The following is a 138,872-nucleotide window of genomic DNA, read 5'->3' on the forward strand; positions in this document are numbered from 1 at the left end:
GTACATGCCAGGCATATGTTTCTTTTGAATTGCGGCCACAATTATAGATAAGAGAATCGAAGAATCTTGCTTTAAGTTGATTTAGTGTGGATTGAAGAGCATTATTGAGGCTCTTTTCTATGTAACCTTTTGCTATCCCTCAACTTTGATCTGGAATCTATCTTTGCGCAATGGTGGTATGATGCGTGATTATTAGTCTAATGAACTGGGGATTAGAGGCCCTTTCTTTTTTTTAAATGTGCTGCTGCTTCCATTCCCACCAGTATGATGCTGTTACATATTCTAATCCGATTGGGTATCGGAAAAACAAGTGGGATTCGGGATTTAATCCGCTCGATGATGTAAAGGCAGTATAATCATCTAAAGATGCCTCACTTTTGACCGAATAACCCACTCACCTACCTCTGTTTTGGCAAATACCATTCGCATACCTGTACGGAAAACCTCACAGGGAAAAGATCAAGATGCCCTGCTCGCGGACTCAATTTGGTATCTTGCTCAGGGTTTGGGTGGTCTGGTTTTGCGGCTTGTTTTGAGTGTTTTTCGTGGGTTTGAGAATTTAGGATGTGGAGATGAGCATTTTTGAAAGAAAAAAAAAAGTGCCCCTTTTTGTAAATATGGACAGTAAAATAATTGATTCGAAGGTATACAAGTGATATTGGGTGAAATGTGAGGTGGGTGTTAAAAAAAAGTATCGAAAAGATAGATTTGTAAAGGGATAATGACGCAAACAGTCCATGAACTTTAGCTCAATATGCAATGTGATCCCTGAACTTTTAATTTGTTCATTGTAGTCCCTGAACTTTAACCCAATGTGTAATGTGGTCCTTGAACTTATAATTTGTTCAATGTCATCTCTGAACTTTTGGTACATGTTCAATATAGTCCTTGGACTATATAAAAATATTCAATGTAGTCCCTGAACTTGATTCAATGGAAGGACTACATTGAACATTTTTATATAGTCTAGGGACTATATTGAACATGTACTAAAAGTTCAGGGATGACATTGAACAAATTATAAGTTCGGGGACCACATTACACATTGGGTTAAAGTTCAGGGACTACAATGAACAAATTAAAAGTTCAGGGACCACATTACATATTGAGCTAAAGTTCATGAACTGTTTGTGTCATTTTTACTTTTTTTGCTTAATTATCACTTCATAAGCTCTCTTGCGCTCATGATTTGAGTGGCTACATGTAATTTCTCATATCATAGGTGGAGCATGTAGAAACCTTGTCTGAGTAGGAAGACAAAGAAAATTTGTACTAAGATGCCCAGCTTGGGAGGGGTGGGATGGGATATAGGAACTTCATTTGAAATTTTGATAGATTATAGTGTAGATTTCATAAAAATTTGCACCGATCACCAAAGACCGGCAGGGACAACTAAGATTTGATACTGATGGAGAAATTGTCCAATCGGTCTTAATTTTTATTTATGAATGTCAATTCAGTCCTAAACTTTCCAATTTTACCAATTTAATCCTAAACCTTTGTACAAGATCTTGTGTTTTGTCATTAACTATTTGCAAGACCTCATCTCCCGGATGGAAAATGGCATGCGAATTCGGTTGTTCGATGGCCTATGAGGGCAATTAAACTCGGGGGGCTCGTTTGATAGAATTGAAAAAATAAGCGATGAAAATTAAAATACGGAATATCAAGTGCTGCAGTATTGAATCCGAAAATGAACATGTATGAATTTTTTAGATCTTCCGGTTTATGCTTAGTCTTAACATCGATTTTCTTATAATAACAAAGATTAAGTGTATTTTAAGCTTTCCATTGGCGAATAAATATGGTAGTGTAAGTATCGAGGACAATGTAGTTGACCAGCTAACGATAGGGACATCGTCCGTTTATAAATCTCAATCGATCGATGTGTAATTGGACGTTCATTTCAAGTTGCTGCCATCAATTTCTTCTGTCCCCATATACATTACGAGAGCCAAGAGTTTCAATTTAATTATTCTTTATTAGATGAAACGAGCACGTCTGTGATTAGAAATTGTCTAACATAGGTCATGCTCGTGCTTTATTAGATGAAACGAGCACATCCGTAATTAGACTAATTCAACCTGGATTATGTACACGTGTGACGATTGTAAATTAGGAAGGATCATCCTTAAATGAAGAAGACATACAAAATAATAATTAGACAAAAATTGATTTCAAGAAATAAAGAGGGCGCTTGACAATATTATTTAAGCGAAGGTTAGGATAATTTCTCGGAAATTACATCCGATTTGTGAATAAATTACCCATGAGACTAATACATATATAGTAAATCCAGATTATTTGCGAGGAAATGGAATAATTCATTCTTTCTATTTTGGTAAATTTTTTCACCTGATGACGTTATAAATATATAAAGGATTAATTTCGAGGATATCCCAATGGGCTTCGTGAAGTATCTCGCCAAAAGCTAAGATGAATTTTAAAAGGGGAAGGGAAAAACCGATTAAATTAGGGTTTTATAGGGATTGGATTGTTCTTATTATAGTTCATGTTAGCATACCTCATTTAGGTTTCGCAAGGCCTTCGAGTGATCAAAAGTTGTCTCCCCTTTCAAAACAATTCCATGGAAAAAAATCCCCAAATTCTAGGGATAAAGTTTTAAAGCTAAGTAGGCCCTGAGGCTCTGAATAGCCGTCGCGTTTTCGAGATGTATGTCCACTTTTACCGATAGAAATCCCGTTCAAAACGCGCGCTCCCCGAGTAGGGGGGAAAATAAAAGTTCCGAGATATGCCCCCCGGCCTGCTCGGATCCCCCCCCTTCCCTCACGTCTCGTTGTCTTTCATGTTTCTGGCTGTATATTTAGGTTCGGGAGAATGGTCCCCCGTCGAGCCGCATAGGGCAAAGATTGTAACGAGGTCCCTTTCTAGTACCATTACAAAAGATTAAAGTGGCAATGTTTGTGGCCAGGTGAGTACCATGGTCCCCCGAATTTTTATATTTTTGGGACTAAAGAATGGGAAAATATCCGCATAAACTAGAGGAAAAAAATCGCAAGTACGTACTAGAGGGACCACTATATCATCTCTTGAGAGATTTTAATATAGCAATACAGCAAAAATCCATACTCCAACGACAATTATATTAATAAACAATCGACATTCTCATTCTTCTAAGAATTTGGACCACAAGAACGTCATGTGCAGTGCATCATAGTCCTCAATCTCTATAAGTTCGTATCATATGTATTTAATTGGAAAATTGGTCCTAATCTTTTTTTTAACCTTTAGCGGCATTTTGGACATCCTAGTAAAACGACAGCTTTTCCTTCGAATCAATCAAAAATTATGTCACTAAATTCAAGCCTAAACGGTTTATTTATTTGTTTATTTTTGTTTTTCCAGTCATAGCCATTTGGCACCGGAATAACCTTTACGGTACAAGTTAGAGATAGAGTAGCCTTGTAGCGTGCCTTTCTTGGAGTAATATTTTCACTTTTTAAAATTTATTTTACCCATAAAAATATATATTCTTGTGGTGAATTATATTTTAAAAATCTATTTTTTTTATTCATGGATTGAGAAATTAGTTAGTTTCAGTAGTAAATTACACACCAATGAGGCGTTAAACTTTCAATTTGCTGAAGTTACAGATTTTGCTAGCTCATGTATCACAAAGGACTTCGATTACAAAGAAAATTACGCCAGGAATTCATCTAAGTGAGAAGTATCGTGTAATCTTGACAATAATATCGGGGTGAGCCAACATCAAATTATGAAAATAATTGGGACCTATGCTATTACTGAAAAACAAAGATAGTTTTCGAGGAAGTCTTTGTTAGGTTTTAAAAAGAAGAAAATCTTATTAATATGTTGAATACTCGCGCCGTGTTGTTTTTCTTTTCCTAACAATATATTTGCCATGTTAATCATAGAATTTGTCTGAAACGTCCCAGGACACATCTCTCGAGTGATCAAGATGTTTAAAACGTGGTAATCACGTCTTTTGTATTGGTAAATCGATGCGAAACGTGATAATCTTTTTATCGAATCAATTTGTCGATAAACGGAAAGAAGTTGGTCACTACATTTCAAGTGAATGTACATACAATCATCGATGTGATAGAAAACCGGCTCAATCCTACAATGAGCATATTTCCCGAATTCGTGTAGGACCAACGATATATTTTACAATGTCGAATATATGCAATCCTCACTTTGTTTCCCCTTTTTTCCGCCTGTGGAGGAGGGGCTTGTTTGCATGGGTTTGCGCACTTTGCAAATGAAAACATTTTTACGAATTAAAAAAAAAACAACCCGAACTTGCCATCGTGACACATTTACCCGAACTTTTTTTGTGACACCAAAAACCCCGAACTTTGCTTTTGTGACACATTTACCCCAATGTATTTACTTCATGGGCATTTTCGTCTTTTTGCTTTTTCTTTTTTTTTTCTTTTTTTTTCCTTTCCGGCGAGGGGGGCCCTCGCCGGCGTCGAGCGAGGGCGGCCCTCGCCGGCGTCGGGCGAGGTTCGCCCTCGCCCAGGCGAGCGAGGCGCCCTCGCCCGGACTCATGCGAGGTCGACCCTCGCCGGCGTCGGGCGAGGGTCGACTCGCTGAGCCGGGCGAGGGCCGCCTCGCTCGCCCGCGAGGCGACCCTCGCCGGCGTCAGCGAGTCCGCCCTCGCTGGGCGAGCGAGGCGGCCTCGCCGATCTGGCGAGGTCGACCCTCGCCGGCGTCGGGCGAGGGTCGCTCGCCCGGGCGAGCGAGGGCCGCCCTTTGCTCGCCCGGGCGGGCGACCCTCGCCGACGCGGCGAGGGCCGCCCTCGCCGGATCCGGCGAGGGCCGCCTCGCTCGGACGCCGGCGAGGTCGACCTCGCCGAGATCGGCGAGGGCCGCCCTCGCTCGCCGGCGAGGGCGGACCTCGCGCCGGCGGCCAGCGGCGACCTCGCCGACGCGCGGCGAGGGCCGCCCTCGCTCGACGCCGCGGCGAGGCCCCCTCGCCGGATCGGCGAGGCCCCCTCGCGGAAAGGAAAAAAAAAGAAAATAAAAAAGAAAAAGCAAAAAAGACGAAAATGCCCATGGAGTAAATACATTGGGGTAAATGTGTCACAAAAAGCAAAGTTCGGGGTTTTTGGTGTCACAAAAAAAAGTTCGGGGTAAATGTGTCACAGATGGCAAAGTTTAGGGTTTTTGGTGGTTTTTTCCCTTAAAAAAACCCTAGTTGCCGCAATTAAATAACTTCATTTAGCAATTCAACTCAATCCCGTTTGTCACTTCGAAACGCAGGAGAGGCAGAATTAGTAGTTTACCTGTCGCTTTCGAGTTCCAATTTCTAATTAGAGTAAGAAAGGACGATTAGGGTTTGCTTCAAGGGCTATTTACACTAACAATCTCAGGGATTGCTGTTCTTGATACGAGAGCATAAACACGATTTGAACATAATACGAATTTACCGAGAGAGAGTTGAACTCAACACTGCGCGAGCTAAATACCCTTCGGTACATTTTTACCCGGTTTTTAATGAGAAAACTAATCGGGCTGGAATAATTTCGTGACAGCGCGAGATAACAACAATATGCCGACGTGCTACGAATTGCAAGCCTGAAACAAGGCAATTCTTTTTCTTTTCCCCTTCCCCCTAATCAAATTATCCATTGATCTGGTTCTAGTGAAGAATGCCTTTTGTAACTAGTTATTGGTCATTTGGGTTTCAATTAGACCTCAAGGTACTTCTCAACCTCAATCAAAATTATCGATTTGAGAAAAACTCCAGCCTAAATCGATGAAATCGCAACCCAAGCCAAACTAATGTATAACTCTAGTTTGCTTTTATTAGTTGTTTAGGTTATGGGCTATTAGGTTAGGCCGATACATAGATGAGAAACTCAGCAATTGCGCCATGTGCTTCTACTATAAACGAGAAGCGGTATCATAAACTGATGTACTAGATCGCGTCAATCACACATCAAGAACTAACAAACGAAAATCATCTATACACTAAAATACAGCGAGACCCGCGTCATTTGCAAATCAACAACACGTTATTTTTTGAACATATGTACGTGCACATCCCCTTATGGAGATATGCCAGAAGCGAAATGGCCACTGAGCTTCAAATCGATGCAAGGCTATGCAAAAGGCCAACGGAATTTTATCTAGATAATGGGATATGGGAAGGAAGCAGGAGGACTGAGGTTAAAGGTAGAAAGCCCGTGAAATATGAGAATTTGAGTGCTCTCGAAGCATCACATTCACATTCGTCCAAATCAATCGCTTCTCAAGGGTTGACAAGGGAAAACCACGAAATTTGACGTGCGCGATTGACCTGGGCAGAGGCTCTGGAAGTCACCCGAAAACTTCTCAACACTCGAAATAGGAATAGATCGATATCCAAGTCGTGAAAGTAATTGAACGAGCACAACAACAACTGACAAGCGGTTAACTTCCAGGGTTGGTAAGATTGGCCGGAGCATCGGAAGATATCCAATATAGAAACTGGAGTCACCCGTTCGAATCCCGCCAACTGTGTGCAAACTACTGTCGGTTAGTGCCATCTGCATAGACGAACGGCCCGAGTTTGACATGTTCTTGGAGTCTCGTGGACCTCCAGGCACCGAGTCTCCACACTCGAACCCCCTATATTATTAAAAAAAAAAAAACCGAAGAAGGACGAACAGTTTTATTTCACTAAATTGACCAAGTGCGAACAGCGGCCGCTAATTGGCGCCGCATCTTAGTACTATCAAAAGAGTCGCTCAATCCTAAGGTAGCCGCTGGCATTTATTGATGTTATAAATGTACAGACGAAACCAGAATTGCACGACACCTCAATTATGGCAAACGTAGGAAAACATAGAGAGAATACGCTACTTACCAACTAGCAGCACTTATTAAGAAGAATTCTTTTTAAACCCAACATTCTCCTACACCCAAATGTATTTTTCTAAACTTGCATTTTTTTTTAAAAAGAAGAAGATTTAAACTTGTTTTTTTGGTGGAATTATTTTTTCTAGGATAATTCATTCATTAACTCGGTATATCATATGAGATATTAAAAGTGTTTCTAAAAGTTAAATAAGCTTTGAAGTTTTGCTCCTAACTTGGAGATATATATATAAGGTTTGGAAAAATATCCATCTGGTCGAGCTCGATATATTCAAGTGAACCTTAATACTTCGAGCACAAGATTAGTGCATTATAGAATTATTAGGAATCTATTACATATTAATGTATTATAATGATCAGTACAAGCACAAAATCCGATTTTGGGACCTAAAAGAGTGGACGTTGGGATCGTAAAAAGCTTAACACCTCCAAGAATTTTTAGGTTTTCATGGCATTGGATTCTCACAAATGTTTAAGATAGAAATTATCATTTAATTCAGTGCTTGTTAGAGTTTGTTATAGTCTGTAACTTGTAATAAAGATAAGAGTAAGTGTATGAGAAGTCCAAAAATTTATCGTGAAATGAGAAGTCCTAAAATTTATCGTGAAACTGCAATTCAATCGGACTTTTATAAAATCCAATCAAGTCCTAAAACTTATCCAATCAGTACAATCGATGACGAAGTGACATTTTCTTCATATATTTCAAGCACATATGGCGCTAATGTGTCGCCAAGTGGATGCCATATTAGAGGATAAGAAAGAGAGAGAGGCTTGTCTCGAATTGGGTTGCGTCGTTGCCCCACCTTCGTCAACGACTGGCAGTTGTTTTTTCTCTATTTATTTTTTGCCTTTTCGTGATGAGGCACCTACTTATGCTATTTCAGCATCGTATGCTCTAAAAAATTATTAAAAAATTATCACACTTTAAGGTGGTGCATACTTGGTGCCACATTAGTATCGCGTGCTCCTCTAAAAATATCACAAAATCTGACATTAGTATCCCCGTAGTGTAAATTACTTGTACTAATTTAACATTTTATGGGTTAACAGAGTTTTGAGATGCGCATGTGAGGATTTTAGGTGAAAGAAGTTCAACATCGAAGATGTGAATTAAGTGGAGTAGTTAAATATATCATAGTTGATTCATAATTCATTATCTTAAACGTTTGAGTGAATATGCATTCGATTTAGATACGTTGACAGGCTCAAGCTTAAGCACCCTCTTGGCAATCTTCTCCAGTGAGTTCGGACTCTTCCTATCAAATTTTATTGCAATTCCCATATAAAGAACGCAGCATCACATAAAACTCTCATCACCGTAGGAGTCGAAGGTCACGTATTCGTGACAAGAAGGCCATCACTTTTACCATAGAAACGATCTTAATCACCGGAGAAATCACCCCTAACACCTTTGCCGATCTTCCTAAATTGCTCAAAAAGGCGACGAATCGAAGAGTTCCATCAAGGACGAGCCTTTGTCGCCGAAAACAGGGGCGACGACATATGTTGGGGAACAATTTGGCAAAGAGAAGGGAAGGGAAGGAAGGAAGCCCCCCGACCCCCCGACCCCACACACAAGGGTTTTTTCGAAAACCCTTTCTTTCCCTTTCCACTGCAACATTAACAAAACGCATCTCCGCCCTGTACGGACGGGTCGATCTCTCACTTCACCAAGAACCTGTGGCCCAGAATGAGACAGAAGGACTGCTCAGTCCCTCCCCCCGCCAATCGCAACTCGACAAAGCGCCCCTCAGGGCCGTGCCCCTGTGTCAGCCCTACAAATCCCTAATCGCTATTTCTTCCCTGTTATTCCTCTCTCCCTCCCCCGCGAAGCCTCGCCGATTTTCTTTCTGCAAACTGACGTGAACTGCGCGCACAAGTGAAGCGGGGGGGAAAAAGAAAGGGGAAAGAAGAGAAGAGGGTCTCCTTCGTTGTTATTATAACTCCACTTGCGACATAAATAGAAAGATACCAATTAAAGAGCCTATCGATATCAGTACATCTCCTCCTCTCTCGCTCATGAGCTTCCACTCTCTCTCCCTCTTTCTCGCTCTCACTCACTCTCTTCAATGACATGGGGATAAAAGAATTTAGGGTTTCTTGAGTTCTTGCTCTCTCTCACTGTCCCTCTGGTGATTTTTTATTGCAGCTTTCTTTCTTTCTTTTTCTTCCCCCGTCGTTCTTGTTGTTGGGCATAGCAAGAAAGGAGAGAGATGGGAAGAGGGAGGGTTCAGCTGAAGAGGATCGAGAACAAGATCAGTAGGCAAGTGACTTTCTCGAAGCGACGGACTGGGTTGCTCAAGAAAGCCCACGAGATCTCCGTTCTGTGTGACGCCGATGTCGCTCTCATCGTCTTCTCCACCAAAGGGAAGCTCTTCGAGTTTTCCACTGACTCTTGGTTTGTTCTTGATCCGTTCTTTTGTTTTTGTGGGATTTTTCTGCACTTTTCCTTTGAAGTAGTGTCGCACCAATGCTTAATATCAGAACGTTTGCTTTGCCCCTCTTCATTGTAATTTGATTTGTCTTAAGAATTTGTAGTTTGTTTCCGTGAAGCCATCATCACTCGCAAAGGGGCAACAAAATGAGAAAGAAAAACAGCACTTGATTGGGCTCGTTGCATTCTGCTAAACATAGTCTGCCAAAACACCATCATACACATAGTGACGGAATTTAATACAGTCGTTCATAGTTTTCATGGATTCCAAAATTTTGAAGAATATTGCTGTTCATCTTTTGTTTCTTTTCTTTAGGTTTCCTTCACAAGCTTTGATCAAGCTGCTTTTTCTTTGATCCCCTCCTTCGAAGTGCAGTTTCCTATGAAGAGCGGTTTTTTCTTGTCCCTGCAAAACAATCTTAAGTGGATAATTGCAGCCTTAATCAATTTATTTGGCTGACAAATCGTCCGTTTGTCAGCTATTTTCATGGCCCTTTGTTTATATGACGTCAGTATTATTTGTTTTGACTACACATTTCAAATTATTTAATCGGCTTTTAACCGCATACATCCGGCTTGAAAATGATTATGATATTATTATGCTAATGAAACTGTCGGAGTAAAATTAACTTTGCCAGCAAAATCTCTTCTTTATTTCCCTAGAAAAAGAAATTCATGGATTTGCAAAATGGATTTCTCGAAATAATTGCATGTTATGAATGTGTCCGTATGCTGCTCTGAGTTTATTTCAAGGTTTCCAGAAAAGCTTTTCTCTATCTATACACATATATACGCATGTACTTTTTGTATGTATTCCTTCATGAGATTCAATTAATACTGTACTTCATTTTTCAAAGAAACTTCATCGACGATTTTTCTTTTATGGGTTGAAGCTCATTTTTTGTTTTTTAGAGTAATGACACCTAGTACTATTTTTAGCAAGACCTATGCCTCATTCGTTTGGCGAGTTCAGTTCCCTAGGCATTTAAGATCCAAAAACCATTAAGATTGCATGGTTTCTGTATGTATTGAGAATCTTCTTCTAGATCTATGATCCTATGACTGATCGAAATGCCTCAAAAGATGGACGCACTGTTCTTGCTATTTTCTGGGGGCAATAAAGATAATCTCCATATTTTTCTTCCTTTTCTTTTTTCCATATCTATGCACTTGCTTGAGATTGAACATTAACAGGGATTAAAAATATGGAGATTACTTGAAAAAAGAAAAAAACAGAAATAAGTGTATTTCTGAATAGTTTTTTCAAAAAAAAATTTAGCAGGTCCTCTTTTTGGAAAATTGAATAATCATTTGACAAAGACTACACATTCAATGGCAATGTGTTAACTCCAGGATAATTCTTTTTTATACTTGGCATATGACGATGCTCTTATTAGGCATGCATGCGCAGCCTAGATTCTAATCACTCCCCCAGGCTCACCTGATCTAGCTGCACCATGGAGAAAAGATTAGTTTAATAAATTGACCTAAAAGTTCTTTTTTTTTCATAATAAAGTAGCTTAAAGCAGTAACTGCACTTCTCTTTCTTCCAACTGATGTAAGATTGATATCCTTCGTTAACATGTATACATGATACTTGATAAGGAAAACTGTGCTCTCAAATATTCAGCAGATATGGAAATCTATACAGGTGCTAATTTTCAAAACTTATATATCACTTGCGTGAAGACATGCGATCATTGCCAACTAGCAGCCTGTTTTGCCCTACATTACCTGTGATACGTAAACTTATTGGGCCTCTGTTAAGACCTACAATATGATTGGCATCATTTAAGCTCATGCATAATCATCAGTGCTTCTCAATTTGCAAAATACCATTGACGGATCTTGCAGCATGGAAAGCATCTTGGAGAGGTATGACAGATACACATATGCGGAGCGACAGCTAGTGGCCACTGATTCCCATCAAGTGCAGGTAACTTTCATGCAAAAGAATTGGCCAGAGAGTTTCAGATTTATATTTTCCAAAACTTTTACATTAGGAATTTAATTTATCCTTACTGAATTCTTTTCGTTTGGCATGTTGTCATTGTATATTGGGTTAGCATTAATAGTCTTCTCGCGATGAGGGGTAGGAAGATTTGAAATATATTTTCCCGATGTTCTCTCTCTGAATTAAGCTTTTGAAACAGAGCCAAGAAAATCATCCTGAGATGATTAATTATATAAAATTCACATTTTGATCAACTTTAAATTCTGATATTAAGAATATACAGCCGTCCGACTTACTCTATGTGCGCATGCGTGCACGCGATTTTACTTTTGGAGAGGGAGAGGCTTTTTCCTGAAGTTTTAAAAAAATTATATGTTCAATTGTTTAAAATTGCCTTTGTGTAAAGTTAATAAAATCAATTGTTTAAATTTGTTTAAGAAAAATTCTATGGCTATGATGGTTTTAGAAAGATTGAAGTGTTCACTCTCAAACTTATTCTTAATTAAATAAAACTGAAAATTAAAGCTAAAACCACATTTAATGTCTCTTATGTAAATCTTTGTTGGTTGACCACAATAATCATTGTATGTTGTCAGTCCAAATTTGGAAAAAACAAAAGGAAAAGTGAAGGGGGCCGTCGGTTTGCACTTATTTTCAAGGAAAGTTGTCTATTCAGAGTGACTTCTATTCTTTAACTTTTGATTTTTTTTCTTGCCCGTACCTCTGAAACGTCAAAAATAATTAGTCTACTTTCCCATCAAAATTCAAAATATTTTCTAAAATTCCAAAAAGATTATGAAAAATATTATGTAAATCTACATCTTAATATAAAATCATTTGTAAAGTTTCAAGCAAGCATTTTACATTAACAAATGGTCAATGCATACGTCAAAATATCATAGAAAATGTTATAAACAGTCAATTACATCTTAGCCAATATTTTTTATACAAAAATATTGGAGAGAATGTTATAAGTAAATGTCAAAACTAACTGATAAGTGCAGGCATGCAAGCCCTAATCAGTTGGAACTTGCCATGTTCCCTCGGTTTCCATTTTTCTAAACACAAATTCAAACAAGAAAATTAGAAACTTGAGAGAACCATACGTGGCTACTTACGTACTCTCGAATTGAAATGAGAAGAAAGGTGAAATTCGATGAATAATGATGACGCCCTCATCGACTTTAACCAAAATGTATAGAAAGAGGGAAAATTAAGAAACGCGAAACATACACAAATTGATAAAGGAAACCAAACACTTATCTAGAAATATTTCAATGAAAATGAAAGCCAAACACTTTGTGAGAAGAGCCAAATGGACCAAACATTGTATAAATAGGTAATGCTAGGGTTATTGCGACAACCTTATTTACAGACAAATGTGGTAAAGCATGGTGATTATGCGATCTTGCTGCATCTCTTTCCAAACAAGGTTTACTAGAGACTCTTGATTTGTACCCCTAACTAGATCAGTAAAATCTATAAAAACAGTGTATAAATTAACTTGAACTATATGGATAGTGGATGACCATTAGAACTATATATGGCAGATATGTTGATGTGGCATCCATGTAAAGGATATAAATTGAGGACCTCATTATATGATCAATAGTCAATTAACCGAGAGAACCTCAATTTTTTTCCTAACTATAATGGCACTTCTCCTTCTGCACATGTGTTAGTTGATGCAGAGCCAGCCATTTAAAAAAGATATAGAGTTCTCATTTGAGGTTTGTGATATCTTTTCGTATTTATACGTTTGTGATAATCTTATAATACCCTTTTTCCCCCTCGCGTGCAAGCGACAAATACTGTTGCTACGAGTGAAAACCTCGAAAAAGAATTTTTTGGCATGTTGGTGTTCGTTAGGGGTGCACAACTTTAGTAAATTCAATTTCACAGAGAACTACGAACGATTCATGCGTGTCTGGTCGTAGGTGGGGATGTTAGGGAAGACAGATTGGTCTCCCACTACAAAGTTTAACAATGTTTGGCTCGGCGCCGTTTATATCTCGGTTTGTGTACAAGTGGTGCACGGCTTTTATTACCAATTTATATATATGGAAAGATTTTTGTCTTTGTTACTTTTCTTGGAGATCCCAATGTTGGATCGATTCATTGATCTGTACATGGTTTATAAGTGGTACGAAGAATACTAGGTCCGGTTTACAGAACATAATAGCAAGATGCCGGGTCTAAGGCTATAATTGTTATATCATTCTAAATGTTGGTGTCGACATGAATTGTGCAAGAATAATACACAAGAGGTTATGACATAATAGATCTTCACGTCGATCAAATTTCGAGTTAGAGATTACACGGAGTATTATTTAAAATGGATCTAAACCCCATCACGTAATTAGTACATCCTCCGGTTAAAGTAAAACATGAAAGATAAAATTGCAATATTTATTGGATTTCAATATAATTATATTACTAGCATGGAAAGTAATATGAATCAATAAGAACATGAAAGTATAATACAAGAATGTAAATCCCCCCTTAATAGCTTTCATCTATTTTTGTAAAGATATTTCTAAATAGAATGAATATATAGATATATATTATATATCAAAATAGAATCTATATATACGCAAATAATATATGAAAAAGAATTAGAGATGCAGAATTAGAGACTCACTTACATTTGTGCAGTAATCTATGTATTAAATATTCGCTAAAATATACCCATTATAACATGCTTATCATTTAATGTTTCTTGTTCATTTATTAAAATAGGAAAGCCTTATATTTTGAAAAATTCAGCCTTACTTTTGCATAAGTATTAATTTTTCATCTAATCACATTTAAATTTTACAAAAGAAAACCCATTATTCATAAACAATATCTGCATAAGAATTATAATAGATTCTAAATACACATAAAGAATATATGGAAAAGAATTAGAGATTTACTAAAATGACCATCAAAACCAAATTGCTCAATAATGTGCACGCGTGAGTGCGCTACATACCTCAACCTCACGCGCGTGAACTGATATGATAAATTGTAATGAATACTAAAAATTAGTAATTATATTCCTATACTCAGAAAAAGTCCGTCATGCCACTTTGTATAATAATTTTGTAAATCAGATCATGTCCTGGCGTTATTCTTCATATTCATTTCATTACTTTTGGGTTCCATATCTTCATTATTTGTCTGGAGTCAGGACCACCCTAAGGGGGATTCATTCATTTTGGTTTTCTTTTGTTGCTCATCAATCTTTAGTACCCCACCAACATGAGAAAGCTTGTCTCAATTCATTGCATTAAATTGACATATAAAAGATTAGGTGAACATTTAAGTCATATCATTTTGCAAGTGGAGACAATAATAAATGGTATGATGACATAGATTTTTATATATCGGTCTTTTGTGATTAAAGAACGTGCTAGTGTGTAATGGATTAAGGACACAATATGAGTTCAATTTCCTCCTACATGTAGCCGAATCAAACAGTTTCATGTTTGGTTGGATAATCCATTGCAGCCCGTTTCTTAACTGATCTATGAGTTTGTGGAGCATTTGATGAACTCGAGATTTATCTACTTAATGTGGGGTTTCTTGTCATAAAACAAAGTATTTGCATTCCTAGCATTACTCTGATTGCACTGTCCTCAAATAATTTTTTCTTTTCTGTTTAGGGAAGTTGGTCGCTTGAATATCCCAAGCTCGTGGCTAGGATTGAAGTCTTGCAGAGGAATATAAGGTAACGCCTTCTGCAGCCACGTAAATACAAGTGTTATTGCTTCATGCAAGTCATACAATATGCTACGCAAGTTATATATGTGTCGCTAGCAAACTTGCATGTCCCAAATAATAATTTTAGTATCATGAGGAATACTAGGTTTGCATCCGGTTTATGAATAGCATTGAGCATTTGAGTTGGTTGAGAAAATGATGCAACAATTTAGAAATTCAGCTTTCGAGAAAGAGAGGTGCCACTAGAAGGGTCAGGACCGGTCGAAAAGAATATCGAATAAACTAGGTTTATTCATGATGTCTATCATACATGAAAAAATCACATAGAATTTATTTCTGAACGAAATCTCATGTGTATCGCATTATTTCTTGATATGTGATTGATGTAATATTTTAGACTAAACCTACATAGTAACTCTTTGACTAGTTGGGCTAGGCACTTGATTGCCATTAGATTTGTGAGTCCTGTACGAGTCTCGTGCCATCAAGCACCCGGTGCAGTCTTTATCTTTATGTGAAATCAAAATGCTTTATACCCATCAGTGAAGTTGCTTGTTGTAACAAAGATCGAGATCATCTCAACTTTGGAGCGCATTGATAGTGACTCCGCGGCACTATCTTTTGAAGATCCGATGGAGACGACAATTCTACATCGCTAAGATAACACCTCCATGGACCATCTCTCGAGTTCGAATTCGAAGTTTGTGATGACCATGTAATCATTTCTATGGAGAGATTGACTATGCATGATGCCTCTTAAGGATATTGATTGACATAACTGGTCAATGGCAATATAGCCTCTGCACATAGTGATGACGTTGAAACATATACATGAACATGGTTTTGATCAGTGCAGAAACTTGTCTGGAGAAGAGCTTGATCCCTTGAGTCTGAGAGAGCTGCAGTATTTGGAGCAGCAGCTTGATACAGCTCTGAAGCGCATCAGGACCAAAAAGGCTAGGCCTTTATAAGTTTGCGTCTTTCTTTTTTGTTGAAGTTCTTTATGCCAATGAGAAATACCTTTCTTTTTTGACTCTTTTTCTTTCTTTTATCTTGTGCAGAACCAGCTCATGCACGAGTCGATCTCTCAGCTGCAAAAGAAGGTAAGAACTTGGGCTTCATGAGCGTCCGAATGCAATTTCATATTGTCGTCGTTGGTTCCATTTTGGATTGCATGCTGATCAATGATTTTGCTGGACTGCGGGAGGTTATTATACCTTTTACTATCCCAGCTTACTTCAAATGGTGAAATTTGTAACTTCATTGAACTGAAAAGAACATCTCAACATAACAACGTAGTAACCGAAGACTGAACATCGGATATCTCGTGTAATTAACATGCATTTGACGATTATCATGTTACTGATCAGCCTCAAGCCTAGAACGGTAGAACTCCATTGTACGTACATACTAATGCTTGTCGTGGACCTTTCTAATTTAGAAAATGGAGAATGCAAGAGACGTAAAAGCTGATATACAAAATTGATTTACAAAGTGGCGTAACAGTTTCTTCTTCACTTTTGACTAAGATTTACTTATAAACTGTCATATTATTCTTATAAGTCAATTTTCAGATAGGGTTTTTTCAACCCCAAGGCGTGATCATTTTTATGGGTAACGCATAAAGTTTGAATTGTGTGGGGCATATATATTTTGAGCACAACAAAGTCAATACATAGGTTTGTCGGTCCTAGTTATCATTTCAACAATAATATATAGTAGGAGCTGACAAATTGAGGAATTGGGTTCAATTTGTAGTCGATATAAACTGTCTACCTTGTTGTATTTATGATGTAACAGGAGAAAGCCCTACAGGAGCAGAACAACATGCTCTCAAAAAAGGTAATTATGCACACAAATTTCCATTGAATTGGCCTCATAATTTTCTAATACTTCCAATAAGAAATTGTTAGATGGTGACATTCTTTTTTTTTGTTGGTTTTTTCTTTTGGGATACTGGGGAGAAAAGCAGATCAAAGAAAATGAGAAGGTAACGAGAGAGAGTGGGCAATGGGAGGAGCAAACCCTAGCACCGACCACATCCTCCTTCATGCTACAACCCACTTTGCCTCTTCCTTCCCTCACCATTGGGTAGACTCTCGCTCTCTCTCTCTCTCTCTCTCTCTCTCTCCACACACATTGTTTGTGCATAGGTACAGTTATAACATCTGATAAAAGTAAAAATCAATTTGTCATGTCTCAAAATTTTATAAGGCAAAATGTTTATCTTGATGTGCTTGGTTTACTATGTGTTAGTGATACACGAATAAAGAAAAGACCATGAGATGGTAGGTGGAAATCTATAATGGCTTTCTAACTAGTAATCTGAATTCGGGCAAACGGTTAGATTATCTGCACTTTAATAATCTAAAAATTAAGATGATCCTGTAGTTTTGAGGAAAGTTATATTTGCACGAACTCAATCGATAGACAATTCTAAAATTTCGATAGTCCATGCCTTTTGTGGAGATTAGTTTTTACCTTACATTTTATTTGGTTAGTCTAATTTAGTAAGAGTTATTCACATTCCATCCAAGATAGCTGATGATTGTCTCCACTCTAAGAACCCTAGGACCAGCCCTTGTCCCCCATACATTTCTAGATTACAGGAAGCCGAATTAGCAGTTACTTGATGAGTACAAGGTTACGTAGTTTCTCCACTCTTAGTGCATAACTGCTCCTTAATCAGTTCTAATACATGCCAGATGTGCGAAATCAAGGGATAATTGTGTGGAGTCTGGACATGAGTGTTAGACTGGCCAGAACGGCATGGCTATGGTAGTGAATAGGCAAAAACAAATGTACTTTACAACTTAACATCATCATCCCATATGAAAATGAATACCTGAACTGATGATGATAAACCTTGAATTTAGTATTGACAAGAAAATTGACCATATTGACGCAGCAACACGTTCCAGACGAGGCAGGTACTTGGAGGAGCAGAACAAGAGGAGAGATCTCAAGCCCGGCTAGCCAACACGCTCATGCCGCCTTGGATGATACGCCGTTCGAACGAATAGAGATTCTCCTGGACATCAGCTTTTGCAGCCAAAAGCCTTTTTCACTTCACTACAAGGTTATGTTACAGCTCGAGTTTTAACTCGCTGCTTCCTATATATGACCCTCTATAATCGGTGTAAAGTTCTTGATGTCGGAACCACTCCTTCATTATAAGAAAGTAATTGGGTATCCAAATCCTCTTGATGTTTCCCATATCGCAAGACGTATACTACATTATGATAGTTCTCTTCACGCGAAGATCAGTAGTTTCACATAAGCCGAAGATGAACTTGGACACAGGTGAGATTAGTAAGTATGGTTTATATGCATCCTGCAATATGTAGAAAGAAATGAGGGTCGAAATTTAGATCACTCACAGTAATTTTACCTATAGAAAAGATCATGAAAGAGGCGATCAGAATGGTACTCCAATCCATTTACGATCCCGTGTCTCCAGACACATTGCTCTTCTGCTCAGGTCGAGGCTGCCACTTGGCCTTAAGCCGGATCAAAGAAGAGTGGGGAACCTCTCGTTGGCTTTTTGAATTCGACATCAGAAAGTGTTTTCACACCATCAACCAACATCGACTCATACCAATCTTTATGAAGAGATCAACGACCCCATGTGTTCTTTTACTCCATTCAGAAAGTCTTCTCCGCCGGAAGGTATAAAAGAGAGTGACTGTAGAAACTTAAAATATACAGTGTTTCACGTCTGAGTCATCTTCGATTAAGTGCAGAGTCGATCGCGACAACAGTAAGAGTCATGCTTTGCCTGTTCCATACCTTACTAATACTAGCACGGCTTGTTTTTCGATCCCGATGTTGACAAAATAGAGAAATTCATTAAAATGCAACATGCGAAATCACTTTCACGTTTCTCTACTAAACCTGTACTTTTTTCCCAGAAATACTAAAACCCTACTCAAATCGTCTCCGATATTCCTTCTCAAAGACTGTTTATAGCCAAGCATTGTTAACCATTTCCAGAGAAAGCCATAAGTTCACGCAGAATGAAAAAAACAGGCGGGGTATCTAATGAGGCTGAACGAAATTCTCCCCGCATTTTCATGATAATCCTTCCCAACCACTGCCATAAGTAATCAAAAGTAACAAAGCAGCATAGACATGAAAGCCCGAGTTGAGTTAGCGCACACAGTCGAGAGTTGAAGCTTTATCGAATACCGTCAGCAATCACATATACGCTTTGGCTGATCTATGTTTATCTGCTGGTTGACAGCTTTTATCAGACTCGGTAAAAGCTGAAAGTGAATTAACTAGTACTGACATTATAACAGTTACCAATGATAAATCACCTAAATACGCTAATTGGACTTCATGGTTTCTTTTTTATTACAAGCAATAACCCTGCCTAGTTGACCAGCAGCGATAATAATTGGCAAACATGTTATGAATGGTGAAGTGAACAGAGTCAGAGTTATCAATAATTTCAGTTCTTCCCAGCAGCGAGCTCTTCATCTTCAATCCCGTGATTCCAACTATCAAGTAAATCCTCCCTGTATAAACAAAGAGTGACATGGATTGTTACTCCGGAAAAGGGGAGAGGGAGAGGGAGAGAGACAGAGAGGCTCCAAAGTCCAGGCTCATGTCGGAATAAACTATTACTGAGCACCAGTTCTATAAACCAGATGACAGGTGCTCAGGTCAAAACGGAGTAGAACTTTTTCTCTCTTACAATTTACTGAAACTGAGCTAATTCCAACAAAACTACTACTCTCCCAGACTAACAAGGAATTAACCCCAATGTGTAGGATATAGTCCTTAGAAACATTGATAACACAATAAACTACAATTTTCAGGCTAACAATATCAAGTTTTCATTTAGTACATTTTAACTGGTAGAACATCAAAGAGCTAATAATGTAACTTTGAGGAACTGAAAAGGATGGGATGATAAACAAGAACACAAACAGTAAATACCTCAGTCTCTCACATAGGTGTGCTAAAGCATCTGATCCAGTTCTCGATGCAACATCCTCGATTTGAGAAGCATTTAATAATGTAACAGTGTCTGCAAGCCTAAACTCACAGAGTTCCTTCAGGGAACATGCATCGGTCAAGACAGCTGAATGACCACCACCAGCTGCTAGTTTACGCACTTCCCCCACACACCTGTATTAGACAAATCTCATTAGGAGAGAAGAATGCATGATCTGGCATTTAATACTTAACAATTAACTAAACTGTTTCATACCAATCAACTGGAGATGGATACCAAGAATAGGTAGATTTCTCATTAGCAGCTTGACCATAATTGTTATAACCCCAACCATGTATCCTTCCATCTCTAGTCGATATGAGCGTGTGGGAATGTCCACATGCAACAAGTCGAACACCATTTGGAACAACTACAATAGGGATATTTCGAAAAAATGTTTCAGAATCATTAGGAATACACGAGAAGAAACCAGTCTGGGGACCAAGGCCCAGTTGCCCCGCTTGACCACCTCCCCAAGCATAAAGGGCTCCCTGAAGAGTCAACGCACATGTATGTACACCACCACATGCAACATCCTTTATGTGTATCCCATCAAGGGCAACAACTCTCCTTGGCAACAACTCCTTATCCCCAAACTGAAGGGAGCAATGCCCCAGTTGACCCATGCTTCCCAGGCCCCAAGTGTAGCTGCAAAGTCCCAAAAGTTATCAGCATAGGTCTAATGACCAGTAAAAGTAAGACAAAAGGCAAGTGGATAAGAGCAGACACAAGATTCCCAAAGATTAGATGTGAAAAAGGACAAAGTTCTTTCACTCGCAGCACATAACCAGTTTTAGAGCAAAAACTGGAGTGCTTTCTAGTTATTCCAATAGCTCATCCGAAATCGTGTTAATCCTCGAAACGGGATATGTCTGTTAAATTAACAGATGCAATCTATCGTCAAAACAAATAGGGAGTTTCTTTTAGTAGCGGCTGAAATCAAACTTATAACTTGCCATAGATCGACCGAGTATTATACTCAGCAGAGATAATATCAAACAACAGATCTTTCGTGTCATTTGCTGTTTTCAGTTCTATATGACTCTTAGCAGGAATCTTCTACCAAAACAAACTACTGAAGGAACATATATCAACAGCAGTAATGAAGTTCTCTTTGGAATCCATGGCCAATTTACAGTGTATCCACTGAGAAATGGAATCCAATATTATTAGTTCTTATATGACTTTAGAAGAATGCAGCCTTAACAAGAAACTGATCAGCACTTACTATTAGGATAAGGAAAAACGGAACAACAAATTCAAAAAAAAATACTAAAATCAAATCATTCTCATTTTGGAATAATGAAGCTAGTGTAAGAAACTTGCACATAAGTCGCATCTGCCCTCTGGGATCCTGTCTCCCTCAGATGTGAGATTCCCATGAGAAGATTTTTCTCCAACTTTCAGAAAAGTTGTGCCATGCGAATAACCACAATCTCAAGCTTAAAAGAAGAGCCTATCTCCATCTAAGAACACTTACACCTCGCCTTTATCTGATATAGCTGCCGTGTGGTACTCTCCACATGACACATGGGTAATCGTCACAAGCTCAGGGGCTTCATCAAGGAACTTGGCATAAGCATTTATTACACGAGCCCCCTGAAGTCCCTCAGAAGTAATACCTCTGCCAAGCTGACCATACTCATTGTAGCCTGATTTTACAAGAACATTGATTAATTCTAATTACCATAGGCAGGAAAAGCGGAGTAAGCTCACATGTTCTCCACCTCGCTCAGCTAGTCGTTGGAAATGTAAATGAAGAACCATTCGCACTAACACTTGTATCAGGATATTGACTTGAAAGTTACAAGTCAATAATTTCTGAAGGAAGAAAAGACTTAAAAGGATAATTACCCCAAGCTTGCAGAAGACCTTCTTCTGATAAAGCCACCACATGAACAGCCCCACAGCTTACTTGACGAATTATCTGTGTGAAATGGAGCTCACCATTAAGATAGAATCTAATGCTTGTAAAATAAGCAGTAAAACCTGAATCGATAACCGTAAAGGTAAACAAGTACAGGAACAATCACTCAGAAGTGTCAACACACCAAGGCTCCTTTTATCACCCTTAAGGCCTCCAATGGAGCGCCTTATACAGTCTAAAATTGTCTAACAGCAGAGAATCAGACAGGGCAACGCATTACGTCAAGCCTGATATCTCCAACTCCAGAATCCACCGACAATTCGAGAATATTCGCGGATGTTACAATAAACCCCATGTAATGATTTAGCCTCAAAATACAAAATTATATACCAATTCAGGCAAGTACCAATTACGAAGGCACGAGACAAGCAAAAACTTAGCAAGCAGAAAAAATCTTCTGCCATCTTCTAATTTCTGACAAAAATCAACCTCCCAGAGCACTTTAAAGAAGGATAAAGGACATTCACATCCATTAATCAAGAAAAGGGAATAACAGAAAAACACTTTCTTGGCAAGTATTTTTTACTTCAATAGCTGCTAGAAACAGCAAGAATAAACGGTCCAAGAGAAGTTCCAAGGTATTCCTATCAAACCTCATTAAAATGATCTGTGTCCAGAAAAGCCCAACTGCCAAGCAAATTGGTCTCACAGAATAACAATCGACGTGGCTAAGCAGAGTAAAAAACATCATGAAACTTAAGGAAGTAAGATCTCTTACATACCTAACATCATGAAATTTTACATTTCAGTCAAACTCTTGGAGCAAAAACTATCACTTCATCACTCACTAGAACCATCACACAGTAACTTGCTCCTGAAAGAAGTCAAGACCGATTCTCGTGCAAAAGCTATAAATTTTCTTGCCCTACCGACAACCACATTTAACGATGATATGTGAATCAATTTCCAAGTAAAAATCACAGAGTTTCCCTGTTTGCTCAAATACAACAGGCAACAGAAACTTGATTAATCTGGGGAACATAGTTGCTGAATATGGAAAGACATCAATGGGGAGATTCTCGAGAAAGCAAACTTTACCAACATCGCTGCATAACGTAGTTCTATGAAGCAGACATAACTACTACTTAAGCACGATTCTATCCTCTCATCAACGTACCCAAAGAAGACATTATGGTGTAACATATAAACTTCATCCACCGCTATGACCAAAAGAAACAACTTTCATTCAACAGCTTCTCCACCTCTTAGTCTTGAGGAGAGCTTGTGACATTTTCAAGCTATAAAGCACACATAAGATGCAATAAGGAGTGAATTTTTGTGCTATGTCATCAAGTTAAAGTCCTTCCTGCTTAGAGAAATGCAGTATAGTTCATCATACAAGAGTCGACAAATCTAACTTGAAGTAAAGACTAAGCCATAACAAGATATTGGCAACCACAGCGAGGTCTTGAGTCCCACCATGTAATCTGAACTTGGGATGAATGTCAAGTACATACCGTGTTTGGAGTAAAAGCTCCCCAAAATAGACGCGGAAAATCTGATCCCTGGCATGAACAAAAAAGAGATTACTTACTAAAGCCATTGAATGTCCTAAAGTTAGATCCTAAATTTCTCATAAGGACCGAAAGAAAGACCTGATTCTGGCCCCAAATCCAAAGTCTGCTTGTCGATACACTCCCATCATTATCACGAGGCTCTGCAATAGCAACAGTACAATGTGCTCCACATGACACAGACTTCACAAATTCCGTCTCTAATTGCTTGACCTTCTTGGGGAATTTTGTCCCTTCCTCTGTTCCATCTCCCAGCTGACCAAAGTCATTAGCCCCTGACAGCATATTCACATGGAAGGCTGTATTGTTAACACTGTAGGCACTTGGTTGGCAGATGTATAGATACAATAATTAGCGAATACTACACTGGCATACGATCATGATCTACCGATACAAAAATCACGCTTCAGAATTTAAAAGAGAGAGTACCCGGTTACATTCCAGAAAAAAACATAATATAATTATTAGCTTTACCCACTGCCAAACATGAACTTATGATAAGGAGATTGTGAAATCACGTGAGGACGGACACACAATTCTTAAAAAAAAATACAAGATTCAAGCCTTTTTTACTTGCTTATGTCTCCCCGAAATGAGAGACAGAGATATTGCAAAATTATGTACGTAAATGGGCTCCATCAATGTGGGTTACTTCGACCGTTTTATAATTCAGTTATATACCACGATCTAAGTAGGTAAACCAATTATCTACGGCTATACATCGTAATTAAGATGAAATCATGTTTTCTTATGAGTCAATCCTTCAAACTCAATAGGTAAATCTATCGTCAAACTATAGCCAACTCCAGGGCGAGGATTAGTTAGTTGCTGTCCTGCTGTTGCCCGGTTCCTTTCGAATTTTAGTCGCCGCCCATCAAACTAATACGCAGATTCGACAGTACACAAGAGGGGATGCATCAAATGAAGGGAGAGAGTAACCCCAAGTAAAAAGAGACCCGTCCGAGGCGACGGCGGCGGTGTGCTCGCGGCCGCACGCGATGTCCAGCCACCGCGAGTTGCCCCCCGCCGGGCACCCGAAAAGCTCGGGCGGGAGCTGCTTCGGGATCCTCAGCTGACGCTCCCTGCCCTTCCTGCCCGTCTGCCCGCACTGGTTGTACCCCCACACGTAGATCGCGCTCTTCGTGGAGAAGCTGACGGCCCGAGTATCCCCAAGCACGCCGTCGACGTCCATGGATTCCTCGACCCAGGACCCTAACACCGCACGATCGCAGAGACCCACAAAAAAAAACAAAAAAAAATCAGCAGCGCAATCGACGCGTACAGGCGCCGCGGCTCCGGAGGAACACACCGACGACACCCCAATTCGTCCTTCCGGCGGAAAACCGCAAACAAACGAACCGGATCGACGAACGACGAAGCTGCTTCTTCGAAGCCCAAAAACGCGGGCGGCTAATGTCCACCGAAATCGCGGGAAACGAAGGAGATGGAATTGGCGAGAGCCGCGTACCTGGATCAGGAGGCAGAATCGGAAGAAGAAGAAGAAGAAGAAGAAACGATGGAGGAAATGCGGAGGAGATCGAACAACGTTGACGTGTCCCACGTTCGAGGAAGTTGGAAGTTTGGGCGGAAATCGAGTGTTTCGCGGCCCACGGAATCGTCCGTAAGCTCGGCCCAAAGCTGAACGGGGGAGACGGGTTTTGACCGTCGAGGACCGGGCCGGTTCGATCCGGGAACCGGTCCCGAACCCGCCTTACCCGGGGCGGCCGGTTCAAGGGAGGTTCGTGAGGAAATCGGTCGGGCTTTTCGGTTCCAAGAAAGAGAGCCGGTCGTAGTTGATTCGGTTTCCGGTTCGATACCGAATGGCCGTTCTCTTCGAAATCTTGGATCGGGAACGGAACCGATTTCAAACCGATATACATTTTTATCCTAAATACATTATTTTACTCTCGTTTTTTTTAAAAAACAAAAAAATATTCATTGAAATTGAATATGTGTGTGACATATTATTATTCAAGTAGTAAAAGTTGTATGCGTGTATGGTATATATTGAAGCGAAATAAAAAGAAACGCCAAAAAAAATGCCTCGACTTGTTCTCAGGTCGAGGATCCGTTCCTTATTTCAAATCCGTATAGAGAGGCTAGAAACGCATATGCGAAAAAAAAAAAATACAAAAACTTGAAAATCCAATCCGGATCGATCGGACCCAACCCGAAGTTCAGCTCGAATTATTTGAAATTCGGATAGAGTTTGGAAAAAGGTAAAAAAAAAATATTACGCGCTCCTGAAAATCTTATTTTAATGAAATAATAAATCTGATAAAATCCTTTTTTTGAACAATTTTCTAATATAATTTCCCTCTTTCTTTTTTTCTTTTCTCTTTTTGGGCCTCGGAAATTTCGGGGCGGTAGGTAAGGCGACGACCCACGAGGACGTCAAACCGTCGAAGTCCACCATCGCGTTGGTTCGTCTACCTCCCCTCCTCGGAGCAGCAGCTCCAAGATCGTTCTCGCCATTTTCAGGTCGACCCTCTTCTTCATCTCCTTCTCTTTTGCTCGCGCCGCTTCGTTTTGTTGCAAATTCATTGGTTGGATCGACCTTTTCTGCGGTCGCCTGCCCTGCTAAAGGTTCGATCTTTTTCCTGCTGTTGATCGGGTTGGCACGGGCTGTCGTGTCAAGTTTTTTTGCGGGTCTTCGTTTTTTTGGCGGTCGAACGTGAAATTTGCCCTCCGAGGACTCTGTGAGCTCCGGTTGTTGAACATGGGTGTCGGTCTGGATTGCGGATATAAGAGGGGAAGGAGAAATTTTGGGTCGGTTGTGTTGAGGAGGAGTTGCAAAGGTTCCTTCATTTCCTTTGGACTCGTGGGTCTGGTATGAGTAGAGTTAGTCAGGCAGCTTGACTTTTATCATGTTTCACCTGCGGGTCTCGAGAAACATTCGCGCCGCCGCCGTATCTTCGGGGAAGGCGACTGTTGGGTGGTCACATCTTTGATTTCTGCTGGAAAAAAAGGGAGTCCACCTCTGAAATGCGGATTCTCCTTTGCCCAATTCCCTTTTTTCTCCCCCATTTCGAGTCTACGATCATCGGGGTAGATAATGAGTACCAAAGTCGTTTTTCCAGGTTAGATATAATCGTTGTTCATTTTTCGCAGTCAGGTAATTGATTTCTTGGATAGACGTAGCCTATGCATAGGGAAAACAGTGATGCCAGGGATGCTAAGATGGTTTGTGAAATTAGTTAGCCGAGTGATGTGGAAAACTGTGACCGACCTGATATTCAAACTGGCGAGTCATATTCGAATGCCTAAAGGAGTCTGCCGCATTTCTTATAGTAAATCAATTTTGTAGACAGTATAATTAGTTAATTAATTAAGGAACTCACTACTTTTGCTCTGTCCTTCAAATGCTTGCTTGCGATGGCTAGAATATTTATCAGGAACGATTGCCAATATTTGAGCAGGAGTAGAAACAACTTCTTCGTGATTGCAGTGAAATTGAGTGGTACCCTGATCACAGATTAGATGTAATCTCCTTGCCTAGGAATTATTTGTGTTTTCCTCTGCTTGATAATTTTGAAGCGGTTGTCTCACAATAAAGAGTCTAGTACTGATGCTATCCAGGACAAATAGGAATCTGACTCATCTATGTTATCCAGAATACCTGCTGATCAGTGAAGATTATGGCTGAGTCAGCTGATAACGGTGCTGGGAAGAAGCTTATTCGAATTGATATTAGTTCAGATACTGTTTGCCCGTGGTGCTGCGTAGGCAAAAAGAATTTGGACAAGGCTATAGCCATTGCAAAGAATCAGTTTGATTTTGAGGTTCTCTCTCTCTCTCTCTCTCTCTCTCTCTCTCTCTCTCTCTCATTTGCACATGTGCATGTGCACGTGTGCCTTTTCACCACGGTGCATTTCCATTCTCACTTAGGTCTCATTGGGCCTGCAGATCAAATGGCATCCATTTTTTCTGAATCCATCTGCCCCAAAAGAAGGTGTCAACAAAAAAGAGTATTACCTGAAAAAGTTTGGATCTGAATCGGAAAGCATGGAAGCTCGTATGCGCGAGGTTTTCCCTGTCTTTTTTTGAACATCGTAAATTTGTTACTTATGCAACTATTGATTTTATATCTTGCACATTGTGCAGGTTTTTAGAGGTATTGGATTGGAATACAACATGTCTGGTCTCACGTAAGACGCTTGTGATATTATGCATACATTGGATATTTAAATTCCCGAAGCAAGAGGTTGTGCTGGGAATATTGGTAACATATATAATATATGAACAGGGGAAATACTGTGGATAGCCACAGGCTTATATACTATGCTGGGACAGAGGGGCTCGAGAAGCAACATAAACTTGTGGACGAGCTATTCATTGGCTACTTCACCCAGGGAAGATATATTGGTGACAGGTAAGTTCACTTCCTGTACTAGCATTGAGCTACGTGTGGTTGTATGTGTCCATGCACACATTGAAGTGGATTCCTGAGCTTTGGAAAATCCCTTACCACTGCATCACCTCTTAAGATGCATCCTCTTTTCCCCTGTATTTTATATATTTGAATCCAAAGTCCTCTACAGCCATAGTGTCAAACATGCGTCATGACATTTGCCTTCACCTTTGTCTGAATAGTTTAAGCCTCTTCCCAAGAAAAAAAAGAGTTCGGGTAAGCTGATACTACTGCCCAATTTGTCTGGAAGATATACATAAGATCTGCCCGAAGCATTACTTTGTTCTTGATAGTGTTTGAATGTGAGAGTTAGACACAAGGAAATCATTGCTGGGTGTGCTGGTTATCCTGAATAATAATTGCTAAGCTGGGAGAGAGGGACCATTCTTCGCTAATCTTTAGCAGAACACCCTCATAATCTGAGAAAATGTCAAATAAAAGAAAAAAAGAGGCTGACCAATTCATCGTATGTTCTTGATTTTTCATTTGAACCATAAAGAGACCTTTTTCCTGACTTTACTCTATCCTCAGGGAAATTTGGTTAAGCGATACTTAACATGAAGCTAGAAATGAAGCTTTTTTCAACATTCTTTTGATGCTACTTGCTCGTCTTCATTTTAAATTTTAGTGCAAACTCGAACTCAACACTTTGTATAACCTGGATTCAGAGAATTCCTTGTGGAAGCTGCTGCCAAGGCTGGAGTAGACGGGGCAGCCGAGTTTCTAGATAATCCAAACAGTGGACTGCAAGAGGTTCTCTCTCTCTCTCTCTCTCTCTCTCTCTCTCTCTCTCTCTCATTGTTGCTTCACATTCGAACATAGAGATCAGGAGAGAATGCGTGTCTAATTGTGTAGAATATCTTGAAGGAGCTTTTCAGAATTAAAGATTCATTTCTCTAAGCTGATTTGGGAAATTATTATCTCCATTTTCTATGAATTTTTCAATGATCCTTTACTAATGTTGAAGTTTGCTGCAGTTAAACTCTTTAGTTTTGGCAGCTGCCAGATATTTGCCACTGAATGTAAGAATCTCACGAACCTTTTAATAATTTTCTTTTGCTCCATCAAGGTAAATGAGGAGCTCGAACAGTACTCGTCAAACATTTCAGGGGTTCCGCACTTCGTGGTAAATTGATGCTCTCTCTCTCTCTCTCTCTCTCTCTCTCATATTTTGCCATAATTTTTGGATGACATAGAGATGACTTTTCTGAGATCACTATTTTCAACAGATAAATGGGAAGCACAGATTGAGCGGCGGCCAGCCCCCCGAGGTGTTCCTGCGAGCCTTTGAGGTTATCGCTAGCGGAAACTAAACGAAATGAAAATGTCATGCTTGTGTTTACTCAATAAATAAAAAACAGGTTGTGTTATCTGTTTTACTATAAATACTATATAGGAACAATGAGTGAATAAATTCTTCCGGTTCATGGAAATCTTGCTGGCCCTGGTTTTGCCCTGTTTTTGAGCATGCCTACCAAACACCTTGTTTCAACGGATAAACGTCCGCTTGTGATGTGCTTTATGGATATGCAAAACCGCTTGTCTCACATATGTGACGATTGATTTGCTCACATTTCAATTACCCAAAGCCTGGGACAAAAATAAACATCCGATCTTTTGCTCTCTTGCTCTCTTTTGAGTGAACAGAAAGTGTCGCTGGCTTTACTTGGCCGCGAAAAACTACGGCACTTCGCCTGAGAATCCACAGATATTCAAGCTGCTGTTCGCTATACTTTGACTTTACTACAGAAGCAAAGTCATGCGCTGGGACCGACGTTAAGCATTTCATTTCAAATCTCACTCGAGAAGCGACCTAGCAAACACCGAAAAAACAAGATGCACAGTCTTGCACGTTGCTCTACCAAACGCAGAGTTCCAGCATCAGCAAATTCAGAGAAGAGAACCCGCAGCGCGTCGGCGCCATTAAGTGAAAGCCAGACGTGGTTGGCCAGTACGCGCTTTCTTCTATACGTAGTATCTATCACTAAACAAAACCCAAAAATTGAAAGGCAATGACCTCACAAATCCATTTATCAATATGCACTTGAGCTTTCGCTCATATTTACAATTGCAGTTCCGAGCAGCATAACCAAGTCTAAACAAAGTATGAAGATAATTTAGAAGGAATATATAATGGGACTTTGAAAAGAATGTTTGAGAAATGGGAATATGCACAGAGACTTCTTTACGGTCAATCATGTATATTAACAGGTTCTTTTCTCTTCCCAGTGCTGACAGTATCCTCAACATGAGCATTCGCGGAAGATCAGGTCTCATCGAACACCAACACCTGTCAAACAAAAAAAGGTCCAATTGAGCACACGATTAGGCGAAGAAAACAGTTGAAATACCAGAAGAACATCTTCATTTTTCTCAACTGCCACACAAAATGGCACTGCCTCTTAATAAATATAGAAGACATATAGTGATCCCATAACTCGTGAACCGACAAAATCATAACAAACCACAGATATCAGTTGGTGAGAGACTACCGAAATGTTTGCAGCATGCTCAACCATAGAAGCTCATGAGGCTAGAAATGTACTAAAGTTTTCTGCGATTTGTTTTGGTAATTGTTCGATGATCTTTCTTTTTTATGACGACTACCCAGTATGGCAAAATCCCCATAAAAAGGAAAGCCTCCAATTATAAAGCAATAAGCTGCAAGCATACCAGCATATCCTGTGTATTGGTAGGACTTGTCCAGGAATTACTAAGGAGGGTATAAACCATTCAGAAGTTATCAATCCCAGCAATTAACTACTGGTACATGAACCAACAGGTGTATTTTAAAACCGAATAGAATATTTTCTTTTGTAAAAGGCTCTTAACCTGTCCTTAAAATGATTACAGCCCAATGTGCATAAAGCAGAGGGAGGAACAATCCCAATTCCTACCCCAAAAAAGAGATTCCCCAAGAAAGGTCCCAGTCTATAAGCTCAGAAAACAACAACATACCATTCTCGAAGTTCGTCGAAATGATTTTTATTCGGGACGATTCGAGCATTTGAGGCGTTTGGTAATGGCCCAAAATTTCTATTCCTGAAATAGTAAAAGAATAGAAATGCGTTTGGTAACGGCATAAAATTTCTTTTTATTAATAATATTTTAATAACATTTTAAATATTTTAATATTTCTTTCTTTTCTTTTTCTTCTCCTCCTTCTTGGCCATGGCCGTAAAATATTTTTAATTAATAATATTTTTATTAAAAATAATTTTTTTTTTTGGGCCATGGCCGGTAAAAAGTTTTCTTATAAATAATTTTTTATTAATAATTTTTTTAAAATATTTTACTATGGCACGTCTGGCCATAAGGTAAAATATTTTTTTTATAAATATTTTTTTATTAATAATATTTTAATAAAAAAATTTTATTGAAATTATTTTTTTATTTTTTTTCCATGGCCGGTAAAATATTTTTTAAAAATAATTTTTTTATTAATAATATTTTAATAAAAATATTTTTATTGAAAATATTTTTTTTTATTTTTTTCGCCATAGCCTGTCGTGGCCATGGCCAGAAATTTCTTTTATTAATAATATTTTTTTATTTTTTCGCCATGGCTTGGTCGCGATAATGGCCGGTAAAATTTTTTATTAATAATATTTTTTATTAAAATATTTTAATCTCGCGAGATACGGCGAGGGTGGCCTTCATGGACATTAGAAGCTATATTAAAAACCAAGAAAAAGAAGAAAAAAAAAAATTGATTCTCATTTTTGTTCCAATCAAGAAGCTACTTTTTTTTATTCTTAATTCGCTCCAAAGCGATTGGGCACAAATTTGCAAGAATTTGTGCCTAATCAAAAAATTAAACAAGCGGATTTTATTCTCAAGCGATTCGGAAACAAAATAACAGAATCAAACACTATTGGCAAGTTGCCATGCGCAGCCTAAGAATTCCGGTCGTGCCACGGTGAAGCAATCATCGGGGCACAAAAGTCACAACACGCGCGCGCATGCATGCATGTATGGATGCATGTATGTAAGTTTGCTGTCAGATCCACTAAAAGAATTACCTTGCCACACACAGGGCAGCTGTCACTTCTCTCCTTCCACTCATATATGCAACCAAGATGGAAATGGTGAAAGCATTTTGTCATTATTCTTGGATTCTCAGGCGTATATTCTGCATGTAGTAAGCAGCAAAAATTGATAGAATTCATCAAGAACATCGACAATTTAAATAATCACAACATTGCAGTGACATGTTTCAAAACTATAAACCGAATACAGATACTGAAGAAGCCAACTTGCACGCAATATCTCTGCTGCCACTGTCTGAGGTAATCATCAGACCCAAATTCCAAGTTCGTGAAAGTACTTATCTAGTTCCCACAAAAGCTTGTCATCATTCTCCTTTTCAAAATTTTCTCTAAAGAATTTGTGCCTTTGCCAGCACATTCCCAGGAAAAAAGGAAAGCACAAAAGCATACAGTGGTAAGGTAATTTCTTTCAGAAAAAATATCAAGTTCACCAGTAGATTGGATCTCTAAATAGTTAACAAGCTGCAAGAAACTCAACCACATCGAGGCATGAAAGTGAGCAAGTTGAACTCGCCTAAGATTATGTCTCATCCCTTTTCTCAAACTAACTCAGCAGTTCACGTTATTCAGTATTAGCTTAGCCCGCTAATAATTGTTGGCTCAATAAGCAAGCAACAAGCAACCAATCTTCTGATGCAAAAAGTTTTACCTTCAAGACATGTCGGACAAACATCTTCCTCCTCTGATGTCGTATAAATATGCCCAATATCAGCATTTGCTTTTGCTGAGGAAGGTCTAAGTGAGGTCTTATAAGATTGTTCTTTAAAACCTTTTTCATGTGCATAGTTAGTCCATTTGCCTTCTGAGCAATTATTATCCGATTCCCCATCCGTATCACTTCTAAGAGGTTCTGATTCCTCATTGGCATGACTTGAACCCTTCTCGTGCATTGGAACCAATCCCTCCCTCTGCATGCATAAACGTCTTGGCTCTGTATCATAGGGCAAAGGCCTTGGAGGAGAGTGGTACATGTCAGAAAAATAATTGTCAGGTGACGCTGTAGAAGTCATTGTGGATGCTTCCTGAATGGAAGAAGGGATGGCATGAATCTCCCTTCGAAATAGCATTGTGTACTGCACATCAGGACAACAGAGTGTCAAAATACATGACCAAAATGCGGAATGCAGTTAAAATATCCTCTTCAAGGTAATTATTTTTATTATTGATTGACGTTCTCATCAAGGCTCAGCATAAGATGTGGGTTTGAAGCTCAAGTATGCACAACTCTATCAGACAAGTAGACCTAGCTGAACATAAATCTCAATAACACCGTCTACCAAAAGGAGGGAACCTGGTATTGACCATAGAGCAATATTTCTCTGCAGTAACTAAATAACTGTTGTCAGCGTTACATTGTCCTCTGACCGGTCCTATGCACGCTCTCTCTCTCTCTCTCTCGCTCGCCATGTGTCTGGTAACAGGCAGCAAGAAAGCGCTCTTAACCATATACCATGAGAGTTTCGAGTATCTCGTTACTACATGCTTATTCCCAGTACAGTTAATGATGAATATTAGACTAAGTAGACATTAGAAAGCCACATAATGCCAATGGGCAATAAGAGAGAATCCAAGTTCTTTATCACTATCACTTTTCCTCCCCTTGTTGTCATTTGGACCATGCTTTCCAATCTGACTAATGCCACAGAACATAATGAACTGCCAAATCCACTGGAACAAAAAACTTGACCCCTGGTCAATCTACAATTGTAGAGGGGCACTTCGATAAGGCAACATAAGAGCAAGGGCATGAATGCAGGCAGATTTTAACTGAACATGTATATTTTCAGTTCTCAATAACAGGCTTGTTCTTGGCAATTAATCAGCAACAATTGAAAACCAGTTCTATCACTGACTTTTGTGGAGCTCATCATCCAAAGAAAATATACTCACTGTTAAGGCATTATAAGAGTAAGTGTGAACTGCAACATACCACGTACAAAAAATTATCGACCACGCAATTAAAGCAAATGCAGTTCCTATATGTAGAACTGCTCCGGAGAACATCTTCAAAATCTCGAGCTTGCAAGCAGCAACAGACGGATCCCATCGTGTCAGTTTCAATCCAAAACTGATTTTCTGTAGAAAGTCTTGATCCTTTTGATGAGATTCAAATATGACGAGTGCTTTCTGGATAACAGAAGCCTTGGAAGGAGAACAAACGAGCTGACAGAAGGCGAATGAGAGAGGACACTGAGCTCACAGAAGTCGAGCCACCTCTGAGAAGCAGTACCCTCCCTCGACCAATCAAAGGCTCTTATATGCTTTAGCTAAATGAATGAAGAACAGATCCACCATATGCTTGAACCTGCATAAAATAAGTCATAGCGAATCAGATGATCAAGTTCGTGACAAAAAGGCTCCTGATTTCCAGAAAAGGCAGATGAGCTCGAGCAGAAACAAAACACATTTGACATACCCATGAAATAAAATATAAAGAAAGACATCAATCCTCGCACCCTTATTCAAACAAGTCAATAATCAGACACAGACCCAACAGAACAAGAGCAGTTTCTCTGGCAATATAGGTGCAAATTTCCACACTTTGCCGAAAACAAACAGGATTCTCGAGATCGACCACCACAACAATTCGTGGGCAACGATGTTTCACAAAAACCCGCGAGCTTGTCACGAAACGGACAATCTTTTTTGGCGTGCTTTCGTGGACATTAAGCAAGCTCGCCCTCCTCGCCTCAACAAATGCCATCGGAAAAGAGATTCATCAGCAAGAACGCCTTAAACCCATTAAAAAAAGAAAAGCGGCATATCCCCACCAAAACAAACATAAAGGCAAGCGTGACGCGCGACCAACGCTCGTCGGACCAAGAAACAATCCCAGCCGATGATCCAGAAAACAAGAAAAGAAAAGAAAAGAAAAGCAGAAGACGACACATTGACCTAAAAAGCACGCGACCCAGAAGAGCCGGCGAACTTCCGGGCACGTTTCGATCGTTTCGGCAACTCCATGCCCATCAAAAGACGGACGAGCAAGAAAAGGGAAACAAGGCAAAGGCGAATTGGAAGAGGCAAGCGACGGGAAGAACCAAGAGAGAAAGAAAGTTTACCTCCTGGGGGGACAGAGACAGACAAGGGAACGATCGAAGCTCCGAAATTCGAGGCCGATATCGGAATTCGGATTCGAGGTTTCGGACGGCACTTCGGAAATCGGGATGAGCCCCCCCTTCCTCCTCGGAGATTGTCTGCGTTTCCTTGCGTTTTGCTCTGTTCTTGTTTTTGGTGCGTTCTTCCCTTTATCGTTTTTATTTCCCCGGCGACAAAAGCCACGAAACGCTTCTTGATTACTTCGTTGATTAATTTCAGGGATAAGCGCACCGGACCGGAAGTACCGAAACTTGTCGCGAAAATGTAATTTGAGTCGTGAAGTTCTCAGAAAAGTGCAATCGAATCTTGAAAAATTTCATAAAGCGCAATCGACAGAAGGACTTGATTGGATCAATTTGATCAGTTTTAGGACTCGATTATATTTTCTTGATGAGTTTCGGGACTCGATTATGCTCTCGTGACCGGATTTAGGAATTTCGACGTGCTTATCCTTAACGTAAGTAAATGATGATGGCAAAGGATTAAAGTGATAATGTACGACAGGGAAATTTTTTTTATTGGGGAATATAATTGCAGGATATTGTATTTGCGTTGGTTGGGATTGTGGTGGGGGCACTGCATCTGCCATCATCCCGTGTCTGGCACGAGATTGATAGTAACATATAAATTAAATAATGAATAAGATAATGATTTTAAAAGAATCTACGTAATTCTCGTAACATCTCCCGCTTGAATCTCTTAGATACTGTATTAGTTCGAAATTAGCATTTGCAATGTTACGATGATTTGAATTTCTTTCGCAAGATAACCCCCGTCGTGCGAAAATTTCTTTCTTTACGATGATTTAAAATTACTCGTGCTAGGTAAAAGATAAGGGGAAAATGGCACGGATGGTCGCTGAATTTTGGCTCGATGTGCAGTGTGGTCCGTAAACTTTTAATCCGTGCAATGTAGTCATCGAACTTTATCTCATTGTGCAATGCCGTTCCTAAACTTTCGATTTGTTCAATATGATCTATAAACTTTTGATACATGTTCAATCCGGTTCCTGTTGAATATGAAAATGTTCGATATTGTCCCTAAACTTGAATTAATGTAATGATAACATTAAACGGTTTTATATAATTCAGGGACTAACTTGAACATGTACCAAAAAATCTAGAAACCACATTGAACAGATTAAAAGTTTAGGGATTACATTGCACGTTAAGTTGAAGTTCAAGGATCATATTGAATAAATTAAAAGTTTAGGGATTGCACTGCACATTACGTTGAAATTTATGAATATTTTTGTCATTATCCCAAACGGACGAATGCGAACGAGATTATCACGTTATCCTATAAATATATGTGGATTCTAAATTTAGATGACCTTCCTTATCGGGCAATGATTCGAGTCTATCTTTTGAAATAATCCAAATCACATTTTTTTTCGCTACTTCGTGCCAATCATCTCGCTTGCGCACACATAGCTTGGTAAATGGTACATTGGTACGTTTTGTTAGTATAAAAGAATTTATCACAAATATATCAGTTTGGGATTTTGGTTAAAAAATTAGTCTAAGGTATGGGTGATCGGTTCCCGGTCCAGTTCCCATCCGGTCCAATGGAACTGATTAATGTAAAAATTCCTCAACCAAACATGGTGAGATTCCCCAACCATACATAATATCAACATGCTCAAAAGGGATGAAGATGTATACTGACATCATTTTAATGTCTAAATAGCAAAAGTCAAAACATCTAAAATAAGAATGTAGCTCACGCCTGCACACACACACACATATATATATATATTGATCGGTTCGGTCTGATTGGTCCAGTTCTCACATTGGAACCTGACCGCCTGGACACCGATTCCATTTTTTGGAACCGGGAACCAAACTGATACTCCCGGGAACTAGACCAAACCGGCCGATCCGATCTGGTCCGAGCGGTTCCCAATTCGAGCGGTCTCGTTTGCACACCCTTAGTTTAGGGCAAATTTATCACAGATGTACCAGTTTGAGATTTTAATGGTCAAAAAATTAATTTTAAGTAAATTTATTACATGCGTACTAATTTTTGATTTTTCGTGGTATTAACCCTTATAAAAAAGAGTTATTTTGTTTGGGTCACTAGATTAGCTTTCGGCAACCATTTGGGCTTGTTGCTATTCACTTATTTATCAAGCTTATTGAGGTAGAGATCCAGGGAGAAAATTGTCAAAAAAGTTATAAATATGTTGTGTTTTTATCAATTTAGTCATAAATCTGTTAATTGTGCAAATGAAGTCCTAAATTTTTTCTTTTACATTTTGCAAATTGAGTTTATCCAGCCAATTTTGGCCGAAAATCGCTGACGTGGATGCCGGCCGACATTGACGTAGACACTTCTTTAACAATATTTTAATAATTTTTTCAAATATTTTATTATTTTATTTTGTTTTTCCTTTTTTTCTTTTCTCCTCTTTACTTTTTACTCTTTTTTTTTTTCTTCTTTTCCCCTTTTCCCCTCGGCCATTGTTGGGCTTCGTCTTGCCGACCTCAAGCGAAACCTCATCGACCATGGTGATGGAGGCGGAAGTGCCGGAGCCGGCTCTAGTGATGACGAGGTTGATGTTCTAAAGCAAGGAGAAGAAGCAAAAAACGCTGAGGTTGCGAGACTTGCCGGCGATGGTGATGACATAGGCAAAGCGGAGAATGATGAGAACGACGCCGAAGAGGAGGATGTTCTCGAGGAAGATCAATTTGGTCGGAGATGGCTTCATCATCGGAGAGATTGCGATCTAGAATCAAATTAGAGAGAGAGAGAGAGAATCAAGAGCAGAAGCAAGAAGCAAGCATAGGTGTGATTCAAACGAACAAATCCTTAGTTTTACAAATTTTTCTTTGGCCCTCAATCAACGAGACCAATGTAAGTTTTGCACCGATTCTCTCTACATATGCAATGAATATGCTTGCTTTTTCTTACTCGAAAACTGGGTTCAAATCAATTATGCCGCATTCTTTTGTACGTATTCAACAAGCGTCGAGCTGGGATGGTGCCACAATTAGTAAAACCGAGCCGTGAATACTAACAAAATCCTAAGTAAATTCCAACACGGTCCTTTAACCTGAGTAACTCTCGCGTACCTCACTGCTCGTTCCTAATCACATCATCCCATACGTCCAACTTTTCGCCCATTCGCGGCATATACACCTCGATAGGTCCGAGCAGAATGTCGATGCGACGGGCACCGCAGTCGATCTTCCGGACGCCGCCACGTCACCGCCCCGTGCCGTCGGAAAAAAAAAAAATTGGGATTCTCAATTATGGCGGGAGGATTTCCGGTTTGAAAAGAACTCTCTACGCTCCCTCTCGCTGCACAAACCGCACCCCGCGTTTCATCAAAACTTCTCGCGTCTCTCTCTTCTTTTTCTTTCCTTTGGTTCATTTTTCTGATGGTTGGGGCGTCGTATTCGTACGTGCCTTCTACTTCAAAAAAAAAAAAAAAAACACAGTGGGTGACGAGACACCGTCGTCTTCTTCCTCTCGCCGGCCGTTCCCCAAAGCACCTCCCAGTTCCCACCGCATTCCCTTTCAGATCTGAACCGCGTCGCTCCTCCTGCGTTTCCCTTCTCGATCGCCCCCCTGCATTCCTCTCGCTCAGTGTTTCGGCGTCGAGCTCAGGGCTTCCCCGGGGTACGTCGAGAAGAGCAAAGCTTCTTCCTTTCCGAAGAAGGGCCTCGCAAGCCCAGGTCTGCGCTACCTGGGCGCTTTTTGCTGAACTGGGTCGGGTCGATAGTTGAAGGGGCGTTGCGGGTATGCGGGATTAGGGTTCTGGGTGCTGCTCCATTGTCGGTTTTGTTGCGTCTAGAGCCTTTAGATTCGTGAATTGTTTGGTTTCTGCCGGGGGTGGGAAGAAGAGGGGGTATAGATTTGAGGGTGGGGCTCGCCGGGGTCGATGGCGCAGCCGGAGGCCATACTGGAGTGGCTGCAGAAGGAAATGGGGTACCGGCCGTTGGGCCCGTACTCCGCTTCGGGCAAGTCGCAGGCGCCGTCGGCCGACTCGCTCCGCAAGATCTGCCGGGGGAACATGATCCCGGTGTGGAGCTTTCTGATCAAGCGGGTGAAATCCGAGAAGACGGTGGAGAATATAAGGAGGAACATCACGGTTCACGGCGGGGGAGATGGGGGCGGCGGCGGCGGCTCGGCGAGTTTGGGGAAGGAGGAGGGTAGAGGCAAAGGCAGGAGGAAGGAGAAAGTGGGCGGAGATGGTTCCGGCGGCCTTGCGGACAGCAGAGAGGCTGCACTGCAGGAGAGGGAATCGGCTGCGAAGGAGGTGGACAGGTTGAGGAACATTTTGAGGAGGCAGAGGAAGGATTTGAAGGCGAGGATGCTGGAGGTTTCGAGGGAGGAGGCTGAGAGAAAGAGGATGCTTGACGAGCGAGTAAATTACAGGTTTGAGTTCACTCGATTTTGTTGGTTTGATTTTGTTAAATCTGGTAGCTGCTGCTACTTATGATGGGTTAGATACTGATAACCAAGTAAGTGTGGGAAATTGAACATGGCATGGCGCGTAGTGTAATCATATCATGATAGAAGTGTCTTTGTCTATCTGGATCACTAGGATTCCAATCATGCAAATCCAAGAACATTACCTTTCTCTTAGGTTTTATCTTCGGAGTTCAAGAAGCACCTATCCTTCTTTCTGTTATGTTTTATCCCCGGCTTTTTATTTTAACAAACTCCTGCATCCCAATGGTTTTGCTTTAAGAAGTTTGTACATTCATTGAAGATTAGAATCCCTAGCAAAACATGAGAAAGCCCCTGAATGCGATAGTTTCCTTTGATTAAAAGTTAAAAATGCACCAATTTTGTAAGAGTTTTAGCTTTTGAATTGTTAATTGCATGGTCACATTGTTTCTCCTGTAGGCACAAGCAGGTGATGTTAGAATCTTATGACCAACAGTGTGATGAAGCAGCTAGAATATTTGGAGAATATCACAGACGACTTCATTATTATGTCATTCAGGCAAGGGATGCTCAGAGTTCCATTCTTCACCCTTCCTCTGAGCTGGCCAATAGTTATAGCGGAGGCGGTGATAAAGAAGCTGTTTATTCAACTGTCAAGGGTACAAAATCTGCTGAAGATGTTATCCTTATCGAAACCACTCGAGAAAAAAATGTACGGAAGGCATGTGAGTCTCTTGCTGCACACATGATCGAGAAAGTGCGCAACTGTTTTCCAGCTTATGAAGGAGGCGGTATACATATAAATCCTCAACTAGAAGCAGCTAAACTTGGATTTGATTTTGATGGAGAAATACCGGATGAGGTCGCAACTGTAATTTTGTATTGCCTCAAGAGTCCACCTTTACTGCTTCAGGCGATTACTGCATACACATCGCGGTTGAAAACATTGATTTCCAGAGAGATAGAGAAAATTGATGTCAGAGCTGATGCAGAAATACTTAGGTACGATATTTCCTTTCCAACATTTTCCGCTGGCTTCTTTCTGCCTCTGCTTGTTAGTTTACGTTTTAATCTTCTTACTTGAATTGTGGCTGGATTAATTAGGCACATGTTGCTATCCTATTTTCTCCACTTAGTTACCCGACTGGCATATGCCTCACTGTGCTCATGATCTCCTTAGTTTCTGAGCAGTTGCTTTTTTAATTATATAGAACATTCAATAGTATCGAGGAGGAGCTCAAAATGTAGTGTTTGTTTTGGCGTAGGCTTTTCTTGAATAGTGGTGTTATAGCCATGGAGCATCTCAGGTTTAAGATTTCAATGCAGTGTAATTTCATGATCTTGTTTAAAAGCTGCATCCTCTCAGGACCTTGAAATGGGTGGCAATTACTCATTGATGTGTTTTCTATTGTTCATTAAACGAGCTAATCCTTCAATCAATTTCACCTGTATCAAATGGCACACAGATGCATCCCATGACGCTAGTTCTTTAAAATGCAAGCAAAATATTAGTGATTGGTTTCTGCTGTTTCATCATTAAGCTCCATTTACTTCTTTCGTGCAGTTTTTGTCAGTTGAGCTTCTATTCGCAGAATTTTCAGATATTAACGCTTCTTATTTTTCATAATCAGATACAAGTACGAGAACAACAGAGTAATGGACGTTTCTTCTCCCGATGCTAATTCACCGTTAAATTATCAATTCTATGGTAATGGAAAGATAGGAGTTGATGTATCTTCTAGAGGAACCCAAAATCAGCTTCTTGAAAGACAGGTTATTTTCTCTTCCTGACATTAACTTCATTTATAATCTTGTAGACTTCTGGTTTAAATTTATCTTTATGCGACCAGTTTTTTCTTACTAAAATAGGACACTTATAATGCCAGTCATTTGTTCTTGTGCTGAACCTTCAACATATAATACTCAAAGTGATAAAAAGCAGATGAATGACTCCTGTCTCCTGTCCTTTTCATCCTCTATATTGTGAGCGATGCATGGCCGGCTAACTGGTTAGACTGCTTGATTTAGACAGATATCTTCAGCATTAGATTTGAAATGTAAATTTTCTTCGACAATTGTCCAATGTGAAAGTACATCTATACATGGAATAAAGATTGCACTTCTTTCTGTGAGATTATGGAGAAGAAAAACATTGCTTAGTCCATCAAATCAGTATCACATTGTATCTATCCACCCAAGTTAAAAAGATGGTGCTTTTGCTGCAGGTTTTGTGGTAGCCGATGTCTCACTTGCAGTTATTTATGTGCAGTTCAGGATTTCTGTTTTAGTTGCATCTATTTGTACTTTGACTTGTAAAAGAGCGCATCTTAACTAATATTTTCCTTTGTATATATCTCATCTGAGTTGGCACGTTCTTTTAACAACTCCATTCTTAGTGCTAAATCTCTTGAAGCCTAAAATCTTCTGCAACTATTATATTGTTGTGTCGTCAGCAACATTTTCTTCTGGACTTGTGGGGAAAAAATCAATATTTCCATTTTGCATCTTTGCAAAGTCATGCTTTCTTTTAATGTGATTCTTGTGGTTTGCGACTTCAGGTACATAAAGAGTAAGGAATTACATGCCTACGTGAAATCCATTTCCAATTAACTGTAGTTCTCACAAGTTTTTGTGTGATTATGACATGATGCCTGTTATTGTCTGCAGAAAGCACATGTTCAGCAGTTTTTGGCTACTGAAGATGCACTTAACAAAGCTGCGGAGGCCAGAGATTCCTGTCTAAGGCTTATACAAGTTCTGCAAGGAAGTAGGGATGTGGCTTCTGCAAAAACAGTTGGTACTGGGGTAAAATCGCAGAATGTTGGCAGCCTTCGGCAGTTGGAGGTGAACTCTTTTTTATGATAGCTTTTCTGTTCTTTGTTTTTTTTTTTGTTTGGGGGGGGGGGGGGGGGGGTCGGGTTTGGACTAAGGAAAGAGAGATGATGGGACAAATGAATGTAGCGTAGAGAATATGATATATTTTCCGAACATAGAGTCATATTAGCTCATGCTCCTGGTTATCACTCCTCTCACGTCTTTTGTCTATGAATCATTTCCATATGATTCATGAACTACCTTCACCTTCACAGTTCCTTACGCACTTGTCTATAAAAATATCAAAGTTTATTATGTGCGTTTGGTTTTCAGGTTTGTATATTGCTGCACTAGTTAAATTGCATTTTTTTTTTCCATTCATGTAGTTGGAAGTTTGGGCCAAGGAAAGGGAAGCTGCTGGGTTGAGGGCAAGCTTGAACACTTTGATGTCTGAAATCCAACGACTAAACAAATTATGTGCTGAGCGAAAAGAAGCTGAAGATTCACTGAAGAAAAAATGGAAAAAGATCGAAGAGTTTGATGCCCGCAGATCGGAACTTGAAACCATATATACAGCTCTACTCAAGGCTAATATGGTAAATTCTCAGTGCCATTTTTTCTTTTTGTCATTTGAGAACATGTTCAATTTCGGAAGGAATGATTGTCGAGCGGATTTAGCTAAAAGCCGGTGACTTGTTAAGATGCTTAGAGGAAAGCCAATTAATCTATATATTGGTTCCTATTTGCTTATTCTTAACTTTATTTATTCAGTTATTAATTTTTTTGTGGGGGGGGAAGGGTGTCGGCAAGCTAGGTTATTTATCTGAGTATCTTTGTCTTTGCATGAAATGCCTTGCCAGGGTAACTACATTCTGACCTCTGGAATGTTCCCCTACTTTTGACAACAAGAATGACTTTTGAATAGTATTGAGGACTATAAGTAGTGTGGATCTATTTTTTCATCACTCGGTTCTGAACTGGTTTAGTTACTTTGGTGGAGTTTGATTCTCTGGTTGAATTTAATTCATTCTGGGCTGCATAAGTGCAATGCTATTGCTTCTTTAGGGGACCATAAAGTTCTTGTTCATTTGGAAAATATTGTAGGATGCTGCAGCCTGTTGGAATCAGCAGCCATTAGTCGCCAGGGAATATGCAGCAAGCACTATAATCCCGGTATGCACAATTGTGATAGACATCTCAAACAGTGCAAAAGATCTACTCGATAAAGAAGTTTCTGCCTTCTGCAGAAGTCCGGATAACAGCCTCTACATGCTCCCATCAACCCCCCAGGTATTTATGAAGGAAATTTATATCATTGAACCTATAGCTAGATGCTAATTTTTCTTGTCAGTAATGTTGGCGACTTGGCGTTTAAGTTTCTGGCTACCATTTTTAAAGAGCTATTATTCTGATTGGTGGGTTACAACCATGGCATCACTCACATCCCAGTTAGTTAATTTTGCATGTGGGGGATGTTCATAATTTGTAACCCACCAATCATAAGGGTGGTTGGAGGATGTTTCCTCTAATCAGAGTTTGAGGAAAATATAGCTGTTTACAAAATCCAACTGGTTTGTTGTGGCAATTAGTTGTTTTTCTCTTGGTCTAAATATTTTTATCCTATTTCATAATCAGATTGGATATAGTCTAGAGAACTTGAAACAAATGATAATTTCGGATATGCTGTGTCAGAAGTGCAATACCTAAAATTTGTTGGTCTGGTAGTTTTGGTGATATATAGAGAGTACTTGCTCTTTTGGTCCGCCGCTTCAAAGAATATCTATTGTGAATTAAAAAGCTGCACGTCTGTTCAAATTTAGGTGTAGAGATTGATAATACTCTCATATTGCAAGTGCTTCATGAATTGTTATGGTTGTGTGATAGTGACTTTGGTCCTTTCCTTTCAAAATATAATGGCGCATGCCTTTCGCTCTGTTTTCATAAGAAATGGTTTGGTAGCATGTTCCTCCATGATTTTATTGTTGGCATTGTTTGTAAAGAACTTGTTCTCCCTTTCCATGAGCTATTCTGTGACAAAGCTTTATTTCTGTGTCATCTTTTGTGATGTGTGATTTGAAGGAAACATGTTTTTGAAATGATTCACAAGACAATGGGGAAGAGTCCATGAGAAAATTAGAAGACAGAAAGTTTGAGTGAGATTTCCTCCATGAGGCTTCTTAGTTCTTAGGACTTTTGTTCTTGAACTTGTCTTGGTATTACCTTATTGACTTAATCTGCAAAATCTTTCTCACTGGTTTTGTATTTTATGTATGATGAGGGGCCCTCTTATTTATTTTTCTCTTTGATAAATATTTATACAAAAAGGCTAGTTGGCATTGCATAAATTAACTACATATTCAACGCTTCACTATTTTATCATTTATAAACGGGCACTTTTGATGCTTTAACTCCCAAGTGGGGTAGCATCAAATTACAATCTCCATTATGATTGTATTGTGACACTTGATCAAGAGATAGAGATTTAGAGTCCTTGTGATGTAATTGTAATAACTCAACACGCGCCTCTCTCTTTCCATTGTAGTTCATATTTGAATATTACCTTCATGATTTATGTTAGGCACTCCTGGAGTCTATGGGTTCTAGTGGATCCACAGGACCTGAAGCTGTTGCTGCTGCTGAAAAAAATGCTGCTTTATTGACTGCAAGAGCTGGAGCCAGGGATCCGTCAGCTGTGCCATCGATATGCCGTGTTTCTGCTGCTCTCCAGTATCCGGCTGGTGAGTTAAATGGATCTTTATGGAGAAAGTTTCTGGAAGAGAGTGGGCATGCATTTTCTTGTCAGTCAAAGCACTATAAATGACATCTTAGCCATGATACTGGGCCAGAGACTAGTTGAAATTGAATTTCTTTTGATGGTTGTGCTTTTATGTGTCAGGATGTCTGTGCCATTGCACTGTTTTAAATTAGATTCTTCTCTGGCTTGGATTTAAGAGCTTTTGGTGACTTGTAATTGTAGGACGTGGTGTATTTGAATTTTATGGTGATAGGGATAGATCAACTACATGAAGAGATCCAGTTGTCCTCTACTCCAATGTCTAATCAACTGCTCAGATTAGAGCTGCGCTTTTAATATACAACAGAGTCAGTCTCTGTTCTATGTCCTCCTGGAGTTTTCATGAGGGCTTAATAATTGCAGCAGTGCTAGCCTTTGTGGATAATTCATTTATGTTAATTATTTGTTCATCAATGTAGGTATGGAGGGGTCAGATGCTGCTTTAGCGTCAGTACTAGAGTCCTTGGACTTCTGTTTAAAACTACGTGGTTCTGAGGCTAGTGTGTTGGAGGACTTGGCAAAAGCCATCAATTTGGTGCATGTCCGGCAGGACCTTGTGGAAAGCAGTCATACATTGCTAAACCACGCATACCGTGCTCTGCAAGAATATGAAAGGTGTACTTATCTTCTTATGTTTGAGGCTACTTTTAGGCTATTTGCTTCTTCTTTTACTTCTCATCCAATGTTGCTGGAAGCCTGTCCATGCATACTTGTTTCAGCATTCTAGTCAATTAGTTGAATCCATTTTGAGGCCAGGAAGAGGTGACAAGGACCATATATATGGATGGGCTATTAGATTTCACTTACTTTTCAGGAAGAGAAAATATTCATCAGTTATGATATATCTGGACCGGTGGACTGTAAACTTGAAAATGTACTTTGTGCATTTCTTTTTCAATTTAACCTCCATCCCGTTGAGCAGCAAGTAAGAAAAAATGCATCCTTCATTGTCGTGGAGTATTTTTAGGCCACCGAGTCAAATTTCAACCTTTTCAAGTCCTTGCATGTTTTTCATCCTTTTTACCTTGAGATTTGCACAATTTAGCCTTTCATACTGTACTTGTTCTCATAAAATTTTTATGTTTCAGAATATCTGGTTTTGAGTATAACAGCTAAGATTGCACGTTTCAGGGCTACTAGCTACTGTTTGAATTTGGCTGCCGAACAAGAGAAAATTGTCACAGATAAGTGGTTGCCTGAGCTTAAGGCTGCAGTGTCAAATGCTCATAATTGCTTTGAAGATTGCAGATATGTTGCGGGTTTGGTGAGTACCACGAATGACCAACAAATTGTCGGAATCACCCATTTTTTCCCATCAAATATCACATGACGTTTGAGTACAGGGTGTAGGCCTTAGCTTATATCAGAATGTACGAGGCATTTGGTTCACTTTTTAAGAAATGCCTACATGATGTCAACTGTCAGCTGGAGATTGTATCTTCATAGTTGCTGACTAGTACATATGTGCTTATACTTTTCTTTTTTTCACTGAGCGAGATATTTGCTTGTATCTTAGATTTGGTAGAAGTGGCATTGACTTCTGCGTTCCTGTTGCGGTAAAGTAACTTGTAGAATTTATGGCTAGAGTGAATGAAATGAACTGATTCACATGTCTTCTATTTCTGCTACAGACTTATTTTGGTCATGCCTGACTCTTGGTTTTGACATTGGCAGCTTGATGAATGGTGGGAGCAGCCTGCAGCAACTGTTGTTGACTGGGTTACAGTTGATGGTCAAAATGTCGCCACTTGGCATAACCATGTCAAACAGCTTCTTGCGTTTTACGATAAGGAACTCTTGTGAGCCCAGCTCAAGGAACCTCTGAGGACAATCTTCAATTGCCTGGTTCTGGAACAAGTTCCTAAATTTAACTTGCTAATGGTTCTTATGACATTGAAGTTCCAGGATAATTACATTGGACCAGAAGCAGTTGGCATTATTGTGGTATTTACTGCTTACTCCTCCCAGATACTTTTGACAACTTGAGAGGGAAAATTTCACAATCTCTGTGATAAAGGTTGAGATTCATCAGCACTGATCGTCCGCCTACGTTGTTGGATTCTGTATAGTGTGATTGTGTTGCTTCTTTAGAAGCATTTTCTGTATAAAATGTTTATTATAGCTTTGACTCTGGTGGTTCACTTTGCCACTGTTCTTTGGCTGAGAATGAAGACTGATGCCACTTGAGTCGTCTCGAGTTGCCTGCAGCAACTTGTGATTGTAATTTTGTATTGTTTGAGAAGGGTGTCACATGAGGAATACATGACGTGTTGATAGTTACCAAACGAGATTTGCATTATTATTATGGTTGAATTTCATTTTTTAAGAGTGGATAGAAGGTCGATTTGTTCAGCTGTCCTTGGAAATGTAATTTATGCAGAAATAATGGTGTGCAAGGTTCAGTTTACCATGTGATGTATTCATCAATCTCCGACTGTCTTACAACAGAAAGTCTTTGTGAGCAAAATCTGTTACCCATAAGCATATCAACCGGGCCGTCTCAATTATATCAATATGCATCGGTGGGGATCCCGAGAGCATACTTCAGTCATGGACTGCGCTGGTAAGTCACTGTCCACCCGTGTCCGATGAGTTCGTCCATGGTTTCTAAATTCCTGAAAAGTTCGAGTCTCAAAATAATTGGGGTTAATTCCAAAAAAGCATTAACTTTAAGGTCGGAGGACAGAATTTAGGCGAACTTTTTTTCCATAAAAGACCAACATTTAAAGCCGAGGTGACGATTACTTACGACTTTTTTGTCTTTTGTAAAAAGCACGAACTTTCATTTAAATCCCAAATTTGGCCCACTCCATTGATTTTATGTTTGAAGTTATCCTTGTTTGAGAAAAAAGTTATGGTGATGAGCCTGGCGAATCTCTTCCATCGACAAGGCGGCGTCCGCTCGACGGTGGGTGGTGCTTCAGAAACGGTTTCTTCATTACGAGCAATGGGTTGAAGTTGAAACAACAATTTTGCTGTAACATCTTTCCAGTGGTGGTGGTAGGGCAATTCAAACCATGCTGGTGAATTGCTGGATTTGTGTGCCTCAAAATAATTGTTTCCTCGTTGTTATGGTCTACCAAATAATGGGTTGAAGTTGAAACAACAATTTTGCTGTAACATCTTTCCAGTGGTGGTGGTAGGGCAATTCAAACCATGTTGGTGAATTGCTGGATTTGTTTACCTCATGTTTGCTTATGCACTCAAAGCTGCATTCCCTCACAGTCTCTTTGACAACCTTATTTTCACCATCAACGTTGAAAGGACAACCTAAGAATGGCAATGACGTGAGCCACTTCACATGACGCTTCGGGTCGTCTTTTAGCTCTTCATAGGTAATGAAGAACACATTCCCCGGCCTAGCCAGCCTCTCCTTCCAATACTTCAAGACATGTTCATAATATGGTCCGAATGGAACCACCCCGCTGCAGAACTTGTTGGCCGCAACACCTATTGGCACGTGGTTCTCAAACATCTTCCCCCTCCGAGCACAGTGCCATAGCGAGATGAATGTGTCCTTGGGGTTCAGAGTCGCATAAATGATGCGACAATCGGAAGATTCGAATCTATCAGCTAGTATATGATATGCAACATGGCATTAGAAATGCGAATTGAATCATCAGTTCTGGAAATTTATAGTCAGTCCAGTGAGTGAAGGTGTGAAATTGCAGCCACCACTTAATGGGAAACAAATTCAAATTTGGCTTTGCACGTCCAGGTTGGCCAAATTGGGTAGAGTTTGGCATGGCTTGCCATAGGTGCTGCTAGTTAGGGAGCATCATTCAATAAGACATGGGAAGGAGAGGAAAGGAGTTGAGTTCAAGCTTGGCTTTCCGGTGAGAGCATTGTCTTAGAATATATAAGAACTGGGAAACGAATGCGTGAACTTATATCATCCCTCGACTGGATCGTAGGAATTCTGGTTGTTTTATTCGTTAGTACACAAGAAATTACGAAGTTGTCTTGCATAGCCTAACTCCACACGTGCTTCATTGATTCATCAGCACGCTTTGTCAAAAGCCAACCAAAGAGGCAGTTGCCAGGACACACTCGGAATCAATGAATCAAGATTGGCATTCCGCATATGAATCTGAAATTGTGCGCACAACCGTTAACCAGCTTCAAAAGCCATCAGAACGTGACGCGAAATGTAATCTATCTTAACGATCCCCCTTGTGCTAAAAGCCAATTTGGTCGCCTGAGCTTCGTGTGTCCTGTGCAACCAAAACTCGTGGATGAGGGCTTGCTGAAATTTCAATGCATATAAAGAACGGCGTCGCAGCCATACATAGATAAAAGACTGGCACGAGGAATCGAAAAGGCCTCTAGTTTTGATATTGACTCAAGGTCGAGCGTGCAATCGTTTACTAAAAAAAATGTAAAACTGTTAAAACGCAGTGCAGAATATGTTTAGATCTTAACACTATACTTTTAGTTTCTTACTGCTCTCATGCAATCACATCGCTTGATGGACTTGAAATGATAAGTTGAGCTTCATCTGAACTGAGAACAGTAGACTGCGGATGTCCGAAGACCAAATAATTCAAAAGGTGTCCGACTCGAGTTCAATAATCTAAAAGCTCTTCTAATGTAAAAGTGTATAGACTCTTGTCTCACATATGAAGCATCTTCTGCATCGAATATATCATGTGTCACCACCAGAATTATGACATTTTAAAACTCTTGAAGTACAGAAGTCCTTTATCGAGTGAAGTATATGCATCAGTAGTGAAGTGCATATCATGGAATGAAATCCCAGATCCGAGTCCAATCAAAGGGAATTTAATCCCCCCATGACCGCCTTCGAGAGCCTTCCAGTGTCAATAAATTATCCTGTTGCCGAGAGACCGACTAGACTGTTATGGTTCGATGAAATCGATCGGGTCCTTCAAGAGACCCAAAGATCGAACTTTGGCCACACAAACATGTTCCCATCTCGCGGTTAAAACGTGAAATGGCTCACCGCACCACATACTTATCATAGTAGTTATGTAAGATAGTTTCTCGTGTCCTCGAGATTTTTGCATCAGAGAATTAAAAATCAGGCTTCAAGCCCGAGATCTCAGGGTTTCTTGATCTCAATCGCTTTAACCCTCTACTAAACTCAAGAGTCAATATTCGTACAGAAGAAGTTAGAGCTTATCATATATGTTTTGATTGAAGAAAGTGTCCATAGGATCGTACATAAAGAGCCTGCCCACCATCATGTCCCAATCTATTTCGTGCCGGACAAATATCAGTCATCATCAACCCAAATAATTTCCAACCAAAAGCGACGTTTGAACTCTTAGCTGACACAGTTTGAGAAGAAGAGACCCATGTTCAGAACCCTAAAGCCTGCCCGTGAAGCATTGAACTTCGATTTCTTGGAACCCCGTGAAGACAACGATGTTCGGAAGAACAGGACAAGAAAAGGCAATCTTGGTGTTTCAAAAACAAGGATTGGGAAAAGAAACGTAGTCTTAGCGGAATAAGACAGTTTTAAACCTGGCTTAGCGAATTGATGAAGTGAACAAGCTCGTCAATCTCAAACACGCAGAAAGTACCTATCCGATATAACTGCGTTTAACCTTATGATTGGGTCGCCTTAATCGATGTGTTCCACCGGTTCGATAAATGGAATGACAAACCAATCCTTTCTCTATGGAGGATGGATACAACAAAGCTCCAACATTGTATGTGGACTGCAATTCTGAGAGACTTCAAGTTCCAACACATAGTCATCCTCAGACTCAACATGGGCTGTTTCTCTCTTCTCCTTCTTTTTCTTTGGTTATTGGATTGAAAGATGACTACAAGAACTGACAAAAAGAGAGAATCTGTGTGTGGCTACTCTACATTTCTCGTGACTCAAATGGGTCCCGATTAGATTCTTTATTGGCGGTTTCACATCAACAAAGAAACAAAAGGGGACACCATGTGTGAGCCAACAATGACCCCCAGGCATGCAAGAGTTCTCCTCTATCTACCCTTTTTTCCATCCCAAAATCACCTCTCCCTCCTTTTGTTTCTTTCAATTACTGCGTCTGAATCGCGTCCTCGATGTCATTTTCAAGCCTCGGTTCACCTCCTAAGTCCTGTTAATCGAACCCAAGTGCTTGTGCCCTTTTTTTCACTTTCTTTTTGAATGATTGGAAACGGCTTGTGTTCACATTAATACATCAAACCGGCTACTGAACATTGATATGGTTGGTTCAAGTGTGCCTCAGACTCAGACAACAGAAAGAGACATAGGAAGCAAACTTATCTCTTAGTAAACCCAATCTAACACAGAACTAAAGATTGCCAGGAGGTCCATATAAAAAGCCAAAGAAGAATGTTATGAGAGCAAAGGGAAGCATATCAGAATGCCAATGCCTAGGTTTCTGATAGCTATTATCTTTCTCAGTTTGAGAATATTAGATGTTTCGGAGGCTGCCCATGAAGAGAAGGTTCCATCTGCACTAGTTGTGGGCACTGTTTTCTGTGACAAATGCTTCAAGCAAGAGTTCTCAAGGACCAGTCACTTCATTTCAGGTCCAATTTACTCATCACCAAACGTAAAGAGATAGTGATTTCCTGTGATTTCATTCTTTTTGTTGTCTAGACTTCATGTGTTATAGCTCCAATTTGTGTCTAAAAACAGAATTCCACCAACTTGCGTGTGTATGCAGGTGCATATGTTTCGATATAATGAGGAAACTCGAGCTCGAGCCTTTTTTGTTACCTAGACTTCATGTGTTATAGCTCCAATTTGTGTCTAAAAACAGAATTCCACCAACTTGCGTGTGTATGCAGGTGCATATGTTTCGATAGAATGCGGAAACTCGAGCTCGAGCCTGAGCTTCCGACGAGAAGTGAGGACGAATAAGCATGGAAAATTCAAGGTCCGTTTACTGCCTTCGATGGGCAAATATGTGCAGAGAGTCGAGGGCTGCGCAGTGAAGCTGATGAAAAGCGGCGATCCGGGCTGCAGCACCGTGTCCTTAGGTGTTTCATCTTCGCTTCGACTAAAGTCAATGAGGCACGGACTCCGCATATTCTCGGCAGGGCTTCTCACTTTCAAGCCCCCGAAACAACCGGGCAGGTGCACCGAAGGTCCAGCTCCAGGAGTTCCCAAGTTCAGTTCCAAGAAAAACTCGATACCCTCGAAAAATTTTCTCCCACCAATCCCAGGGCTAACGCCGCCATCATTTCCTTTCCCATTTCCATCACCACCGCCATTAATCCCTTTGCCACCAATCCCATGGCTGACGCCGCCACCGCCACTGATTCCTCTGCCACCGATCCCGTGGTTGACACCGCCACCGTCGCCATTCATTCCTTTGCCACCAATCCCGTGGCTGACCCCGCCGCCACCGCCGTCATTCCCCTTCCCTATCCCTCCACTGCCGTCGTTCCCACCAATACCGGGATTTACTCCCCCGCCGCCTCCGCCACCATCATTCCCTTTTCCTCCGTTGCCACCATTCCCGCCACTGCCACCAATTCCTTTCCCACCACTACCCGGATTCACTCCATCTCCGCCACCACCACCTCCTCCTCCCCCACCGTCCTTCCCCTTTCCTCCTCTCCCTCCAATATTCCCATTCCCTCCACCACCCCATTCCCCTTGTAAACGCCCAGCTTCAACTCGCCCAGAGAAGATTTCCCCATGATTAAACTACAATTAGTCCATACATACACAAATTAGTTGCACCATATTTTCTACTGCTATTTCCATGCTTTTTTATAGTGTCGTGCTAATTATTGCACCTCCTCTGGTATGCGGTGTGCAAATCTGTAGCGTGTAATTTGTCAATTATATTGTAATATAAGAATGTGCTCTCCTACTGTGCAATTTCAGTTCAGCAATTCACTCACCGTTAGAAGGTTTTCGGGTCAGCATTACATTAGTAAGTCGAAGCAACTTCATTATTTGACGCGAGGACAAAGATCAATGACATGTAGGGTTTGTTTTCTCTGTGGGGATATAATATACCGTCGCTTATAATGGCGGTAGCTTTGAAAGTACAGTGACTGTGAAGCTTGGATCCTCGTATTGCATAAATTAATTAACCGGATTTGTAGGTTTTGCCCTACGTGAGCTGGTTCTTCATGTGTAACTCACAAGTCACATTCAGACAACAAGAAAGAGCCCAAAAGGCAAAAACTGTCTTTGTTGGACTTTAAACCTATCACAAGATCATCAGGAGCTCTATATACTATATGGGACACAAGAAGAGAGTGCTCTGAGATGAACTGAGAATCAGTCATAATGACAATGCTCTCGAGGTCTCTGATAACATTGCTCTCGCTCGCTTTCGGGCTATATCATGGTTCCGGGGCAGCCCACGAGGAGAACCTCCCATCTGCACAGGTTGTGCCCTCTGGCACTTCGCCACCGGTCCTGGGGTTCATGACGCCGCCACGGCCGCCCTTTTTCCCTTTCCCTGTCGCTCCACGCCCACCACTGCCGCCTTTCCCGAGGCCGCCACCAACTCCTTTCCCACCCGCACCTGGATTTACTCCACCGCCACCATCGATTCCTTTCCCGGCCCCTCCGTTGTCACCACCATCGATTCCTTTCCCGGCCCCACCGTCGTCACCACCATCGATTCCTTTCCCGGCCCCTGCTTTGTCACCACCATCGATTCCTTCGCCGCCACTAACAAGATTTACTCCGCCGCCACTACCAGGATTTACTCCACCGCCACTATCAGGATTTACTCCGCCTCCTTCATTCTCTTTCCCCGTACCCCCATCGCCAGTTCTCCCGCCGCCGTCACCATTTCCCTCGCCACCATCCCCAGGATTTATTATGCCGCCGCTGACTCCGACTCCACCATCCTTCCCTTCTCCTCCTCTCCCTCCGACAGCTCCATTGCCACCATCTCCTCTCTCCTTAAATGCCCCTCCTGCTTCAACTCTCCCAAAGATGTCCCCTTGATCGAACTATAGTACTATACATCATACATTCACATAGGTAACATTTCTCGTTCTAGTATTTCCACCACCTTTTTCTTTTCAAATAAGGATTCCTCCTACGTCCATTGGATTTGTGGGCGTTCAGGACGTTACAGAACTCTGTCTCTTGTAATCTGTCCATGAGATGGTAGAATTCCATCTGTTGAATGTATGTTGCAGAGGAATAATTGGCCCATGGTTACAGGGGTTTCGGTTCATAATGTAATAACAATCCTAAGCAATTGCGAAGCACTGTCTGTAAATTTGGTTTGATGGGACAATGTTGTGTTTGATGTGATACTCGCGAGTCTCGAACTCATCGTCTATAACCCGCCTTTTGATCGGATTAGAGAGCTAGACTTTAATATGGCGTATGAAAGCCGTGATATTGCGTAACAAGGAAAAAAATTTCTCCCCGAATGGAAGCATCGAAGGAAAAGGCCCATTACTATAGACTTTTTGTTTTCTCTATCTAGGTGATACTATATTTGTTAACCTTATGGGAGGGGATAGTCTTAAGTATCTGATTTGCATGTGTGTTTAAGGCACATGTCACAGATTTGATTCCACAACACAAACCGCAAACAAGCTCGTATAATTCCCTATCCGGGCCGCTCAATCTAGGGGCGAGCAATGGTCAAGGTTCAATCTGGGAACCGGCCAAAAGTCGATTTTAAGGTAGACTTGTTTAGTTCCCGATTCTAGGTTTTTTTCTGAAAACGGCCCCTCCAATTTGGTCCCTGTTCTAGCTTTGGAACCGGAGTACCTGGACCATGCTCACCCCTAGCTCAACGACTCTTCCGGAGATAGATTTCTCCTTGCTTAAACTATGATAAGTGCATACATACAAAATAAACAGGTACAAATATTTTCTATTGCCTTTTCCATGCTTTATGTTTTTTAAGTTTCGTCCTAATTATTGCACCTCCTTTGGATGTGTGTGCAAATCCGTAGCGTGTAATTTGTCAATTAGATTGTAAAATAAAAATATATCTCCTATCATAAAATTTCAATCGAGCAATTTAGTCATAGTGGATTGCCACTCCTTATGCAAGAACCACGACCCACTGACGAAATATTTGTCCAGTTTAACAGTATAATTAGAAGGGAAACATCGAAAAGGTTTTGAGGCCAAAGATGGAGACTGACTGTTTTTACATTGGATTGCATCATATGTAAACTTCAATTCATGAGGCTTTAGTAACTTGAAATGCAAGCTGAACACTGCCAAGAAGACACTTTTTTTCATTATAGGGATGGAGATTACTTCAAGAATCAGTGAAATCTGCAGCTACTTGCTCGTAATTTGACCTTTTCACTGTAAACTAAGGATCAAAGACAAGCAGGTGTGAGCAAAACAATGAAACCAAAGCCTATGCTAGAGCACTCCTGAATTCTACCTCATCCTTCCCCAATCAACCCTTCTTTTTGGTCCGTTTTGATGTCGGTTTGATGGTGCGGCGAATCAGCTTTCTTGTACTAGACTAAAGGTCCGCGCCCCCTCTCGATTCGCTCGGAGGAGGCTGCCAGGCCATCTGCATCGGGACTAGATATTGCACCTGGGAAAATACTTCCTTGCGACATGACTGACCACGAGAGAGTGCGTCGAGTAAGAACGGTAAGCCGAGACCGTTGTGCTTTTTCTGACCTTCTCTATCAATGTTGTTGAGGAAAAGATGAGTTCGGAGGAGCAAATTAATAACCGGATTTGTAGGTTTTGCCCTGTGTGAGCTTCTTCTTCATGTATACCTCACAAGTCACATCCAGACAGCAACAAGGAGCCAAAAAGGCAAAAACTTTGGTCTATATCGGACACAAGAAGAGAGTGATCTGAGATTGAATTGTGAGTCAGTCACATTGCCAATGCCTTGGTCTCTGGTAACATTGCTACGTAAGAATTTTCTAATGTGGGCTTCATTAATTGAGATTCATTATATTAGTTTGGTCTAATAAAGGTAAGATAGATGGATTCTTAATAAGTCTAATATGAGGCTGGCTAGTATGAGCCGAGTATGGCCCTGCTCGTAATGAGAGAGCCCGTGGCCGAAACTCTATAAATAGTGCTCGAGTTCCTTCCTTAAACTGATGATGCACAATTTGACTCACATACGGATCTAGAGAGGAATTTTTTCTTGTAAGTGACAATCTCATTAGGCCAGTGTTCCGGCAAAGGGTATAGGGGAGAAGCACTAGAGTTCATGTTCGGAAACCGTCACCAATTCCGCGTCAAGTTCCATGGATTCCAAATCAGGTGTGCGGATTGGTAACTTCTCCATTTACATATTTCGGTTTCTGTTCATGGTGTTCCTGGGTGTGCCATTTTCGTGGCCGACATGCTCTTGCTCAGTTTCAAGCTATTTCGTGCTTCTGGGGCTGCCCACGAGGAGACCTTCTGTCTGTATAGGTTGTCGGCACTGTCGTCTGTGACCCATGTTTCAAGCGAGGCTTCTCTAGGACTAGCCACTTCATTTCAGGTCCAAAACCGGTCATCCTAGCACAAACAAAAGAGGCGGTCATTGCAAACCTTTTTATGGTCCTCTGAGTTTTCTGTATCAGTTGCAATTTGCCGTAAAGCAGATTCGACTTGTGTGCATATATGTAGGTGCATCTGTTTTGATAGAATGCATGGACTCGAGTTTCCGAAAAGAGGTGACCACGGATACGCATGGCAAGTTCAAGGTCCGTTTGCCTCCTTCGATGAGCGATGATGCCGAGAATATCCAGGGATGCATGGTGAAGCTGATCAAAAGCGGTAATCCAGGTTGTGATGTGGTGTCCTCAGGAGTTTCATCCTCGCTTCGTCTCAAGTCGAAAAGGCAAGGACTTCAAGTATTCTCTGCAGGAGTTTTCACCTTCATGCCCCGAGAAAAACCGACATCATGTGCCCGAAAACCGACCCGGAGAGGTCTCCTGGAATCCGGTTCCAAGAAAGGCTCGATACATCCGAAATCGGCTCGACGCGCTCCTGTTACATCCCATCCAGATCTTTACCCTCCAATAACATTCGTATATCCACCACCGTCACTCCTTGGTCGTCAATTTCAGAGTCAGCAATGGCCCTGCCGCCGCCCTCTACTACTTCACCACCGGTCCCGGGGTTAATGATGCCGCCACCGCCACCGCTGCCCTCATTCCCTTTCCTTGTACCTCCATTACCGCCACTCCCGTCCCTGCCGCCTCTCCCGCCACTGCCACCAATTCCTTTCCCACCAACATTGGGATTTACTCCGCCACCACCATTCCCTTTGCCACCACTACCGGGACGTACTCCACAGCCATCTTTGTTCCCTTTCCCTGTCCCCCCATCGCCACCTCTCCCGCCGCAGCCGCCGGCCGCGACTCCGCCATCCTTCCCTTCTCCTCCTATCCCTCCAACGGCTACATTCCCACCACCTCCTCTGCCCCTTAGTGCCCCTCCTGTTTCTACTCTTCGAAAGAGACACCCTTGATTGAACTATACATTCATATAGGTAACAATTTCTCCCTCTACTTTCTCCATAACCTTTTTCTTCTCAAAAGATAAATTCCTCCCGATCACTGTACTTTTATTGGATTTGCGGGAGTTTGGGCCATTACAGAGCTTTGTCTCTTGTAATTTGTTCATCAGATGATAGAATCCCGTCTGTTGTATGTACGTTGCAGAGGAATAATTGTCCTGTGGTTAGAGCAGTTTCTGTTCAGAATGCACAAATAATCGTAGTAGATTGCGAAGTGCTGCCTGTAAATCTGGTTTGATGTGAACGGGTACAATGGGCTTGTTTGGTTCGATTTTTGGAGAATGCATTTGGCAAAATGCAAAGACCTTCGAACTAAAAGGGTTTTTCAAAATGCAAGTAGTGTTTGGTAATTTGTATTTTAAAATCACATTTGAAAGCAACTTTGGCCTAAATACCGTTTGGTAAAAATTATTTGTTAAAGACTTTTACTGATATTTAAAAAAAAAAAAAGCTGGCCTACCGACCACCACCGCCGGCGAGATCTGGTCATCGGCTAACCGCCGACAGCCAGATCTGGTCGCCGGCCAGCCTCGCCTTACCTCGGGCGAGGCGGCCTGAGGTCGCGCGACCCCCAGGCGGCGGTCGCTGGCGCCAGACTAGCTGCTTGGGAAGATGATGAACAGTGGTGATGAACAGTATTCAATTGCATTCCAAAAATGCAACTTCTCAGGGCTCCTCATGGACTCCATTCAGCCAAAGGCCCTTTCCAAGCTTTGGAGATGCAATTGCATCTCCTCAAAACTTGCGAAAAAATTTGCCAAACAAGTTTACATTTGCTCAAGGGACTTTAGACACCCAAAGTAGCTTTCAAATGTTGAACCAAACAGGTCCAATGCTGTGTTTGATGTGATTTGTAAGTCTCAAACTCATTGTACATAGCTTGCCTTTTGATCGGATTAGAGACCTAGACTGAATATGCCATATGAATGCAGTGATATTACGAAACAAGGAGAAAATTTTTTTCTCCTCGTATGAACATAGATGGAAAAGGTGAATTACCACGGATTCTCTATTTGGGTAGGAATAATGACACAAATGGTCTCTGAAATTTGACCCAATGTGCAATGTAACCCCTAAACTTTCAATTTGTTTAATGTGATCCCTGAACTTTATGCCAATGTGCAATGTGATCCATGAACTTTTGGAACATGTTCAAACTAGTCCTTGGCTATATAAATATATTCAATGTTGTCCCTGAACTTAAATTAATTGAAGGACAATATTGAACATTTTCATATAGTCTATGGACTAGTTTGAATATGTACCAAAGTTCAGGGACCATATTGAACAAATTAAAGTTCAGAGACCACATTGCACATTGGGCTAAAATTTAGGGACCACATTGAACAAATTGAAAGTTCAGAGGCCACATTGCACATTAAGCCAAATTTCAGGAACCATTTGTGTCATTTTCTCACCTAGGTAAAACCATATATATTAATTTTGGAATTGGCTAGTCTTAAGTTTTTGACTTGTGGGTTAAAAGACACATGACACATGATCGATTCCGCACCGTAAAATGGAAACAAGCTCATGTAATCTCAAACTTGGGTCACTCATTTTAGGAGTGAGTAGCGATACAGATTCAGCCTGGGAACTAGCCATAGCCTATTCTAGAGTAACATATTCAATTCTCGATTCTAGGTTTTCTGGAATCGGTCCCTCCGTAGGGGTGTCAACAATTCAGGCATCAACATATACCCGCGAAGGTTTCGTGCCTCTTTAGACCCGAACCACAGAAAAACCGAACCGAAAAATGGCTTTGGTTTTGGGGTTTCTTTCTTTTTCCTTTTCCTCTTCTTCTTCTCTTCTTCTGCTTCCCAACTTCACACGTGGAATCGCATTTTCCCAATTCCTCAAAACACTACCTAGAACACTGTTGAGGTTGTCCCACATCGGTTATGAAAGGGGCTGGTAGTTGATTTATAAGTGTGAGGGAAAGCCTTACATTTTGAGCTAGCTTTTGGGGTGAGAGAGGTTCAAGACCACTTACTATGAGTATCAGAGCCCAGGTTGCCAACGAATCTAGACTCAACTCTCACATGGGAGAGATACGGGTTGTTGTGACTCCGATCCAGGATCTGATGTGTGAGGGGAGATTGTTGAGGTTATCCCATATCGGTTGTGGAAGGGGCTAGTGGTCGGTTTATAAGTGTGAAGGAAAGATTCACTTTCTGAGTTAACTTTTAGGCTACGTTTGATAGTTAGGATAAAATTCGGGATAGGATAAATTTTATCTTATCCCGTGTTTGGTGCTTGCTCAAGATAGGATAAAGTCGGATATAGGAGGGATATAGCCCGAATAAAATTATTCCTTGGGGTAGGTGGGATAAAGGTGGATAGGATTTCTAATATTCATAATATAAAAGTTATTATTCTCAAATAACAAACTTGTTAAATTAATAAAATTAAAATAATATTTGAATATAAATAATACTTGAATTTTAATATAAAAAATTCAAAATAAAAAAAAATAACAATAAATTCGTTTTTTTATTCTTGTTTTTATTTATATATTCAAATTTCGTTCTATCTGATGATATAAATTTCATATATATATACACATTTATTTTTTATATTTATTACATATTTTAGGCATATTTGTATAGTTTACTATTTAATAAAATTTTATTAGAGAATGATGGAAGGGGAAGAAATGAAAAAGAAAATAATGAAAAAATAGAGGGAAAAATAATAAAAATATAAATAAATATGAAATAGGTATGAATGTCGTGAGAAATTTTTATCATCTCCGTTTGTGCAATTTTTAGGTTCATTTACATTGATATAACGTTCATAGCAAATAATGGACATAAAAATATTTAAAAATATCTGGCTTTATTACTACGATTCACCAACAATAAATAAGATATAGCAAATCCCTTGGATTTCATATTTTATCTTATCCAATCCTATCTTAGTTAGAAATTCGGACGACCAAACGCAGCCTTAGAGTGAGAGAGGCCTAAGACCACCCAATAACACCAACAGAATCAAGAGCTTCGAGATTGAGCAAGAGCTTCTAGATTTAGCAAATACTGGACATAAGAGGTTCTAGATTGAGCAAATACTGGACATAAGAGGAAGCAAACAAAATAGCAGATCTTCACAATGAGGCATCGCCGCCAAATCCCAAATATAAAAATAGGCCCATACATATTGAAAAATAGGTACAAATATTTTCTACTGCTTGTTCCATTTCGTCCAAATTATTGCACCTCCTCTTGATGTGTTCGCAAAGCTATAGCATGTAACTTGTCAAATATTTTCATCGCCGACGAAAATAAATAAAACATTTTTCACTGACTAATCATTTCAAGTAGGAGTGTGCAAAGGAATCAGGAACCACCTAGAAGTGGATCAAACCGGCCCAGAACCGACGGTTTCTATTGGGACCGGTCCGTTTTCCGGTTCCAATTTATTTGAACCGGTGAGTACCGGTCCGGTTTCTGGTTCTGGGTGTGGAACCGCCCACTTGACCAGACTAGTACAGAAGCAGCTGATAATGGCAGCTTATTACCCCAACAACGTCACTGCTAATCACATTCAATTGGTTCCCTTCTCACTGTCTCTGTCTCTTGGTTTTCTTCTGCCATTCTTTTAGCTAGTCTTCACTTAAGAGTTATACTGGTGTATTTTTAGTCTCTTGCCTTCCTTTCTTGTTTTATGGAAGCATCTTTTTCAATGGTGGCATTTCCCCTGCATGAAGCATATATTGAATTAATTAAGATAAAAATTGTTGTGGACTAAACTTCTAATAGAGTAAAATAAATTTCGAAAATCTTGTTTTTTTTTCTTTTTCTCTGCTAGTGCTAATGGTTGGTTATTAACTTGAAGATCTTCAAGACCATCTCCAAATCCTTCTTACCCCAATTTAGCACATCAAATAGAACATTTTTTCCTAAAAATGAATCTTTTTTTTTTCTGCAGTAGTTGGTTTGTGCTATTGTGTCTTGTGGTACGTATGATTCTGTTGTTTCACTTGAATGCATGCAGTACCTAGATGAGAATAAGTTCTTGATTTTCAGTTTGAAAATTGCCAGTGCAACGTATGAATTTGTTGGAGACATTTCAACCGGTTCCCGGGTGGATCATAGAACCAACGGGCGGTTCCTGGTTTCAATTTTTTGGAATCGGTCCTTAGTGGGCGGTTCCCAGTTTCAAGGTGGAAACTGCCCATCCGGACAATGCTTACCCCTAATTTTAAGCTGGGAAATTGTTTTCCAAAACGTGGATTTTCCACAAAACGAACGAACCCTAAGAAGCCGAAACAACTTCATCGTTTGGATCCATGTGTAGATGTTTGTTTTCTCTACCTTGGTGAGATGTATCATTGCTTTGGATGGCGACAGCCTGCTAAGTACAGAAAGCACGACGAGGGATTGCCAAATTTGGAGCGTCGTACTGCGCAAATGCAACCGGACATCATATATATGGCATTACTGTGTATCGCCAAAAACGAAACTTTCATCATTGTTGGGATGGAGATTACTTCAAGGATCAATGAAATCTGTGAGCAAAACAATAAAACCAAAGCATATACTAAAGCGCATCTTGAATTCTACCTTTTCCACCCCGAATTAACTCTCCTGTTTGTCCGTTCTGATGTCGGGTGGATGGTATAGCGCGGGTCAGCTTTCGCGTGCTAGACTAAATTCTCGCCCCGCTAGATCCGCTGCGGAGGAGGGCAGGCCATCTGCGTCCGGACTGGATCGAGCTTTTTCTGACCTACATTTCCAATATCAAGGAAACGATGAGTTCAAAGGAGCAAACTGATTAACCAACCGGCTTCCTATGTGAGCTTGGCTCTTGATGGATACCTCGAGTCACATCCAGACAGCAACAAAGAGCCAATCAGGCAAAAACCCTCTCTTCGTTGTCTTTAAATCTGTCACAAGGTCATCAGGAGCTCTGTATATAGGACCCAAGAAGGGAATGCTCTGAGATGAATTGAGAGTAGGTCACAATGCCAATGCCTTGGTCTATGATAACATTGCTCTTGCTCGGTCTCGGGCTATTTCACGGTACCGGGGCTGCCCGCAGGGAGAGCCTCCCTTCTGCACAGGTTGTGGGCACTGTCCACTGCGCCCCATGCTTCAACCAAGGCTTCTCTAGGATCAGCCACTTCATTTCAGGTCCAAAATTGGTCATCCTAGCACAAAAAGAAGAGAGTCATTGCAAACTCTTTCATGGTTCTCTGAGTTTTGTGTATCAGTTGCAATTTGTCTTGAAAACAGATTCAACTTGTGTGCATATATGCAGGTGCATCTGTTCTGCTAGAATGCACAGACTTGGGTTTCCGAAAAGAGGTGACCACGGATGAGCGCGGCAACTTTGAGGTCCGTCTGCCTCCTTTGACGAGCGAAGATGCCGAGAAAATCCAGGGATGCACGGTGAAGCTGATCAAAAGCAGCAATCCAGGTTGTGATGCGGTGTCATCACGAGCTTTGCTTCGTCTCAAGTTGAATATGCAAGAACCTCAAGTACTCTCCGTAGGAGCTCTTGCCTTCACGCCCCGGGAACAACCGAGCTCATGTGCCCGAAAACCGACCCGGAGAGGTCTCGTAGAATCTGGCTCCAAGAAAGGCTTGATAAATCCGGAATCAACGACGGTGCCACCCTATTTCTATTCCCCTCGCCCTCCGTTGCCGCCTCTCCCGCCACTGCCACCTCTCCGGCCATTGTCACCATTTCATTTCCCACCATTGCCACAGCCACCAATTCCTTCGCCATCACTACCGCCATCTACTTCACTGCCACCTACGTTCCGTTTCCCTCTCCCTCCAGAGCTGCCACTCCCGCCACTGCTGCCTCTCCCGCCGTTGCCACCATTTCGTTTCCCACCAACACCGGAAGTTACTACGCCACCACCATCGGCATATTTCCCGTTCCCTCCATTGCCACAACCACTAATTCCTTCGCCATCACGACCGCCTTCTGCTTCACAGCCACCTTTTTTCCCTTCCCCCCTCCCCCCATTGCCACCTCACCCGCCGATGCGGTCATTCCCCGTGCCACCAATCCCGGCATTCACGCCGCCGCCGCCTACTCCGTCCCCTTACTTTTAACTATACATTCACATAGTTGACATTTCTCCCCCTCCTCTTTCCATCACGTTTTTCTTTTCAAAAATAAATTCCTCCTGATAACTGTACTTCCGTTGCGTTTGTGGGAGTTTGGGACATTACAGAACTTCGTCTCTTGTAATTTGTCCATGAGATGGTAGAATGCCATCTGCTGAATGTATGTTGCAGAGGATTAATTGGTCTATGGTTACGGAGGTTTCGGTTCAAGATGTATTGACAATCCTAAGCGATCACGAAATGCTGTCCGTAACTTTGGTCCGATGTGTACTAGGACAATGTTGTGTTTGACGCGACATCCATAAGTCTCGAACTCATCGTATATAGCCCGCCTTTTGATCGGATTAGAGAGCTATACTTAGTATGGCATATGAAAGACGCGATATTGCGTAACGGAAAATATAAAATTTCGCCCGTATGGAAGGATGGACGGAAAAGCTCAATCACCATGGATTTTTGCTTTCTCTACAAGGGGGGGAAGCGCATGGCACGGGTTCGATCACATCACAAAGTGCAAACAAGCTCGTATGATTCCATATGCGGGCCGCTCAATCTAAGGATGAACAACGGTTTGGGTTCCGCTTGGGAACAGTCCAGAGCCGATTCTAGGATAGACCTGTTCGGTTCCGGACTTCAGGTTTTCTGGAACCGTTCTCCCCGGTTCGATTCCTAGTTCTAGCTCTAGAACCGGATCATGCTCACTCCTAGCTCAATCGGGCTTAGGCTTGCGTCTTATACGATCCATAAAATTAGTGTTGTATTTCAGAGGACCGGAGTTTACCTTTGCTGGTAAAAAAGTAAACTATGTTTATTGTTGACAAGGCCCGTGAGGGTGGCGTAGGGATTTTCTCTATTTAGCTTCAAATACTCAGCATTGTCTGGGTGGGTTAAGAACGAGAGTTTCAATATGGAAAATTATTAACCATAGTGAAAAATAGTTTTACGTAGATTACTAATATTTCGCTACTTCCCAATCTATATAAAGTTACCACCCGCGTGTGAAGGTTACTAATTGCGGAATAATTGAGATGTAATCGAGACGAGTCGAGTCAACACGGATCAAAGCTCGAGCTCAACTTGACTTTAATAATCAAAGCTCGATGTTAAAAAAGTTACTAATCATATGCGATAGTTATTGAATGCTGATAAGTTAAAAGTTACTTTTTCTTAAGAAAATTAGATAAAGTTCACTGGTCATTGATGAGTATGATGTTAAATATTTCTTTGTTATGGTTACTAGATTCTATTATTTTTTATATATGAAGAGTTGCTGATCACATGTGATAGTTATTGGATACTGATAAGTTAAAAGTTACTTTTTCTTAAAAAAACTAAATAAAGTTCACTGATCATTGATAAGTATGATGATTATAATAACAAAAAATCACTTGGCACCGCGGAAAATTCATGTAGTATAACATCGATATACCGATTCTTATTTTTATATATGAAAACTTTGTAATCGTATGGAGAAGTAGTAGAAAGATGTCACATTGTTAGTAGCCGTAAAGTAAAGGATAATTTCACTTTTTGTCCCTTGACTTTGTACTTTTTTAATCAAATTCTTAATCTTTAATTCGTGTAATGAGATCCTTGAATGTTCATAAATTTTCTTATCAAATCCCTCGGACATCTATTCTGGTTAATTCGAGCTGAAGCGACGATCGAAATCGAGCCCCCATGGCGGCTTGCCCACGGAGACAAAAATTGCTGTCATTTTCCTGTGGTGGCTTGTTCCCGGAGACAAAATTCTTCGCCACGTCATACTCTCACATGGTCTAACAGTCACATCAGCTCTAATTAATTGGCATTAGGGTCGAAGGATCTTGTTAGAAACTTGAGAAATTTCCAAATAAGGATCCGAAGTGCCTTCATTTTCTTAAATAAGAGCTTGAAATGGATCTTGTCTCAATAAGAGCATGAAGTGCTCTCATTTTCTCAAATAAGAACATGACGTTCCATTATTTTTTCGAAAAAGGGCCTAACCTCAACAACTAATCAAGGGCATTTTCGTCATTTTATTTTATTTTTTCCTTTTTTCTTTTCTTCTTTTCCATGTCTTTTTTTCCATTTCTTGTTTTTTCCTCAGTTGCCGGCGACCTTCGCCAGCCACTGGGCGAGGGCCCGGTCGGTCGTTGACAAGGGTTGTGGCCCTCGCCGGCCACGAGTGAGGCACTCCACACCCAGATCTAGCAAGGGTTGCCCTCGCCAGTTTGCCCTACCTAGACGAGGCCGCTGGTCACTGGTGAGGGCGAGGGCGGCCTTCGCCTGATCCGGGCATGGGTCGCCTTGCTCGTGGCCGGAGAGGGCCTGGGCAAGGCGACCCTTGCCAACGGCCGGCCGGGCTCTCGCCTAGTGGTTGGCGAGGGTTGCCCAATGGCCGGTGACGAAGAAAAAAAATGGAAAAGAAGAAAAGAAAAAAGGAAAAAAAATAAAAATATAACAAAAGGACGAAAATGCCCTCAATTAGTTGGGGAGATCAGACCCTTCTTTGAGAAAATAATAACACTTCAGGCTTTTATTTGAAACAAAATCAACTTCAGATCTTTATTTGATAAAATATGAGCATTTCAAGCCTTTATTTGAGACAAGATCCACTTTAGACCCTTATTTGAGAAAATGAAGGCACTTTAGACTCTTATTTGGAAATTTCCCCAGAAACTTTACGCACATTCTATAAGTATCGCCTCTGAGTGTGCTTCCTAGTATCGTAGATCGGAAGAATCGGACTTTCCTCATTGCAAGAAAGGGTTTTGGTGCTTTCTCCATGAGGTGACAAAACACGTACTGATTTATCGCCCCCTCGTTCTTCTTCCCTCTTTTCCATGATTCTACTATGTGATCGTAACTCATTTGTATTTAAGAAATATATTTCGTCTCGATATAAGGATACGATTAGAATTTTTTCTCGTATCAATAAGCAAACGAGAGCTTCTATCGTTTACATGCATTTCAGAGATGACATATTATTATTTACAATACACAATATCTCTTGCACGGTGTCCGCGAATTTTCATTTTCACACCAATCAATCGTATTCATACTTTGGTAAATTTAGTTTTTACGCGTAGCTCCTACAACTACTGATACCTAAATCAATACTATATTCTTTTCTTTTCCTTGGCCCTTTCATCAAAGAATTTGGAAAAAGTTGCAGAGAATCTCTTGTGTGTCTCCCTCACTTGGGAAGCAAGCCAAGAAAAGCACTCAAAAGGCCCCAGAAAACCCAAAATAATAAAAAAGACCATACAAATTTTCTGTTCATTTTCCACACCGCCTTAAATCTCGAGCACCCCCCCACTTCCCACCCATCTCCTTCCTTCCTTCCTTCCTTTCCTTCTAAAAACCCCCCCCTCCAAACTCTCTTACACTTCTCCCACTCGACGCACCTCTCCCGGTCCGTACGTACGCATCGGCCGTCGCTTCCGGCGAAGTTGGTGGTGGACGGGGAGGATCCCCGATCGCCGATCGGCGGCGATGGAGCCGGAGCCTCCGTCGCATCAGCATCAGCATCTGCAACAGCAGGAGGAACAGGAACAGGAGCAGCAGCCGCAGCAGCAGCAGCATCCGAAGCGTCAGCACGTGGCGAAGTTCCTGGAGTCGCTCTCCGACGACGGCTGCCGGGCCGATCTCCTGCTCAAGCTCCGCTCCTCCGGTGCCTCGGCGAGGGCGGGGCTCGAGGTCCTGTGTTCGGTCCTCAGGCGCGGGGTGGAGCCGATTGGAGATGATCGGAGGCCGAGGCTTCGTTCCTGGACCGACTCGCAGGTTCAGGCCGTCTTCTCCGTCGCCTCCGCCGTCGCCTTCGCTTCTCGATCTCTGTCAGGTACTTTGGGCCTCTGGCCTTTGCTTATTGGTTGGCATGTGGAGGTTGCGTTCTTGTTGAGACGGAGGCTTCGGGCGCTGATGTGTTGGTGCTGCGTGGTGCGTCTCTTTCGATAGCGATTAGGGACGGGGAGGGCCTTGTTGTTGGTGTGGAGCTTCCGGAGCGGATTAGTAGTTCTAATGAGCTGAGCAATGATGAAGTGCTTCTTTTGCTGGGAGTACTCATTTGAGAGAGTGAATTTTGTCGGATTATGTTTTATGCGGTTGCTTCTTTTAAGTATGTTGAATTAGAGCATCCATGAAATTGTGATTGCTGATGTAGAATTTGAATGTTCTGATGTTTTACCTTGATCAGTGGACCATGTGGAGCCAGTTGTTGTTGCGTTGGCGCAGCAGTCACTTGAGTTTGCCGTTTGTTATTTGGAGAAAGAGGATTTTGAGAAAGAGGATTTTAGTTTGCAGGTACGTGGCTTATTCTCATCTCTGCTCCTTATTGTCGTCGCTCTCACTTCTCTATCTATTTGGGGCACATTTCAGGATACCGAGTCAATGCAAAATGAAAATTGTACATACATTCAGATATGAAGTTTAAGTAACTGTCTGTCTGTCTCTATATTTTCCTTTTGCTAATGCCGGCTAATGAATTGGTAGGTAGAGTGCAATGCTTTATGAGAATCAATTTAGTTGAACTCCAATCCTTTTAGTCGGAACAGACTGAATTGTCATTGTAGTAGTTTGTTGTTTGTTGGGATATTTAAGCTTAGAAATTGGCCTTGTCTACAGGTATTTTTGTGTGCATCCATTTATTCTTAAGTTGTCTATGGGTTTGCGGGCTAAGTTGGTTGCCACGGAGAAAAGAGTAGCTGATTAGTGTAAATTTGTTAAATTAACTCGTCATAAGTTGAAACTATTCCTCTTCTTCTGAATTAACCACATGAGAAGTCGATAGAAGAATTGAAGTTGGGTAAGTCAGGTTCTGTTCTACTTGAGTTTACATGTTGTTTAGCAATGTGGAAGAGAAATCTTCTTTGTTGAAGGATTTGTACACTTTTAAGAGTTGACAATGTTGTTGTAGTTTCTTCCGTGGGAAGCATGTTAGAATATCATAAACAGTGCTCCATATGATGGGACTGATGTTCTTGATTCAAACTGAGACATCTGTCAACCCGCTATAGTCAATGAGATATCAGATCCTTCCATTCTTTTACAGATTGATTCGGTTGGTGTCATCTATGACCAATTAAAGAGTATACCTAGCTTGAAAATTTTACAGTATAGTAGATAGGAGGGGATTCTATTCTAGGAGATTATCCCCGCGAAGTCATCCTTGGATCACTTAGTTCATGATTAAATTTGTAATTTGTTTCGTGGAACATCGTTATTAGGTTGGCTTGTGACATATCTTCCTTTCTTGTTTCAATATCATGAATCAAATTTATTCCGCTGATTTATTTATAGTTAGTAAATTCTTCCATTTTGTAATACATTGAGTTAATGAAAGTTGGCGGAATTGGAGATGCTGGTGGATGCAATGTTGCCAGTAAGTGGATTAGTTCCTTTAGTTGTTGATACCTTTAAAAAAAGGTTCCTTTAGTTGGCAAAGGATTGACGGCTCGAGGATGGGTAGGGTAACGGTTATCCAATTCAGCCTAAAACAGGAAATTTCTTGTCTTTATTATTTCCATTATAGTTTCTTATCCGCTCCTTCTGTGCAATGGCTTGGAGAAATTCTCATATAATTAGTTGAGCATCCTGCTTTGGATAGGTGCATGTTAGAAGAGCGTGGGTAAGGGAGAGAGTCGGGAAAATTTCCTCTCGCTTTGCTTAGCTTTAAAAGTTTTCATATTGTGGTCTCATGGTTTTTTGTTTGCCAGAATATTGCATTACAGCTGTTGGAGATAGCACTGATTGATAGCACAGATAAGATATGTGAAGTTTCTCAACCTTTTACGGATGATGACACTATCAACTTCTTGTTGGCGGTTGCTGATTCAGCTGATAAGGAACTGGATAAGCATGTTGGATGCAGCCGTCAAGGTATGCTTTGTCAAAACATTTGTGCACTGGAGTTTGATAATCATGAGAATTATTTCACTTGTAATATTATCTATGTGGTGGTAATAAGATTACCAACTGAAGCAATGTTCTTTGCTTGTTGATTGGGAAGGTGGCTACTCAGAAGAGAAATCGGTGGACCATTTTCTGATGTCAATATCTCCTGAATTCCTTCAATCTGATTGGCAGATCTTAAGATCAACCTCACATACTTTTCCCCGAAGTGTGAACAAATTGATATTGCTTTCACATCATTGGGCTGTTGCTCACGTTCAAAGTATCAAACGGCTTATTTTGCTTTCTATAAAATTGGTTGAACTTCCGTATGATGAAAAGACGGCAGGCAGCAGCTTTCGCAGAAGAATTTCCTTCAGTTTGAAGATTTTGAAGTTACTTGGAAATTTGGCACAGGATCTCCTGTATATTGACTTTGATTCAGCATTGTTGGAGGCATGTGCTTCTTATGCTGATATATTACCTAGCTTGTTTAAGCTGAAGTTTGACTTCTTGAGTAGTTGTAATGTCATTGAGGGTACTTTTGAGAACCTCATCCTGTCGCTATTGGAGGAGTTCCTTCGTCTTCTCCAAATTATCTTTAGTGAGGATAGTACTTTTAGAAACATACAGGCATCCATAGTGGCTTCTGTATTGGATGATTTAGCGTCTAGTGAATGGAAATACAGCAAATCCGCTGCAAATATAAAGCCTCCTGTAGCTTACTTCCCTCGAACTGTTATTTACATGTTGAAGCTCATCAATGATATCAATGGCGAAACATACCAGCCTTTTGGTTGCAAGTGGCCTAGGGAAGAACATGCAGCTGATTCCCCTTCGTGTAGCGTTCATGCTGGGAAGATACCTTTGCTCAGGAGGCTCACTGTTGAGGAACGGATGAAATTAATATTTCCTCCATCTGGTCAGTGGCTGGACGGTTTGATTCATCTTATCTATTTCCTATATTCTGAAGGAGCAAAACAAGGGCCCAAAATGGAAAGATCGTTCTCCAGTTGCACAAAAGCTAGTGGTACCTCTGAAGCAGAAAACGCCGCTAACCATGAAGACGAAGCCCTCTTTGGCGACCTTTTCTCTGAGGGTGGTCGCTCTATTGGTTCGACAGAAGGATATGATCAGCTACCTGTTTCCATTAGTGGCGGTTCCAGCATCTGCAATATGCCTGTTCAAGCGGCTTTTGAGCTGTTAAGTTTTCTCAAAGTTTCTATTTTTTCTCCTAAGTGCCATTTTTTTGTTTTCGAGGATGCCTGCAGAAAGCTTAGTTGTGAACATATTGACATCTTCCTCTCCATTCTTAACTCCCACTTCTCTAATTCGGAAGATAAGGCTCCTGAAGGCTCTGGTGTTTCTCAAGAGGAGAGAAAGATAGGACAGGTTGGGGAACTTTGCTTTACTCTGCTGCAGAACCTTCTGATTGGTCGTGCTTTGTCTGATTTCTTAGAAGTCTACCTTGTTGAGCAAATTTTGAAAGTTGAAAATGGTATGTTTGTTTACAATGGTTGGACGTTGACTTTACTGGCTAATGCACTTCTCGGTAGGGTGGGTGTGTCTGGTAGTCATTTGAGAAACAAGATCTATAAGGATTTTGTTGGTTATATTGTCGAGAAGACAGAGAATATTCGCACAAATTGTCCTGGTCTAAGGGAAATCCTTGGAAGTCTTCCATCTACATTTCATCTTGAGATTCTTCTTATGACATTCCATTTATCTACCAAAGAAGAGAAGTCAGCTTTCGCCACATTGCTTATCACGTCACTTAAAGAGATGGGTGCTTCAACCACGGGTTGTTCCAGCAAGCAGTTATCAAGTTGGGCTTTAGTAATTTCTAGGTTGATTCTTCTTGTACGTCATATGATCTTCCATCCACATACCTGTCCCCCAACACTGCTGTTAGATCTTAAAACAAAGTTGAGGGATTTCCCAACTGCTGGGTTACGTCCATCAGATGATGTAAATGATTCTTGGGTATCAGTTGCTTTCAAGAGTGTAATGTTTTCAGGGGTCGAGGAAGAGCCTTCCATTAGCAGCTTGATGAACCAAATGGTTGATACCGTGATGCTTCATTCTTTTTCTAAAGATGATTTGTCTGTTGACTGCTTGTGGATGAGTTGGAGTGAAATTTTTGAATTGTTCTCTTGGATATCGGGGCTGTGGAAGGATAAGAAAGCTGCATCAGTTGAAGATGTGATCATTGAGAGATACATCTTCTATCTTTGCTGGGATTTGCCTACCAGGAAATCTACGCTGGACCATCTACAACCTTTGTGGAGTAACACAGAATATTTGGACATATGTGATATGGGAATCTTCTTTCAGTTCAGTCATTTACTTTTGGGCTGCTGTGATGCTGTTGTTAAGGATATGAAGTTCCCTAATGTTGTCTCAAGTGTGTTGGAGCAATTGCTTGCTTTACCCTTCCCGGATAAGTGTTCTGAGATAGACTGGAATTTCTTGAGAGGTGGAATGTGGTTGTCGCTGATGCTATCTATACTTACTGGTGGACTTTTGAGACATGGCATACTTGACGGAGTATCTGGAGTGGGTCCATTCTTGACAGATGGCATGTATGAAGGAACTGATTTTGTCACTGCTGCTGAAGTGCTGATTAACCATATGGCTGAGGCTGGCCAATTGCTGCCGCTGATGAGGATGTTGTCTTCATTGTTAGGCAGATACATATGTACTCTTAAGAATGCTTTCATTTCTGCCCTAGGTAATGGCCAAGATTGGGATGGCTCATTTTCATCTCTTCTGCTTCTTGTACATTCTGGATTTGATAAGCAAATGCAGGATGAGATCCTCATCAAGAGTAGAGTTAATTCAAGCAGGCTAGACTATGTACTTGAGCTGTTAACAAAGATAGATGCAGTTGTTGATAGAAGCTGTCCAGGGATTTGTTCAAAGGTCCTTTGGGAATTCATGTTGCATGGGTTTCCTTCCCTTCTTTCTACCTCTGGTACAGTATTCCTTTCTTGCATCCTGAACATTAGAGGAATTATCTTTGCTCTGGATGGGTTGCTCAAAGTAAAAGATGGACATGGAAATATTCGCCTAGAAAATGAAACAGTTCGTCATATTCATGATTCAGTTATGATCATTAACTTCAACCGGATCTTTGATGGGCTTCATGGGAAATGTGAAGCTATTTGCAACAGCTTGAGTGTAGAGGTGAACGTGTTTGACCATTCAAGCTTATATCTGATGAGGCAAGTGGAAGAGTTTCTGAGTAATATTAGTAAGAGTGAAGTGGGAGACAGCAGCATCCTTGAAAGGGTAATTGACAGATTTGTCGACCTCTTGGATAGCATGAGGAAAGACCCTGGGAAATCTTCTACTTTGAAGCTTTTTCTTGGTATTGAGGTTGTTACGGCAGAGACTGAACCTCATGGATTGCAACATGGTGATTTGACGATTTTGATCAACGCGTTGGATTACTGCTACTCTGAATCTGTAAATGTGAAAGTTTTGAATTTCGTAATTGATGCCTTGTCAGGAGAGCTCTGTTCTGATCTCTTTAAACAAAAACTGCAGCAGAAGTTCCTTCTTATGGATTTACCTTGCTTGTCTAAATGGCTGGAGAAAAGGCTTTTGGGTTGCATGACAGAACTGGCTGATGGTGTCCATAGTGCAAAAGAAAGTTCTGCCTCTCTTAGAGATTCAACCGTGAATTTCATCTTCTGTCTTACATCCTTCTCAAGCGAATCATTATGTGGGGACCTGCACGATCATTTCTTTGAAGCCCTGCTGGCATCACTTGATGCTGCATTTTTGGTATTTGATATTCATGTAGCAAGATCCTACTATCAATTTGTTGTTCAATTTGCAAGAGATGACTCTTCAGTTAAGTTGCTTTTGGAGAAGACCGTACTGCTGATGGAGAAGCTGCCTCGAGATAGGCATCTGATTTCAGGGCTCAAGTTTGTTATTGGCTTCCTTGCAACTGTCTTAAAAGATTGTGGGACCTATAAGGCCACCCTAGATAAGTCGTCTGGAAAGTCTGCTGGAGCTTGTCTTAATGTGGGTAATATAGCTGCTAAGCAGGTAGGATCAAGGAGAAATTCTGATGCATTGCTGCTGGGTAGCCAAGAAAGTGGATCCTCAACATTTGAATGTGATGCAACCTCTGTGGATGAGGATGAGGATGATGGAACATCTGACGGTGAGGTGGGCAGCATGGATAAGGATGAGGAAGAGGACAGTAACAGTGAAAGGGCACTTGCTTCTAAAGTTTGTACTTTCACATCCAGTGGCAGCAATTTCATGGAACAACATTGGTACTTCTGCTATACTTGTGATCTGATAGTTCAAAAGGGCTGTTGTTCTGTATGTGCAAAAGTTTGTCACCGTGGTCATCGTGTTGTATATTCTCGCTTAAGTCGTTTTTTTTGCGACTGTGGAGCTGGTGGAGTCATAGGTAGCAATTGCCAGTGCTTGAAACCTCGGAAATTCACTGGTAGCAGCAATGGACCAGTTAGCCGTTCGAGTAATCTGCAATCATTTTTGCCCTTATCAGAAGATGGAAATCAGATGCCAGATAGTGATACGGACCTTGATGAAGATCTCAGTGTGGAGGCAGATAATTCACTCAGTTTGTCTATTCCAAGAGACATCTGTGATTCGATTCCTCAGGTTCTTAAAGAACTTGATGTTGAGGCTAGGGTCCTTGAGATTTGCACTTCATTACTGCCATGTATAGTTTGCAAAAGAGACTCTAACGTTTCAAAAGAAAAGAAAATTATTCTAGGAGAAGACAAGGTGATATCTTATGGGGCTGAGCTCTTGCATTTGAAAAAGGCGTATAAAAGTGGTTCACTGGATCTAAAGATAAAGGCAGAATACTCAAACACAAAGGAGCTTAAATCCCATCTATCTAGTGGTTCTCTTGTCAAGTCTTTGCTGAGTGTCAGTGTTCGGGGTCGACTTGCTGTTGGTGAGGGGGATAAGGTTGCTATATTTGATGTTGGGCAGTTAATTGGACAAGCCACTATTGCTCCAGTTACCGCTGACAAGTCCAATGTGAAGCATCTATCGAAGAATGTCGTTCGCTTTGAAATAGTTCAGCTTGCTTTTAACCCTTCAGCTGAGAACTATCTCGCTGTGGCAGGCTATGAAGATTGCCAGGTACTCACTATGAATTCTCGTGGAGAAGTCGCTGATCGTCTTGCCATAGAACTTGCTCTTCAAGGTTCCTATATTAGGCGAGTAGAGTGGATTCCAGGCTCGCAAGTTCAGCTACTGGTGGTTACCAACAGATTTGTCAAAATATATGATCTTTCCCAGGATAACTTTAGTCCCATTCATTACTTCATGCTGCCTGATGACACAATCATGGATGCGGCACTTTTTGTGACTTCCCATAGAAGGATGTTTCTTCTTGTACTTTCAGAAAAGGGACTTGTATTCAGATTAGAATTATCTGGAGAAGGCAATGTTGGCGCAAAGCCATTGAAAGAAATTATTCGGATACAGGATAAAGAGATTCATGCTAAGGGCTCATCTTTATACTTTTCATCCACTCACAAGTTACTCTTTTTGTCCTACCAAGATGGGACCACTTTGGTCTGCCAATTAAGCGCTGACGCTGCGTCACTAATTGAGGTATCTTCTGTGTACGAAGAAGAACAGGATGGGAAGCTCCGGTCTGCTGGGCTGCATCACTGGAAAGAGTTGCTGGTTGGGAGTGGATTGTTTGCGTGCATCTCAAGCATGAAATCCAATTGTGGACTCGCTGTAACCTTTGGTGTGCATGAGTTAACTGCTCAGACAATTCGTCATGCTTTGGGTTCATCCGCACCTTTAGTTGGCATTACTGCTTACAAGCCTTTGTCCAAAGACAAGATCCACTGTCTTGCATTACATGATGATGGCAGTCTTCAGATATACTGCTATGCTTCTGGTGGAACTGATCTCAGTGCAAATGCTACATCGGAGAAAGTGAAGAAGCTGGGTTATGGCATTCTCAGCAATAGAATTTATGCAGGGACGAACCCGGAATTTCCCCTTGAATTTTTTGAGAAAACAGTTTGCATTACAGCTGATGTTAGACTGGGTGGGGATGCTATACGAAACACTGATTCTGATGGAGCCAGGCAGAGCTTGGCATCTGAGGATGGGTTTCTGGAGAGCCCAAGCCCTTCAGGATTTAAGGTACTTTCTGAGAGCTTATGAACTGTCCCTTCTATGTGTTGGTGGTTGCTCTCTCTCTCTCTCTCTCTCTCTCTCTCTCTCCCCACACATCTATCTTCTTCTATGTAGCACCGACACTGTCATGCGACACGTAACACGACACGACACATGACACGTAATTTCTAAAAAAAATAGAGAATTTCGACATGTTGGGACACATTGTGTATTAAATATATGTTTTTATATATGCATGATAAATTATTATTTTTATGATTATTTCAATCAAATTAATTTGATTCAAATCCACAAATAAATAAATAATACAAAAAGAGCCTAGAATGAATTTATACTAAAAACAATAATCCACCATTTGTTAATATCATTCATTATTTAAATTTGACAAATTCAACTACATTCCATTCCAATAATCCATAAAACTTGGAGGAAGAAAAAACAAGCAATCCGAATTCCACCTCCTCGGTGGACGTCGTGGGTTCGAGCTAAGAAGAGAAATCGCAAATTGAGAGGGGGAGGGACTATAGAGTGCGAGTCAAGGCACTGTGAAGATGAGAACAGAAGACTAGGGTTTTTCTTTCAATCTTTTCATTGTTTTTCTTTTTCTTTTTTAATTTTTTTTATAAATTTACGTTTTGACCCCTAATTTTTTGAAAATTTATAAAATTGACCCCATGTCGGAATCGCGTGTCGAGATTCTAGACTCGCGTGTCGGCAGCGTGTTAGGCGTATTGACCACGTGTCGGATTCCGACACCTGTTGACCGCGTGTGGGAGCGTGTCGGAGCACGTCGGACGCATGTCGGTGTCCGACACGACACGTCGGCCTCCTGAACGTGTCGGTGCTACATAGGTCTTCTTTGCTATTATAACTTATCATATCTAGAAGTTTTAAAGATGACAATACGATCTTCGTAAAACATTGAGCTAAATATCGCATCTTAAACTACTGAAAAGCTATGTATTCAGTTGTAAATTTATAGATGCAGTTACATCCCGTTTTGTTATTTGCCCTCATTTCGAGTGCACTTTTTCTCTTTATTGTGCTAAGCAATCAAAATGGTAAGTTTAAATGTGGTTACATGACTGATGAGGAAGTTACGACCAGATTAGCTAGATAAGAGCAAGGCAGCCTAAGGGCGCTCCATTCACCTTTAAACCTTGATCTATTTAATTTTTGGGAATAAAGGACAAGAAGTCTGACCTGGTAGACAGTAATAATATTTATGTCTCTGGCTGCAATATTAACAGAATAGACTTTAGTTCCTCAACAAGATTTAACTTATTCGTTATCATGATCCTCCCTTGCATGTGCTCCTCTCCACGGTTTATTTGTCTAGCGAGGATGATTTTGTTTGCATAATGGCATTTTCTTCTTATATTTCGCGAAGTAGCTCTAATATCTTTCCTTGATTGTCTTTTGTTAAATGCATCTAGATATCGGTCTCCAATTCAAACCCGGATATCGTCATGGTTGGCTTCCGTGTGCACGTGGGTAACACATCTCCGAATCATATCCCAACGAACCTCAGCATTTTTCAGAGGGTGATAAAGTTAGATGAGGGCATGAGATCTTGGTACGATGTACCATTTACAGTTGCTGAATCACTTCTAGCTGATGAGGAATTTGTAATCACTGTTGGGCCAACCTTTAATGGCTCTACACTGCCTAGGATTGACTCCCTTGAGGTCTATGGGCGTTCTAAAGATGAATTTGGGTGGAAGGAGAAAGTGGATCAACTGTTGGATATGGACTCTCAAGTGCCTGGCAGCAAATCTTTGCTTGGTGGGAGAGGGAGAAAGTACAGGGCAATGCAGTCCGCTTCTCTCGAGGAGCAAGTTTTGGCAGATAGTCTGAAGCTTCTATCAAGGTTCTATTTGATTTATAGGGTCCAAGATTGCCCAAAAGTTGAAGACTTGAGACTGGAGCTTAACAACTTCAAATGCAAGCAGTTATTGGAAACAGTATTTGAAAGTGACAAAGAGCCTCTTTTGCAGGCTGCAGCTTGCCGTGTCTTGCGGGCTTTATTCCCGAAAAAGGAAGTGTACTACCAAGTAATGCTCTGTTGCAAAAATTTTCGTTTATTTGGCTCGAATTTTTTTGAGCTGCTTTCCCTGCCTCTGCAAAGTTCTGTCAATAAGCACTTAACCTGTAAATTGGTTTTTATCAGGTCAAAGACATTATGCGCCTTCTTGGAGTGGTCAAATCAGTTGCTGTTCTTTCTTCAAGGCTTGGTATTGGGGGTGCAACTGGAGGGTGGATTATTGAAGAGTTTACAGCTCACATGCAAGCTGTCTCTAAGATTGCACTGCAGCGTCGTTCAAATTTGGCTACTTTTCTGGATATGAATGGTACGTAATTAGTTATCAGCTGCTGTTATTATTTCTTTCTCCATTTCGAAAGAGATAGTCAATCAGTTGTTTTACCATGTGTCTGATGGATGGGGTACCTAAGAGTTGATTTGGAAATTTCAAATGATGCCCAGGTTCTTGGGTTTGTGATATGAAGGGTAGATGATGAAGTTTTACGTACTCCGGTGAATGTATTTTCACCTAATTATATAACATTGCTCTCCTTTCCTTAATAATTGGGCCGTACTGATGATCTGCTGATGAATCTAACCATTCACATAGCATTGTCACAGATAAGTGGATTTATGCTCCTATTCTGCTTGGTAGATTGATTATTGTGGTTTGTCCATTTCAAACTTGGCGGCAGGGGGTATTGTTGTGATTACTGACTTGATTAATTTTTGTCTGTACTTATATCTGTTTTCTGAGAACAACTATTAAAGGCACCTTCTTTTAGTATTTTATATGTGTATATATTCTCTGGCTTTGTCAGGCATATTTCCTTAATTTCTTGCCCTTGTTTTGCATAGGCTCAGAAGTGGTAGATGGACTTATGCAAGTTCTGTGGGGAATTTTGGAGCTGGAGCAGCCCGATACACAAACAATGAACAACATTGTGATTTTATCTGTTGAACTTATCTTTTGTTATGCTGAATGCCTGACTTTACATGGAAAGGAGACAGGAATATGTTCTGTTGCACCTGCTGTAGTTCTATTGAAGCAACTCTTATTCTCCTCCAATGAGGCTGTTCAAACGGCCAGCAGGTACTAAGTTTACTGTTTTAGTGAAACAGTCTCTTCTTGTTGCTCCTTTCCTTATTCTTTTTCTTTGCGCAGCTTGGCCATATCTTCAAGATTACTTCAGGTTCCATTTCCAAAACAAACTCTGCTTACTACTGACGATGCTATTGAGACTTCCGTCTCTAGTACTGTACCGCCTGAATCAGCGGTTGCAAATAATCAAGTGACAATTGAAGAAGATTCCATTACATCATCTGTGCAGTACTGTTGTGACGGTTGCTCCACAGTTCCAATATTGAGGCGTAGGTGGCATTGTACTATCTGTCCTGACTTTGACCTATGCGAAGCATGTCATGAAGTATTAGCTGCGGACCAGCTTCCTCCTCCTCACTCTACAGATCATCCCATGACTGCAATTCCTATTGAAGCGGAATCGTTAGGAACAAATGCTAATGAAATGCAATACTCTGCAGATGATGTTGGTGAATCCAACTCGTTGCCTGCCACAACAAATGTCAGCACGCAGAATTCTGCTCCTTCTATCCACATCTTGGAACCCAATGATTCTGAAGAATTTTCTTCAGCCAGTGACTCTGTTTCGATCTCTGCATCAAAAAGGGAGATGAATTCATTGCTTATATCAGAGCTTCTTGAACAATTGAAAGGGTGGATGGAGACAACATCAGGGGTTCGGGCTATACCTGTAATGCAGCTTTTCTATAGATTATCATCTGCTGTCAATGGACCTTTGATAGGCAGCACAAATCCCGAGAGTTTGAACTTGGAGAAACTGATCAATTGGTTTCTTAATGAAATTAATCTTGACAGACCTTTTGAAGCTAGAACCCGTTCTTCTTTTGGGGAAGTAACCGTCCTTGTCTTCATGTTCTTCACATTGATGCTTCGTAATTGGCACCAGCCTGGCAGTAGTTCTTCTGTTCGCAACCAGAACGAAGCTGCTGATGCAAATGAGAGAATTACATCAGTTGCTGCTCAGTCTTCCTTGGATGATCATGAGAAAACTGATTTTGCTTCGCAGTTGCTCCAAGCTTGTAATTCTTTGAGGCAGCAATCATTGGTCAATTATCTGATGGAAATTTTACAGCAGCTGGTGCAAGTTTTTAAGTCTCAAACCCTTAATTTGGAGGCTTCTCATTCTATGAGCCCTGGTTCGGGCTGTGGAGCTCTCCTGTCTGTTAGAAGAGATATGCCTGCAGGAAATTTCTCTCCGTTTTTTTCAGATTCATATGTGAAGTCCCATCACAGGGATATATTTGTGGACTATCACAGGTTGCTGTTAGAGAATGCTTTTCGTCTTGTATATACTTTGGTTCGACCAGAAAAGCATGACAAGGGTGGGGATAAAGAGAAAGTCTGTGTGATATCTAGTGTCAAGGATTTAAAGCTAGATGGATATCAAGATGTTCTCTGCAGTTATATCAACAATCCACAGACTGCATTTGTGAGGAGATATGCAAGGAGGCTTTTCCTTCATATATGTGGAAGCAAAACTCAGTATTACAGCATTCGGGATGGTTGGCAGTTCTCAAATGAGTTGAAGAAGCTTTACAAGCATGTGGACAAGTCCGGTGGCTTTCAGAACTCTGTTTCATATGAGAGGAGTGTTAAGGTGATCAAATGCTTGACAACTATGTCTGAAGTGGCAGCTGCACGGCCTCGAAATTGGCAAAAATACTGCTTAAGGCATGCAGATGTTTTGCCTTTCCTCATTGATTCAGTATTCCAATTTGGTGAAGAATCTGTCATTCAGACCCTAAAGCTGATAAATTTGGCGTTTTACTTTGGAAAGGATGCAAATCACTCCTCACAAAAAGCTGAGACAGGAGATACAGGAATTAGTTCAAGCAAATCTGGAACACAGTTTGTGGAAACTAAAAAGAAGAAGAAGAGTGATGATGGAAATGACCCCGGTTCAGAAAAGTCTTACATGGATATGGAGGCAGCTGCAGATATATTCACTAACAAGGGTGGCGAGGTTTTGACACAGTTTATTGATTGTTTTCTATTAGAGTGGAATTCAAGTTCTGTGCGCTCAGAGGCTAAGTGTGTTCTTCATGGAATCTGGCATCACGGGAAACTGTCATTAAAAGAAACCTTGTTGATGTCTCTGTTACAAAAAGTGAAGTGCCTTCCTATGTATGGTCAAAATATCATTGAGTATACGCAACTTGTTACAATGTTGCTGGGAAAGGCCCCCGATGCCAGTTCAAAGCAGTACTCTCAGGAACTTGTGGACCGATGCTTGACAGTTGATGTGATCAGATGCATCTTTGAAACACTTCACTCACAAAATGAACTTTTGGCTAATCATCCAAATTCACGCATATACAACACCTTGAGTGGTCTAGTTGAATTCGAGGGTTACTATCTTGAGAGTGAACCTTGTGTTGCTTGCAGCTCTCCCGAGGTACCTTATAGCAGGATGAAGCTTGAAACCTTGAAATCTGAAACCAAGTTCACTGATAACCGCATCATAGTGAAGTGCACTGGGAGCTATACCATACAGACTGTTAGCATGAATGTTCATGATGCACGTAAATCCAAATCGGTGAAAGTTTTGAACCTGTATTACAACAACCGACCTGTGGCTGATTTGTCGGAGTTGAAAAATAATTGGTCTTTATGGAAGCGTGCAAAAAGTTGTCATCTTACTTTCAATCAAATAGAACTTAAGGTAGAATTTCCTGTTCCAATAACTGCATGCAATTTCATGATTGAGCTGGATTCCTTCTATGAAAATCTTCAAGCTTTGTCCCTTGAACCATTGCAATGCCCACGTTGCAGTCGACCTGTGACAGATAAGCACGGGATTTGCGGCAATTGCCATGAAAATGCTTATCAGTGCAGGCAGTGCCGCAACATAAACTATGAAAATCTTGATTCTTTTCTATGCAATGAATGTGGGTATAGCAAATATGGTCGATTTGAATTTAATTTTTTGGCAAAACCAAGTTTTACTTTTGATGAGATGGAGAATGATGAAGATATGAAGAGAGGGTTGGCAGCTATTGAATCTGAATCAGAAAATGCACACAGGAGATATCAACAGCTTTTGGGGTTCAAGAAGCCATTGATGAAGATTGTATCAAGCATTGGTGAGAATGAAATGGACTCTCAGCAGAAGGATTCTGTCCAGCAAATGATGGCGTCTTTGCCTGGACCATCTTGCAAAATAAATCGAAAGATTGCTCTTCTTGGTGTTCTATATGGTGAGAAGTGCAAAGCTGCTTTTGATTCTGTTAGCAAAAGCGTTCAGACGCTGCAGGGGCTGCGTCGAGTTTTGATGAATTACTTGCATCAGAAACATTCGGATAATTCCACATCTGCGTCCAGATTTGTTGTCTCCAGGTCACCGGGCAATTGTTATGGTTGCGCAACTACTTTTGTGACTCAGTGTCTTGAGATTCTGCATGTGCTTTCGAAGCAGCCTGCTGCTAAAAAACAGCTTGTTGCTGCCGGCGTCTTATCTGAGTTGTTTGAGAATAACATTCATCAAGGTCCAAAAGCATCTCGTATTCAAGCTAGGTCTGTCCTTTGTGCTTTTTCAGAGGGTGATATGAGTGCAGTCTCTGAACTAAACAGTTTGATGCAGAAGAAAGTTATGTACTGCCTAGAACACCATCGCTCTATAGACATTGCACTTACCACTCGTGAAGAATTGTTCTTGCTTTCTGAAGTGTGCTCGCTGACAGATGAATTTTGGGAGTCAAGATTACGTGTGGTGTTTCAGGTTTTGTTTTCTTCCATTAAGCTGGGAGCAAAGCATCCTTCGATTTCAGAGCATGTTATTCTTCCCTGTTTGAAGATTGTTTCCCAGGCATGCACTCCTCCAAAATCCAATGCAGCTGATAAGGAGCAAACTCTGGCAAAATCAACTTGTCTGAGGGATGAGAATAAGTCAAGCGTGTCTGGTTCATCAGCTGGGGCCGTGAGCGGGAGCAAGTTGGTGACCGAAACTTTGGAAAAGAATTCAGATTCTTCAGACAAAATTCCAGATATTCAGTTGGTAAGCTATGCAGAGTGGGAGAGGGGAGCATCATATCTCGACTTTGTAAGGAGGCAGTATAAAGTGTCTCAGGCAGTTAAGATTGCTGGTCAGAGATCACGAACACAGAGACAGGACTACCTGGCTCTCAAATATGTTCTTAGGTGGAAGAGACGTGTCTACAGGACATCTAAAGGCGACTTTTCAACGTTTGAGCTTGGATCATGGGTCAAAGAACTTATTTTAAGTGCTTGCTCTCAGTCTATCAGGTCAGAGATGTGCACCCTCATCAGTCTTCTCTCTGCCCAGAGTTCATCAAGATGTTGTCGTTTGTTGAACTTGCTGATGGGTATGTTGCCAGCAACTCTGTCCGCTGGTGAAAGTGCTGCCGAGTATTTCGAGTTGCTGTTTAAGATGATTGATGTGGAAGATGCTCGACTTTTCTTGACTGCCCGAGGATGTCTAGCTACAATCTGTACACTGATTAGACAGGAAGTGGGCAATGTTGAATCATTAGAGACTAGCCTTCATATTGACATTTCACAAGGATTTATTGTTCATAAGCTTGTGGAGCTTCTTGGCAAATTCTTAGAAGTTCCTAATATTAGGGCCAGGTATGGCTTCTGCTATTAAATTCCTTCCTGGTAACCTTTTTCTTCGTGGTCCATGCTAACCTATGGCATTGGTGCTAGGTTCATGCGGGACAATCTGTTATCAGAGGTTCTTGAAGCTTTGATTGTCATCCGCCGCTTAATAGTGCAGAAGACGAAGTTAATAAGTGACTGCAATCGACTGCTGAAAGATCTTTTGAACAGCCTTCTGCTTGAAAGCAGTGAAAATAAACGGCAGTTTATCCGGGCATGTATACGTGGCCTGCAAATCCATCGGGAGGAGAGAAAAGGGCAAACTAATTTGGTATGGTGTAACTACGTATTTCATAATGCCAGTACTTGCTTGTTTTCTGTTAGTTTCGGACAACAATAGTTCTGAACTAGAGCATAATGATTGGGGTTCTTCTGTAGTACCTTAAGGAACCGATCCTCTGTCATACCTCGTCGTACTTTAGTTTGTTTTCTAGTACCTCTTACAGAAATTGTTGTACCACCCAATGGACTATTCATTGCAAAATTCCTAGTGTTTGTGTGGTACCGGAAGCAGTTATGAACATTCCTGCCAGCAAGGCTGATTTACTTAACACTTTATATTAGAGACACGGCAAGATGAACTTGGGTACGACTTGGTATGATGAGGGATCAGTTCCTTGGGGGACCTATAGAGGGCCCTTAATGATAGCATGTCACTGGAGGCTACAGTTTACATTATATGATTCAATGATTACCACCTCTCTCTCTCTCTCTCTCTCTCTCTCTCTCTCTGAGAAAGTTGAGAGGAGGAGGGGTGGAGACAGTGCATGTGTGCATTTGCTTTTCTTTGATTGTTGAATTGACATTGAGTTGAACATATGCAGTTCGTCCTGGAGCAACTGTGCAATCTGATCTGCCCGTCAAAACCAGATTCTGTGTATTTGTTGGTATTGAACAAAGCACATACGCAAGAGGAGTTTATTAGGGGATCAATGGCTAAGAATCCATATTCAAGTTCTGAGATTGGTCCTCTGATGCGTGATGTTAAAAACAAAATTTGTCACGAGTTGGATCTTGTTAGTCTTCTTGATGATGACTTTAGCATGGAATTGCTAGTAGCGGGAAATATAATATCACTTGATTTGAGCATTGCTCAAGTGTATGAGCTAGTATGGAAAAAGTCCAGTAGTCAGTCCTTGAACACCATTTCAGCCACCAGTTTGTTATCTTCTGGTGCTGCAACTTCCGGCAGAGATTGCCCACCCATGAATGTGACATATCGCCTTCAGGTTTGTGTCTAATACCCCAATTAATTGGATGGGCTGTTGTCCCTGGTGAGTCTATACTCTGTGTTGATTGAGTACAACAATCTGGTTGACCATTTTACAGGGATTAGATGGTGAAGCAACAGAGCCTATGATTAAAGAATTGGAAGAAGATAGAGAGGAATCTCAAGATCCAGAAGTTGAGTTTGCAATAGCTGGTGCTGTGCGTGAGTTTGGTGGGCTGGAAGTTATTTTGGACATGATCCAGGTAAATTTTTTTTGCAACAGCAAGTCCTGTACTGTAATATCTTCTATTTCCTGCTTACCGAAGATGTCCTTGTGCGGGGATCTGTGAAGTGTAGATATGTGCTTACGGATTTGCATTTTTTATCAAAATGAAAACTTTCCCTTTTGTGGATATGTACACAGTTGTTTTTTAGATTCTCTGGACATCTGCTGATAATAGTGTGCATTCTGATTTTGTATTCTGCTATTCTATTCATTTCATATTCCAGAACTTGGCTTTGGACATTGAAACATTAGTTTTTTGTTAGCTTACGGAAATTCCTCTTGTTTTCCTGTTGTTGATTATTGGGCTTATAATTGCTACGTGCAGCGTCTACGAGATGATTTCAAGTCCAACCAAGAGCAGTTAGTAGCAGTCCTTAACCTCCTGATGCATTGTTGCAAAATAAGAGAGAACAGACGGGCTTTATTGAGGTTGGGAGCTCTGGGTTTCCTTCTTGAAGCAGCAAGGCGAGCCTTTTCTGTGGATGCCATGGAGCCAGCCGAAGGCATTCTTCTAATTGTTGAGAGCTTGACATTGGAAGCAAATGAAAGTGATGATATTAGCATCGAAGGAAGTGTTCTTACTGTTAATAGTGAAGCAACTGGCGCTGGTGAACAGGCGAAAAAGATAGTTCTTATGTTCCTGGAAAGGTTGTGCCATCCTGTGGGCAAAAAATCTAACAAACAACAAAGGAATACAGAGATGGTTGCAAGGATCCTGCCCTATTTGACATATGGTGAACCTGCCGCTATGGAAGCCCTTGTTCAGCATTTCAATCCATTCTTGCAAGATTGGTGTGACTTCAACAGGCTGCAGGAACTCCATGAAGACAATCCAAAGGATGAGATGACTGCTCAGACAGCCACTAAACAGAGGCTCACCATAGAAAACTTTGTTCGAGTATCAGAGTCACTGAAGACAAGTTCCTGTGGGGAGAGACTGAAGGACATGATCCTCGAGAAGGGCATAATTGGTGCTGCAGTTGAACATTTAAGGGAAACGTTTTCCTTTGCTGGACAAGCTGGTTTCAAATCCAGCGTGGAATGGGCATCAGCTTTAAAACTGCCATCTGTCCCACTCATATTGTCCATGCTCACAGGATTGTCAACAGGGCATCTGCCTACACAGAGATGTATTGATGAAGGAGGGATCTTGCCTTTGCTTCATACCCTGGAAGGGGTCTCGGGAGAAAATGAAATTGGAGCTAGGGCTGAAAACTTGCTAGACACGCTGTCTAACAAAGATGGTAGTGGAGATGGATTTCTCGAAGAGAAGGTGCGTAAGCTGCGGCACGCCACTGAAGATGAAAGGAGACGTCTCGCTTTGAGGAAGAGAGAGGAAATGCTCCAGGTATCACTTTTATTTCTTTGATGCAGCAGACGGATGCTTTTGCTGATATTCTGCTAATGCTTATGACCCAAACTCTAATGCTGCCGCTGGTTAATGTGCTTGGAAGTTGCACCACTTCCCCTCTCTCTTATGTGGGAAGAACCGATAATAAGAAAGCAAAAGTTTGTCTACAAAGCCCGAAAAACAGGATTTGCTGAACACGATGAGCAATAAAAGAAGTGCAAGTGCAAAAACTCTGTTCTTTTACCCACATCGAGAAATTCGAGTAATTATAGTATGTGTTTTCCTTGCGACACTTGTTTGGCCCTAACATCTTTTTTCTCCCACTTTTTACTGCTGTAGGGACTTGGTATGAGACAAGAGCTTGCTTCTGATGGTGGTGAACGAATTGTTGTGGCACGGCCAGTTCTTGAAGGTTTGGATGATGTAGAGGAGGAGGAGGATGGGTTGGCATGCATGGTATGCCGGGAAGGATATGGTTTGAGGCCGAATGACATCCTGGGTGTTTATACTTACAGCAAACGAGTGAATCTTGGTGTCAGTTCTTCAGGAAGTGCTCGTGGGGATTGTGTTTATACAACCGTTAGCTCTTTTAATGTCATTCATTTCCAATGCCATCAGGAGGCCAAACGAGCTGACGCTGCTCTCAAGAATCCTAAGAAAGAGTGGGAAGGTGCTACCCTTAGAAACAACGAATCTCTCTGCAATTCTTTATTCCCTCTCAGAGGTCCGTGTGTTCTGTTGGCTCAATATGCCCGGTATGTTGATCATTACTGGGACAATCTCAACTCTCTGGGACGTGCTGATGGGAATCGACTTCGACTAGTTACCTACGATATCGTTCTGGTACTTTTCAACATTCCTAACTTAAGTGTTTTTCTTTTATTTGATCATGTTCCTTCTCATAATGCATGAAGGTCCCAATTGTATGCCCTCTTTTAGTGGAACAGTCGCGTTTATCATGAATTATATTGGAGCGGGCGAGGACTGAATTTCTGCATGTTGATGTGGAAAGACTCATTTTGTTAGTGGAAATCAACATTACATGCTTATTCTTTTTATTTATGGAATCTGCTGCTTTGCCCACTCTGCAGATGCTAGCTCGATTTGCGACCGGGGCTTCTTTTAGTGCTGACAGCCGAGGTGGCGGAAGGGAAAGCAACTCCCGGTTCTTGCCTTTTATGGTCCAGATGGCCCGTCACCTTCTCGAGGAAGGGAGCTCTTCGCAGTGTCATACCATGGCAAAGGCAGTGTCCACGTACCTGTCATCATCCACAGCGGAATCCAGACCCTCCACTCCTCCCGGAGTGCATACTTCAGGAGGAACCGAGGACACCGTCCAATATATGATGGTGACCTCGCTGCTCTCCGAATCCTATGGGACCTGGTCCCAACACCGCCGTGCCTTCTTGCAACGCGGAATATATCATGCCTACATGCAGCGGAGTCACGGGAGACCGTCCCGTGCCTCGCCCGACGCAATCGCTGCAGCCACTGGAGCAGATTCAGGAAGTACCAGCGGGACCGCATCTGCAGGAACGGGGGGACCCGATGAGCTGTTCTCCACAGTCCGGCCGATGCTCGTCTACACCGGTCTGATCGAACAGCTGCAACACTTCTGTAAAGTCAAGAGGCCGCCGACGCAAGCAGGACCCGCTCGAGCCGAAGGGACCTCCTCCTCTTTGGGAGAGGAGAGCGCCGAGAGCTGGGAAAGTGTGATGAAGGAGAGGCTTTCAAACGCGAAGGAGATGATGGGGTTCTCCAAGGAGCTCCTCTCATGGCTCGATGACATCAACTCCGCCTGCGACCTGCAGGAGGCGTTCGATGTGATGGGCGTTCTGGCCGACGTCTTGTCCGGTGGATTCGCACAGTGCGAGGACTTTGTTCAAGCGGCTATCGACGCGGGCAAAAGCTGAGACGACAATCCAGAGCATCCAGCGTTGTAATTTATGTACAGCATATTGCGGTTGTGCTTCCCAAGTAATGTTGTATGTATGCCTTTTCACAGAACAACTCCAGTTATCAGTCATACCTCCAATGGAAAGTGGCTTGACGAGAGCGCTCCAAATCTTAACGCGATTTTCGCATCGTGAAATTTTGCCCCCAAGTTTTTGTGATTTCTCTCGATTTTTCTCACTCGTATGTTAAACCCACGTCGGCGTTCCTGTCCAATACAATGATTTAAATCTTTGCTGGGATTGTCCTCTTCCAACTAACTCATTAAGAAATGAGCACTATCTTCGTTGATGGAATATTCTGTGAGCGATGTTCGGGTATACCACGTCACTCATCAATTCCTTATTTTATTAATTGATATCCGGTCGCGAACAATGAATATATATCTTCTGTTCCTTCCTCCTTGTAAACGATGTAGACGATTATTTTCAGAAAAAAAAAAGTGATTTAAATAATTCATCGTTAACAGAACCTATGAGTGCTTAAAGACGGCTGCCGAGCAATCGGTCCGGTCCTAGGACAAAAGTCCGTTTTACAATTCGATGAACTGATTAACCATGGCAATTGGATATGTGCATCCATTAGTGGACTTCGTGTTGATGGGGTTCATTAGAGTATTGATGGCGCGCTGGTCTTTTGTGCATCTGACGGCACCAACCCCCGCGCAAATTCAGCACCTACCACCATTCATATGACCTGTCCGATTCCGGACAATTTGCCCCCCTCCTTCGTCACATGTTCTTTTCACTCCGGTTTGGTCCCAAAGCTTTCGTCGTTACTAAACTCATGCTAATCCCCTCTCTAATCAAAGCCAGGGCACCGTAGAATCTAGAAAAAGAAAGTAACGCTCCTTACTTGCTCGCCTGGGTAGAGTCAGCTCGAGGCGCAAATCCCAACTCACATGTCATCTTATTGCAAATTAGGAGGAGAAAAAAAAACAGAAAGAAGAGGGAGATATCTCGTGCATGGAAAGACCAAACATGTGGACATCGCTCGTTTAGGGGTTCGTTCATAGTACACGGGACGTGACATTCGAGGTCGTAACCAATCCCAAAAGATCAGCTATCTTTCGCACACAATGCTTGTTTCGTGCGTGTGCGTATCAACACGGAGCGCGCGGTACATTGTCGAGGCGATCCGCGAACGATGGAGGCCAGCGCGAAACCACCTTCGTATTCCAAAACGACATCTAATCACAGGTTCAGCGACTCGGGCGGCGACAAAGACATAAAAGATAGTTAATCGTACCAAGCGATACGTCAGATCACAATAACAGTATCCGATGTCGTTTTGTTAATCAAAATTTTTCTTTCTTGCTATGTCATCATGTTCATGTGTGCTCGACAATCTAACTCAGAAGGGGGGGGAGGGGGGGGGGGGGGGAACCCAAAAGATAAAAAAGAAAAAAAATGGGGAAAAAACAAAGAAGAGAGATGAAAAGAAAGAGCACCGTTTCAGGAACGGCTCCTTTCCCCCTTCTTCAACTCAGCCTAGGGCTTCTCTCTCTCTCTCTCTCTCTCTGCAAGTGCAAAACCAGCAACTGCACCTGCAGACATCACATTCCTTCCACCTCCACCTCCACCTCCACCACCTCCTCCTCCTCCTCCTCCTCCTCTCCCTGATCATCACAGGTCCTCTCTCTCTCTCTCTCTCTCTCTCTCTGAGTTTTTCTTGGCTTTTCCGGCGTCGGAACGGTGAACTTGCCGACGACGCTGTGTCTCCTGCTCCGCGTGTGTGTTTCAGCTCAATTCCGCATTTCCGTGTTGTTTGCAGGCTCGGAGGTGGCGGTTCCTGCTGAGGAAATTTCTTTGCGTGGTATATCGGCCCCGGGGCGTGGTTTAGCTCGTTGGAAGAGCTTTTCGGTGCGTGGCGTGGCGTGGCGGAAGAGATGGTGAGGCCTGCTAAGACACCTCACCACCACCACGAGCGCGACGACGACGACGACGACGACGAGACCGAATACGGTGACGACTTCGCTCCTGCCCACAATTCTTCTTTCCCGAAAGGTTGTTTTTTTTTTTTGGTTGGATTTTCGTGTAAAGTTCCCTTTTTTTTTTTTCTCCCCAACATGCGCAAAGTGAGTATTGATGACCTGGGCGTTCGTGTAGAGGAAGTAGGGAAAGCGGACGGGAAGAAGGGGAACGCGCCGCGTTCGAAGCATTCGGAGACGGAACAGCGTAGGAGGAGCAAGATCAACGAGAGGCAAGCGTTTGCTGTCCTGTAAATTTGGCCATTGTCGTGCTCTGTTCTGTTTATGGCGTTTGAGTTAGCGTAAATCTGTGAATGATTGGATGGGGTGCGGTGAATCTATTGCTTAGTTCATGTGAAGCTGGTCTTTGCTTCTACATTTGGTTTCATGGTCCCTGTACCTCCTCCACAGTTTGGAATCCGGGCACTCGTCTTGATTTTTGGTACTTTAGGGCCCCGGATTGCTGCCGATAATTCACTTAATCACATCACCCATGCATGCATGGTGGGGAAAAAAGAAACCCGAAAGGAACTTACTTTAGCAAAAGAGAATGTAAGTTGGGCAAGAAATGCTTTTTAGTCCATTAAGGTTCATTGTAGAAAAATTCCAATTCTTCTGTTGTTGAAGTATGCAAAAGATAGTGAACACAATGGAGGGTGAATAATCCAAACAGTTGACCCGACTACGGTTTGAATTTGTGAAATTGCGAAAGCTTTTGCCTTGTTCGGATCCTGTTCCGCAATCTAGGCACATAAACCAGTCTTGCTCATGTTGATGTCCTTGATACAGTTTCATGCGAACCGTTCCTTACAATTATAGCAGAAGAACCGCTTTGTGATTGATGTTTCATTTTGGTAATGCAGGTTTCAAATATTGAGAGATCTCATACCTCAAAATGATCAAAAAAGAGATAAGGCTTCATTCTTGTTAGAGGTAAATGGCCCAGGCACATCTTTCGAACACTACATTGGCTAATTTTTTTTTTTTAATGTGATAGCTGAGCAGAGTTCCATATATTTGTTTCAGGTTATAGAGTACATTCAATTTTTACAGGAGAAAATACGGGTGTATGAGGGTTCATACCCTGGTTATAATCAGGAGCCAAGTAAATTAACACCATGGGTAAGAACCAGCACCGAACTCATGTTATTAAAGTAGTAGCACCTGCCTTGTCATATGTGGTAACATGTCTTTTGACTTGAAAATAGAAATTGGTTCCTACTACTAAGGTTTTATTCTTCCTTGTATGGCAGTATAGATCGATGCGAGGGAAAGTTATGAAAATAATCGACTTGTTTTGTGAAGACGAAGTAAAATGTCGTCTGTAAAACAGCAAACTGTACGGTTTGTCTTGCAGTTCTCTGCAATCTCAGAATAGATCATGTGAACTCATTCTGGCCATTGGCCAATTTGAGTTCATTGCTGGGAGACACGTTCCATATCCATATATGGTGTTAATTCTGTATTTAGGATTAAGTCTGTTTTATGAAAGAAACCAGTTTAATCACATTTTCCTGTGTCATTTTCTATCTTGGTCATAAATTATCTGGGGTTGCTTTGAGAAATTACTTCTGCATGATCAGTGTTATCACTACTTTCACGAAGTGCTTCTATCATGAATTCAGATAATAATGCTGCAAAATGTTTGCCGGAACCTTGGATAGCTGGATGTCCGAGGATTTTGTTATGCTTTATTGAGGAATACGTGGAATTTACTCTAGAATCTTATATTGAACGCGCAAAGTTGTTCATTGGACTCGCATCAATTTTATCTTTTAATTTATGTGCATCGCTATTATTATGTGTTTATGCATGTGCTTATTAAATGTCCATCCTTAAGTCAACTCATAAGAAAAGACAAAGACTTCTCCCAGAGGAACTATTAATCCTTTTGGAAGACTTCTCGTATTCTCCGTACTTAGAATTGAAGATCTATGAGCTTGTTAAGTGAATGGTTGGCATCAAGTGAATTGCTGAAGCTTATATTGTCATGAAATGCCAACATAGAACCACAGATAGTGCTCTTTATAACATTTCCTTCATTTTTTTTTTACAGAGAAGCAATACGGGGACTGTGGAAAGTCATATGGATCATCTTCAAATTATGAAAAACGGAAGTGGTCATGAGAGTAGAGTTGTTATGAGCCCACTGCTCGCAAACGCACAGAACTCATTGGAAACTGATTTGGGAAATGCCGCAGACTCCATGAACATGCAAACACAACCAGGCATGTTTTCTTCTGTTGGGCATGGCGGGATGGCCAGTGAACCGTTGACTGAAGCTGCATCTAATGTCGGTAATGTGTCTGGCCATCCTCAGTCGCAGTTGTGGCAGGCCATGCCTTTTGCAGCAGATTGCAGCATCCCGAACAATACACATATTGATCAGGAGCAATTCGCGATTGAAAGTGGATCTGTTAGCCTTTCTGCTGCCTATTCTCAAGGGTAATTGTTCCTCAAGACACATTACATCCAGTTACATTTTTGGTCGACATCTCTTATGCCTGATCCAAGAAAGATGTAACTCTAATCTACATTATAGTGGATATGAAGTAACTTCGTATTTGGAGTTTTGTAAATGGAGTTCCCTAACATCAAGGATTCTACTGCTGAAAAATAATGCAATTTTCTGGAATCTTGATTTTTCACAGCATCAATGAAGGAGAGGACTACTGCAAGTATAATCAGAATAATATATGACGATTCACCTAATTTTTCCATTAAGAGACAAGATGTTTGTATGCTTTGGGCTGTCTGTGACATATTCACATGTCTTTTAGAGTTGATATAGTTGACCCTTGGGATCCACAGCAGCTTGAATTGGACTGCCTACTTGCTTTCATGCTAGAGTTGCATCATTTCAAGCTATGAAATCTTCTTTGATTACATCTTGTCTAATGATATCTTGTTTTGGAAATGTTTGGATATTCTAGTTTGACATCATAGTAGTCTTTGTTACAGGATATTAAACACTCTGACCCAAGCACTACAATCATCGGGAGTGGATTTGTCCCAAGCCAGCATCTCTGTGGAAATTGATGTTGGGAAGCGAGCAAGTAATAGAGCAGCCGGGACCTTATCCACTTTGCAGGTCTAAAACCTGTAACTCATTTTTTACTATCTCATGCAATAGTCGTTGCTGATGTTTTTTTTTTTATAATTACATACCCAGTCCATCATTGATTGTAGTTAGGGAGGCTGCAAGACCTGCTAGAACCATCATCTGAGATTATTTTTCCCTTTTTCAGTCCACTTCTTCGGTGTTTCAGATTGCAGAAATTTGACAGCGGTCTAACACCAGCGGGCTTATCTAGAAAGTTTAAAAGCAGTAATCACAGCAAATGCAATTCTTGCAGCACTGAATGCAATGACCATCCTAAGTGCGACATAAGCCTTTGAAATTTTAGTGTCCTTACTTTGATATAAGCAGTTGAAATTGTGATGTTCTTTGGATGGTAATGGAATTAGTCTGTAGTGCTGTCTATGCAGGATAAGTTTGTGTTGTAGATGTATGAGTCCTTCAAAACTATTTTGGTGGCCTATTATATGGTAAATGACCCTTTAATTATTTTAAGAGCGGTCATTTATTTACAATGACGCGGCTTCTAGAAGTATGTGGTAGTCTACTTCCAATATGCTATTCTAATTGTCATTCCACCAATGACATGCAAGTTAACTATTGGTTATATGGTCGGTGGATCTATTTTTAACTTCTTGTGCCTCTTTCTCCTGGTAAATGCTTAGATAGTAATGACGGAATTGGCAATTAAGACGGACGACCTATCAGGCTGAAAGAGCAATATTGACCATGAGTTTTTGATTTCTGAAGTCTTGAGCTTAATAAAATTTGTAGACGGCCTTCATCTCTCTAAAGCTAACAACTGGACATTCTCACTGACAAATTCACAAGATTTTGGAAGGGTAGAATTCAAAGCTAGACATTATATATATATAGGAAAGGCGTTTTATGTATTTGTGTGTTTAGTCTGTAAATCTGTCTTCACATATGTACAGGATCATGAAAACGTCCCTCCAGATAGTCAAGCTCGGGTGCACGATGGCTCTGAAGTCTACAGTGAAGAACCTGATCAGGCTCATAAGAGACTTAGAACGGAGAAGAGTTAGTGAATCAGAATGGTCTACCTCCCATTATTCTTTTTTAATGTAATGTCGGGGATGGAAACAGGAAGTAGGATCCATCAATTGTCTACCATGGTCTGAGAACAGCTAGGTTCAGGTTAATTGTATATGGGGGTGCTCTCCAGTTTGCGTAGTTAAGTGGAAATGCATAGAAAAGTTTTATTACATGTATTCATTTATTTGGATCTCCTATGCCCGATTCAGGCTTCCGTGGGTATATAATGAGAAGCTGCATAGTGACCATCCGGTGGCGGTGTCATTTCTTAATTCTTATTCAAGTTTCAAACCGCTTAATCGCAGTTCCTTTCCTCTTCCTTTGCTACTGCAGTGCAATTTATTGTTGAATGTCTTTTTAAGATCCTGCTGATTTCCATTGTCATTCCTTTTCCATCTCTTGACCAGACTATTCTTTTCTTAGTCTTTCTTAAGCTTATTCTGTGCAATCCTCCTCTCTTTGATTCTCTTTTTCTCCTCTCTTTCAATCTCTTTACCAGACTACATTTTTTCTTTGCCTACCGAGTGTCTTATTTTCATGAGCTTTTTGGACGGTTCTTTTACGAACTATGCGGAGCTTCTCTACTCTCGCTGAACTTTTGAGTCTGAACACCTGTGAATCCTGTCCGTGAGGACCTGATTTTCACCCACTTTTTCAGCGATGAGATGCATTGCTTCTTCCTGTAAAACGAATCATGCAGTTTCTTCAAATCCTCAAGCAAAGTACAATTTTTTTCCTTCTTACCTTTTTGTGAGCTGTTGCTCTCTTCTCACCTAGAAAAGCTTCCCGTATCACGGATTGCTTCACTCCTTTATTCAATCTTCTCAGTTATAACCCACGCACCCCCCCGATCTTCCTCCATCCGGCAACTTCAAACCACAAATGCATCCCCCAACCATCAATGATGCTGCCCTCATTGATGTAGAGGCTCCTGACCACGACCATGAATCCTCCCCAACACGGTTCCATGAGCCGCGCCATCTTGCGTCCGTCCCGTTGCTTCTCCGTCCATCCTATGCCAGGTCGAAATCACTCATCTCCGATGATCTACACCACTTCCGAATCAGCCTCAGGTGGTGCGCACTCGATCAGTCCTCCTGTTTTGGGAAGTTCATCTCCATTTTCACATTCGTACTTTTCACCGTCGTCATTCCAATAGTGGGCTCCCTTGCCGTGAAAGTACCATCGACAGCTCCGGTCGAGAACCCGATATCTTTCAACCTGCTCATCCAGTTCCCGGAGTCGGGCTTAGCTGCAATTGGCTTCTTCACACTATGCAGGTAGCATCGTTTTCTTTATTTTTTCGTCAGTTGTTTCCTTTCTTAAATGGTGTTTATCCAGCTCGAGATAACGAACTGTGATCTTTCTAATAAGCGAGTTCTTTGTTTTTGTTCTTCCCTTTTCCCTCTTTCCTAGAACGAACTCACCAAGATAAATGGACCTACTTTAACTGAGGCTTTAACTTAAAGCTTTATTTAGATTTCAACCTTTGTTATCACTAGTGTCAATCCTGTAGTTGGTACGTGCAGTTCATGCAAAGTTCTAAGCTAACTGAGAAGAAAATCCCGAATGTCTGTTCTTTTATTATGCTTTGAGAAACAGCATCAATCACATTAAATTACAGTAGAAATAAGACTTTCTTTGCGACTGACTTTCCCGCTCTCGACATCTTTGTTGCGACTCGAAACGCAGGTTCTTCAACAAGTACGGGCTGCGGCAGCTCCTCTTCCTCGATGCGCTTGAACATGACTCTGCCCCTGTGCGTCGTAACTACGCCCGCGAGCTCGACAAGTCATTCCGCTACCTGTCCTACATCCTCCTTCCTTCCTTCCTCGTCGAACTCGCCCACAAGGTCGTCTTCTTCTCGACCGTCTCCATGTCCTTCTCCCTCCCCTTCCCCTTCCCATCCAACGCCGTCCTCTTCGTCCTTGTCCTCGCCTCCTGGATTTACCGAACCGGCATCTTCCTCCTCGTCTGCGTCCTCTTCCGGCTGACCTGCGAGCTCCAGATCCTAAGGCTCGGCGGCCTCCACGGGATGCTCGAGGGGTGCGAATCCGACCCGACCGCCATATTCGACGAGCACGTCAGGATCAGGAAGCAGTTGTCTGCAACAAGCCACCGGTACCGGTTCTTCATCATCAGTTGCCTCGTGACAATGACAGTGAGCCAGTTTGCAGCACTCCTGATCGTCCTGGCATCAAAGACCGAGAAGAATTTCTTCAATTCTGGAGATCTTGTGGTGAGTGAACGTAGCGAATTCAATTACGTTCCCCGGAATATGCTTGTCATCTTCGTTTGATTTTCCTGATGCGTTTGTTGCAGGTGTGTTCGGTTGTTGAGCTGAGTGGTCTGTTCTTGTGCTTGTTGGGGGCAGCAAGAATCACCCACAGAGCTCAAGGGATTGCCTCTCTGGCCACTAGATGGCACATGCTCGTGACTTCTGCTTCTGCTTCTGGTTCGAACTGGCCAAAACCCGAAACCATGGAACAAGAGGGTTCGCACAGTGACGCCGACTCGGATCTCCTTATCCCGGTCTCCACCTCCTCGGATTCTAGCTCATTCCAAATCCGACAAGCATTATGTCAGTCCATTTATACACACGAAATCCATCATTGAACTCGAACCTCACTTTGATAACACCTCTGACTCGATGTACTATATGTGCAGTGGCGTACTTGGAACGGAACAATGGCGGGATAACGCTGTACGGGTTTGCGCTGGACAGGGGGCTGCTGCACACGATCTTTGCTTTCGAGTTCTCACTCGTGCTGTGGATACTGAGCAAGGTGGTGGTCTTGTCTTGATCCAAAAGAAAGAAGTTTTTCCCCTCTTTTTTTCCTTAAGCTTTATATATACTATCAACAGGAATCAATTCTCACTAGCGATTGAATCATGTAAACTTTTCCTCGTCCTAGTTCAACAATAACAAATGTATTCTACGCCAGATTTAAGCCAAAAGGTCACTTACAAGTGACCACAAGAAAGTGAGAAGCTCACTTGGAACAATTGAAGGATGAGGATTGAAACTCAAGCAAACCGAGACCTCGATGAACTAGGCCCAGTTCAATCTTCCTGCCATACCACATCTGATGAGTTATTCCATTGAAGATCTCGTTGGTTTTAAGTTGTCTTAATGTTACAGAAGATGTGTGAACTGATGCAAAGCCAAACACACTACAGTGACACTGTATGTTATTGCTGAGATTCGGTACACACTTGACACTAGACTATGTAGAAATGATACAGAGCCAAACGCACTAAAATTCCATGAAGGAATGCTTATCATCGATCAGTACCCAATTACGGAATTGACTTTTCCCACCAAGGATACACGACATGAAAATCTCGAGGACTTTGTGCTAGACTCCGCATGCTAAACCGAACTCTCGTGCGCTACAGACCAGAATCGAACCATGATCGGACATTTTGCAAAGATTTGTTTGGGCCTGCAACCCCGTGAGTCGGCATAAGGAAATTTGCTCCCGCGAAAGCCACATACTTTAGTCGCAACCCATGAACGGCCGTCTTCTTCTTCTTTCTGGCTTGAACATTAGCCGAACCGAACTTTGTACGACGACGAGAAATGCTTGCCCGACTCGACCATCGTCGCCTCCACCACGTTGGGTTCCTCCGGTCTCGAACATGCGGCCTCAGCAGGCACGAAGAAGCAAGAAAAGAAGGTCTTGAACCAGTTTATGCTCTCACCGCTCGCACCCATCTTCTTTTCACTCCCAGCTCTTTCTTCTCCCCTCATCTTTTCCTCTCACTGTGAAATCCGCAGATGCTTTTCTTGCGCAAAGACTTCACAGCTGAAACATATGATGTATTCCCGACATCCGCCCCTCTTTATAGGGCTGAGATTTCCCAAGCATAAAAACAGAGCGTTCAGATATTTTCAACGAACTTCTTGCGTGTAATTTGACTCGCTACAGTTTCGAAGACCAAACCTTCGAAGTCTCCCGTGGTTTCCTCTGCAGCTGCTCTGCTTTGCTGATGAAGCCGCCACCACGAAAAATGTCTGCTTAACTTTGGGAAGCTGCACGTGTCAAAATCTAACCATATTTTTATGAAGTACAGTTTTGACTTTTCAATCTTAAGGATGTTGATGATCGATGTGAGAAAATTTGAGTCGCAACAACCGTAACTCTCCCGTGTCTATTGAGCTATATCAGTGTTGGATGGTGATACACCTCTCTCACCCTAACTCATCCCAAAAGCTGACTAAAAAACGTTAGACTTTTCTTCACACTTATAAATTGACTACCTGTTCTTTCTCTTTTCATGACCGATGTTGAATAACCTCAACAATTTTCTCCTCACACATAACCGATGTTGAATAATCTCAACAATCTTCTCACACATAACCGATGTTGAATAACCTCAACAATCTTCCTCACACATCGCCTAGATCAAAGCTGCAAAACCCGTAACTATCGAAAATTTGACCTGACTTTTGTAAGAATTTTAATTTCCCTTTTTTTTTTTTATCATTTTGACCCAGAAACTTATGAGTAATCACAAGAATGCCCTTAAAAAAGGCGCCTATCTTTTCAAGCTAAGTAAATGCATCCATATCAAGAATCAACAGTACCCTACCGCCATAGTCAGCAAAATCATGAACACAGTTTGCGATAAAATATTTAAATATTAAACGATGCATTCGTCTAACAGCTTAAGTTTGAACAGTCGGTAGCGACCCCCACAAAATCTCAATACGAATAGAGACCCTCCGGCGTGAAATTTGTATATACTCCCCATCAGCCCTACACCAAAATTGTTGCTGGGGTTTCTGTTGCTAACACTACTTTTTGGACCCCAGAAATGAGTTCCTCTTTCTACACAAATTGATACAAATTTCCAAGATGATCGTTAGATCTTAGATTTGACTACCAAAATGAAGGGGGCAAACCAAAAAACAAAGATTGATAGGAAACAAAAATTATGAACCACAAGCACTCTATCACCCCTAGCAAACTCATGTACACAAATCCGAAACTTCTGCCTAAGCACCTGTCATCTTCTCTCCCCACCTTCTAGTTCTTCCTGGTCCTCCAACTGGGCCTCCTCTTTACTTACCTCGCCACTTCCGTTTTCATGAGCACTATTCCGGAGAAACAACCCGGACGATGAGGTATCGTCCTCGTCGAGATCTTCGTCGTTTTCCTTCTCTATTGGAAGGGATGTCGCACCGGTGTCCATCCAAGCTGGGCAATGGTGGACAGAGCCAAGAGCTGTCTGAAGGGAGGGAGACGGCCGAGAAGGGTGGGATGCAGATTCGGCTGGATCGTGGCTCGAGCAAGAACATTCAGGGATGGGATGAGAGAGGAAAGAGAGAGACTTTGAATTTACAGATGCTTCCGTCAGCCCATCGAGCAGACTGTTTCTCAGGTGCCTGCGGATCGACGTCAGCCACGTGCGATTTGCCTGATATAGGTGGTCACGTGTTTCTTCCAAGAATTTCACGACTTGTTTCCTGCATTCACAGAAACACAAGTTTCAATTTTTTCGTACGGATAAAAATCACACTTTCATGAGAGAAGAATCGAGTGAATAGAATACAGAATCTTTCTGATACAATGTGGAAACTCTTTTATCATAGTTGAAAGCGCAACTTAACAAGCATCTGGAACATGCATGTCATGCCCAATGGTGCGGATGCAAGATTAGTCCAACAGCGATTGAATAGAGAGAAATCTCCAATTGAAACAATCACAACTAACTAGGAGACAAGAATTGCATACTTTTAAAGGTTCTATTTATCATGTACTCATAAAGTTCGAGAATCCAAAGGCCTAAGTAACTGCCTGAAAAGACATTTGCGTACTTTAAAGGTTGTACTTATCATGTACTCATAAAGTTCGAGAATCCAAAGGCCTAAGTAACTGCCTGAAAAGACATTTGCATAAGGACAAACAAGGGAGTTGACAAACAAGGGAGTTGAACTACTATGAACAAATAGCACCCGGGTCTTTCAAATCCAAAGCTATTGCCTAACAAGAGAGATTCACTATGCTGTTTACGGTTTTAAGCTGTCTACAATAACTCGACCAGATAGTTACCTGTTAGGTCTGTAAGTTCTGGAGGCCGCTGACTGGTACAGTCTATGGCCCATCACTAAGGCAGCGAAATTTGCATGCCCCTTACCATCACGGTCGAATCCAGGAATGAACACATCCGCTTCAACACAAACTACATAGTCAATTGCTTCCCAAAGTAATTTATGGGCATTCATCCTCAGCTCCATTACTGTACTGTCAGGCTCATTATCACTTTCAGCCACCCAGCCCCACCAACCTTCGATGTTATAAGGGTATTTGGGCCGGGCCGGAGGTGGTGGAAGTGGACGAGGGCGTGGGCCCGCCTGTTTCCATTCCTCGCGTTTCAATTCTACATCGACTGGAGTAAGCTTCTTGGGATAATCTGAAGCTAGGTTGGACTCACGCCCGTAAATTCTGTTCAGCTCCCAACTCGAACTAAGAGAAGTCCTATCAACGACATTTTCAAACATGGAGTGTAGAGGTATTAATGTCCTTTGACCACCAAAGACTTCACCCCCGGAAACATATATTATGGTATCCCATGAGTATCCATATGCACGGAGAAGAATTCCAATCTGTTAACACAATACAACTTTGACTAATCAATGGATGGAGTTGAGACGAGTTCACAAAAGAAGTTCAACCAGAATTGGAGAAGCCCCATCTTCTGAAAAATGGGCTCACCCCATATAAATGCAAAACAAGCAAGAGGCCTTTTCTCATTTTAGCTTTCAGTCAAACTAACACCATAGAAATTCACCTCCATCTCTCTACATCAGAATAAGCAAACTGCTACGACTATGTGCAAAGTAATCAAGCTTCATAAAGCATTATAACCCGATTAGGCTTACCTCTTCCGGCATAAGAGGGCACGACCCATTGAGGCGCTTTTCTGCTGAATCCACAGGGAGGCTCCCCTTGACAATCCCCCGCTTTAGCATCCAAGCTCTTTTATGTTGGATGAGTTCAGTATGTACATCCTTAAAGAAGTTTCGCCAAACCATACTCTTCTCAATGCCAATTCAAGAGAGCTGAAAAATCTGTCACAAGGTACTTTGACAAAACAACATACCTGGAACAACTCAGCACAGCCATGATATGCCAAGGCATCTCTTGTCATCCCAGGATCATATGCTATAAATGGCCGTCCAGGGGATCGTAATCTAGAAATTAAACTAAAGATAAGTGAAATGCTGCAAAACTTAGCACACGAGAAAAAATGGATCACAAGCAATCAATCACCTATGCAGAATATTAGTAGCCAGTTCCTGGACCTCCTGTCTAAATCGAAGAGCATGGAAAGAGACTCTACATCTCAGCCTCTGAAGCTCTTCAAACTGGGGCGCAAGTATAGCCTGGATAAGGCCCAACATAAGAGAGAGTTCGAAAATTGGGAGGAGATCATGACAAGACAGTGACATGTTGTATTAGGACATTCGCTCCTTGTCTTAGAAGAATCCCATAGAAACTTCCCACGTTTCAAATTATAAATTGAGACATGGTTGTCTTAGGGTATTTCACTAGACACCTCGACGCATACATTGATAGGAAGAACTGACTCTACAGATACTACAAATTGAGGCGAAGAACAAGCACCCAGGTACAAACTCCATGTCAAATAAAAGAATGGATTCAACAGCTAGTAATATTGCGACCAGAAATGTCAGAGAAGGAGTCTTGCTGTCCAGAGTCAATTCACACAAATGCAGGGGGAAAGCACTAAGAAAAATAGGCAAGGATTGTAGCTTATAATGCGGTAGACAAACGCATGCAGCAATGTAGACAAGGAAGAATATCTTCAGAAACATCTGGCAATCATCTCTAAAATCTTCAGGCCCTTTCCCAATTAGAAAATGACAAATCAGTATCGATATCCCTAGAAAAGATTTTCTTCAAATCATAGAAGATTTTTTAAGTCATACCTGTAGGCATCCACCATCTGAGACCACCAATTCAACAGCTGAATGCTTGTTCAGTACCGGGAGAACATGGTGGAGAAAAAAGTATGGTGAGGCCTGGTATGGAACCCTAAAAAGTGGGATCTTCTTCTTCCTCCTTGCCCCTTTTAGATCTTTTGGAAGGGTCTTAATTACTCTTACATCCTTTGCCAATGCTGTCATGAACTGCTCCTCATTGAAGAGATAGGAAAAGCTCTTGAACTCTGAGCTGCATGTAAAGTAACACACATAGCCTTTGATTAAGAAAGATTGAAACCACAAAACCTGTGCAAGGAAAAAAGATACACGCAACAGGCAACACATACATACACCCCCCTACACACCTGATGCCTTTACTGCTCGTGGTAGATTGGATCTCTGGAACGACTAATGTCGCATTAAGAAGCCGAGACACCACGACTACATCGCATATCTGTAAGATTAAGAAGATCTCATGCCTTTGATTTATTGGAAGAGTTTTAATTAAATTGAGCAATTTAAGCATCTCATCCCTACCGAGTTTCGAATCTCATGGAAACCTCCTTGTATCCTGACAAAGATAAAGCCATTTGTCTGCAAACTGGGTTCTGCCATTTACTTAAGCTAGTTAGCAAATTCTAAAATCAAATTCCCGACAAGATTTTATTATAGAGCTTGGACAAGTGGGCGAGTTACCCCACCTACAGCAGATGACCAGCCCAACAGAAAGCACTCTTGTACATACAAATATAAAAGTGGAACCTATGGCTCAAGTCAAGAAGCTCATGAAAGACCGAAAAGATAAAGTCCGTAACTAGTGCGCCTGTTCAATCTGACCATTTTTTTTCCGAAAAAAATAACAACGTGCATGTTCAATCTCACCATCCTTTTTTCCCTCCGCAAATTGCTTCAGGAAAGAAAATATGCCACCTCTATAACAAAAGTGTGGGAACTAATGAGATTATCAAACTTGAAGAGCAGAGTTGACATTATCAAACTCAAAACCAGAACATACGCTAGGCTCTATACTGGCTATGGAACATGTACCTAAGCTATCCTCACGAAAAAATAAGAGGAAACCGTAGAAACAAAAAATACAACCGCGTAACGAGATTAGATGCAAGTTGTAACCTGCATAATCTCCTCTGGGATTGGCATGAGGATGCAAAGATTCAAGGTGCCTAACTGGACCCCATAGCCTTCTATACAATGGACTCTGCTTCATGAATTTAAGATTAATCAGGGGTAATGGTGAGGAAAATAAAAATTCAAAAGAATAGGAGCACAAGAACACACATTGCAGAGTTGGCCGTGGACCATGGATTCATTGCCACAAGAAAAACAGATCCAGACTAGAAATGAAACACGAAATCAAGACAACAGAAGGAGTACAAACCAAAAGCATCTTTTCGGACACCCACTAATTTTCCTTTTCATTGCATACAATACTAAAGCCCAGAGGACCAAAAAAACTGCACACTACACTAATTCAAGCTGAACAAAAATCACAATAACAGAACGGAGCTCAAACAAAATGCATCTACAACAGGTAGCGCAAAACCAAGAACAAGACACCCGGCAGCTTCACGGGGCAGTGTGAAAGAATTCCCTTGACAAAAGAAGAAAATGCAGCATGCAAGACAGAGAGGCAACAGAAAAAAAAAATGAGATCTTTAAGAGGGTGAGACTCGGGGGAATTGCTTACTGAGGTGGGGATGTCGACATTCTCAAAGATGGGTCTCCAAGAGAAGATGGTGATGGAAGTCTGATAGTCGGAGAAGCCGTCCTCAGTGAATCTGGCGAGCAAGAAGTGGACGAAGAGAGAGAAAGCCGATAGAACAAGACCCACCAAGCCGACCCACTTCAGTCTCGATTTCATCACGACCGTCTTCCCTTCTGCTTTCATCACAAAAAAAAAACCCACCCCAATCCCTTCTGCTTCCTCAAACTCCAAACTTTCTATGTAAAATTCAGCAGCGCCCTCTCTCTCTCTCCGCTGTAACACTTCTACCTGTAGAAACAAAGAAAATGGACCCAACCCAATTCCTCCTGCTTTCTCAATATCTCTCTGTAAAAACCCAGGCCTCTCCCTCTCCCTCTCCCTCTCCCTCTCTCTGCTATGACACTTCCACTTGCAGAAAGAAAGAAAATGGAAGTGGGTAGAGAGAGAGGAGAGAGAGAGTCTGACAACAGAGGAGTGAAGCGAGAGAGTGTGTCAAAAGTCAAGGACTGGAAGGGATAGGGACTAGGGAGGGTGAGACGACACGTGGGATGGCATGTTTCGGACACCACAGGCGGTGATGTTCGAGTTGGAAACGCTCAGACATGCCCGTCTCCTGCATCTCTCCTAATTGGATCTCCTAACCAGAGGCGTGTCTCCTCCATTCACGAATTTCCATCGTTTATTTTCACGTTCCCCAAAAATTTTTTTCAAAGTTTTTCGTAAATTTAATTTCAATCACAAGCCAAATTTTTAGAATCTTTTGAAGTAGAAAAATAGACGTATGAGAAATATCTTCTATTTTTGTTTTGGAATTTTTGGGGAGGAGTAAATGATAGAAAAAGAAAACATTTTTTTTTTTAAAGCCTCGAGATCACTTAAGAAAGATAGGGATCAAAGACACGCTTTGATCTTTGCCCAAAACGCCAAGAAAGGTATATATAAACGGATGAAACAGACACTTTTTTTTTTGGCTAAGTTACAGAATAAGGGTAGAGATTGCAATCTCAAAGGTTGATCAAATGAATTGGCAAAAGGAAATATTTAATGACCTGTAAATCAGCACATTAATGAAACCCAGTAATGCTTTTTATTCCTAGGGTTTACCATTATTTTACCATCTCTCTCTCTCTCTCTCTCTCTCTCTCTCTCTCTCTCTGGGAGCATGTGGAAATGCACTCATTCTGTGGAGCAGAACAAGATATGCCCAGAATAATGCTGTTGCCAATGAATGAGTCTAGTTAGATCGTTCTTGATTTGATCAATTGAGCTGGATTCATCGTATACTTAGCACTTGATGTATTTCTTGCTAAGGCGAAACGATTCGGATTATTTTTGTTCCGTCTCGTTGAACATGAGTAGACTTATTCCCATTATATAATTGTGAAAGCGATTAACTTTTCTCATTTTGATTTGAGATTTAAAAAACAAGGCGTTTTTGCTGCAGCTGATTCTCGCCGGACCAAAAAGGAAATCACATCAAAAATTTTAAACACTTCATGCATAATGCAATCAGGGCTAAAAATTAGAAAGTCATAAATCGTTTTTTGAGAAGATGTGCAACCGAGTCAATCTATAATGTAAAATTCTCTGTTTAACGAAAAAGTCGCCACTTGGGCAACTTAAGGCAAAGTCTTAGGTGCACTTTTTTTTAAGGAGACTTAGGTTTCATTTACATTCCTTGATTAGAAAAATATATAGGGAGGGTAGGTTTGAATTAATTTACCTCTCATAAGATTAGTACTTATCATTAGAACACAAAGAAAAAAATATTTCATCGCGACTGTTGAGATTGCTTGTCGAGAGAAGGGGAGGGGAGGCACAATTAGCACTACTACTCATTCCAAGCATCTCCCGTGAGAAAATCACACTAGCACGGAATGTACATATTGAAGAATACCGAAATACTATGGCTCGGCACGACTCGTGACACATTAGTCTGAGTAGGTAAGTTCTATCACAATAGCCTCACAGGAGTGCTAGAGGTTCAATACCTATCCCCCAAAGCAAAATACAAGCCACGATCTTCGAAACGGGTCGAACTTATGATCTTGTATTTGGGAATATCATCTCGTGCAGACAACTAGGCAACCCATTCTCATGTATAACTAGTCACTTACCCACGCGATGCCGCAGGTAGCGAAATTTTATATCGAGTAGCACTCTCATTGCATATAAAGCAAACCATCGAACGTAAAGAAGATGTAGCCCACAATAAAGACTTCTCGAACTTTCATGGAAGTAAGATAGATATGAATGGAATAATTGCCTGGCGCAAATTTACCCTAAACACTAATATATGTTTCAACCACAATACAAATATTAATATTGAAATAACCAAATTGAAGTTCACCTGACGTCGAAAAAAGAATCACTATTAAATAAACAATAGTCACTGGGTAGGTAAAAGTTGACCCATTGCCCCCATAACATAGAATACTTAATATATCCTTTAGATTGTAAAAACGTCAACAAAGTTTCTATTCATTTATGAACAATTGCCAACTTGTGATTGCATTAAAATCTCAATATATATAATAGCAAGATCAGCCCAAGACAGGCATATATCCCCTTATTTTTTATTTTTTCCGAATTCTGGGCTTGGTTCTTGAGATGATCCAATAAGCAACAAGCAATAACCTTTAAGCGTTCTTGATAGAGCCAAGCCTCGTGAGAAAGTGGGAATAGAAGTCTAAAACTGGAAATGATTGAGTGGGAGTAGGAAGACATGTCAGGAAGGAGTGAATGTAATTAGGTAAGGAAATATCTATTCACCTTTATTGGTTGGATGGCGAGAGGGAGGTACAATAATTTAGGGAAGGACTCAACTGGAACTGTGCAAATGGGGTCTTGAGGATGAAGTTTACCCTCTCATGGCGATTTTCCCATTTGTCTCTTCTTCTTTGCTTTTGTCATCTGCAAGGTTGGACGCATTTTCGCTAAAAATAAACTTTTCATTTCAAACAAAACATTACAAATTGACTTTTCATTTCAAACCAAACATTACAAATTGAATGCAGTACCTACATCATAACGATAAATAAAAGAAGACTCTACTTATACAATATTATTAACTCTCGACGGGAGATTGTGAAAAACAAAAAGACGATGCGGTGCTTATTTACAAGCGCATGAGTAGGTTCATTATTGGGTCTATGGGTCCAAACTAAGCTTCAACCTGGATTTTGTTGAAGTAAAAAGCGAGAATATGCAACGAAGGCTTAATACTCTATGGGCAACGGCCTTTTTGTTGGATGGTATCGATTAGGACTTTGCAATTGCTTTTATAAGTCGCTTTTCGAATGCTAAAGGATTGAGCATAATTGCAGGAGAGAAGGAGAGTTGCCACTTCCATTGACGAATTTCAACGTGCTCTCCTTGTCCAAGCTTGGACTACTAAGTTGCTAGCCGATCATGCAATAATACCCATGGCTCCTATGTTATGACACATTACACGTATTATCAAGTAATTTCGAAATAAAGTGAAGATAAGAGAGAACCGAAGTGAGTTTACTGCACAAATTGAGGAAAATCGAAGTCTTGCATTTAATATGTCGAGTGGCTTATAACATGGTTCAGAGATTCCTAAGCTTGTGTCTATTGAAACTGGTGTTTAGTGTTTACCCATGTTGCGTGTTCAAGTGGCTTCCACCAGTTGTTCATTTAGAAGATGTCGAGAGGCCTAAAATAAAGAATATCACCTTAATTTTGGCAACATCTGTAATGGATTATATCTGTCCACCAAACGTTGTTATATTTTCGTGTTACTTTGCATTTATATATTGCGATATCGATTTTCTTATATTCTTAAATGTCCGGAGTGAATTCTGTTTATTTTTTTGATTGTTTTTGTAAATTTGGTAAAACTTATATTTGGACTTTTATTTAACTCGAAACCTATTAAAATATTTAAATGCTAATATGTAAAATTGGAAAAAATCACAAAAAAATTCATAAACATATTGCACGTCGGTCAATTCAATCCTAAATCTTTCGATTATGCTAATTTAATCTTAATCATTTGACGCTTTGCCAATGCAGGTCATCCAGCCAATTTTGATCGGAAATTGTTAACGTGGATGCCGACTTGCGCCGATGTGAACAACTTTTGAAATTTTTTTATATTTTATATTTTGTACTTTTCTTTTCTTTCTTTTTTTTTTTCTCTTTTTCCAACTTTGGGTTGGCACCGGTCGACTCTCTCCTGGTCTGGGCAAGGATATCGCGGCCCTCTCCAATGGCGAACAAGGGCCCCCACACCCTTGCAGCCCACATGCAAGGGCATCTGGCCCCCACATAGGACAGTCGATCGACATTCATGTCAATAATTTCTGATCAAAATTGGTCGGAATGGCTAATTAACAAATCGTTAAAAGGTTTATGACTAAATTGGCTGTCAAATAATAAGTTTAGGACTTTTTTTGACAATTATCTCACCAAAAATTCCATATCAGAAAATGTCCTCCACGCCTTCCGGCTTCTTGTCAGCACCTTTAGAATTTGTAATGTACGAATACACAACAGGAGAGAGTAACTCACAGCTCAATAAAAGTATGTGTCCTTTGAATAAGATCAAAGCACCTATTGTGCAATAAGAGCTCCTAACCAAACTTCCGATGGTGTCTTGTTTCAACGGAAAAGTCATGAGCACTTTTTAAGAAGCCATAGCAAGCTCTTTCCAATCGAGTGATCAGCACATGAAAAAATTGACAATCAAATCTATAGACTTACTAGGAATAAAACCATAGGTACCCACTAGATACACTTAACGAAGTTGACAAATCAAATTAAAGCGAATTAATGTGCAGACAATGGAATGAGGTCGAGATCAAAATTGGGTAACCAAACTATTAATCAATAATCTACTCAACAATCTGTGTCGACCAAGTTGCATAATTGAAAAATGGGAGTAGTAGTTCGATTCATCACGACTATCATATTTGTAATTAGGAAAAAGGGGCGAATCGAATTCGAAATCCTTACGAATTGGTTTTTTTTTAAAGTAATATTATGACTAAATAATACTTGATAACCATAACTCAAAGGAATGGCTGTCCGCTAGGGAATTTGCAAGATTATCATATGATCAAGTCAAACGCCTAAGCCAATCATTTCTAAATTGTCGCAATTTTGTAGTTCGACTTGTTTAGGGTTTCACGCCTCGGGCGCTAGGGTGTCTGAGGAGGTGGTGACCATGTGACAGATGCTGAAACATAGGGACATTATGGATTTTTTTGGTTCCTCGAGTCACGTTCTCCAGGAAGTAAGTTTGGTTCGTGTCTTGCTCTTGATTGTCAGGAGATATGCTTAGATTGACGAGTCAATGGGGTTGTTCTGTTGAGTTGTTCTGTTGAGTTTTCTAGTCGATCCGGTTCTTTGCCCTAGAGGATAATACCGTTGGGTTCGAGGAAAGAATATTAGGGTTGTCCGGTAGTTTTCTAAGCAGCCTATGCACTAATTTTTAGGAGAAAATACAAAGAAAATTGTGCAACTTTGATCCTGGGGTTCTGCATAGATTTTGATAACTTTTTAGCTCTAGTAATGCTTGCAAATGTAATACACAGATCGCTTCATCCATGAGTATGAGAAAGGCTCTGTTCACGGGATGGTAGGCATGGCCTTTAAAGTTAATTTGAGTGATAGACGTTGTGATTTGAACATACGCTCTGTCTATGGCTAATCCAAGTGCTCAATCATTCTCCATACTCCTTTTGTTTTTCCTCTTTAAGAATGTGACCAAGATCTTTTATGGCAAAAAAAAAGTGGGAAAGATTGAGTGGAGCAGTGTCCCTTTCGGGCAAGTAATGCAATTATCCTCTTTAGGCGACATAAGGGATTTCACACTCGCTATGAAATATTTCATTTAAGTTGATAACTACTTAATATCGCTCTTGAAATCCAAAGGTTCGATATTGACGAGTTCATCACAATTGACCTCTATAGTAGAAGCCATAAAGTCTTTTTCCACAAGATGTAGCTTATGCCCAAAAGGCATAAACTAGCTACAAGCCATCGGCACCCAACGCCTGGTTAAGTTGTGATTGCGTGGAAAACAAACAATCTAAAAGTAACCTTCATTATCCATAAAATACTTCACTGATTTCATGAATAAAGTAAGACCCGAATTAAAAGCTGGTGAGAGCCTGGAAGCATCAGATTGTTTACACCAGGCAATAAACATATGACGAGCACCTAATTATATGTTAACCAAAAAAAAACTACTAAGTCAACCTAATGAGATTATTTTGTAAAATTCTTGGATGTATGCATCGCGTCACTTTTAATGCATTTTCATCATTTCTCGTGATCAAATAAGACTCATTAGCCTTACCCAAAAAAAAAAAATAAGACTCATTAGTATTTATGTGTTGGCGTGGCGAATAGCAAGTTTTGATAAATCATAATAATAATAAAAAGGAGCGTCCTCATCTCTTGAAAAAGGATATTGAGTTATTTTTTAAAAGTCAAAACTTTTCTGAATATGTTATACCCAAGAAAAAGAAAAGAAAAAAGAAAGGCCCAATCATGATCAGCAACTAGGATTGTTCTCGGGCCTCATCGATTCTCTGTTTGAATGACAAAGAGCAAAAATTATTTAATCTTAATTCCTAACGAATTTCTTTAATTTGTCAACGGAATCTCTCGATTTTTCTGAGATTATCTAGGTTCACCTCATTCTCATCGTACTTGATAAGTTGCGCCAACAAGTCAATTTGATAATAAAGTCAAATAGCAATTCTCTTGTTTGTGTTTGTAGTTACATGGTAACGAAATCTCTTAATTTTTCTGAGGTTATCTAGATTCACCTCGTTCTGATCGTACTTGATATGTTGGGTTGACAAGTCAATTTGATAAATGTCAGATAGCAAAAATTATCTAATCTTAAAATCTAACGAATTTCTCTAATTTGTCAACGGAATCTCTCAATTTTTCTGTGGCTATCTAGGTTCATCTTATCCTCATTGTACTTAATAGGTTGGGTTGACATGTCAATTCGATAATAATGTCAAATGGCACTTCTCTTGTTTGTGTATGTAGTTACGTGGCATTTCCAAAATTATTGATTTTTTAGCATTAGTTCGATCTGAGAGAATAGTATGATAATATAACATCGATCACGGTGACCACCGGTTTTTGTCCCGCTTTTCAAATTTCGAAATCGAAAACATTACGTGAGTTTGAGGAATGATTTTTTCCCGAATCGTGTCATCGTGACAAAAGTATCGAATCTTCTTTTGAGAAAGTTTTGTTTCTTTCTTATTGTCAGTTTCAAGGTCTTTGTCACATCTTGGGTACTTACAAAATTGCGTTTGTACCCTCATATGACAAACAATAATTAAAACATAAACATAATCTTATCTGCATCATGGGAATATTTTCATATGCGTGAACCTATGTATAAAAATTTTCTGATAGGTTGGGTCGACAAGTTAATTCGATAATAATGTCAAATAGCAATTCTCTTGTTTGTGTTTGTAGTTTCGCAGGGTTTCCAAAATCAAATTTTTCTGTTTTGCACTGGTTCGATCCGAGAGAATCGTTCGATGTTATAACGTCGACAATGGCGAGCAATAATTGAAACATAACCTTATCTGTATCATGGGAATTCCCTAACCTTCGTGCTGGCATACATATGTGTGTGCACCCCAAGTTACACTTCAATTATAGCCCAAGGAATGCGGGTTAGGGTTTGGTAATAACTGTGTATTAATTGTACGACTCATCAGGACCAAAGCACTAAAGGAATGTGAATGTGTGAATTCATTTCTGTTAGTTCTCATTTCATGGCCCAATTAAATAGACACCAAAATTCTCACACAAGTTTTGTATATATATATAAGCAATGTATACGTTATGTGTTCATCACTTTCATGCAACCAAGTCCTCAACCTTAACAGTTTCTTGGTTTTGAACTTTCCCACACGTTACAATCCATTTCATGGCCGGGACCATGAGCAATCGCTCAAGGATGGTTTGTTTTTTCCCGCGGTGATTCGATTTCAGACACAAGTGGCGGTGTGCTCATCGTCTTCGGGGCCGCTCGCGCCAGCGCTGTACGCATTCGGTGATTCGCTGTTCGACAGCGGCAACAACAACCTCTTGCCCACCCTCGTGAAGGCCGATTTCCTTCCTTACGGCAACAATTTCCCGAGTGGCGTCACTGGACGATTCACCAACGGGAGGACTGTCGCCGACTTCCTCGGTAATATATCGACGCTTAGACTCTCGGCTTCAATTTGCAAGGAATATGACACGCATCGCAAATATCTCTCTTTTCTTACAAATCGATCGTCAATCGTAACTACATTTGATCGCTTGGAATTGGTTTGATTTGCCCTTTTATTGCCTCTTGATCTTGACCAACATTTTCTCATGAACTTTTCTTGATTTGTTAGCTGAATTTCTGGGGCTACCTTATCCACCACCATACCTGAGTTTCAGGAAATCAGGAGTGATCACCGGACTGAATTTCGCGTCCGGGGGATGTGGCATTCTCCCTGAGACAGGAAACTTCCTCGTATGAGCTCATTACCAGCCACTCCATTCTTAATTTTGGTAATTTGCTTCTAATTAGTTTATGTTTGACACGTGTCTACTGTTAGAGATAATTAAGATAATTCTCTAGGATATTAGAGATAATTAAAATATTTATGTTGATTTTTTATATCTCTCAAGATTGTGCGATATCTCCTTTGATAATGCATATCTTGATTGATATATATTGCCTTTGATAGTCTCTCATAAAACCTACAAATATGCTGATGTACTATTCATTATGATAAATCGAAATATATACAATTCCCCACATTTCTTTCTTCCACAATTTTTATATTTAACTTGGTAATTTTTTTATTTTTTTGTGGGAATTTGTGTATTTCGATATATTATAATAAAGATTACATCTGCCTATTTATAGGCTTTACGAGTTATGAAATAACTTTCCAAGGTAACATATATCAATCAAGATATCCACTCAAGAGAAATATACATGCAATCTTGAAAAATATAGATAATCAATAATAATAGTCTAATTATCTCTAATATATAAGAAAATATCCTAGAGAATTATCTCTAACATCTATTTCAGGTTTGTGCCAATCGATATTTGAAGTGCTCCTTGAGAAAGTAAACAGCTAAAAATTCGGATTAGAAACCCATCTCAAAGTTGAAAAATTATGCATGTCGAATGTGAAATAATATCAAGCTTCGAGAACTTTGATCATATAAAATGCGCGCAAAAAATTTCGCATGGACATAATAAGAAAAAAGAAGAGGAAATGTCGTTGCGTAACGGGCTTGAATATGAACTTTGGAATCGCATGATGTGGGAACCGTTTTTTTCAGGGAAAATGTCTTAGCTTGGAAGACCAAGTGAGGTTGTTTGAGAGTGCCGCCCTTAATGATTTACGTAGACTCTTCAAGAGCTCCGATGAGTTCTCCGGCTATCTGGCCAAGTCGATCTTCGCCTTCTCGATCGGCAACAACGACTACCTCATCAACTATCTCAATCCGCTATACAACATGAGCAAAACCTACAAGCCTCGGCCGTTCGCGGAGCTCCTCGTCGCCTCGCTTTCTCAGCGGCTAGAGGTACTCCTTGATTCTTCCAACATGCTGATTACATAACTAAATTTCCAGGACAACGCATACATGCATCTAAGTACAGCTCAGGTTGACAATGAGTCTTAGCAGAAGTTGGGCAATATTATTGCAGAGGTTATATAACATACACTACAAAAAAACATGATTATTGCGACGGAAATTTGCGACAGATTATTTTCGTCGCTAATTTGCGACAAACTTTGCGACGGATTTATAAATTCGTTGCAAATTTGTGACGGAAAGTTGCTCGTCGCTAGTTCCGTCGCAAATTTGTGACGACTAATTTTCCGTCGCAAATTTGCGACGGATTTATTTTCCGTCGCGACGAATATTTTATCCGTCGCAATTTGCGACGGATTTTGCGACGAAAAAGGGTTCGTCGCTAATTTGTGACGGAAAATTAATTTTTTGATATGCACCCCACCCCACCCATCAATTTCTCTCTCTCTCTCAGTAGTGATTCGTCAGGTCGCCCGCTTTTCTCTCACCTTCTCCTTCTATCATTTCTCTCAATAATCCGTGCGTCCAGAAATCAATCTCGGTGAAGCTTTTCCACCGGTAAGTATCGTAGCTAATTTCGTGACTAAACATGCAACTAATATGGTCATGTCCTTCTGATTCATCGTTGGATGTGAATTTTTTTTTTATTGACATTTTTTTCTGTTTTTGTTGTACCGGCGACCGGCCACCAATTTGCGACGGACGGTCTTTGTCCATTGCAAATTTGCGACGGACGGTCTTTGTCCATCGCAAATTTGCGACGGACGGTATTTTTCCGTCGCAAATTTGCGACGAACGGTATTTGTCCGTCGCAAATTTGCGACGGACACACCTGGGCGAAGTGCCAGTCGACCTCGCCGCCATGGCGGCCTCACCCAGATCTGGCGGAGGCCGACCGGCCTCGCCATGGCCGCCGGTCGACCTTGCCGTCGCCCAGATCTGGGCGACGGCGAGGTCGACCGGCGGCCATGGCGAGGCCGCACGGCCTCCCCCGGATCCGGGCGAGGCCGACCGGCCTCGACCCATGGCCGGCGAGGTCGCGTGGGGTGGCCATGGCAAGCGGAGTCGACCTCGCGCTGTCGCCCAAGCCGGGCGATTTGCGAGGTCTAGGCCGGCGCCGGGCGAGGCCGCTCTTGCCTCCCTCAGATCCGGGCGAGGCCGAGCCGGCCACGCCGGCCGCCGGGACCTCGCCGTCACCTGGGGCCTCAGGGGCGACGGCGAGGTCGATCGGCGACCATGGCCGTGCCGTCTATTCGGCCTTGCCAGATCAGTGAATGGGACATAAGCGGCATGGCGAGGCCGAGCGGCCTCGGATGCATCACCTGGACCTACGACTGAGAGAAAATTGTAAGAATTTTTTTTTTTTAAATTCTGAAAAAATAAAAAATTATTTAAAAATGAATGTTAAGTGATTTTGCTTTTATTTAGGTACGTGTCCAATTAAAGGTCTCGCAATCCAAGTGAACTTTGCAATTCTCTTCAAATTGACTACTTTCTGCTACCAAGATTTCAGTCAAATATCTGGGTAAGTCTTCTTTACATGGTAATTTTTTCATTTTTTAAAATTTCAAAGTAATTATTGCGTGAAAAAAAAAAATTTAATTTTCATAATTTTTTTTTAATTAACAACAGTAGATATGATATTTTAAATATTTTACGAGATTTTTTTATTTTAATACAGACACAATGCAAAGAAACAGGGCTTGGATGTATAATAAGAACTTACCTGGACGTCAAGGATTGACCGATGAGTTTCGTACTGGGTTAGAACTATTTTTAGACTTTGCTAGTAGTAAATATGAGTTCATGGATGGAAATAAGTTAAGGTGTCCGTGTAGAAAGTGCAGTAATGGTAAATTTCATGTGCGTGATACAGTTGGAGAACATCTTTGTAGATTTGGGTTTACTCCGAATTATTATAATTGGACTTGCCATGGTGAACCATTTATATCTGATGAAGGATATCGAAAAGTGACCAATTTTTAGTTAGGGAAGAATGTAGCTATTATGACCAATTGAACCCATACGAGAGGATGGTGATTGATGCAGCTTGTCAGAATTTTATTTTAGATTCGAACCATGCAAATACTAGTTTTACTCCTACACATGAACAAGTGGGTACTAGTCATGCATCACAAATGGAAGAGATAGGAGTAACGGGTTTTGATGAGAATGTGTGTAATGGAGCTTTTTCATCGAATCAGTTTTGGGAAGTGTTGAAAGCAGCAGATGAACCTTTATGGCCAGGTTGTGACAACCATACTAAGTTATCGGTGACAGCAAGACTGTTAAATATCAAGGCAGAGCATAATGTGTCGCAAGATTGCTTCAACTCTTTTGTTGAAGTAATGCGGGAAACAATGCCTCATGATAACAGCATGCCAAGTGATTGTTACGATATGAAAAAGCTAGTGGATAACTTAGGTCTTCCCATTGTAAGGATTGATGTATGTAGTAGGGATTGTATGTTATATTGGATATATGATGAAAATGCAGAATCTTGCAAATTATGTAACCAACTTAGGTACAAGATTAACAGGAGGCAGGGTCGTAATCAGAAGCGTAGACCATGCAAGCAAATGTTTTATCTGCCCTTAATCCCCAGATTGCAAAGGCTTTATGCGTCTCAAGCCACAGCTGAACACATGACTTGGCACGCAAATCATGAAACAGAAGAGGATCTAATGTGTCATTCTTCGGATGCGAGAGGCATGGAAGCATTTTGATAGAACGTACCGAGTTTGCGATAGAGCCTCGAAACATCGGGTTAGGTCTCTCAGATCGATGGATTTGCCCCATTTGGGAAATCGGGAAAAAGTTATTCATGTTGGTCGCTTATCTTAACGCCGTACAATCTTCCATCCGGTATGTGCATGAAGACACCTTATATGTTTTTTGACATTGATCGTGCCTGGCCCGCAAAATCCGAAAAAGTTAATAGATATTTATATGCAACCATTGATTGAAGAGTTACAATGGCTATGGGAGGAAGGTGTCCTTACATATGATGTTTCTACCGATCAAACATTTGTAATGAAGGCTGCTCTTCTTTGGACGATAAATGACTTTCCAGCTTACGGAATGTTATCTGGATGGAGTATAGCTGGGATCTTAGGATGTCCGATATGTTTGGAGAGATCAAAGATATTTAGATTAAAACATGGAAAGAAGCCCAGTTATTTTGACTGTCACAGACAATTTTTACCGATAAATTATACGTTCAGAAGGAATAAAAAAGAGTTCATGAAGAATAGGACTGAAAGAACACGTCAACTATTGAGGTTGACCGGCGATCAAATTTGGGAGCGGGTGCAAGACTTTCCAACTGTTGTTCAGAACCCTCACGACACGACTTTTGCGTACAGAAGTACACATAAGTGGACAAAACGCAGTATATTTTGGGATCTACCATATTGGAAGGCCCATCTTATTCATCATAATCTTGACGTCATGCACATAGAAAAGAATGTTTTCGACAATGTCATAAATACTGTGATGGATGTCACCGGAAAAATAAAAGACAACTTGAACGCAAGAAAAGATATGATAGATATTTGTGATCGACCAACACTAGATGTGGATACAAGCAGCAGGGGACCAAAACCAAAAGCAGTTTATACATTGGATTAGGAGCAGAGGCGAGTTGTTTGTCAATGGTTGAAATCTGTGCGGTTTCCTTATAGATATGTTTCGAACCTCGGAAGATGTATTGATTTGAATGAAAGCAAGTTGACAGGTTTGAAGAGTCATGATTGTCACATATTGATGGAAAGACTAATTCCAATAGCTTTCAAGGAAGTTCTACCGAATTTTGTTTGGGGCTCCATTACAGAGTTAAGCAATTTCCTGCATGATATTTGCTCGACAGTATTAAAAGCATCGCACATGGACAAACTAGAGAGAGATATTCCAATTATTCTTTGCAACTTAGAAATGATATTTCCTCCATCATTTTTTGATTCGATGGAGCATCTCTTAGTTCACTTGCCTTATGAGGCCAAAGTTGCAGGTCCCGTACAATTTCGATGGATGTATCCATTTGAGAGGTAAATTTTTTTTTAAATAAAGTTCAAATTACTTTATTATATATTATGTTCCGATAAACTTCATTCTATTGCAACTAGATTCTTATATCATTTGAAGAAAAAAGTGAAGAATAAGGCACGTGTTGAAGCTTCAATTTGTAATGCATATATTGTGGAAGAAGTGACAACATTTGCATCATACTATTTTGAGCCGCATGTGCAGTGTAAGAGGCGGAGAGCAGGCGGAAATGATGAGGGCCCCATTGATCCCAATTGCAAAGCATTCTTTATTTTCAATTATCTGGGTCGACCAAGCGGCGCATGTCAGTCTCGTTACCTAACAGGCGAAGAATTGCATGCAATCCATACATATATTTTACTGAACTGCCCAGAAGTCGAGCCATACTTCGAGTAAGTGTAAATTTGCAAATATATGTATTGTGTGTCAAATATTTGCTAATATATAAATGGTATTTATTACTAGGATTTTCCAAACTTCAATGTATGGACTACCACAAAATGAGTTTGACCGTATGTGCGACGAACAATTTGCAGCATGGTTCAAAACATATGTAAGTTGCCTATGGACCGTTCACTTGCCTTATTAAAATTTTATACATTATTTATTAAAATATATATTATTGACTTTGCGTGTGTAACCTTAGGTTCACAATAATCATGATGAACTTTTTTTTTTTTTTGTCGAACCATCATGATGAACTTGGAGAGCAAAGATTGCTATATTATTTGTCATGAGATCCACAGTTAAGAGTGCGGAGTTGGCCAGCATATTTCATAAATGGATATAATTTTCACACTCAAGAATATGGAATGGGAAAAGCCACAATGAATAGTGGTGTGTCTGTTCGGTCATCCAATAGTAGCAGTTCAAAAGATGATTTTTATGGATTGTTGGATGAAATCATAGAGATAGAGTACCCTGGACCATTAATGATGCGGGTTGTGTTATTTAAGTGCAAGTGGTTCGACCCCGTCAAAGGAATGAAGGTGCATACGAAGTTTAATTTGGTTGAAATAAATCACAGGAAAATGTATATGAAATATGAACCATTTGTCTTGGCACAACAAGCAATTCAAGTATGTTATGCATCATATCCTAGTTTGAAACGTGATAAAGCTGATTGGTGGGCTGTATGTAAAATCAAAGCACGGAGAAAAATCGAGGAACACTAGAAGGATAGAGCCTATCAACAAGAGGAAGTTTGTAACACGGTTGAAACTGAGGAATATAACATTCCAACTTTACGAGATCCATGTGGAGCTATGATAGATGTGGATCCAACAGAAATTTGCGAATTAAATGTACAAGACTGTTCAGAATCTGATTTTGAGACAGATGATGAAGACGAAGAGCAAGATGAAAACGAATTGGAAGACGAATTGGAAGATGAAGACGAAGACGCAGACGAAGACGAAGACGAAGACGAAGACGCAGACGCAGACGAAGACGAAGATTAAAATTTTTGTGACAAAACACTAATGATGTGTAATTATTATTGCGACAAGTGTTATTTTGGTTGTCATAATTATTATTATTGTTCTTGTTATTAACATTATTATTGTTGTTATTACTGTTGTTGTCGCTTATTCTTCTTAATTTAATTGATCGTCGGAAAATTTGTCGCTAAATGACGACAAGTCAAATATTATTCGTGCGATGACATTTGCGATATTATATTTTCCATTGAATTTGGATCGTCGCTAATTTCGTCGCTCATTTTACAACAACAACTTACTCGTGGTTACTGTACATTGAAGAATTATTGATGGACCAAAAAATTCATGGCAATTGTTCGAATCCGTCGCAAAATTTGCAATGGATTTGAAAATGTCCTTTATTTTTGGAATCCGAAATAAATACGTTGGAAATTTGCGACGGAAAAATATTGTCCGTCACAAAATTGTGGATTGGAAAAAAATACGTCGCAAATTTGGGACGGACAAATACTATCTGTCGCAAATTTGCGACAGACCAACATAATGTCCGTCGCAAATTTGGGACGGACAAATACTATCTGTCACAAATTTGCGACGGACCAACATAATGTCCGTTGCAAATTTGCAACAGACACAACAAAGTCCGTCGCAAATTTGCGACGGACCAAAAAAATCCGTCGCAAATTTGCGACGGACCAACATAATGTCCGTCGCAAATTTGCGACAGACCAAAAAAGTCCGTCGCAAATTTGCGACGAACCAACATAATGTCCGTCACAAATTTGCGACACAACAAAGTCCGTCGCAAGCGACGGACTTTGGGACGAGAAAAAATTTCCGACGGACCAAAAAAAGTTCGTCGCAAATCTACGACGGAAAAAAAAATTCCGTCGCAAATTTGCGACAGACCAAAATAATGTCCGTCGCAAATTTGCGACGGACCAAAAAAAGTCCGTCGCAAATTTGGGACGGGAAAAAAAAGTTCCCTCGCAAATTTGCGACGGACAATAAAAGTCCATCGAAAATTTGCGACGGACAGAAAAAGTCCGTCGCAAATTTGGACGGGAAAAAATTTCCTCCCAAATTTGCGACAGACTATTTAACGTCCGTCGCAAATTTGGGTCGGGGAAAAAATTCCCTCCCAAATTTGCGACGGACGAAAAATGTCCGTCGCAAATTTGCGACGGACTCACCGGAAATGTGCGTCCGTCGCAAATTTGCGACGGACTCACCGAAAATGTGCGTCCGTCGCAAATTTGCGACGAACAACTCTCGTCCGTCACAAATTTGCTTTCCCGCCTGCACGCGCACGTGCCCTGTCAGCTTTTCTTCTCAGACAATTTTTGTTGTCTTCCTCCTCTTCTTCTTCTTCTTTTCTTCTTCGTCTTCCTACGGGTTGTCTTCGCTGAGTGCACTGATCCGCCGCCGCCGTCGCCGCAGCCGCCGTCGCCCCTGTTGCCGTCGCCGTCCTGGGTCCTCGTCGTCTGCTCGTGCGTGTGGTCGCCGCTCGCGCCTCTCGCTCGCCGCGCGCCTCGCCAGGGCCCGCTCGCAGCTCGCCTAAAGCCGTCGCCGCCCGCCCCTCGCCGAGCGTCTGCCGCCGCCACCCAGCCGCCGCCCAACCGTCGCCGCCAAGACCGCCCGGCCTCGCCGAGCCCCCGCCGCCGCCCGGCCCGCCGCCCAACCGTCGCCGCCTGCCAGCTCCGCCCGGACCTCTCGCGGAGTTCCCCGTCGCCGCCCAGCTAGACCTCCCCGGCCTCGCCGAGCTCGCCGTCCCCGCCCTGGCCCGCCCCAACCGTCGCCGTCCCGCCGCGCCCAACCGTCGCCGCCAAGGCGGCCGCCCGGCCTCGCCGAGCTCGTCGTCCCCCGCCCAATCCGCCACCCGGTCAGTCGCCGCTCGAGCCCGCGGCCTCGCCAAAGGCTCGCCGTCGCCGCCTAGCCGCCGCCTTGAGGCCGTCGCCGCCCGGCTTGCCGCCGCCCAACCGCCGCCTGCAGGACCTCCCGGCCTCGCTGCAAGCTCGCAGTCGCCGCCCGGTCGCCGCGCCCGAGGCCGTCGCCAGTCCGGCTCGCCGCAAGTCCATTTCGCCTTCGCCGGGTCCGGCCGCCGCCCGACCGCCGGCCGACTCTCGTGCCGAGCCCGCCACTATTAACCAGGCCAAAATCTAATTATTGTTGGGTTTTTCTTGGCCTTGAACCAGGTAAGCAACTCTCTAAATCCTACCTACTATAATGAGTATTAATCGGACTTGTTTACGGATTGTTTAGTGTTTGATTAGTTGGCTAAGTTAGGGGTCGATTTCAGGATTGCATGTGGCTTTGATCGATGTTCAACCGGTTAATTTGTCCATTATATCGCCGATTAAGCGTTTAATGATCATCGGGTGATTGATTAAGCGTTTATTCATAAAATTCATTAAAATTGAACAATTTTGGAAAAATTCCGAAAAATTTCGTGAAAATTTAATAAAGTCATATTTTGGGAAAATATTAAATTTGGTGAATTTTTTTTTAAATTAAAAAAACCAAAATTTCAAAATATCACAAAATGGCAAAAAATAACTGTGGCCACCCAATTTGAGTGAAATTTAATTTTTTTTAGGTGCCCGAAAAAGGAATAATAATAAAAAATTCTAAATTTTCAAATATTATAAAATGGCTTAAAATACCTGTGGTCACCCATTTTGAGAGAAATTGTAAATTTTTTTGGTGCACAAAAAATGTAAAAATAATAATAAAATAAATAATTGCAAAATTTCACAAAATGGCTTAGAATACATGTGGCCATCGACTTTGAGTGAAAAATAATTTTTTTTAGGTGGCCAAAAAAAAATTAAATATTTAAAACAATTGAAAACTTCACATAATTGCTTATAATACATGTGGCCACCCACTTTGAGTGAAATTTAAATTATTTTTACGTAGCCAAAAAAAATAAAAAATACAAAAAAAAATTTCAAAACTTTACAGAATAGCTTAGAATACCCGTGGCCACACACATAAGTGACATTTAAATTTTAGGTGCCCAAAAAATTGCAAAAATAATAAAATTAATTTTATTATAAAACTTCACGGAATGGGTTAGAATACTTGTGGTCAGCCACTTTGAGTGAAATTTCAATTTTTTTAGGTGCCCAAAAAAAAATTTAAAAAATCAAAAATTTGAAAACTTCACAGAATGGCTTATAATACCTGTGGCTACCCACTTTGAGTAAAATTTAAATTTTTTTAGATGCCCAAAAAAATTAATGGCTTATAATGCATGTGGCCAGCCACTTTGATTGATGATCGTGTGGCCGAGAACGAAGATCATGTGGCTGAAATTGATGTTTCATGGTTGTTCTTGTACTTGATGAATTATCGTATGGTTTGAAAGTGGATCGTGTGGTTAATTATGGCTAATGTCGGCTTACCATGGCATATCGTGCTCATATATTGATGTTTGATATCAAATTGAGTGCGATTCATAGTATATTTGTTCGTAGGTAATTGCACGTCATAAACACTCGGCATTGGCTAATTAAGAGGGAACATTTTCTGCTTGTCAACCAAAATGGTAAGTTTCGTCATGTACGTCATTATGTGTCCGTAATAGGTGTTTATATTTTTTTACATATTTGTCTAACCTTCCTACTTGTCAGTATAAACGTGGAGGTCACATGCATAGAAGACCAACCTCTTCAACGGGGTCGTCCCCGGCCCTTTCCTCGTCTCCTGTCCTTTCATCTAACCCGCAACCACAATATGCTGATGGACAATATGGACACGTTGGTCCTTCCTCCAATGCTCACGAATATGTTATGGGACTTGGCCACATGCCAACTCAATCTCCTCCAGTTCCATCTCCTTTGGCTCTCTCTCCTTCCGTTCCACCTTATTATTCAACGCAACATTCGCATAATGACGAAAACGAAGGTGAAAAAGATAACCGATTCCTGATATGCCCATTTGGAGATTCGTAAGTACTTCAATTTTTTTTTTAGTATATGTAATATTTATGGCTTTCGATATGGATGTCAACTGAATTGTCGATGTTGCATAATATCCGTATGTTTGCAGATTCACGGATGCTACGTTTGTTGTGAGGGAACTGAATAAAATAGTCAAAAACTATTGAATGGGAGAGTATGTTAATTACAGAAGTGTTTCACAAGAGGTGAAAGATTTGTGGTGGAATGAGTTCAAGGTAAGTTTTAGATATTCTATTTTCTTACCAACTAAGTTCGATGTAGTATATTGATGGTCAAGAATGATGTAAAGGGACCTGAACAACTCTTTACTTTTCGGTACTAAAAGGACCAGATATTCTCCCCGATATGAACTTAACAAAGTCTATCGCCGAATTGTCTGGTGCATGGTAATGGATATGTGACCATCATAATAACTTTCAGTTTTGCTTGTAATGATTGCAGCGGAAGTTCAGGTGGGATGACCAGCAAGAGAATGAAGTGAGAAGAATTTTTCAGAAGAAAGTCAGTGATCACATACGAAATGTGATGAATAGAGCGAAGAGCAGGAAAGTGAAGTCGGCTTTCATTACAGCTGACAATTGGGCGGAAATTAACAGAATTTGAGAAATTGAGAAGAGTCAGCAAATCAGTCAGCAGAATAAAAAGAATCGATCTTCCAGTTCTAGTGAAGGGTCTGCCACAAATGCTGGGGGCTGTATCAACATTGGAGAGCATCGCAAACGACTGGTAACTCTGTTAAATAAGTTATAAGTTAATTTAATTCAATTACTCATGTTTACATTTTGTAGGCACAAGAATTGGGGACGGAACCGACATTTGCAGCTACATTTGAATGCACATTTCAAAGAAAGATAAGACGTGGATTGGCGATCGAGCAAAAGCTATTAAGGTATGTAAGGTTATACTTTGGGCTTTATGGAAACTAGAATGAAAACCGTGAATGCTTTTAATATTTATGGTAGATATATATATGAAGTTATTTTATTTTCATCTATATTGTTAATGTAAGAAAAATATGATGAACTTTTAATGGGCAATGCTAATGGTAGTGATGGTTCTGCAAGTGCGTCTGAGCCAGCAGTTGATAGTATGCCATTATGGGTGGAGGCAACGGGTGGGGTGAAAAAAGGAAAAATATTTGGGATGGGATCCTTGTCAAGGATGTTCATGCCGAATCAAGCTGGAACTTCATCATCCAATGCGACTGGTCGAAGGAGGACACGACATGACGAGCAATTGACCCAAGAAGTGAACCAACTGAAAAATATAATTGTAGAGAGGGACGAAGAAATAAATGACTTGAAACAGTAAATGCAAATCGTTATGCGACACCTCAACATCAATAGCGATGAGGTTCCTCCTGTACCCCCTGCCAATCCAATAGGTGATGAGCACAATGATGAGCGACACAATGATGCTGACATTGATGATGATGCTATGATTTTCTCGGTCATTTCTAGTTAAAATTGCCAAAATCGGGGGTAAGCTTGCTTCACAATCTTATATGACATAAGTGCAGTTTCACCCAATTTGTTCCTGCCCTACAATTACTTTTTGTGCACAACTTTCTTACTGACAGGTTCAACGATCTAATTTTTCCTATGTGACAGAAATACGGTTTACAAGGGTGAAAAAACTACAGTGGATGTCAAAGTTGACTCATACTCATATGTAAGAACATTGATGTTCGTCCTGAAATGTTTTTTTGTTAACCCTCTTACTTGTTTTTTTATACCTAGTTCCACATCCATGCATAAGCACTTCTTTTATATTCTTGACTCATTGAATATCTTTATTTATGTATCTACATTTCATCAGGTGTCGACAAAAGTGACTGCTTTTGGTGTCCTGCCGAGTACCACAGCTGCCCAATCTTATGTCTGGTTTGTCGATTTTTCGTTTTCTAAGCAGAATCTATGGTTGTCCCGCCTCCTATGAATGTTTTGAATGTATTATAAGATTTGATATCAAATATCATCGTGTCAGGCTTTGCAACTTTGCATATATCATTATTTTTTGTGGGACTAGCATCTTTCCTTCAGTTACATTTTTCAATTATATGGCATTGTGTCTGGTTTGTTCGTTTTCTGTTTCTGAAGCGGAATCTATGGTTTTCTCGTGTCCTTTGATTGTTTTCAATGTATTACATGATGTTCATTAATGCGTAGCAATTGATATGGACAAGATTTGATGGCCGAAATGCTGTAAAATTTGCGACGAATATTTATATACGAATTTTGCGACCATTACAGTTCGTGGCTAATTTGTGACGATTAAGTAGCGACGAATCAAGTTCGTGCCTAATTTCCGTCCAATACATTTTGCGACGAATTTTGCGACGGATTTTGCTACGGATTTCGCGACGAATTTCACGACGAATTTTGCGATGAATAAAGTTCGTGGCTAATTTGCGACGAATTATTTGCGACGAATTTTGCGACGGATTTTGCGACGAAATTTGCAACGAATTTTGCGACGAATTTTGCGACGAAATTTACTACGAATTTTGCGACGAATTTTGCTACGAATTTTGCGACGAAATTTGCGACGAATTTTGCCACGAATTTTGCGACGAATTTTGCGACGAAATATTTGCGACGAACTTTGCGACGGATAGTGTTCGTGGCTAGTTTATGACGAATTTTGCGACGAATTTTTTTTCCGTCGCAAAAATTTGCGACGACCTAGTAGCGACGGAATTTTTTCCGTCGCTAAATTCGTCGCAAAAACGATTTGCGACGGATTTTTGCGATTTTTTCGTCGCAAAATCCATCGCAAAAAACATGTTTTTTTGTAGTGATAGGAGCGAGGAAGTTCGTCACCTTCGAGCTTGGCCCTATTGGTTGCGTCCCATCGTTCGCGAAGAAATCAAACCACGGCGGAGTATGCAATGGAGGATTGAACCTGCTAGTTTCCTACTTCAATCAGATGCTTCAACTGATGCTGCAGAACATGACATCCAGTCTTGCAGGATCAATGTTCGTTCTCGGTCGAGTGAATGGGATTGGCTATGACGCGATAATCAATCCCTCCAGATATGGTACGGACTCAACTCATATGAATCGAGAAAGGCTTACTCGATCAATCGATTCATGATTTTCACAGGCTTGGACTAAAATTGCATTCAATCATTCCTTATCGGGATTAAGTTCTCGGGATCGGATCCATCATAACCATTGGATCACATGACACCAGCTGTGGATCCAATGGCTGCTATTGGATCCGATCGGCGCCTGAACCCGAGTCCTGCTAAAATATTTTTACCGTGTTGAAACAGGCTTGACGGACTCGAGAAACCCTTTCTGCCCATCGTGGGGAAATGGAACCTTGACGTGCATTCCGTTGCGGACCCCGTGCCCCGACCACAATAAACGCTTCTTCTAAGACGGATATCATTTCACCGACGCGATGTGCTCGATCTTTGCTTCGCGGTGTTTCAACGACGCAAACGTTTGTTCTCCGGTCAGCATACAGCATCTCGTGAAGATATGAACATCTCATTTGATTAGTCCGGTCTAAGGCTGCTTATTATCTCTGGCCATCATGGCACAATGTAAAGGACAGTGCAATTGTTCTGTGGAGTTAGCGAATATAGAATAAATACTTCCGCTCAAATTTCTTATAAGTGAAATTTTCAGATACTTTTCTAAGGGGATAGTATGATTTTTTACATGTTGTCTGCCTAAAAAGTTATATTTACGGAATTTTTTTTTGTGCTGTTAAAATTTTTTTACTATTGTAAGTGTGAAAAGTAAAATAATGGTTAGTGATTTTTTTTTTTTGCAGATAATTTTTTGGTAACTTATCAACGTTTTTTTTTAAATAGTTTCCAAGTTACCAATTTCTATATTGACTTTACTACTCTTATTTACACAACTTCATAACATTTCGAATCTTATATGAATTTATCTACCTAAAAAATCCATTATTGCGAAATGAAACAGTGAAATCGTCTTTTCTAACTATGAAATGATGGCATAAATATTTATAAGTACAATTGCGGGATCGATTTGTCGTTAAGTTAGCGTGCTATTTACATTACGATGACGCAAAAAAATAGGTACATAAATTTCAAATCCATGAAATACGCCTTTCACCTTGTGAATTAGGTCACAATACCGAGTAATTTCACGTATCATCGTCACTTTAAACGAGAACAGTCTCTCCGATCGATACGACCGGATATTAGATTTCTCTTTGGATTTAATCAAGTCTTGACCATCAATAAATCAACACCATACTCCTTTTTATATTTCCTCTTAAGAATGTCCTCGTGATCTTTTATGGCGAAAAAAGGCGGGGAGGATCGAGTGGAGTAGTAGTCCCTGCCAAGCAAGTAACCCTTTTGTCCCCTCTAGGCGATGTAACGATAGTCCCGCACCCGCTATTAAATGTTCCATTTAAGTTAATACTATTTAATATCGCTCTTGAAGTTCGAAGCCTCGATCGATATTAACGAGTCCCATCGCAATTGGCCTGTGTGCTAGAGGCCACGAAGTCTTTTCCACAAGATGTAGCTCGTTCCCAAACAGCTCGAACTAGCTTACAGGCCGTCGGCCCTCAACACCACCAAGTTGCCTCTTGTCTCCGTGGAAGACAGACAATCTAAGATAACATTACATCATTATGACCGTTCATAATGTACAAAACATCGCAAAATGTGGCATTTTTCGTTTTATGACGTTTCTCATAACCAAATGCAAAGACGTCGTAAAACGAAAAGGTACTTAGCATGTACGAGAAAAAAGAACATTGGACAATCTCAAATTGACTTGATCTTAATCGCTTTTTTTGTTAACAAATAAAGCTTATCGTACGTCGATGAATTTCATATCCAGAAAGTACTTCGTTGATTTCATGAGTAAGGTAAGAGACAAGATGAAAGCAGTGAGAACCAGAAAATATCAGATTGTTTGCACCGAGCGGTAAACAGATGACGCGCGCCTGATTCATACGTGCATATCCATTCGTAGCCACCAAGCCAACCTCATGAGATTGTTTTGTTGGCCTTTTGAAGTCTTTGCAAACTTCTTGGACGCGCGTATCGATTCACTTTCGTTGTATTTTTCATTATTTATGGCAGTCAAATGAAACCCGATAGCATTTGCGTGTCGGCATGGCGATTAGCAAGTTTTAATAATAAAAAAAAAAAAAGAAGAATAAATAAAGAGCGTTCTCATCTTCTTGAAAAGGAAATCGAAAATTGTATTTCGAAAGTCAAAGGCCCAATGATGATCACCTGCTAAAGAAAGTTCTTGGGCCTGATTGATTCTCTGTTTGAATAACAAAGAACAAGAACAATCCAAGCTTTAATACCCAACGAAATTCGTTGATTTGTCTCTATCGGCGGTAGAATCTATCAATTTTTTGAGGCTATCTAGGATCACTTCATTCTCATCGTACTTGATAGGTTGGGTCGACACAGGTCGATTTCGACAAGAAAGTCAAATTGGCAATTCTTTAGTAACATGGAATTTCATAGAAGCATCAAATCTTCTTTTAAAGGGCTCACTCTAGGAGATAATAACTCTTTTCTTGATTAGAAACATATAACTTCGATATTGGTATCCGAACAACGTGAGCCATGGAACCGACCTGATCGGGTTTCCCTCGAATCGATATCCTCGACGCGGAAGTTACCCTTCTTCTTTTTCTTCTCTCAGTTTCAAAGTGTCGTGTCGCATCATATGACAAACAATAATCACAAACATAAACATGTTTCAGCTTGTATCATGGAAATTTCCTAATCTTTGCGCTTGGCATTCATATGTGTGCACCCCAAGTTACCATTCTTCATTCATAGCCCGAGGAATGCGGGTTAGGATTAGGCTTTAGGGTTAGGTGATAATCGCGTGCTGATTGGACAACTCACCAGGACGAAAGCAACAAAGGAATGGGAATGTGTGCTTCAGGTGTGATTCAGTGCTCCTAGTTCTCAGTTCATGGCCATGCTAAGGAGAAGCGGAATTCTCGCACAAGCTATACAAGCACACCCACAAGCAAAGCACGCGTTATGTGTTCATCACTTTCATGTGACCAAGTCCTCAACCCCTAAACAGTTTTCTCGTTTTCGAACTTTCCTCTTTCTCTCTGTCCGATCAAACGACTGATGTCGCGATCAATTGCGTGGTCGGGGACCATGAGAAATCACTCGCCGATGGTTTCTGCATTTTCTGCATTTTTGCTTGCGGTGATGCGACTTCAAATGCGAGTGGCGTGCTCGTCATCTTCAAGCCCGCTCGCACCGGCATTGTACGCTTTTGGGGATTCGCTGGTCGACAGCGGCAACAACAACCTGCTCCCCACCCTCGCCAAGGCTGATTATCTTCCTTACGGCAACAATTTCATGGGGGGTGTCACCGGACGATTCACCAACGGGAGGACCATCCCCGACTTCCTCGGTACATATTGAAATCTAACACTTCGATTCTCAGCTTCAAATATTTTTTTCTCCTTACCAATCAAACATTGTCGTAACTATATTGATTGCTAGGAATTGGTTGGATTTGCATTCTTTTTATTCCTTGTTTTTTACCAACATTTTCTCACAAATTTTCTTTATTTATCAGCTGAATTTCTGGGGCTTCCTTATCCACCACCATATCTGAGTTTTAGGACATCAGCAGCGATCACTGGACTGAATTTTGCGTCCGGGGCATGTGGCATTCTCCCTGAGACAGGAAATTACTTGGTATGAGCTCATTACCTGCCACTCCATTTTTAATTGCTAATTTGTTTCTAATCAGTTTATGTTCGACATATGCCTATTTCAGGTTTGTGCTAATTGATATTTGAAGTGCTCCTTGAGAAAGATAACAACGAAAATTTTGGATTAGAAACCGGTCTCAAAATTGAAGAATTATACATGCCATATGTGAAATGATATCTAACTTTGAGAAATTTGATCGTACGAAATGCGCGTGAAATTTCGCATGGACATAACAAGAAAAAAAGAAACGGAAATATCGTCGCAAAACCAGCTTGAATTGAACTTTGGAAACGCATGATATGGGAACTGTTTTTTGGCAGGGCAAATGTCTTAACTTGGGTGACCAAGTGAGGTTGTTTGAAAGTGCCGCCGTCGATGATTTACCGAGACTCTTCAAGAGCTCCGATGAGTTCTCCGGCTATTTGGACAAGTCGATCTTCGCCTTCTTGATTGGCAGCAACGACTACATCAGCAACTACCTCAATCCAACGCTCTACAGCACAAGCAAAACCTACGAGCCTCGGCCATTCGCGAAGCTCCTCGTTGCTGCGCTTTCTCAGCATCTAGAGGTACCCCGTGATCCTACCAACATGCCAATTTCATAACTAAATTTCCGGGAAAACATATTAATACGTTAGGGTTACTTATCGGAACATGAACATTTATATATGCTTATCATATCACGCATACACATGCATCTAAGTACTGCTCAGGTTGATAATGAGTCTTAGCAGATGTTGGGCAATATTGTTGCAGAGGTTATATAACATGGGAGCAAAGAAGTTTGTTGTCTTCCAGATTGGCCCGATTGGGTGCATCCCAACCATCGCGAAGAAATCGAACCACGATGGAGTATGCGATGGAGGACTGAACTTGCTAGTTTCCTACTTCAATCAAATGCTTCAACCGATGCTACAGAACATGACATCCAGTCTCTCAGGATCAATGTTCGTTCTCGGCCAAGCGAATTCGCTTGGCTACGATGCAATCATCAATCCATCCAAATACGGTACGGACTCAACTCATATGAATCAAAAAAGTCTTACCATGATCAAAATTACATTCAGTTATTCTTTACCAACTGTGAATCCAATGGCTGCTTTTAGATCCGATCCGCGCATGGACCCAAGTCCTGCTAAAATATTTTTATCATGTTGAAACAGGATTGACGGACTCAAGAAACCCTTGCTGCACAACATGGAGAAACGGAACCTTGTCGTGCGTTCCTTTTCGGACCCCGTGCCCTATTGCCGATAAACACTTCTTTTGGGACGGATACCATCCGACCGACGAGGCTTCCTCCATCATAGCTTCTCGGTGTTTCAATGACACAAAAGTTTGTTCTCCAGTCAGCATACAAGATCTCGTGCGGATATGAACATCTCATCTGATTAATCCTATCTAAGGCTGCTTATCATCTTGGGTTATCATCATTTACCAGGGGTCCTCTCTGGCATTTGTTTTCTTCGATTTAGGGGTCTTGGCATTGATTCCATAGTGCATAGGATCTTGGCATCTGGGGTTTATTGTTGGATTGTAAAGGACAGTGTACTTGTTGTATGTAGTTTGTGAACTTACAAAAAATATGTGCCCCATATGAATACTTCCTCGCATATTTCTTGCAAAGTGAAGTTTCCAGATTTTTCTCTAAGTAGATATCATTTCTTTTTACATGTTGTTTACCTACAAAATCTTATTGTTCCTTGCCTCAAAATACAGATTCCTTTCGTGCCCGTAAATTTCAATGAGCTTTGCAAGTGCGAAAAAACTATTAGTGAAAAAAAATGGGCAGTGACTTTTTAGCAGATAATTTGTTGATAACTTATCAACTCTTTTTTATAATTTCCAGATTATCGATTCTTTTACTAACTTTTCAACTTTTATTTATGTAACTTAACAATGTCTTGAATCTTATATGACACTACCTACTAAAAAGTCCGTTTTAGAGAAATAAAACAGACAAATTGTCTCGTCTAACTATGCAATGAGCGCATAACTACTTATTCGTACAATTAAAAGATCGGTTAGTCGTTAAGTTAGCCAAACGGATGCATAGTCAAAGAATATTTGGCTATTTATGTTACGATGACGAAGCAAAAAATAGGAACATAAATTTCAAAGCCATGAGATACCCCTTTTTTTTTATCTCATGAACTAGATTATAATACTATGTAATTTCACCTATCATCAACGCTTTAAACGAGAAAAGTCTCTGCATTGCGTTTTTCGATATTGACACGACAACTCGCTTCGGATTGAGCAGGGTCTTGGCTATCAATAAATCAACACAAGGTTAAAATAAAGGAAAAATAACACACATGGTCCCTGAACTTTAGCCTAATGTGCAATGTGGTCTCCGAACTTTTAATTTGTTCAATATGGTCCCTGAACTTTAACCCAATGTGCAATGTGATCCCTGAATTTTTAATTTATTCAATGTAGTCTCTGAACTTTTGTTACATATTCAATTTAGTCCATAAATTATATGTATATGTTCAATGTTGTCCCCGATCTTAAATTAATGGAATGACTATATTAAACATTTTCATATAATTCAGGGATTACATTGAACATGTTCCAAAAGTCCGGGGACCACATTGAACAAATTTAAAGTTCAAGGACCATATTGAATATTAGACTAAAGTTCAGGGACCACATTGCACAATGGGTCAAAGTTCAAGAATCATTTCCCAAGAATAAAAAAAGGGGGAAGAATCTATGTACTATATGGAATCTTGTACTGAATTCAGCATTGTGAAACACATGAAAATGAAAACTTTATTATAATCTTCTTCTTCACGTATAGGTCAAGGGACTTCACTTTCCTATATATTGGGTGGAGGGGGGGCCAAAATTGTGAGAACCTAAACCTATATTTATATGTACCTAAATCTTAGAGGGTCATGGCCTAAGGACCGATATATAAGTATGATATGTAAAGATGGAGCTTTGATTTGAGTCAATTTGATGGCTCGTGATTGTTGATGGGGGGCTTGCGCTTGGCCTTGGGAGGGCCTCTGTAGTCTTTGCGCATGAAGTTCGCAATCTCATCCTCTGTTGCTTCTGCGAGCCTCCTTGCTTCAGCTTCCATGGGATTCGTTTGACGATGAGGATGAGGATGAGAATGATGATGATCAAGTGATGGAGATGATCCTCGAGAGAAGCGCTGGCCAGACATTGGGGAACGACAATCCGAGCTGGCTTGATCAGAAGTGTCTGTCATTGGAGGGTGGAATGCTCCCTCACTCCTAGAGATTCCCATGCCAGTCTTCTGAAAATTAAGGGAAATTATTAATCACCGTAAGTTCCTCAATGATCTTTTTTTGTTTTTTTGTGGCTAGAAAGTTCCTTATATAATGACATGAATCATGGGAGAGGAAGAGAGAGAAGAATTAATCCTTAGGTAAATAAGATGTGTGTGGAGTCAATATGAACATGTATGCAATATGAACAAATTGAGGAATACTAGCCATTAAATGTCCGGTTTTCCATGAAGACCAAACAACCCGAATGAGTTAAATTTGTATCGACCATGTTGAGCTGATGTAAATTATATAATTTGCTTTCGCGTTACTCTCTAACACTTTCGATCAGTGCAGAACTGACTGTCCTAAAAGCTCATGTTTATAAGGGATTAGATAACTCGATTGGTATTTTATATCTTAACACGAAAAGAGGGGGAGACAGACCTGATTATTAGATGGGACCGCTCCTCTTTTGAGAGACCTCTTGGATGAATGCTCATCGTTTCCTACAAAAAGCAACGAACCATAAACAATGAACATATATTTCGACAGCTAGAACTGCAATGAGTCGATGGAGACATTTTCACATGTTTGGCAAATATCGCAGGGTAAGTAACCTCTGATGGTGCTTGCCATGATGATCATTAGCAACAGGTAATGAAAATAGATAACTAATGCTCCGTTCAAGAGTGATCAAAGTAAAGTTGCATTAGCATAGGCTTTTTGATATTTACAAGTTTCCACTTGGAAAACACCATCCTAATAACTGCACATTGGCATTTCAGTTATGTTTAGGAGGGTGAAACTTGGGGCCACGGTAGTCAGAAGTGGCAGCCACAAAGCTAGACTCTCGAGGATAATGTTTACAGTAATGATGTACATTACTAGAAACCCAAACCCTTTGGCCTTGAAATATGCATTTTCTCTCGGTTGGGGTTGCACCTGATGAAATCCCTGAATGAGTCCCTCCATTTTGCACTTGTTTCTTCTCATCGCCATCACTCCTTGGGGCTTCACGATGCATCATCATTTTCCTTCCATCTATTTCCGGTTTGCCCTCGCCAGGAGCTGGAAGATTACTCCCATGAAGCTGCTGTATATGTATATGTTCCACATTATTGACACAGAGCTGTATTCTTCAGAAAGAAAGCCACACGTTTTCTTGAAAAAAAAGTTCAACTCAAATAAATAGCTCGACACGCTCCAAAAAAAGGATCACATGAGATAACAATCTACCTTATGCACGGGCAAAACAAGATCATTGTTGTTAGACCGAAACCCTGAGAGAAGGAGAACAAAATATATGTAAGAAACTATCATCTGGGTGAACTTGAGCTTTTCTTATTTTGAACCATCAAAAGATAGAAAACATCGAGAGGTATGGTACCTTGACGAGCTTGTGCTAAGGAGCTTCTCATGCCATGCATGACCATGAAGAGAAACCCTAGCAGTACAAAGCTTCTTGTAAACCCTACTCTCGCCATGGCTGTATGTTTTCTTGCTTTTACTTTGTGTACAAGATTCTTGTTCTGAACATCCAGAAGAAAGGAGAGACATTGAAGAACACAAGAGTTGGTTTTATAGAGAGAGAGGGAGTGAGGGCGAGAGTTCAAACCCAGTTAGTCAAAGCAAAGCAAGAGGGTCTCCTCTCCGACACTTGTCAGCATAAAATATTACCACTGAAACATGCAGGGCTTCGTATTTCTCAAAGGCAACATGATTAAATATAAAGAAATCAGGAAAGAAAAATTGATCGGACTCTTGGAAAAAAAAAAGGTATTTGAATGGAGTTCTGCTTTGCATGGGTTCGATGGAAGATATGCGCGCTTGATTTTCTAAGTTTATGTTTCTGATTTCTGATGCTATTCTGCGCAGAACTAGATGGGGAGGATCGATTTGGTCCCACGCCAGCTTTGATTATCATGTTCATGTTGATGCACGTCTCTTTGTTTAAGGACACCTCACGCAGAAAAAAGAGTAGGAAGGAAGAAATCCTGAGATTTGTATTTAGTGGTTCAGTGACCTACAATCACTAGTGGACATCACAATATAATAGAACGAAATCTCAGTATTTTAAACGCGATAAGATAGCCCATTTGACATATTTCGTAGGTCATCCTCAAGATTTCTTTTTTGGTCGGTCATCCTCAAGATTATTTGGTGTCTTTTCCTCATTTCTTCATTGGGTTAGTTTAGCTTCTAAAGTGTTAATAAATAATCAATCAATTCTTAATTTAAATTGTTTGGTCATCAAGACTAAATGTCTCCGAGAACAGTGGCATGACCTATTCAATTTGAGACACAAAATCTTTTTATCATACTTGATTTCGAATCATTAGGATTTTTAGATGGCATATGTGTACATGTGTGGGCTCGCTAGTTAGAAGCGAAGTGGGAAATGAAGATGTAAGTATAATTCTTGTTTGAAAAGGTAACTCGTGTACAAAATACGCGACTAATTAGCATCCCTGCTTTACGAAACATTTTCCAATGGTTCCAAAGAGCAGACACTCGTATGTATCAATGAATAGCAAGAGTATAATTCATAGTACCATGAAAAACATGATGAGAAAGATGACATGAGCGAAGCAAAACTCTGTTTAACATGGACAATTTGAACTTGGATCCCATATGAAGTGATGAGAGATTGTGAAGGTTTAGGGTGCGTTTGGTAACCATTCTGTTCCCGGAAATAATTTCTGCTCATAAATGATTTTTTTTATTATGTTCTCGGAAACAATTTCTAGGCATTTGAAGGCGTTTGGTAATGGTCCAAAATTTCCATTACTGGAATAGAAAAATAACATAAATGCGTTTGATAACCGCATAAATTTTCTTTTTTATTAATAATATTTTTAAATATTTTAATATTTCTTTCTCTTTTTTTTTCTTTTTTTCTTCTTCTCCTTCTTGGCCATGGCCGGCCGATCGGCGAGGACGTCGCGGCCCTCGCCGGCGATGGCGAGGGCTGGACCCTTGCGGCTTGAGCGAGGGTCGCCCTCGCCCAGGCTACGAGCGACGAGGGCGGCTCTCGCCGGCCATTTCCAGCCCTTGCCTGAGCCGACAAGGGCCGCCCTTGAGGCTCGCTACCTGGGCAAGGGCCGCCCTCACCGAATCTAGCAAGGGTGGCCGCCGCCCAAGCCAGGGCCAGGGAGGGCGAGGGCAAGGGCGAGGGCGAGGGCTTGACCCTCACGGCCTGGGCGAGGGTGGCCTTCGCCCAGGCCGCGAACCTTACGGGTGGCCCTCACCAGCTCAGGTGAGGGCTAGAAATGGCCGACGAGGGCCGCCCTTGCCCGATCCGACGAGGGTGACCCTCGCCCAGACCGCGAGGGTCCAGCCCTTGCCTGTGGCCAGCAAGGGCCGCGACGTTCTCGCCGGCCCTGGCCTATGGCTGGCCGCCAGTCGCCAGCGACCCAGCCATGGCCAAGAAGAACAGGAAAGAAGAAAAAGAAAAAAATCTTTTCTATCTCATTCTTGTTCCTAGAATCAAGAAGCAAATTTTTTTTACTTCTTGATTCTGTTCCAAAACTGATTCTGGGAATAAATTTGTGCAAATTTGTGCCCGGGAACAAAAAATTTACCAAACGGATTTCTATTTCAAAACTGATTCTGGGAACAAAAGAATAGAATCAGTTACTATTTGGCTAGTTACCAAATGCACCCTTAGCTATACACTCTCCTGTATTTTAATTTTCACTGAGGAAGAATTAAATCCACAAAACCCCAATTGCAACGATTTTTAGCGGAACCAATAGAAAGGAAACAGTCCCCACACGGCATTAGCCTCAATTTAAGAGTTCAAACAACGTGGGCGGCCTGCTTTTTTTGTGCATTGAATTGCTAAAAAAGGGTATCAATCTTTTAACACTGTGTGTGCTTATATTAAAGTAATGAAATGGAAGGTACACGAGAACGTGGCCCTCAACTTGATACTTTGGCTGGCTCTTTGAGAACAGTGAAGTTCCCATAAGTCGGTTTCAGTGTCTTTCCCAAGACAGAAGAAGAGAGGGCATAGAGGCCACCGAGTTCTCAGATCATCAAGACTTGATAGCAAGGAATATAATTTCTCGGGCAACATCTTTATGTGAATTAACATCCTTAAAAAAGAGGCAAAAAAAAAAGTTTTAGAGAATGATTATGTGTCCAGTTCCTTCACTTTTAATGGAGTGACGGAGCCGGAGTGCCGGAGCCGTTTCCGCCACTCATTTCTTTGTACTTAAAAAATTATATAGAAAGTAAGTGGAGTTTCTCTTAATACCCACCTCGTTTAAAATGCAGTGAGTGATTGTCCTTACTCCATCACCGCACGAAAGTGATGGCACCGTCTTGTTAGCTTTTGATATATAATTTGATAATCTTTACGGGATAATGTTCCCAAATGGTCATATACATGTAACCAAGGATTCTCCTTAAAGAGAACAAGAACAAAAGTTGTTCGAATAAGATTCAAACTTGAGACTGCACACATTTTCAAAGAGATTACTTCAAATAAGAATCAAACTTGAGATGACACACCTTCTTTAAAGTTCAGTGTCACATATCCAGTCATCTTGTTGATAGTGTCACGCTAGTAATCTACATGAGCAAGTGCACTATAAATGCCAAAGAGTATCTTTGACTCGAGAATTTCTAGGAAGAAAACCTAATTAAGATAAAGTAAACCATGTTGTCTGCTTGAAGATATTTCATGGTAGGGTTTGTTTTCTCAATTTGAACAAGAAAGAAGAAGAAGAATGAACTCCACCGAAGAGAAAGAGGCACGTGGACACTGGGCGTGGCTCCTTTTACCAAAGCTTTTGTCTTCCCCTATGCGCCATTTGAGTACACATTGGAGTGGTACTTTTTCAAGATCTTTCATGAAGTATTGCACAAAACAATGGGTGAGGAAGCAAAAGGCTTTTTACGAGTTCCAAATGTTGGGAATTGGAGCTGTTTGTCGCTTAGAAAGTATAAGCTCACGAGAGTTTCCCTTTATTGGCGCAGTGGGGTACCCTTTTTTGGTACGGAAATGGAGCTTTTGAGGCACTTAGAGATTCTAATGTGGGTGCATGTGGGAGGTTTGCATCTGTTTTGCCCCGTGAAGGAGGTGGTGCGTTGTCGGATTCTCATGTCCCAATGTCGAAGATAAACGAGGAAAAAGAAATTTGTTTGTAAGGTGTACGTGAGGCCTTTGGTTTGGACCATATGTACAAGGAAAATGTTTGTAACATACGGTACAAGGACTTTGTCCCATGTATAGAGAGAGAGCATCACGAAAAACGATGTTAGTGGCAATCAAGCTTACTTTTAGACGTTCTAGTGAATGTGGTGCAGCGACACTAGGATGCGGAACCGGCGTTCGATCTGTCGATCAAGAGGTGGAAATTTTAGAACAACGAAGAGGACGGATCATCTGATGTTCGTTCATCGTGTCCGGAACACGAGCATAAAAGGACCAGACTATCTAGAGATTCTAGAACACTCCGCGGGTTCTATGGACCGATTATGTCTAGTCCACTAGACTATGTAAATAAATCCCATCCAAAGAAATTTGCACGTAATTTGTGAAATTCGATTCGATTTGCTTTGCTTTTATCAAGTCTTCATATCTCAATCCCTTCTTACATGCGGCTATGTTGACATTTTTGTATATTGTACGCAAACTTAATGTTGGTATATTTTTCATACTGCCTAAGGCTAAGTCGTGTTTTAAAATGATAAATAAAATGGAGACAAAGCGCGTATTTTGAAATTGAGCATGCCTCGCAAAGAAAAACCCCAGGAGGCAAAAGAGTATGATTCGGTAATTAAGAATGGAGATTAATTTTTCAAGAAAATCAAGAAATATAAGCGAAACAAACGGAGCTTAAGAATTAGTTTTTCAAGAGAATTGAGAAACATAAGATTAGATAGGCCAAAGCTTATGTTTTGCCTCGATCAATCTGAGCCTTTCATTCGCCTAATGGCATGGGATGGCGACTCTTACAGTTGGCATGCTCCCATAATTTAAGGAAACTTGGTTTCGATTTTTCTAGGGCTTATTTGGTGATTAATGATTGTTGTTGGTGATCAATCTTTAG

General features: G+C 41.0%; 15 protein-coding genes and 1 pseudogene across 20 annotated transcripts; 10 read left to right on the top strand and 6 right to left on the bottom strand.

The window, feature by feature from the left end:
* Nucleotides 1–8,854: 8,854 nt before the first annotated feature.
* LOC115684012 (truncated transcription factor CAULIFLOWER A-like) lies at nt 8,855–18,143 on the top strand. Its single transcript, XM_030608691.2, has 8 exons — nt 8,855–9,250; nt 11,141–11,222; nt 14,888–14,952; nt 15,802–15,901; nt 16,007–16,048; nt 16,746–16,787; nt 16,918–17,036; nt 17,854–18,143. Exons 1-8 carry the CDS (start codon nt 9,066–9,068, stop codon nt 17,966–17,968), a joined length of 750 nt encoding a protein of 249 aa, XP_030464551.1. The 5' UTR covers nt 8,855–9,065; the 3' UTR covers nt 17,969–18,143.
* A 978-nt stretch (nt 18,144–19,121) lies between these two features.
* On the bottom strand, nt 19,122–24,948 carry LOC115684141 (ultraviolet-B receptor UVR8). 2 transcript variants are annotated; one of them, XM_030608844.2, is made up of 9 exons: nt 24,857–24,948; nt 24,328–24,600; nt 23,470–23,663; nt 23,332–23,379; nt 21,802–21,874; nt 21,428–21,599; nt 20,164–20,595; nt 19,890–20,081; nt 19,122–19,465 (listed from the first exon to the last, which is right to left on the bottom strand). In XM_030608844.2, exons 2-9 carry the CDS (start codon nt 24,578–24,580, stop codon nt 19,399–19,401), a joined length of 1,431 nt encoding a protein of 476 aa, XP_030464704.2. In that variant the 5' UTR covers nt 24,581–24,600; nt 24,857–24,948; the 3' UTR covers nt 19,122–19,398. The 2 variants fall into 2 exon arrangements, with proteins under 2 accessions (XP_030464704.2, XP_056169697.1); XM_056313722.1 differs by having other exon boundaries at nt 24,748–24,859.
* A 790-nt stretch (nt 24,949–25,738) lies between these two features.
* On the top strand, nt 25,739–29,232 carry LOC115684163 (uncharacterized). 2 transcript variants are annotated; one of them, XM_030608866.2, is made up of 8 exons: nt 25,739–25,869; nt 27,003–27,170; nt 27,295–27,414; nt 27,493–27,536; nt 27,635–27,760; nt 28,468–28,552; nt 28,869–28,925; nt 29,029–29,232. In XM_030608866.2, the coding sequence occupies exons 2-8, from the start codon at nt 27,027–27,029 to the stop codon at nt 29,110–29,112; spliced, it is 660 nt and encodes a 219-aa protein (XP_030464726.2). In that variant the 5' UTR covers nt 25,739–25,869; nt 27,003–27,026; the 3' UTR covers nt 29,113–29,232. The 2 variants fall into 2 exon arrangements, with proteins under 2 accessions (XP_030464726.2, XP_056169700.1); XM_056313725.1 differs by having other exon boundaries at nt 25,840–25,974.
* Nucleotides 29,233–29,801: 569 nt separating this feature from the next.
* LOC115684149 (E3 ubiquitin-protein ligase At3g02290-like) lies at nt 29,802–35,068 on the bottom strand. 2 transcript variants are annotated; one of them, XM_030608852.2, is made up of 5 exons: nt 34,911–35,068; nt 33,779–34,153; nt 32,498–32,921; nt 31,822–31,931; nt 29,802–30,089 (listed from the first exon to the last, which is right to left on the bottom strand). In XM_030608852.2, exons 2-5 carry the CDS (start codon nt 33,893–33,895, stop codon nt 30,066–30,068), a joined length of 675 nt encoding a protein of 224 aa, XP_030464712.2. In that variant the 5' UTR covers nt 33,896–34,153; nt 34,911–35,068; the 3' UTR covers nt 29,802–30,065. The 2 variants fall into 2 exon arrangements, with proteins under 2 accessions (XP_030464712.2, XP_056169699.1); XM_056313724.1 differs by lacking the exon at nt 34,911–35,068 and adding an exon at nt 34,744–34,854.
* Nucleotides 35,069–38,373: 3,305 nt separating this feature from the next.
* Nucleotides 38,374–47,279, top strand: LOC115686459 (AUGMIN subunit 5). The gene is made up of 10 exons (XM_056313720.1): nt 38,374–39,330; nt 39,805–40,347; nt 40,977–41,118; nt 42,013–42,189; nt 42,546–42,755; nt 43,264–43,449; nt 44,738–44,897; nt 45,373–45,568; nt 46,085–46,217; nt 46,628–47,279. Exons 1-10 carry the CDS (start codon nt 38,834–38,836, stop codon nt 46,754–46,756), a joined length of 2,373 nt encoding a protein of 790 aa, XP_056169695.1. The 5' UTR covers nt 38,374–38,833; the 3' UTR covers nt 46,757–47,279.
* A 750-nt stretch (nt 47,280–48,029) lies between these two features.
* Nucleotides 48,030–48,428, bottom strand: LOC130138787 (cytosolic sulfotransferase 15-like). The gene has a single exon (XM_056313903.1). The coding sequence runs from the start codon at nt 48,426–48,428 to the stop codon at nt 48,030–48,032; it is 399 nt and encodes a 132-aa protein (XP_056169878.1).
* A 2,711-nt stretch (nt 48,429–51,139) lies between these two features.
* On the top strand, nt 51,140–52,772 carry LOC115688273 (leucine-rich repeat extensin-like protein 3). The gene is made up of 2 exons (XM_030614047.2): nt 51,140–51,469; nt 51,731–52,772. Exons 1-2 carry the CDS (start codon nt 51,301–51,303, stop codon nt 52,588–52,590), a joined length of 1,029 nt encoding a protein of 342 aa, XP_030469907.1. The 5' UTR covers nt 51,140–51,300; the 3' UTR covers nt 52,591–52,772.
* LOC130138788 (uncharacterized) lies at nt 52,752–54,176 on the top strand. The gene is made up of 3 exons (XM_056313904.1): nt 52,752–52,812; nt 53,169–53,573; nt 53,622–54,176. Exons 1-3 carry the CDS (start codon nt 52,752–52,754, stop codon nt 53,870–53,872), a joined length of 717 nt encoding a protein of 238 aa, XP_056169879.1. The 3' UTR covers nt 53,873–54,176.
* A 2,670-nt stretch (nt 54,177–56,846) lies between these two features.
* Nucleotides 56,847–63,108, bottom strand: LOC115685579 (uncharacterized). The gene is made up of 4 exons (XM_056313905.1): nt 62,927–63,108; nt 62,404–62,527; nt 62,206–62,315; nt 56,847–57,306 (listed from the first exon to the last, which is right to left on the bottom strand). The coding sequence occupies exons 1-4, from the start codon at nt 63,106–63,108 to the stop codon at nt 56,847–56,849; spliced, it is 876 nt and encodes a 291-aa protein (XP_056169880.1).
* A 3,664-nt stretch (nt 63,109–66,772) lies between these two features.
* On the top strand, nt 66,773–88,181 carry LOC115684080 (auxin transport protein BIG). The gene is made up of 14 exons (XM_030608779.2): nt 66,773–67,281; nt 67,636–67,742; nt 69,155–69,317; nt 69,448–75,494; nt 76,925–77,542; nt 77,659–77,839; nt 78,370–78,604; nt 78,677–83,200; nt 83,279–83,501; nt 84,055–84,459; nt 84,560–84,703; nt 85,052–86,074; nt 86,417–86,920; nt 87,169–88,181. Exons 1-14 carry the CDS (start codon nt 66,936–66,938, stop codon nt 87,988–87,990), a joined length of 15,342 nt encoding a protein of 5,113 aa, XP_030464639.2. The 5' UTR covers nt 66,773–66,935; the 3' UTR covers nt 87,991–88,181.
* A 1,327-nt stretch (nt 88,182–89,508) lies between these two features.
* LOC115686445 (transcription factor BIM2) lies at nt 89,509–94,406 on the top strand. The gene is made up of 8 exons (XM_030611752.2): nt 89,509–89,661; nt 89,804–90,036; nt 90,139–90,232; nt 90,863–90,932; nt 91,026–91,121; nt 92,056–92,444; nt 92,961–93,090; nt 94,014–94,406. The coding sequence occupies exons 2-8, from the start codon at nt 89,919–89,921 to the stop codon at nt 94,122–94,124; spliced, it is 1,008 nt and encodes a 335-aa protein (XP_030467612.1). The 5' UTR covers nt 89,509–89,661; nt 89,804–89,918; the 3' UTR covers nt 94,125–94,406.
* A 130-nt stretch (nt 94,407–94,536) lies between these two features.
* Nucleotides 94,537–97,399, top strand: LOC115686427 (uncharacterized). 2 transcript variants are annotated; one of them, XM_030611737.2, is made up of 5 exons: nt 94,537–95,414; nt 95,827–96,373; nt 96,457–96,715; nt 96,802–96,920; nt 97,080–97,399. In XM_030611737.2, exons 1-5 carry the CDS (start codon nt 95,017–95,019, stop codon nt 97,083–97,085), a joined length of 1,329 nt encoding a protein of 442 aa, XP_030467597.2. In that variant the 5' UTR covers nt 94,537–95,016; the 3' UTR covers nt 97,086–97,399. The 2 variants fall into 2 exon arrangements, with proteins under 2 accessions (XP_030467597.2, XP_030467590.2); XM_030611730.2 differs by having other exon boundaries at nt 96,802–97,176.
* Nucleotides 97,400–98,845: 1,446 nt separating this feature from the next.
* On the bottom strand, nt 98,846–104,420 carry LOC115686928 (O-fucosyltransferase 27). Of its 2 annotated transcripts, none has more exons than XM_030612355.2 (10): nt 103,794–104,420; nt 103,220–103,307; nt 102,626–102,696; nt 102,454–102,542; nt 102,095–102,338; nt 101,415–101,527; nt 101,245–101,335; nt 101,024–101,152; nt 100,194–100,747; nt 98,846–99,607 (listed from the first exon to the last, which is right to left on the bottom strand). In XM_030612355.2, the coding sequence occupies exons 1-10, from the start codon at nt 103,992–103,994 to the stop codon at nt 99,148–99,150; spliced, it is 2,040 nt and encodes a 679-aa protein (XP_030468215.1). In that variant the 5' UTR covers nt 103,995–104,420; the 3' UTR covers nt 98,846–99,147. The 2 variants fall into 2 exon arrangements, with proteins under 2 accessions (XP_030468215.1, XP_030468224.1); XM_030612364.2 differs by having other exon boundaries at nt 103,220–103,304; nt 103,794–104,418.
* Nucleotides 104,421–111,662: 7,242 nt separating this feature from the next.
* On the top strand, nt 111,663–126,351 carry LOC130138789 (GDSL esterase/lipase 7-like; annotated as a pseudogene).
* Nucleotides 126,352–128,916: 2,565 nt separating this feature from the next.
* Nucleotides 128,917–131,002, top strand: LOC115685595 (GDSL esterase/lipase 7-like). The gene is made up of 5 exons (XM_056314072.1): nt 128,917–129,260; nt 129,429–129,550; nt 129,889–130,137; nt 130,325–130,577; nt 130,732–131,002. The coding sequence occupies exons 1-5, from the start codon at nt 128,969–128,971 to the stop codon at nt 130,944–130,946; spliced, it is 1,131 nt and encodes a 376-aa protein (XP_056170047.1). The 5' UTR covers nt 128,917–128,968; the 3' UTR covers nt 130,947–131,002.
* Nucleotides 131,003–132,527: 1,525 nt separating this feature from the next.
* On the bottom strand, nt 132,528–134,297 carry LOC115684956 (uncharacterized). The gene is made up of 5 exons (XM_030609924.2): nt 134,201–134,297; nt 134,050–134,093; nt 133,756–133,906; nt 133,258–133,319; nt 132,528–132,839 (listed from the first exon to the last, which is right to left on the bottom strand). The coding sequence occupies exons 1-5, from the start codon at nt 134,295–134,297 to the stop codon at nt 132,528–132,530; spliced, it is 666 nt and encodes a 221-aa protein (XP_030465784.1).
* Between the last annotated feature and the right edge of the window lie 4,575 nt (nt 134,298–138,872).

The sequence above is a fragment of the Syzygium oleosum genome, unplaced genomic scaffold (genome assembly GCF_021117445.2).
Source record: "Syzygium oleosum isolate NSW1041296 unplaced genomic scaffold, Sole_v2.1 Sole_v2.08, whole genome shotgun sequence".
Lineage (NCBI taxonomy): Eukaryota > Viridiplantae > Streptophyta > Magnoliopsida > Myrtales > Myrtaceae > Syzygium > Syzygium oleosum.

Bases quoted from the DNA above. Each gene is read 5' to 3' on its own strand.
- LOC115684012 (XM_030608691.2), top strand. From the start codon at position 9,066: ATGGGAAGAGGGAGGGTTCAGCTGAAGAGGATCGAGAACAAGATCAGT. The intron at 9,251-11,140 runs GTTTGTTCTTGA...CGGATCTTGCAG, and splicing joins GAGTTTTCCACTGACTCTTG to CATGGAAAGCATCTTGGAGA. The intron at 11,223-14,887 runs GTAACTTTCATG...TTTTCTGTTTAG, and splicing joins CTGATTCCCATCAAGTGCAG to GGAAGTTGGTCGCTTGAATA.
- LOC115684141 (XM_030608844.2), bottom strand. From the start codon at position 24,580: ATGGACGTCGACGGCGTGCTTGGGGATACTCGGGCCGTCAGCTTCTCC. The intron at 23,380-23,469 runs GTCTTTCTTTCG...TGTTCATGCCAG, and splicing joins GGATTTGGGGCCAGAATCAG to GGATCAGATTTTCCGCGTCT. The intron at 20,082-20,163 runs GTATGAAACAGT...TGTCTAATACAG, and splicing joins TATCCATCTCCAGTTGATTG to GTGTGTGGGGGAAGTGCGTA.
- LOC115684163 (XM_030608866.2), top strand. From the start codon at position 27,027: ATGGCTGAGTCAGCTGATAACGGTGCTGGGAAGAAGCTTATTCGAATT. The intron at 27,537-27,634 runs GTAAGACGCTTG...ATATATGAACAG, and splicing joins TACAACATGTCTGGTCTCAC to GGGAAATACTGTGGATAGCC. The intron at 28,553-28,868 runs GTTCTCTCTCTC...TGCTCCATCAAG, and splicing joins CAAACAGTGGACTGCAAGAG to GTAAATGAGGAGCTCGAACA.
- LOC115684149 (XM_030608852.2), bottom strand. From the start codon at position 33,895: ATGGGATCCGTCTGTTGCTGCTTGCAAGCTCGAGATTTTGAAGATGTT. The intron at 32,922-33,778 runs GTATGTTGCAGT...CCTGATGTGCAG, and splicing joins TCGATAATTTTTTGTACGTG to TACACAATGCTATTTCGAAG. The intron at 31,932-32,497 runs GTAAAACTTTTT...TACTACATGCAG, and splicing joins TTGTCCGACATGTCTTGAAG to AATATACGCCTGAGAATCCA.
- LOC115686459 (XM_056313720.1), top strand. From the start codon at position 38,834: ATGGCGCAGCCGGAGGCCATACTGGAGTGGCTGCAGAAGGAAATGGGG. The intron at 39,331-39,804 runs GTTTGAGTTCAC...TTTCTCCTGTAG, and splicing joins GACGAGCGAGTAAATTACAG to GCACAAGCAGGTGATGTTAG. The intron at 41,119-42,012 runs GTTATTTTCTCT...TATTGTCTGCAG, and splicing joins ATCAGCTTCTTGAAAGACAG to AAAGCACATGTTCAGCAGTT.
- LOC130138787 (XM_056313903.1), bottom strand. From the start codon at position 48,428: ATGTTTGAGAACCACGTGCCAATAGGTGTTGCGGCCAACAAGTTCTGC.
- LOC115688273 (XM_030614047.2), top strand. From the start codon at position 51,301: ATGCCAATGCCTAGGTTTCTGATAGCTATTATCTTTCTCAGTTTGAGA. The intron at 51,470-51,730 runs GTCCAATTTACT...GTGTGTATGCAG, and splicing joins GACCAGTCACTTCATTTCAG to GTGCATATGTTTCGATAGAA.
- LOC130138788 (XM_056313904.1), top strand. From the start codon at position 52,752: ATGTGCTCTCCTACTGTGCAATTTCAGTTCAGCAATTCACTCACCGTT. The intron at 52,813-53,168 runs GTCAGCATTACA...GAGTGCTCTGAG, and splicing joins CACCGTTAGAAGGTTTTCGG to ATGAACTGAGAATCAGTCAT. The intron at 53,574-53,621 runs CCGCCACTAACA...GGATTTACTCCA, and splicing joins CACCACCATCGATTCCTTCG to CCGCCACTATCAGGATTTAC.
- LOC115685579 (XM_056313905.1), bottom strand. From the start codon at position 63,108: ATGGCGAAGGAATTGGTGGCTGTGGCAATGGTGGGAAATGAAATGGTG. The intron at 62,528-62,926 runs GTCGGTTTTCGG...TTTTTGTGCTAG, and splicing joins ATTCTACGAGACCTCTCCGG to GATGACCAATTTTGGACCTG. The intron at 57,307-62,205 runs GTGACTCGAGGT...TCTCTTTCGAAG, and splicing joins CTCTTTGTTGCTGTCTGGAT to AGTAGAAACAGGAGGGGCAC.
- LOC115684080 (XM_030608779.2), top strand. From the start codon at position 66,936: ATGGAGCCGGAGCCTCCGTCGCATCAGCATCAGCATCTGCAACAGCAG. The intron at 77,543-77,658 runs GTAATGCTCTGT...GGTTTTTATCAG, and splicing joins AAAAGGAAGTGTACTACCAA to GTCAAAGACATTATGCGCCT. The intron at 78,605-78,676 runs GTACTAAGTTTA...TTCTTTGCGCAG, and splicing joins GCTGTTCAAACGGCCAGCAG to CTTGGCCATATCTTCAAGAT.
- LOC115686445 (XM_030611752.2), top strand. From the start codon at position 89,919: ATGGTGAGGCCTGCTAAGACACCTCACCACCACCACGAGCGCGACGAC. The intron at 90,037-90,138 runs GTTGTTTTTTTT...GCGTTCGTGTAG, and splicing joins CAATTCTTCTTTCCCGAAAG to AGGAAGTAGGGAAAGCGGAC. The intron at 93,091-94,013 runs GTCTAAAACCTG...ACATATGTACAG, and splicing joins GGACCTTATCCACTTTGCAG to GATCATGAAAACGTCCCTCC.
- LOC115686427 (XM_030611730.2), top strand. From the start codon at position 95,017: ATGCATCCCCCAACCATCAATGATGCTGCCCTCATTGATGTAGAGGCT. The intron at 95,415-95,826 runs GTAGCATCGTTT...CTCGAAACGCAG, and splicing joins GGCTTCTTCACACTATGCAG to GTTCTTCAACAAGTACGGGC. The intron at 96,716-96,801 runs GTCAGTCCATTT...CTATATGTGCAG, and splicing joins CCAAATCCGACAAGCATTAT to TGGCGTACTTGGAACGGAAC.
- LOC115686928 (XM_030612355.2), bottom strand. From the start codon at position 103,994: ATGAAAGCAGAAGGGAAGACGGTCGTGATGAAATCGAGACTGAAGTGG. The intron at 103,308-103,793 runs GTAAGCAATTCC...AAATTCATGAAG, and splicing joins ATGTCGACATCCCCACCTCA to CAGAGTCCATTGTATAGAAG. The intron at 101,528-102,094 runs GTATGACTTAAA...GGCCTTATCCAG, and splicing joins CAGATGGTGGATGCCTACAG to GCTATACTTGCGCCCCAGTT.
- LOC115685595 (XM_056314072.1), top strand. From the start codon at position 128,969: ATGTCGCGATCAATTGCGTGGTCGGGGACCATGAGAAATCACTCGCCG. The intron at 129,261-129,428 runs GTACATATTGAA...TTTATTTATCAG, and splicing joins GACCATCCCCGACTTCCTCG to CTGAATTTCTGGGGCTTCCT. The intron at 130,138-130,324 runs GTACCCCGTGAT...ATATTGTTGCAG, and splicing joins CGCTTTCTCAGCATCTAGAG to AGGTTATATAACATGGGAGC.
- LOC115684956 (XM_030609924.2), bottom strand. From the start codon at position 134,297: ATGGCGAGAGTAGGGTTTACAAGAAGCTTTGTACTGCTAGGGTTTCTC. The intron at 134,094-134,200 runs GTACCATACCTC...TCCTTCTCTCAG, and splicing joins CTTAGCACAAGCTCGTCAAG to GGTTTCGGTCTAACAACAAT. The intron at 132,840-133,257 runs GTCTGTCTCCCC...CTTAATTTTCAG, and splicing joins CGGTCCCATCTAATAATCAG to AAGACTGGCATGGGAATCTC.